This window comes from Artibeus jamaicensis, unplaced genomic scaffold (genome assembly GCF_021234435.1).
Source record: "Artibeus jamaicensis isolate MK-2021 breed Jamaican fruit bat unplaced genomic scaffold, CSHL_Jam_final contig_233, whole genome shotgun sequence".
NCBI classification, from domain to species: domain Eukaryota; kingdom Metazoa; phylum Chordata; class Mammalia; order Chiroptera; family Phyllostomidae; genus Artibeus; species Artibeus jamaicensis.
Window position 1 is genome coordinate 14,710,571 of NW_026521486.1, and position 144,179 is coordinate 14,854,749.

At 40.3% G+C, this 144,179-nt stretch overlaps 1 protein-coding gene across 7 annotated transcripts; it reads left to right on the forward strand.

Moving 5' to 3' along the window:
• Nucleotides 1-14,692: 14,692 nt before the first annotated feature.
• IGF1 (insulin like growth factor 1) lies at nucleotides 14,693-88,755 on the forward strand. Of its 7 annotated transcripts, none has more exons than XM_037160386.2 (5): nucleotides 14,693-15,032; nucleotides 19,438-19,594; nucleotides 67,741-67,922; nucleotides 69,430-69,481; nucleotides 83,725-88,755. In XM_037160386.2, the coding sequence occupies exons 1-5, from the start codon at nucleotides 14,970-14,972 to the stop codon at nucleotides 83,748-83,750; spliced, it is 480 nt and encodes a 159-aa protein (XP_037016281.1). In that variant the 5' UTR covers nucleotides 14,693-14,969; the 3' UTR covers nucleotides 83,751-88,755. The 7 variants fall into 7 exon arrangements, with proteins under 7 accessions (XP_037016281.1, XP_053517474.1, XP_037016282.1 ...); XM_053661499.1 differs by having other exon boundaries at nucleotides 83,729-88,755; XM_053661498.1 differs by lacking the exon at nucleotides 14,693-15,032 and adding an exon at nucleotides 16,026-16,091.
• The last annotated feature ends 55,424 nt before the right edge of the window (nucleotides 88,756-144,179 follow it).

Below are 144,179 nucleotides of genomic sequence, written 5' to 3' on the forward strand. Positions count from 1 at the left end.
GCTGAAGTCCTCAAAAATGGTGACAAGAAAAATGGTGGAAAGTAAGGCAGCATCTAGATAACAAATCTTCAACAAATGAAGGGGAATGACTGGGAAGACAATGGGTAACAACAAGAAGATGGGAGAAAAGGTGGTATATTCTGATAGGTTGTAGTCTAAAGGAGCTGGAAGTAGATGAGCTTAGGGAAGAAAGAACAAACATCAGGAAATAGCCTTAAGCAATAAGGAAGACACCATCATCTCCAGAATCTGAAATTCTTTGGGGTGGTTATTTTTTTAGATTTAGTACCTATTATGGATTAATGACAGGGATGGTAAATTTTATCATAAATGATCATTTCTAAGGTCTCTGCAGTCAGTCATGTTAGCTGGGTTATTTCTCAAGGTTTAAATAAATTTTTTGAATACCCAAAGCAGTTTGAAACAGGTCACCTTGATTTTGACCCAGTTTTCCAATCAAAGACAGACCATCAGGAAACTCTGTAAGCTGATAATACAAAATAGTTGCCAAATTGAGGAGTTTTATAGGTTAGTATAGATTTATTCTAAATATATACAAACATTCTCATACTTATGATGTCTGCCCCACTAGCACTTTTTGTGTGCTTAATCTGTGAGCTAGGTATCAATATCCCAGCTCGATAAATGAGTTTCCCAGAGAATGAATAACTTGCCCAAGGTCATATAAACAGTCAGTGATATTGCTGGGATTTAAGTCTTAGTCTGTCTCAACCTGGAATTGTAGGTAGGAAAGAGCAAAGAGAACGAGTAACTTGCCTAAGACTATAAAACTATTCATTCAGAGATATTTCTGGGATTTAAACCAAGGTCTTGCCTCAACTTCTGAAACTCTGATTTGGGGAGACAGTTATTTACTCTTTCCAACACAATGCTCCTATTTTCCCACCTGGATCATCTTTAAGCTTGGCCCACCCACTTCAAAATCTGTCCTAAACTTCCCTTTTTTAAGTGCCTTTCTTTCAGAAGCACATAAATCTGGAGGAACTACTTCCCTAAGCAGGTGCCCATCAATGTGTTCAAGAAGCCACCCTGTTTATCATTTGTCTCTCCTATGAAGGACCACATTTGTGAACCTATGTAACAAAAATTCACATTTCCTCCTTCTTGTTCTCTTGCCCAGTTGGGATCGCTGTACCTCATTATTCTGTGCATAATTCTCATCAGTTCTCCCTTTCTCCACTTCAGTGAAGTATCAAATGAATAGGCAGTTGGACCTGAGATGGCTTCTAAGTCCCCTTCCAATTCTAAAATTCCACATCTCTACCAATGCTGTAGTTCTGATTCTTGTCTTGAAACATGATACATCAAGCCCTGGTAGCAGTTAATGTTTTTTCTTTGCCTCTCCATATTTACCATCAGCAAAAATATGCAAAGTATTTCTTTTAAAGATTAGGTTTGTGTTTATGTATGTAGTTTCTTCTATGATGTCAATAAGGTTTGATCATGAAAGGTCATGGTTTTCCATATTGGCCACCCCAGATTCCAGGTACTCAGTGGTAACAGGAAAAGATGACGTTGATTGACTTCTCTTTGAGCCTGAAGGTCAGTATGTTTTTATCAAGTTGTTCATGGTGTTTATCTAGAAGTCTCCAAGTTGACTGTTTTTAGAAACTGTCTTCGCCATTTACCAGTTGAGCTTTGTCTATTGCAGTTGCTGATTTGCCATGATTTTTTCTTAAATAGGTATCCACTCACATCTAACACAATTTTTATATGGCTCTATAAGGTAGATTAAATCATCCCCTGCCAATAGACCAACATTATTATGGTTAAAATTCAGTTACATAAGCAGCAGTACCTTATTCACCAATGATTTGTGTTCCAAATATTCATCGACTCCAAGAAATGAGAGGTGCACAAAGAAATTGAGGCCTGAGGATATTAATCTACTTGCTTGACTGTTGGCTATGAAGTCACACTATGATACACAAGTCCTTATTTGTACCCCAATTTCTTTTGAAAATTTTTAAGATTTAAATCTTTTCTATCTTTTCCTGTTAGAATCAGACCTTTAGTAATCCATAGTGATAACATATGATTGCCCCTCTCCCCATAAAAACACTATTTTTCAAACTAAAAATTAAAGTGAAATAATGTTTGTGGCAAGTCCTTTTGGATTTGGAGAGAGGTGGCCGATCCATGGGGAAGTGAACTCAAGATGGGAGGAGGACCTGCTTACTCCAGCACTGATGAGAATGGTGCAGGAGAAAGGAAAAGATTTCCTGGAACGAGGTCCTCGAATGGGCAAGGGAATGCAAGTTGTGGTTGGCCTCAACTGGGAGCATGGACTTTGTGTCTGCTAATAAGAGAGAAAACCAGACATGCTGTGACAAAAGGAAAAATGGTGGGTAGTTGAGAATTATGGGAAGAGCTTATAGCAAGTTGCTTGAGGATGCTTCAATCTCTTTTATGTAACTAGAAGTACGGTCTTCAACTAAAAGCGAAGATGGTAGTACGGGTGGTAGAGAACTTGAGGGGGAACAGAACATCTGAAATAGCCATCTATAAGAGAAGGTGAATGGAGAGACAAGGGCAATGGAGTATGCTTGCCAGGTGAGGTCAGGGGCCCACTCCTCCCTCTCTGCCCACGACAGCAATAAACACATAACCATAACCACAGTTTAGAAACTGATCATGTCTTCAATTTAACACTTGATGGTTATAGGTTCTCTAATTTTGTGTGTGTGTGTGTTTAGTGTCTCTTTAACTAGATAGCAACCTCCTCAAGGTCATAGATTGCATTTTGTATTTCTTTGTGACCCTGCAGTGACTACAGAAGGAACTGGGCACACAGCAGAGGTTTCATGAGTACTGACTGCATTCCATTAGAGCCATATGCTGCCTCTCTAGAATCAGAAACTGACCTGGTATAGCACCGCTCACAAGGCTGACACCAACACAGAGAGAGAATGTGCTTCAGGAAGGTTGCTTCAGAGCTTCTTGGACTTTTTGGCTTAGAGATTTTGGCTTAGGGGTCATGGTTGGGAGGGCACCAACTGAGATACAAATATCCACACTGGAGTGTTGTCTGTTCTGTGCAGACTTTAGACTACGGAGCTCGCCTTAGAAGACTTCCTTGTGTTCATTATAATATCTCTGGGCAGGCCTGATGAAACCTTATCCAGCCCATGGCAACTAAAGTAAAATCTTTATCTGTAGCATTTAGATGAGTTAAGTGAGATTTATTCTTAATCCATTTGCTTGCTCATTTTTCAAGAACATTTGGATATTTGTTTCCCACCTCTATGTTTTCAATTTATAGAAACTACAATTTCAAATAAGAACATTTGATTCAGCTTTCAGTACTAAGCTGCTTCTGCCAGCTAAGAGGTTTGAGGCAACTTGAGATTTTAGTTTTTTATTATTGCTTCTTTAAACCATGATTACTATAACAGGTTATTTTTACATGTCAATTTTCTTGAAAACTACTCCTAGATTCTTATATTTCTAATCTTATTTCAACTTTAAATTATCTACCATGCCTCAAGTCTAGCCTATTCTCTACCTGCATTTAAAAAAAATTACTTTGGTTTCATGTTGTTTAGTTAAAACCCACAGTTAATGCCCAGAGCACATTTTCTCTCTGTGTTTCTAGGCCTCTTTTCAAAGTGGGTCAGTGCCACAATCAATTAACCCAGGTGCTGGGTAGAAGAATACATGTAGAAGAATATAGGTTGTATTTCCACTTCTTAACATGTTTCCTATTATGTTCAAGAACTATTTTATGAACAACAGAATAAATAAATATATGAATAAATGTCTCCGTGCAGACATAAATGCATACAAGAGGAGAAGGCATGAGCAAGGCAGTAGGAGAGTTCACAAGGACAAGTTGTCCCTACAGCTGCTACAGGGAGAGGGGCTTGGGAAAGGTGGCAAAAAGTTTGAGGAATTGAAGTCTGCCGAAATTTTCAGCCAGAGGGGTTGGAGTTGAGGTAGGGGTGAAAATATTTTAGCAGAAGCTAAAGGTACAAACAGGGCAAAGCATGTCCAGGGTAGAGTCAGTAGTCCAATTCTGACCAGAGGGACAGATGATGTTATATAATATGAGGTATATTTATTTGCAGAAATCATTTCAGGCTGATTTGTAAAGGGCTTGATAGTTGTATTGATTCCATAACAATGTCAACAAAAAGTTGGAGTGATTCAATACATTACCCTCAGGATAAAGAACACTGTGAAGCAGGTATCTACAGTCTAAATGTCTAAATATATTTTTTTAAGTCTAATGCTTTTCTAATGACAGGACTCTTTAGAAGTTGCTTAGAACTAATTCCTTTTGGAGGAGACTTTAAAATGCAAACAACACGACAAATAAAAGCATCTTTTTTTTTCTGATTGTGGAGAACACTGAATCATGTGATTTTACAAAGGTCAATTGCTCAGTGGTACAGTCAATCTGATCTACATCTGCCTTTACGTATGTTTCATGCCCTTCGACCTTTCCAGTGAAGGTTCCATTTGACGGTAGAAAGAAGGCTCAACTGGGAAAGACCTCAAGTTCAAGGTCTTAAAGTACTGCCTTTGCGTGCTCTTTCTCTCTCTCTCTCTTTTTTTTCTCTTTCCTTCTTCTCCCTGCTTTTTACATGTTCGTTTTGCATGCATACACTTACTTAACTGGAACTATGGGATTTAGTATTATAATTCTGAACATATAAGATTTCAAGTGCATCTCTGTCTCAGGGTCTAAAATCAGACTCCTGGGCAGGGAGAAAGCCTCCACTCCACTCCCAGCGAATGACTGGGACATAACGAACATCTGGAATGTATACTCGGCTTCTTTACACGGTGACGGATAGACCCACTCTCCTTGCGTTCTTCCAGGACTATAAAAACGTGTTAACATGGTTACATCACACACTTCAGCTTGTTTGTATAAGGCATAATTTTGCCACATGATATTTATTTGAGAAAGTAAATAACAGTCCCATTCACAGTGATACTGTGGTCAAGGCACCCATGTCAGCCCAGCCCTGGCATTTCCTGCCCATTTGCCGGACTTAACCTAATTGCTTGACACTGAGCTGTGTAAACTTATTTTCTAGGCAGTGTAGTTCACTTGATCCAAGAAAATACAGTTTCCTCTGGTTTGGGGTGACCTCAGATTTAGTGTGGGTGGTAGAACAGCCCCCAAAGGATGAGATGTGCCTTGCAGTTACGTGCTTCAGAAACAGCTTTCCTGCCACAGAGGAAACCCCTCCTGTGTAGGATCAGACAGCCTCTTGTTCAGCATGTCTGGGGCACGGTTGGCACTGAAAATTTTCAAAAGGGCTCTACCAATGTCCTGTGGAATTGTTATTTATAAACTGCAAAAATGAAAATTTGTCACCACTGGGGCTAAGTGCTGACAATCACCATTGTCTGGTTATTCCTGATTACACGTAGCGTCTGTTCTTGGTTCCTCTCTCCTACTGAAGAGATTTCATTCCCTAGGAGCCTTGGGTTTTCCATTATACCTGTTTTGTGTTTGGGTCCTAAGAGTTGGTAGGGTTTGGATCACAAGGGTCCTCTGCCCCACTGAGGCTGGCCACAGAGGCAACACATGATAAACCGTCTGTGGTTTGAAGACATTTGCTTTATCTGCAAAAGCCACAAAAATGAGTGGGTTGGAAGAGTCCAGATGTTGGAAGACATGACCTAGATAGCCTCCTGGGAAAAACAGATGCCCTCACTTAGCAGCCCCAGCTTCTCTCCAAACTTTGCAAATGCTACAATTGCCTCTGGAGGTCTCTTGCTTTCCAAAGCAATGGAGTGAGTTTAACAACCTTGGCACCTTGCAGAGCAACTAGCCAGTCCAGGATGTGGGATTGCTACCTTGATGGGAACCCAAGCTGGGAAGGAGCCTGCCAGTTGGATTGGCAGTGCTCAAGCCCAGCAAGATCCAAATCTTAAGTCACCATTTTCCTTGTGAAGAATCAGGCATGTAAAGCCAGAGAGCAGTTGATTAAAGGGAACAAGTTCAGCTAGTATTCATTAGCCAGGGAAAGAGGGGAAAGAAAAGGAAGGTTAAAAAAAAGCAACACAAAGAATAACTGGTAGCCAAAGCCAAAATACTAACCCGTGAGCACATAATTGGGTCAAAGCATCCTACCTGGACCTGCAGGAAGTTCAGTGAGCCTTTGGGAACTGTCTATCATGGGCTCCGTCTGGAAACAGCCCATGTGAGAAGCAACAGCTTTCTGAGAAGCCATAAGCTGCACTACGGCAGGTTGACAGGGATTTTCTACGTTTATCTATCCCACGACAGCCTACAGAGGCTTCCCTGACCCTAGGAACCAAATCTGAGAAATCTAGAAACCAGAGACTGAGTTTGCCCTGGCCTCTAGGACTCTTAAGAAGTAGGACAGAAACTGTTATTAAGTGGGAAATGTTTAGGCCCTTACGTCTCATCAGAACAAGTTTTATACAAGTCAGAGTGGGATTCTGTAGATAGACGTTTGACAGTGTGACTTGCTTGATGACAGAGGCCCACATCTTTCTACTGCAACTGGAAGAGGGTAAGTGGCTCCCTCTCTAAGGCAGGCTTGGGCTCTTGTACCTTCTGCTTCCGGAGAGTAATTTATTGCTGCAGCTTTGGTTGCTTGTTTTGTCTTATTAGAGGCAAATTCATAGGGTGAAAAAACTTGTTTTCTTCTCTACATGTTCTGAGGCAGTAGCTCAGGCTGGTAGGAATGAGGACCAGTAAGCATAATCTTTCCTTATTAAGTTTCTCCTAAAATGCTCCAAACATGGCTATAACCAGGTTCCGTCCTAAGATTGTCTCTGAACTTTTCAGACTGGCTATTTGGGAAATGGCTATTTTAATTATTCTAAACTGATGTTTAGGATTAATCACATCTTTATCGTGCACCAATGAAAGTACAGCATTATACTGTGAAGTACATAGGAGTTATACCACAAAATACTGAAGGAGATCATCCATCTAATATAAGCATATAAACCATAGTGTTGTGTGTTAGCCCAACCTGAATTGGAATCCTGCCTCTGTAATTGACTAGCTATGAACATTAGGCAAGCCACTGAACATCTTTCAGCTCAATTTTCTCTTCATTCATTTTACAAATATTTCTGAGCATCTCAGAACTGAACCGGGCACTTTGAAATGAAAGTGTAAGGAGAGTATCTACTTCCTTGAGTTATGTGAGAATTAAGACAGATAATTAAAATGATATGAAAGGGAGAATTAAATACAATTGATATTCAAAAATGTTAGTGGTTATTATCATTATTAACTAACCAATACTTATTGAAAACCTATTAGAAATGAAGAACTGTGCTGGGACTAGGGACGTGCTGAGCAATAACAGGTTACGAAGGAGCCGTGGTGAACATCGGCAGGAGCGGAGGCTGCTGAGGAAGGGATGTTTTGAATGGCAAGAGAAACTAAGCACAGATGTTTATGTGTGATTGTGTGCATGTGTTTGAGTCCTACAAATGGATGCGTGTGTATCACACACACATTTGTTCCCCTTGGTGGTGGGAAAATATGAAACACTTTATTTTCTTGTCATCAGTGAGCAGCATCTTTGTAAATTATTAATGGCATAATCAAGGAAAGTGTCCTGTGACTGTTTTTGGCAGAGATCAGAGAACAGTAAGTGCAGGAGCCAAAAGTTTAAGAAAAATGTATGGGAGGGAAACTTAGAAAGAATTGGGGAATGCAATCTATTAACTTGACTTTCCTTTCCTGCAACTGGGTGAAGACTATTATCATTGTTCAGTTTTAGTGAGGGAGGGCCAGTGAGGGCACTTTTGGAGAAACACTGGTGTGATGGTTAATTATATTGGTCAACATTCTAGATGCTTCTGGGGAAGTACTTTTTAGACAAGGGTAACATTTAACTCAGTAAACCTTGAGTAAAGCATATCGCTCTCCATAAAATGGGTGGGCCTCGCCCAACCAGTCGAAGGCCTTACTATTTACAAGAAGACTGCCCTCACCAAGGAAGAGGGCATTTTGCCAGCAAATGACCTTTGGGCTCAAACTGTTACATTTCCCTGAGTCTTCAACCTGCCCTGTAGATTTTGAACTTACTAAGCCTCCATAATCACATTAGTCAATTCCTTAAAATAAATTGATAAATAAATAAATAAATATACATTTTATATATATATATATATATATATATATATATGAGATAGATAGATAGATTGATAGATAGATAGATAGATAGATAGATAGATAAGAGATGATAGGTATTGACCCAGTTAGTTCTGTTTCTCTGGAGAACCCTGACTACTGCAAATGGGTTTAAATACTTATTTTGATCTCTGAAAGGAGCTGAGGCCTTCACCAAGGTGTGAAAAGGAGCAAAGTGTGTCATAGGTCTATCTAAGTGTCTTCAAAGTGTACCTGGCACACCTTTACTCCACGCTCATGGGTCTGTGCTGGATGAGGGATGAGGTACAGTCTCCAGGGGCATGTGCTTACCAGATGGATCATTACCAAGGGCCCCCCTAAATTCTGTATCTTCTCTTCCACTGATTACTTAAACTTCTATCTATGCAGGGAACCCCTACCAGGAAGTCTGCAGTGTTCCCAGCAACTACTTTTTAAAAAAATCCTCACCTGAAGACATGCTGGTTGATTTTGGAGAGAGGGGAATGGAGGGAGAGAAACATCCATGTGACAGAGAAGCATCAGGTGCCTGTCCTGTGTGCCCATACCAGGGACCAAACTCACAGCCCAGGCATGTGCCCTGCCCAGGAGTGGAACCAGTGACCTTTCAGTTTACGAGATGACACTCCAACCAAATGATCCACACCGGCCAGGGTGCAGCTGCTTTTAGGTAAATAATTGAAGTTGAAGGCTATGTGCCCTTTTCTCAAAGAACACAACGTCATTTCCTTAACTGACCCACATAGAGTGGAATGTTCTGACGAACCAGGTTTTCTAGGAAGTTCAGAGTTTGCCAGAAACAAGACTTTTTGCCTCAAACTTTATCAAGCACAATCATTTTGTTTTTCCATTAAAATCTACTTACCAAAGTATAATAAAGACTAGAATTAAATCTTTCAAAATGGAATCTCTGGCAAGAGCATTGGCACCTCAGTTCTTCTTTCCCAGGACTGCTCGGACTGACCGAGGTCATAATGTAACCTGGGCCCGTTGTTACATATTCACCTTGAGCCACCATGCCATGCCCAGTCTTAATCACAGACTCAGTTACATGCAAAGCTTTGTGCACAGGGGAACCGTAAGGGAATGGAGACTGTTTTCCAGTCTTGCAGCTATGTAGAGTCTATTGATGGAAGAGGAGAATAAAGGGTTCCCACCGTACATGCATCTGAGAGTGTGGACACGGCCTCAGCTCCCACATCACCCCAACACTGAGAACCTCCTCATTCCCATCTCATATTGCTCATGCTGTTCCTTCTGCCTGCAATAGCCTTTATGTTCTCGTCCATCTTGGAGGTGAACTCATGCCTCAAGACTTAACTTCACTCCATCAAGCCTTTTTCAATATCTCCAAACTCTATGACAGCTGGAATAAAAAAATGAGTGTGAGCCTACAAGATCTCTAAATTATCGAGAAACATAATTAATATATACATATGGTGGCATTTTTCAATGTCCAGTATTTTCCCTTCTTTGTTGTGGTTATGTCTTTTTTCCTAAAGCATGACATCATATACTGCAGGAAGACCAAACACCAGACATTCAAACACCAATCACACACATTTTTGTCATAGGTTGCTGCCACTTGTAGTATGATTTTCTTCAATTCATTTTTAAGACTTAGATAAATATATTTTAAAGCTATTTAAAATTATCTATTTCAAAAATAGCATCACTTGCCCTAAATATAAGGTAGTCTTAAAAACAAAACACTGTTATTTAATTCTGGATAAAACCAATGCCTGTAAAGACTTTGGGCCTAAGATTGGCTGGTTTGGTTGGGTGGTTGGTTGGTTGTTAAAAAGGGAGGTTAGGGAGCACGAGGCACTTAGCACTGGCTAGTCCCAAACTGAGTCTTTCTTCTTGGTACATTCAGGATAAAAAGATAATTGAAAATAGAACCACTTCCACACTTCTCCAATTTTTAGATACCGTATCTCGGACTGTCAGAGTTTTAGTGCACGTTTTGAACACTGATGTAGTAGGAAGTGTGCTGGACATACAGGAAGACTGAATTTAGGATCCATTTGTAAGCACGTAAGTTCATTTTATTAAAAGTCCCTTTTCTCTGATTTCACTCACATGTGGTATCTAATGAACAAACTGAACTAACAAGCAAAATAGAGTCAGACTCAGCATGTTGGCGGCCTTTGGTGGGGGAGCAGTGTTAGGGGAGGAGGGGTTAACCAAAAAGGAAAGAGGACTCGTGGACATGGACAGCAGTGTGGCAGCTGGGGGAGGGTGTAAGGGGGATAAATGGTAATGGAAAAAACACAATAATTTTTTAAAGTCCCTTTTTTAAAAAGTCCCTATCTACCCTCGCTGCCCACCTCCTCACTTTTGTTTATAAAATGAAGTCGTTGATCATTCAATTCTCAAAGAGTTTCTTTTTATTTTAAATATTTTTCTTTAAAATCATTAATTTTCCAGACTTTCATTCAATCACCCCAATGTGTTGAGCCCATACGGGAGTTAAGCATAGGGAACACAGCCATGAAGAAATCTCTGCCTTCATGAAGTCTATCTTTCTTTCTCCCCTTAGCACTTCACACCTTTTTAAAGCTGCAGTTGTTATCTATATAGCTTATTTACTTTAAAAGGATTCATAAAGCTAAAGAGCAGTGCGCCTTACAGTGTATTAGAATCCAGAGCTTTTCAAAACGCCCACTCCTCCCAAATGCCAAACAACGGGTAAGCTTGCGGTGGCAGTTTCCCCAAAGCCCACTAGAGGGCGCGCACATTTTTTGATTCCAAAAGAAAGCAGTTTGTGGGTACAACCCCTGAAGTTTGGAGCTGGTGTCTCCTTTCCCCACTTCGTATTCGACTTGGGGCACTTGTGGTCTGAGCCCTCTGATTCTCCCAGTCCGCGAAGCCATCCTCGCCCCGTGCAACGACTCCTCGCCTGCCATTACGAAGAATTCTTTTGCTCCCAAAGCCACAGCAGTTTTGCTTCTGACTGCGTTCAGCATTTGCCCTTTTGACATTTTAGAAGAAATAAGATCCAAGTTTGATGTTGAAAAGAAAGCACTGATTTCTTTAGCGAGAGGCTTTCTACTCCCCATTACTGTTTTCCCTAGCTGTGGGGAAAATGCTCCTCTCAGGATTTTAAAGCAGCCCCTTTGAGCTACACAGGATCTTTCTGAGGAGTAACAGAGCTCCTTCTGAGCAGACCTTGTGGTGCCGACATTAGTCCCCTTGTTCAGCAGAATGTTGTATTTTTGAGGCCCGGTCTTTTCCTCTGAGTTTTACATTCTAAATCGACAAGCTCTTGATCTCAAACCTTGGAGAATACACTCTCAGACCAGCTCTCCCCACAAACCATGATCCAAGACACACGTCCAATAGTTTCCCCAAGTTCTTCGCCTGGTGGGTGGCCCTAGAACCTTAGACCTCACCCTTTATTTGATTCCAAAGTCCTTCCACCTCCAAATATCCATTTTGAGCTTTTCTTGGGAGTCAGCAAAAACATTAATAAAATAAATTGTAAATATGCTCGAGTGCACATGGATATGAAATTAGCTTTGGAATCAGCTCCTCTGCAGTAGGCCCTGGGAAGGTGGGGAACACGGCTCAAACAGAAAGAGCAGGGACTGGGCCTCACCCACCCCTTTCTGTGAACCTCCGGCAGCCTACTCATTAAGGAGATGAACGACTGTTTCTCTGTCTTTTTTTTTTAAGGTGTCAGAAGTCTTCTGAGGCTGCAGCTTCATGCAAACGTGCTATTCAAGAAGTAGGCTTGAGGGTAGAGTTACTTAAGTCCCATCAGCAATGTACATGCGAAAGGTGAAACTGTGAATCAGTGTTTCCAGGAGTGGGTGTTCTCATGATGAGCACACTCCAGCAGTTAGCTGTTTAGGTGGCACACAGTTCTCATATCTGACTGTCCGATTGTTCCAGACAGGAGATGACACGATCCTTCAAGTCATTTTAGAATGACCCCATACATAGATTTCTCTCCAGAGGGACTTCATGAGGTGAACTTCTTGGGGATCAGATCTACTGCTCCCGCGGACTCTCTAGTAGTAGGTGCATTCATCTCTTTTTCTCCTAAACAGGCACAACACTTCGTCTTTACAGGGAAACCATGGAGCACATTTATTGCCCTCTCCCTTTCATGTTGCTTCTGGAATTAGCAAAGAAAATGGCTATTTCTCTAGGAAATGATTGCCCTGTTCTGGGGCTGGCTCACCCTACGCAGAAATAGAGACCATTCCCCACATTGAAATATGCAATAATCACTCCAGGAAATTGCTTTTCCTATTGGAAACTGAGAGCTCACATTGGAGTGTTTCCACAGCACAGCTGATGATAATTACGACTCACTGAAATTTCAGTTTTCTTTGATTGTGACATAAAAACTGGGACATAAATTAAAACTCAATTATCCTTTAAGGGTAATTGGGGTTATAAAACCAAGAGACTGTGAGTCAGTGTGTCTATATTACAGGAGCACAGATTGTAATGGAGTATGTGTGCTCCGCCCCCCAAAGCAGACCTGCCCGTGACACAGTTGCCCAGGACATGCCAAGAGAGTACAACCAGACTGGGCTCCAGCCTTGGAGAAATGCGACGAGCTTCTAGGACACTTGGAACAATTAAACATATGCTAAAACTGCAGTGGGAAAGTCCTGGCCTTCACCTATGACAGTACCTGGTTATGGAGCCAGGCACTCAGTGATAAGACTCCATCCAACTGGTACCTGAGGCCCACGAACATGGAAATGGCAGTTCTTTCTGCCTGGGTGGGAGGTAGGTGCTGCTCTTTGGTTATGCAATCTCCATCATCAAAGTCGACAGGAGGAGGGTGGACTTCATTTTTCACAAAGGGGGTGATCTGCAAAAGCTGCAGGAAGAAAAAGAGATGCTTGGTAAATCAAGTCATAAATGAACTGTATGAAGGGGAGCTCATTTAAGGAAGCCTTGCGTTACTCTTTAAGGACAGGAATTGGCCACACATCTGCAGATACTTACCTGGCCATCTCTCGACAACGACACTTCCCCATTTTGTAGCCAAAGCCTCTCGTGACACATCCCTTCTCCCCATTCTGGATTTTCAAAAGGCTTTCGCTTCCCTGTCTTTCCAGAGAATCTGTCACTCCCCCACAGTGTGCGGTGTTCATATTTTTAAAAGAGCAGATACCCATCGCATGACAGTGATATTTCCTCTGTGTCTCTGCCACTCAGCCAAAGACCCTGCAGGGCTTTGACCATGATGCACGAGGTTGGGCACATAGTAGGCACTCAATAAGTGATGCTGAATTTGTGCACCACCAAAGCGACGTTAAAGTACAGAGAATTTCTAACTTCTCTTTCCAGAAGATAAACCTAGCCTCAAATTATTAACCACACAGAAGACTTGACCATACCGAACCCCCTTTCAAAACCACCCAGGTTTTCCTTCGAGGGTACTCATGCTTGCAAACAACTTTCTACCCACAGGACAACAACAAGATTCAGACTAGGGTTTCCAGCACCTTCTGTTTTCAGTTGATGCATCAGTATCATTCTGTGCCCCGAGAATCATGAGAGAGAAATGCAAGATCCAGGTTATTTCCACCCTCCCTGGGAAACCATGCCTGCCTGGATAGGCATCCAGGGAGAGCCTATAATTCCCTTTCTTATCTACTGCCTCACAAAACCAAAGAGAAATTGCCATGCACTGTATCAACAAGAGATCAGAACTTGATTCTCAATGTCAAGGCAAGTGTACATTATAAATAGCAAAACAGCTGGCTTGGACCTTGTTGCGGCCACTCGTCCAGTTGAGGGATTTGAATGACATCATAACCCTTGAGAGGGTATTGCTAGCCAGCTGGTGTTATTTAGAATACACAAACACTGGAGAAAGAAAACACACACACACACACACATACTGAGTTTCGGGTTATGCAAAAAAATATGACAATGGGAAAACAGTTGGCCTCTCAGGTGCCCTCTCCCTGGGGGGTGATAGACAGCCTATTAGAGAAAGGAAGAAAAAGATTTTGTTTTTTCAGTTGGCTTTACAGCTCAGCAAAATCTTCGCCCTGTTGCGGGCGAAAAGCATGAAAACAGTGTCGACCTAAAGGGAGCCAACTGCCAGGCTGCCTGCCCCTTCTCTAGGTTCTAGGAAATGAGATCATTCCCCTCGTTTGGCAAGTAGGACAAGGGGTCACCCCAGCACTGTTTTCCAATCTAGTTTGCTCCAGTCACTTCAGGGTTAAAATGGTAGGTTTTGCTTGAGGTGGTCTTCACTTCTTTTTTTTTTTTTTTAATTTTGTGTTTGCTCTAGAATTTAAAATTGCTCGCCCATCCCCCACGCATCTTTCTTTAATACCGATAAGGTGCATTAACAGATGTGTGTGTCTTCATACCCGGGAGAAAGTTAATCGGAAAACTGATCTTCATTTTCTGTGGCAGCGTCAGTATTTTTAATATCTACTCACCCTGTCACTAACACGCATTCTTTTAAGGGAAAAGAAATGCTTCTGTGCTCTAGTTTTCCAATGCAAAGGTATGATGTTATTTGTCACCGTGCCCAAAAAAGTCCTTACGCGGTAACTTTGCCAGAAGAGGGAGAGAGAGAGAAGGCAAATGTTCCCCCAGCTGTTTCCTGTCTACAGTGTCTGTGTTTTGTAGATAAATGTGAGGATTTTCTCTAAATCCCTCTTCTGTTTGCTAAATCTCACTGTCACTGCTAAATTCAGAGCAGATAGAGCCTGCGCAATGGAATAAAGTCCTCAAAATTGAAATGTGACATTGCTCTCAACATCTCCCATCTCTCTGGATTTCTTTTTGCCTCATTATTCCTGCTAACCAATTCATTTCCAGACTTTGCACTTCAGAAGCAATGGAAAAAATCAGCAGTCTTCCAACCCAATTATTTAAGTGCTGCTTTTGTGATTTCTTGAAGGTAAATATTTCTTACTCTTTGAAGTCATTGGGGAATTTTCTTTAAATTGTGTACTGTTTGCTTCTGCCTGGGAATGTTATTCACTTTAGAATTGTCATTGTTTCGGAACTGGGAGATATTTATAAATTGCTGAATATGCAATTCTGTAGGATCTGAAAAATAGCTTTGGGAGATGGATGCCTTAGCACAGAAATATGTATGAGTAGAAACTATTGCAAGGTACTTATGCTAAATCTTCCACTTCAGCAGTGCTTCAGTGGTATCAGTCCAGGAGATTCCTTTAAATCCTGTCTATGGTTAAGGGCTATAGAGTGTGGATATGGACTTTGGGAAAAAAATTTTTTTGCAGGTGCAGATGTTTAATTTCAAGACCATGTTCTTGTGCGTGTGAGTATGTGAGTGTGTGTGTGTATGTAAGTGTGTGTGTGTGTAACTTGGTAGGACATTTATTGCAAGGCATGCCACATACAAAGAGTTACATTTTTAATGGTATTAAAGCTTTTAAATATGATCTTTGGAGCTAAGGTCCCGGAACTCCCTGCACTTCTGCCCAGAGAGTCAAAGTTAGAGTGAAGTTTAATTTGCTCTTCTGAAAGAGAACTTGACAACTCTTGCTGACCTTGCATATTTGTGTAATTTAAACAAATGCATGCTGTATATAGAAAGCGGAAAATTTCTAGCAACTGCTTGTCCAAGTTTTCTGGTTTAAAGAGGACTTTCACAGGCAAAGTTTGGACTCGGGGCTTTGTGTTGTAAAACTCTGATTTCACACTCAGTGCTGTGAAGTCTCTTTAGGTGAATTCGGCTGCCACTGTCAATGCACCGACTGACTTCTCGTTTCCAATTCACTGGCCCTAGTTCAAGTTTCCATTCTCAGCAAAATTATATCCTTCAAGACTTGTGTTTTTCCAATTTGCAAGCACTTTTAAGCCACTGTCACTGGTTCCCCGATGAAATTGCCTGAGGTCTCAATTCATAAAATGTCCCTGCCCTTAGTACAACAGTCATTTGCTGCTTTTAAATACTCCACCACCAGGACTTTTCTAAGTGGCTCAGGAGGTAAGGGTCCATCCCTGTCAGGCACCTGAGGTTCTGCTGCCCTGAGATGCCAAATCTCAGGCTGGCTACCTTGCTTTTAAAAGAATTCAAGGCGCTATACATATTTGCTGTGTGGTCTGACTGCTGAGGGATTTGCCTCCGGACTCAGATGATCATAAAGAGGCAATGGAGTGTTATGTCTGCCTTAATTACAAGTTTGGAAAACTGTCTCCAAATAAACTTTCCATGCTGTGTCTGCTGAGCTTTTCAGAAGCAGAGCTAGCAAGGAGTTGTTACTTTTTTCCTGCACCTTGAGCAGGAAGTGGTTTTGAGGGAGGTGAGTGGTCTTTCAAATGTAATTCAGGGAGTAAAGGTGTCCTGCGTAGAGGCAGAACTCACACGCTGATTGATTGTACTCTGAGTCTCAAGATATTTTCCAAGTGTTTGAGTCAGAGAGAAGAGGGGAAGGGAGAGGACTGGAGCTCGGGTCACTGTTTGGGGGAGCTGCTATCGGTGTACAGACAATGGAAATCGGTGGCTTGATTGAAGGGAAGAGATTGACTCAAATCCCAGCTGTGCAATTTGTTCATTGTTTGAATGGACAAAAGGCAGTTTACCCAGACTCACAGCATACCTGCATGGGTGTCCAAATGTAACTAGATGCTTTCACAAACCCCACCCACAAAGCAGCACATGTTTTTAAGTCCTCAGTTTTCCATTCACATCAGCCTCATAATACCCACCCTGACCTGCTGTAAAAGATCTGGAACAAACAAAAATGGTTACACCTACAGTGAGTATTTTCTTATGACTATTGCCCTCAAATTTTGCTGGGCATTTTCATTGTAGCCTAGACATCTGGAATCAATTGATATTCCATTTATTTAAGATAAAAAAGAAAGGTCTTTTAAATTTTGGATTTGTGAAGGATTTTTGAGAAAGAATGTTCTGATTTTGTTCCCTCTTTTTCTCTTCTCTTTCTGGTTCTTCCTCCTTTCTCTCTGTCACATCTTTCCTTTCTCTCCCTTTGTTTCTTTTGTGTTTGGCAAAACAAAAGGCCAAGGAAATGATGAACATATGGAGCCACTTGTTTCAAACTTTTAATTCCTAAACAAGTTCATTATTGTTTTCTGTTTGGGAACATAATGTGATAAATTCTCTGGGTCTCTGTGGGTATACTGAACTGTTTTGTGAACTGAAGGAAAAGGCACTAGAGGCTCTATCTTGTCCTAGAACTATAAGTGCTGATATTTATCTGACAGTATAACTCAGCAACAGAGAGGGAGAGAGGGAGGGAGGGAGGGAGAGAGAGATCTGTAACAAAAATTTTAAATTCTTAAATGCTAGAGATTTAGATGTATTGCTGGGCTTAAATGTGTTATACCAGAAATAACTGTCATAAATATAGTTTTGACATCTAATGATGTTCTCAATTCACTAAGGCTGTAAGTTGGGTACTTTTTCCCTTGGATTTCATGAGAACTGAAGAACTTGAAGGGTTCTACAATTGCAGGTGCTTGGCCTTGAACGTTACCATAAATTCAACAAAGAAGGAAGGCGTGGAGAAATAAGATTAGTAGCACAGGATACATTCTAGAACTGGCTCTTTGCCAGAGTGTGGGGTATGTTCTGTAAGATCAATTACAAGTTGCTCTTTTGAAAAGGGCAATAAAGTCCAATTGGATTGGTCTTGTTGAGGTTTCCACTGGAAACGTTGAAGGAGAAAACCCCCCACTGATTATTTTACAGCTAAGGAAAACGAGATTGGATGATGCTATGTTCCTAGCAGTCTCAGTGGTTTGGGTTTCGTGGAGGTGGAATATTTCCATAGGACTCCAATAGGATTCTATTGAGAAAATGGAAGAGATGGTTCAGTTGTGTTCAATTTTACCTCCTCTGGTACTTTATGTCCATTGTTAATGATGATTTGCAAATAGAGGGCACTTTTTGTGGTCAATTGCTTAACAAGAGCTGGGGGTTTAGGGGTTTTTTCCCCAGTGGCTGAGCTGCAGCTCTGGGTAGAAACATGAAAATATGAATTAAAAGGATGGGGCCCACTCTGCCAGTGCCGTAGAGCCGGCATGTGGAGAGTTCATGGAGAGCAAGGAGAGTGGCAGGAGATCAATGCCTGAGTCTGTTTCTCCAAAAGTGATGGGGCCGAATGGACCCGCCACTGCTGGGAGGTTCAAAACAGGGCTCTTTTCATCATGAGAGCCGCCAGCCTAACCCCACGACCCTTTGGTAGGGTCCCTCACTTCGCCTCTTCTGAGCTACTCTTCCAAGGCTGCTGAAAGGCGATGCGTCTAAGAAAGGGGAAGCTGCTCACATTAGGAGCCTTCCTGGAAGAAACCACATCTCTGTGGCACAAGTAGCAATATGGAAAAACTTCATGATCACCTGAGCCTTGTTTCTACTCCTCCGAGTGAGGATGGAGCTGTGAGCCACAGGAATTCTGCCTCTGGCAGGGCCACCACTTGGCAGTCTGTCACTGGCTAAGGCAAGCCCAGCAGGGGTCCCTTGGTGTACTTTGCTCTAAAATGGATACGGTGTCACATAGGTCCCTCCAAGAAATGAAGTCAGAATTCCTGTGACTCCAAAAAAAAAAAAAAAAGCTTTTGTAAGTTTCGAGCCGGGTGCCCTATTGGTAGAAGGTACTCTATGCAGATGTTGATTTGATATTGAGCTTGACACAAAGAACTGTAGAACACAGAGTGGGGTCTACTTAGCATGAGCCAACTTCATGCCTAAATCCTCACGTTTTTCCTGTTTCTCTTTTGGTTTTGGTTTTTTTTTTTTACTTCCACTTGTGGTTGTGTTAACTTCTGATATCCCCCAGGTAAGAAATATCTGTTTCTCTGTCTTTCTTTCTTGTTAAGTGGAAAAAAGAAAAATTCTATAACAGTAGATAGTATTTCAATGAGTCCTTTTTTAGCCACAGTAAATTTTCTTTAATCAGTAGCTAGGGAAGGATGTCTGGCTAATTTAATATTCTGGTCAGTGATGAATGCATATGCCATCTGTGGATGGCCAATCTTTAGAGAATTTAAATTAATAAAACATATTCGACACCAAATCTGGACTGAGTACACTTTAAACTTTGATCATTCAAAAGGTAGGAACCCATAAAGAAGGCGTTCAGGGAGGACCTCTCCAAAGTTCTACAGTAGCAAGGGGATTAAACACCAATCGCTTGATGCCAAGATGTGCTCAGACCAGGCCTCCCCTGTGGTCTCTCAGGCACGCGACTGCACCTCTGTGTGGGGTGGTCCTGACTCACAACAGTGATGGGATGTTGGGAGTCAAAGCACCCTCACCCCGCTTGCAAGGACCAAGAAGGAAACGTGACCCTCTTCTGTTTCCTCCGCAGGTCAAGGTGCACATCATGTCCTCCTCTCATCTCTTCTACCTGGCCCTGTGCTTGCTCACCTTCACCAGCTCTGCCACGGCTGGACCGGAGACACTCTGCGGGGCTGAGCTGGTGGATGCTCTTCAGTTCGTGTGTGGAGACAGGGGCTTTTATTTCAGTAAGTAGCCCTCCCTCTCACAGCTCTGTGGATTTACAACCACAGGGAGAGTGTGAATAACTGAATGACTGCCCGTGGCTGGCAGCCACCCTCAGCCTGAGACTCCTCACCTTAAAGGAAGCTTAGCGTTTCAGCTGGGTCTGGGGCAGGTTTGGGGAGATTTCAGAGGGAATTTTCCTCCTTTGCAATTTGTCTTTTAACGAATACCTGATGAGCTCTCCGGCAACTATTATGCTCTACCCTCAGTACTCCATTCCCTCAGTAAAAGAGGGGGGACAAAATGACCCTGGGGGATTGAGGTTTTTGTTCTCGAGACCCCTGTATGCACATACAAACATATGGAAACATGCAGACCCGTTTGAAGTGCTAGGTAATTTGGAGTAAAATAACAAGGGGGACTTGGGAAAAGAATTAAGGGGGCACATCCCAGATGTCTCCACACTATACCAAATATCCAGGAACAAACAGAAGGTGAGTTCCCTCAAAGGCACGTTTGCCAATACACAGACTTTCTCTTAAATGCAAACAGAAATGCTGGGTTAATTTGCCCTCTGTGCAAACTGACCTTGGTTTTTGTTATTGCTTTCCTTTGACGTCACCCCTTTCTGAGGCTCTCCTGCAATATCTCCATCTGGAGAAGGGCTTCTGACAAGTGTGGGGTTACTTATCCCACAAGGAGGCCTCATGATTAAAAAGTTGACAGTCAGTCTAAGGTCGCCAGCCAAGTCAGTGCTTGCAGATAATAAACACAAACAAAAATCAGTGAGAGCTGCCTGAAGGAACTCCTCACTCAAACTGGGATCTACCCTGGAAGCATCTTTCTCATTGTGCATCACAGCACAGTGAAATTTAACTCCAGATGCTCATTCTATGTAATTCTTTGGAATTTTGGAGAGTTCCAGGATACTGATGCTCAGGTTCTCAGCGAACATGAATCATTCTTGAAGATTTATATCACTCAAGTGTAGACAGCTTACCTCAGTCACCCACTAAGTTTTCAGTAGCTCCTGGGATGACTCATACATTTCAAGTCTTTCTCATCTGCTTCCCAGGGAAGATGGTGGCAGGGTTGGGGGGGAGGTAAAGGGGGACACGGGGATAAGGGTCCATGTAATGGTCTGGAATGGGTGGAGGGATGGGAAGGAAGAGCTAAAAGGAGGATTGATTGTGTGTACACGTCATAGATTTGGCAACAAGTAGCATTTAAACAACTAATGACGGAGAATGAGACGTGCTTTCTGCTATTTGAATGGGCAAATTCTCACTCTGTTTCCAGCCAGTATTTTAATTGAGCTAATTCATCTATTTTTGGCAATAAAGTGATTCTATCCAGTTCTTGGTTGCAGCGCAGATGAATCAGTTCATCATCAGGTGGGTTCTTTCCAAACAGCAGACTTGTTTCACAGAAGGCAAATATGTCACGTCAACATCACTCAACAGTGAGTTGTCATTAATCTCGACTGTGCTGGTACTGATCCACATTAAAAAATGAACAAGTAGTCCTTCATTTATTATGCCCAAGAGGATTTCTTTTTTCCTTGATAATCCATCTGTGCAGTTTCCTTTGATCCAGTTCACCAGGCGATTGCAGAGCCCACGAGGGTCTTCTGTTTTGTGCCAGGCTGAGTTATCTTGTTCGACCTGATACTCTGGGATGTCCATGCACAGTGCATGGAAACTTGGTCCTTCCATGCCTACAATGTTTGTGTTCCATTGTGAAAAGTGAGAATAGAAAGAATGATTTGGTCCTAAGTAACCATGTGATACCTATGTATGTTCACACAGACACAAGAATATTGGACAACTATGATGGAAACCAACTTCAAGGCACTGAAAGGATTCTTTTATTCTGTTCCTACAATGATCCGATTTAAGCAAATGCTTTTACATTGAAAAGAGCAACTCTTAATGCTTAGAATATGACTTTGGAGAGGAAGGAAGGGGTTTTATAAATTGTGTATTACTGTCAACATTGTCATTGAGAGTCTATGTTTCGTAAGTGTTGTAGTAAACAATTCCATGACTTACGTAAATCCTTTCCCTGACGCAGACCCTTATGCACAAAAGTATTCTCATTAACCTTCCAGTCAACTGGATAATCCTGTTTGCTGAAGAGAAGTTAACTCCTTTGAATCTTTTAACTCAAAACACTGATAGAGAATCTGCTCTATGTAAGACACTACACTAGTCATTAACGAAATGCTTAGAAAAGAATGAGCGAGATAGACTTTGCCTTCAAGGAATTCACAGACTAGTTGCTAATTAGTTTAAAAAATGCACAGCAGTATTATCAAGTGTTATGAGAGAAAATAATCATGGGAGATTAGATTATAGTCATCTATGCTTTTTCCTAAATATTTTGTCCCACATTTGAAATCACCTAGCCAGGATTTGCCCTCTAAATGGGCTCCTGGTTGCCAAGTGCTGTACTGATTCACCATTAGATCCTAGAACTTTGCTCGATGCCTGGCTGCTATAAGTAGTGGCTCCTATTTGATAAACTAACAAGACTGCATTGAATTGAATCCAGTTGAATGAAATGGAATTACATGTTTGGGTTCTTGGTCTTCAGTACCATCTAGAATTAGGTTTGTCAAGTACTTTGGACAATTCTCCTCACCATATTTACTCAGCTATTCGATAAAACTCTTTTTTTAATGAAAACGATATATACTAACAAACTTAGAGACTACATTCTAGTCATCCCCCAAGCTACTCTGATGGTCTGTTTTGTGTCTGAGCCAATTATTCTTACAGGCATCAACTATTGTCAACAAATTTTGTTGAGTTTCCTTTTTGTCCCAGGAGATTTACTGTGTGTGGAGAAGTCAGTTCTAAGCATTTACAGTCTCCAAAATACTTAGAGCAAAGCAGTCTTCTCCACCTCTATCCCCTGTCAATTGACTCTTCTTAAATTTTCACCCTTATTTTCAAAGTTTTATTGTGGCTGTGCCTTTTGTTTTAAGCTGCTTGAAATCCCATTTTGAAAGTATGGATTTTTTTAATAGTGGAAGGCTGTTTTGATCTTACTTTGAAATTCAAACATGAAAAGAAAATTGTCTTCATACCTTATCTCTTTTGTTGGGCCAGAATGTTTAACAAGGAAAGATGTTTAAAAACCTTATTAGGAACACAACTGAATAAAATTTTCTGTCATACTTATTTTGTATAGATCAACCCAGTGTTGTGAATGAGCTCATATTTCTCCACAAGCCCAAGCCCGACTACAGCACAGGAGAAAGCAACCGTCTGTCTAGATTATCTTTTTTGTGAACATCTTCCCAGCATAAGTGAAACACTTCCTCTATAATTGATGCAGCTTCCCCAGACATTTTCTGAAATGAAACTTCCAATGAAGAGCTAATTACTGATTCTTCCCTGTGCATCGCAGTAAGAGAGCGTATCAACCAGTCTTGTGAGCTCATAGCCCTGTGAGAAAAATGGTGGCTTAATGGCAGTGGTACAGAGGGAAAGAGCTAGCTATTATCTCACCAGATTGATGGAGCTCTCACAGAGGGCGGCTTGTTATAACCTCATTTTGTGTGAAACTACAAGAGGAAAAGAGCTTCAAGTGAAATAGGAGACATTAAGCTTACTATAGATATAATTTTTGAGAGCCATGAACTGTTTTAACATGCACTTTAAGGGCTTGTAGAGTGTCTCTCCTTGGAGATACTTTAAAAATTGATGGACAACCAACCTTCTTGGATGGTTTCAATTAAAAGCAACCAAAAGAGAGCAAATTTCTGGGGTCCTTTTTAGTTTTAAGAGTCTATAAACAATCCCTTAAATAAACTGTGTATGCTTTACCTCGGGAGTCTGGGGAAAAGGAGAAGTAAATCAATTAGAAAAGAAAGTTGGATACCCTTTCGGCTATTCCAGATTTATAGCTTTTATAAAACATACTTCCAATGCATAGTTATTAAGAACAAATGGCATTCTTCATGTGTTAAAACATACTGTTTGTAGAGTGTAAGTGAAACTTTGCCATGAATTTCATTGTTATTGATTGAAACAACCTTCTTAGATCTAGGTTATTATTATTAACTCAAGCTTCTTTCATTTGAAGTGTGGTGCTCAGAAAACTGCTCCCAGACCGGTCATTCATTAGCTGTATGACTGTGGCAAACATTTAAACTTCCTGGGCTGAAATGTCCTTGTCTATAAAACAGGGAGATTTTGTTAAGGTGCATGACCTCTTCTGACTCTAACAGACTCATAGTTTAGGTTGTAATTAACAAAGATTTGAGGCTACTCAAGAAAGGAGAACCTAGGATTTAAGTGGTGACCAAAGAACATTTAACCTCCTTTATCTTCTTTACATAGATTCTGTTTGTCCTCAAAGACAGGCTATTATGCCTACTTAAAGAAAGAAGAGCCAATTTCTTTTTTTTAATTGGGTTTCAAACCCTCAGAGGTGGAGTAGAAGCTCAGTTACGATGAAAGCCACACAGGTAATCTGCCCCAAAGGGCAACACCTCATGAAAACAAATTGCCATTCATCTTTGCTAGGAGGGAACGACTGACAGTTCTCGTTTACATTTTTTCACTCTCTTGGATATGATGGGGACAAGTGAGGTCCGATTTTAGCTGCCTTTTATTAAATTAGACAAATTATTTAGACAAATAAGGCCTTTTCCCAGCCTATTGATACTGCCTTTCCAATTAAAGAAGAGACTGTACAATTTGGGGCATAGAAACAGAGACCCACTAGAATGGAGCTGGATTTAAGCTGTGCCTTTGTCATTCTTGGCTTGGTACCTCTCAGACCACCAGCCATGCATTTGTATGACAGCTGGTCAAAGTTAGGGGTACAGTCCCTGGCTATGGAAAAGCTTTTCTCTTTGAAACTAATTGACACATGTGCAGTTTGACCTTAATGCCCTGACCTCATCATTAGCACTGCTAAGCTAATAAGCCACAGATATTCTTAAAGAAAAACAATGTTTTTATATTGACCCTAAGTACTTGCTACTACTCTTTAAAAAGATTTAACAGGACCAAGGGACCATTAAGAAAGTGGTGGTTTCTATGCAAAATTAGAAAAAAATGTACATTTTCTGATATTTCAATGCTTTCAAGACCATCTCCTCCCTGATAGAAAATTATAAGAAGAAGGAGAGTGAAGGGTTCAAGACCAAGGACATGGTCTCTTGTGCCAAGGACCCAGAGTTGGAATTCCAGCTCTGCAACTTACTTGGGGGTGGCCTTGAACAAATGCCTTAACCTCTTTGTTCCTCAATTTACTCATCTGTAAAATGGAGCCTGCCTTGTGGAACTGGTACAAGGGTTAAGTGAGTTAATACAATAGAACATATTAACCTAGAATTTTTCCTGGCACATGGTAAGCATCATACACATGTTAGCTATTATACTTATTTATTCTGCTCTGGAATTAGTTGCAGAGTCTGTTGCAAAGGGTGAAGTATCTGAACAACCAATTTATTATACAGTTATTTTCTTTACTTAGGGGCAGCACATAAACCCTGTTATTAGCTGTAACAGTTATATAGTAGGGTCACTAACAAGAAGAATGTCTTATGTTTGACTAGTATATTTATTTTTCAAAATCCAGTCTATCTCCTAGTCTATACCCCAGTCTTGGAAGGTAAGAATTTTTGCTTCATTAAACAAATGAGAAATGTGAGACCCTGAGACTGTGTGACTTATCTCACTGGGTGGATCCAGAATGAAAGTCAGGGTCGCTTGTCTGCAAAAAGCATGTTCAACTGGCCCCCCACATTGTTAAAGGCCCAAAATGTTGTAGTACAGGGGCTTCCAAAATTCCAGTCCTCCTCTAAAAATAAGGAAAAGGAACCACTGGGTGATTCAGCTGGCTTTGAACACTTCTCTGACAGGAGGCATGAAGGACATATTCGTGTAATTTCATCTTCTAGAAAAATTTAGGAAATAACAACAGAATTCCATCAAGGTGCACAGAAAAAGTGTTCTTTGTTGAGAGGCTGCTGCTGTTCAAGAGCCTTCATAGACTGAACTCTTGGACCCCACTCAGACAGAGTTCACCTGTGGATGCTAGGATATGCAGTATAATCTGGGAGAGCCCCTCCTGATTCAAGTTTTCCTTTTCCTCTGCCAGCAAACCTCAACTTTGCATTTCATGCAACTATTAGTTCTGTTGTTTTTTTCTCAAACTCCTACTGAAGAAGGGCTGTTTATTTGAGCCAAGAACCTTTCTCCTGGAGCTATGAGAGAGGGGATGAAAGAAAGATGGTCACAAGCATCATAATGCCAATAGTGTACCAGGCAGAAAGAGACTTCCCCAACTTGACCATAAAAGGAGTGGTAGGAGCAGCCAGGGGTTTGGATGCAACGCTTCTACCTGTACAGGTATCACTCAACCAGTTGTTTGAGGACCATTGATATTGGGATGTCTTGTATCTTCAGTGGCTCGTTGGCTAGACAGTTTGGATCCAAAAGAGAGTTTTGGTGTTCCTCAAATTCTCTAGGCCTTCATAGAACTTGTCCAGACATCATGCACCATGCCAGCATTCCTCAAGGCCTCTGTTAAGAACCAACCTCACCCCTTTAGCAGCCTCTTTCTAATTTCTCAGCCCATACAAGAGAATCAGACATACTAAACACAGGCACAAGATCTCCCAAGGAGACCTCTCAGCATTCTCAACAACAGGCTACAAAGCCTTGGCTCTTTTATGCAGCCAGACGTCTTTAACAACCATGGTGGCAAAAAAATCCTTTTGCACTGAGCTGCTGCCCTGGCAAAGTTCCATCCTACACCTCTTGGTGAAACATCAGCAGGCTCTTACATCACAAAGCATTACTTTTGGTTGCCTGGAAAGTTCAAATCCTCGGGCCTTATTAACTGTTAGACGAAGGAGATGACAACGTAGCATTTTGTTTGTCTTTATCTATATGCGAGATCATGTTTAAAACATAGCAAAGAGCTGTTATTTGACATGCCATTTTTTAACTGAAGTAAGCTGTATGCCTATTTAATGCATTGTTTAGTCTCACATTGGCTAAAGCCACTTAAAGAAGCACTTGGCGAGCTCTGGCTTCTCATTCTTGGCATAGCTGCCCCTCTTACTTTTTCACTGAACCTTAAATACCAAGAAAAACCCTTCACTTACTTTGCATCTGGCATATTGCTTTATGCAATTGGCCAGAACCTTTGCACGTGGCTCTCCGCATTTGTCCTACGGTAATTGACGGCTTTGCAATATTTGAGCAGCAGCAGCCTGGACACAAAGAGAAATTGTGCAACCAGCTGAGACCACACAGCCTTTTAAATTAAAATCTTTTACATTATATGTTCAGGTGTTCTGCAAGAATAGGATTCACATGCCAAAAAAAAATTTAAAAGGGCATGGTGACGACCATGGGAAGACACCCAAGACCCTGACTGATTATTGATTATCTGTACATCTCTGTAATATCTCCCTCTTTAAACTACCTCATTATTCAAAGGAAGTAAAATTGAAAACTGCTACAAGTTTGGAAGCCCTGGAAAAATAACTTAGTCAAACACTTAGCAATTAAACTCAGAGAGAAGCGATATATGCAGGTCGCACTGCTAACTAGTGGCCCAAGTGGAAGGAGGTATTGTTGGTTCTGTTTTCTGATTCCAGTGCAGTGTTCTGTCTATCACAGCAATGAGCCTGTGCCTATGTCAAAGTCACCTGGTAAGGGAAAATGACCAGCAGAGGCCTCCACTCAAGCTTACTCAAATGAATGTAAGTCTTGGAGGCTCACCTGAGACTTACATTAATACTTCTGTTCCTTGGCTGTGTACACACTGAAGGGATTCCCTGCCTGTTACCTATACAGGGCACAAAACTCTCAGATGTGCTTCAGGCATTCCAAGTCCACTTAAGGACATGATTTAGACTATTCTCGTAGATTATATTATTCTGAGTCTGGTCACTCTCTCCAATGTCAACTTGGGTAGCGCTGCTCTGGAATGACTTAGCAAAGCTGTGCTCCTGGAAAATCTGAAACAGTCTGACGAGTTGTTGGACCAGCTTTTTTTTTTTTTCTGGAGATTTCTCTAACTGACCCAAGCCAAAAGAAATTTACACCTGATTTTTATTTTTTTATTTTTTTGCAGTCTTCCAAGCAAATACTCTATGAATCTCTTCATACTTTCTTCTTTCATCTTTGATCTTTATGAGTCCCCGGAGAGGCTGTTGGAGGGGTCTTTCTAAACTCTGAAAATGTGTTAGTTATAAAGTCAGTTCTGTGAATACTGCTGGGAAGATGGTACCTCTGTGCCATTTACCCTGATGAAATGGGTCTTTCATCAGAGAGAAGTGATTAAGAAAGTCTGCACCGAGCCAAACCCACATGCAGCCGGTTCCCAGTTATCTACGAAACTGGGGAAAGGAGCACCAAGAGTTAGAAACCTAGAATAAAAAGATCTGGGGACATTGCAGAGTTCAGACCCCTGGCTTCCCCTTTCTCCCTGCCCCCAGCCTCAGCCTCTTGGTAAGACCAAGTGGCACGTTTCTAAAGGCTGTTTCGTTTTCCCACTCCCCCACTCTCCTCCCCCAGCAGTGCCATTGGCAGCAGAGTTTCTCAACCTCCGCACTGTTGACATTTGAGGGCAGATCATTTTTGTTGGGGGTGGGGGGCTGTCCTGAGCCTTTTGGGATGTTTAGCACCATACTTGGCTTCACCTGTACATGCCAGGAGTCCCTTCCTCCCAGTTGAGACAATCAAAACTGCCTCCAGATATTGCCAAATGTCCCTGGGTTGGAGAGAGGGGGAAAAAAATCACCCTGCATTGAGAACTACTGGACTAAAGAAATCTATAGAAGAGGAGTGACTAGAGATATGGGAAACCATGAGTGAAAGTCACACATAAATTAATGATCAGTCACAGGTTAATCAGGAGTCTATGGGCCATTGCCCAGAGTAAGCAATAAGAAGGGTGCGGTTTTGAAAGCTTTTCCCTGAAAATAAAAAGCTCTTCCTATAGGCTAAGTAAAAGGTGTTTTCAGGCCCTCCTTTTCACCCTATAGCTCTGAAACTCATTTATGTTAGTAACAGCACGAAAGGGAGGCCAAAATGATATAGAGCAGAGCTGTGTGCTTAGAAGTTTGGGACCATCTGGAACAAATGAAAGGGAGGGAAGCTGGTTATCTTCATGACTTCACTGTTTGTGGCCATTCTCTTCTTAGTCATAAGAAGAGAATAAGCTCTCAATCCTTCACGAGTGAAAAAATCTGGTTCAGAGACAGTGGCCACAATTCTTCTCCTGCCTTCTGTTGTCATTCTTACCTGAATAACACCACAGTCTTTTCTTTGCTCATGAACAGCCCAAACAGAAAGCAAAAAGTGAAGGTCAATGAAGTTTTCATTTGGAAATCAGAAGTTCCACGTTTGGGTCTCACCCAACCCCCCTGCTTAACCACTCTATGACATTGGAGAAGTCATTTAACATCCTTGAGACTTACATTAGTAAAATGGGAATAAAAATACACACCTCAGGCTGAACTATAGAAGGGCTTTGGAAACTGAAAGGGCCTTCCGTGTGCATCGCTATTAATGGATTGAATCAAACAGTTTGCCTTGTCCTTCTAATCATCATCCACAAAGTAACTCAGTGGTTTGACTTCAACCGCTAATGACATTGGCCCATTTGCCCAGTGGTTCTGCAATAATTGCAATAGAGAAAAGTTCATTTGGCAGTGTGTCTTCTCAACCTTACTAATGAAAAAAAAAAAGCATGGTCATATCTCTCACTCACATGTTACTTTGCATTTAGACCACCCAAGAGTTAATTAATGGATCTTCAAATGCTCACTGTTTATTTCCTCATTGGAGGAAGCAGAAAAAAAGATGGGCTATCGCTTTACCACAGTGACTGAGCTTGCTTAAAGAGTCTGTCTCCATAAGGTGGTTAGGTGGTCACTGAAGTATCACACACGTAGGCATGAGATTTCTATTCTCCCAAGTCAGCTCTTGGTGATTTCCGCTTTACCTCAAAAAGCAGTGTTCAGCAGAAGGAATGTACTCACTAATCAGAAAAGTATCTCTGCACTCTCACATTGCCAATCTAAACTTCTTCATTATCACTGCCTGACTTAGGGGCACTGAATTTCTTTGTTGAAAATGTGCCTTTGATGAAATCAAAATTGTAAGTTTTATCACCATGTGGACTGGTGGCCACGTGATTCCATCCCAGAGGCTTCACATCCAACGGTTTCCAGAGACACGACACTTGACATAAGTAAGACATTTATGAACCACACAATCAAACACCGGTTACTGCTAATGGGTATTTTCATCCTTTCTATTTTGAGCTCTTTCAGAAAAAGAAACTAAGTTTAAAAAAATCTTTTTCCATCCTCCACAGCATCCAGTGGTGGGCACTTAATAAAACTCCTTGACTTGATGTTGCAGAAGACATTCCAAAAGCTATTTTCTTCTGCCAAGTCTCCAGAATATACCCCACGACTTTCCATTTGCCACTGTCTCCAATGTGAATCTGAGATTGAAGGTATAGACTTAAAAAGTCTATTTGATTTGAGGTATCATCTCTTGGGACCCCTTCACAGTTGTCCGATAGAAACTCCTCCTACATTAACAGTAAGGTAATTCTAGTCAATAGGGAGATTTCAGGGACTGCCACAGGAGGTCTCACAAATAGCTTCCACCTATGGAAGTGGTGATGGAAAGAGAACCTCCACTCAATTCCTCTACCCTGTTTCATCTGAAACACTCACAGGACAAGGAGCAGGGGTCGTCAAGGGAAGGTACTCAACAAAAGCCCCGTGGCAGGTATAACAATGGAAGCACCAGCCCTCAGAGAACATTAAGAGTATTGCTCAGCTTCTGATTGCCAGAGCATAATTGGAGAATTGGAGCACTAAGAAGAACCATATAGAGCAGTCTAGTCCAGAGCTCTCACTCCCTAGATGAGGAAAGCAACGTCCAGAAAAAACATGGTGTGTGTGAGGTCACAAAGCACGTTGCTGGGAGAGCCAGTCACCTCATCCTCAGTCTGGAACTCTTTGCACAGGGGAGCGCTTTAAACTTAACCTTAAAACTCCCATGAAGGTAAACTGCTGTGGCATAGTCTGCTGGTATAACCTGTCAGAACAGTCTTTGAAAACTCAAACCCTCAACCATGCATGAAAATTTTCCTCCACTTTCTATCACCCATTGAAGAATAGCATCCAGTTTAAATCTGACCAATGTGACTATAGGACTAGGGATCTTCACAGACCTTCATAGTGTGATGAACTGGAAACTTTAAGAAAAAAGGTAATGAGCTAATTATTTTTTAGAGATAATTTCAATTTGAAGCCATGTCAGCTGGTTGACAAGTTTATGCATTTCGTATTGCGTATTAAGTCTGACACTACCCCAAACAAAAGGTACTGCTGATGCATTAGCTCTGTCCCCACACATTCCCGACTCACTAGTCTTTCATGAAGGTCTTCCATGAAGAAGCTTAAATTTTCCTACGTATTTTGAGTTTTATGTTTCTTTCCATTAAAGTTTCCAGCCGTTCATAGACATATTTAGTTTGGCAGAAGGTAGCGGTGACTCATAGAATGAAGAAATATGAAAGCAAAGCTACTGAAAATGGATCTAATTTCTTTTTTGGGTAATTTGGGAGCAAGCGATTGATAATTTGTCTAATTTTTCCTGGTTTCATCAGCTGCCATACTGCCAAATATTTGTTCCATATGGATGCTTTGTTATTCCTGAAACATATAACACATTCCAGCTGCAACTATATATAATATGGCCAAAGGGTAAGACTATTGTTGGCTCGTTTTCTCATTGTTTTTGGCTGGACACCCTCAATCAATGGGTATTGAGTGAAAATACAGGATCATATTGAAACCATTTTCGGCATGTTCCTTCCTATGGATCCAGCTCTTTCACTGTGAGTTTGTCAAGCACAGCAAATGTTCCCTATTACAGGGATGATTATGTTTTCGGCATAGTCGCGACTGCCAGCTAATTGCATTCAGCTTATAACTCCGCTCTCTGTTTGATGTAGAGATGTTTTTGGCTCTCACAGATTTCTTTTCAGCTGATTCTTGTCTCCCACTATGGAACAGATATTTGGGGATAGATTCTGAGAAGATCCATGACACACTCACACAAGTGGTGTCATTTCAGGCTTACTTTAAGATAGACAGGCTGTGGGCCCTGAGGCTTATGACTCATAGGACTTGTGAAAGGTATTACTGCCACAAATCTGGCTGGCATTTCTGTAGATTGCTAGTGCTTTGCGTACAATTATGGAAATCCTTACCAGAGGAGCCAGACAAGGGTTCGGTAACATTGCACAGAAACACCATGATGTGTAAACTGCAGACACAGAAGGATTTACTTCTGGCTGGTTCTAAGGTAGGCACTGACCACTTAGTGTCTTAAAGTCATTCAGCAAGTGGCTGGTTTCAATCTATATAAATTATTTTGAAGCCCAACTCAATTTAAAAAACAGCAATAACAAGAAAAAAACAGAGAATCTATTTCTTAGGAAAAAACAAGATTTTATTGCAGGCCATGGAAAGTGTTTTGTGGCAGGAAATAATCTCGTGTGTATAAGGGGGAAATTTAGTTTGATTAACAAGTGTCCTCAGGAACACAGATCCACACGACATAGTAAAAATATTGTTTCTCATCTACAGACAGATCTAGAGCCTTGCTACTCACAGAGCCTGAGAAATTATTAAAAATGCAGAATAAGGCCCTTACTGGGGAATAATTAATACAAAACTGCACTGTAACCAGATAACCAAAGGATCTGCATGTGCATCAGAGTCTGAGAAGCCCCTGCCTAGGAAATCACAGGAAACAACAGGGATGTGTTCACTGGTGGCTCCATCCGTTAAGACAGAGCTCAAAATAGGACTGAACTTTCACTGAACACTTGAAAAATGTTTTGGGGGCCAAACATGCTTTCGGTGATTAACAATATAGATGCTGATTCAACTGCATCAAGTCCCAATTCTCTCAAGTTGGTGGAGCCTTTCCTCAGAGAAAGTATAGAACTGCTCCAAGGATAACCTCATGGCCTGACCTTCTGTGAACTGGAAATTGGAACTTCTAATTGCTGTGGCTGCAATTTCCAGACCCATCGCTGGGGCCAGAAGCTGCAATCCAGTCCTTCAGATCTTGCCAGTTTCTTTTTCAATAGTTACATTAAAAAAAAAATAATAGCCAAGCAAGAATCCTTAAAAATTATTTTCTAATTGCATTGAGTGGACAAGTGTGTTTTACCCATATCGAATTACTTCCCTTGTCATGCTTATCCAGGTTCTAATATTTCTTATGACTCAGGGTTGATTAGTTACGTTAGGGTTGCTATTGGGATTTAAAAGAAATGGTTTTAAGCTAAGAAAGGTGATTTTCTGTCACCTATTGGAAGATGAAGGGTAAACTTTGAAACTGTTTTACCAAAGAGACAGCCGACTCCCCAGGTGAAAGGCTGCACTAGACCTGTTCTGGAGCTCAGCACGTTACCTGGCCTGACGCCATTAATGATGGTCAAGTTATCTAACGGACATGGCTTCAGAAAGACATTAGCCCACAGCAGGACAGGTAAGAGTGACAGAGGGCCAGTTTGTAACATCTACTCCTTAAATGGCATTAGGAAAAAGGGAAGGCTTTGAACTTGGGAGTCAGGGAATTTTGAATTTACCCAGTGCTTTCCCACCAAATAACTTGATAAATTTAGTGATTAGTCCTGTGGGTCTCAAAACCTATTTCCATTGGAACAGTGATACTGAGATAAAGCAAGACATTCCACTTCTAAAGTGGGATCGTTGAGGTGCCTTTTTACAATTTTCCAGGGAAAAAATAAAACACAGAGTTTTCCCTTTTTTCACATATGCTTTTCCTAAACTTAAGTCCATACCACCTTTTGATAACATTCAGCTCTAGGATAAGGTAACATTGGACTTAGTCCACACTTACATATTTAATTTGTTTAGACTTAACCCACAGCCTCTTAATACAACAACATACCTGACTTCTTGGTATTCTACCCACTGAGAGAATGTGTTGACAAAGATAAGACCTTTTTCAGAACTACCAACTACTATCGTCTCATAGAAATCTCTAAAATCCCTTAAGAAATTCAACTGGATATGTAGTTTGTCATATGTTTCTTTATTTACATTCTTCTTTCATTACTTTTCCTCAACACTTTAATGAAACCAGTGGAAGTAAAATTATACCACTAACCAATGTAATTATACGACCATCGGTTGGGTACCTGCTCTGTGCTTAGCAATAACCAAGGGGAGGTGAAGCCCTGCCTTCAAAGAGGCTTCATGACAGCATGTGGGGACCCATTATATATCAATCTGATGACCCCAAGATTGAGTCATGTAGGACTGTTTCTTCCCTGTGTCATTCTAGTCCACGCCATTCACTGAGTGCCTCCAGTTGCGACATCTCTCTAGATATTAACCATACGCCATTCTCTCTTATTTAATTCAACACTCATGTATGGCCTTTGTACTATCACCCAGACTCTAGACTAGAGTCTAGAAACGCTGCTGTTTCGTATGAATAAGACATGGAACTTTTACCTTTAAGGAACTTCACAGTTCTCCTTAAACAAAACAAATACACGGCTCGGACAGAATTTTAATAACAATCAAGTTCTCCTAGGGAACAAAGAACCCAAATCTGAAAAACCAAACATTCAATAATTTAGAGATAATTAAAGGCTTATTTCTTCAAGAGCAAGTAGAGTTTTTGGCCAGTGACTTGTAAAACAAGAAAGACCAGGTTTCTAGCCAACGCAATAGACAAGTTACACAATCCCTCAGGGGGGGTAAGGACAGTGGAGACCATCAAACCCCGCTTTCAGACATAGCAAGTAGCAGCATTGTAGTTTATTTTGCACCAAAATCCAGGACAGCTGTTACCAGTTCACTGGAAGATACACATGTCCCTCCTCCCATTCCCATCACTATTGAGGTCCTCCTCATCACTCACCAAAACTATTGCAACAGCCTCTTCAGTGATCCCTCTGTGTCCAACATTGCTTGACACCAGCCATCCCACCCATGAGATTAATCTTTCTAAAGCACAGTTATAATCACATTATCCCTTTTCTAAACAATTTTCAGTGACCATCCATGACTAAGTAAATGGAATCAAAACTCTCCAATTTGACATGAAGGCATTTTATATAAGGCCTCCAACTAACTCTCCAATTGTATTTCCTAATCTTTTCCTTCAGCAAAACTCACAAACTGGCAGCCTGTAAGTTGGATGCAATCTTTAGAAGTATTTTGTTTGGCAAATACAATATTTTTATAAAACTTTAAATTCTCTATATTTACTAAAGTACTCTCCCTTCTATATTAGCACATGCTTTTTGCTTATCAAAATTCTCACCACTCTCTATTAACTTACTTTGGTCTACTTAACTTCTTTATATGATTTGTTTGGTTCTGATAGGCATTTGGGTTTACAAATGCCCCTGCATATTCCCAAATCCAGCCTAAATGACTTACTACATGTTTTATTTTTCCAGACTTTTCCTTTTGTTTTTCTCTCAAACATCACCTCCTCTATGAAAGCTTCTACTAGATGTCAACTTTCTTCCCTCTGAATTGAAATCATATTATTCTTGCAACACTTATAAGGTATTATTCTATATTGTGTGTTTTGGTGAAAGTTCATGCTTTATACCATCTGGTTGACTATAAGCTCCTCAAAGATAAGGACTGCTTTATTAATCTCTGTAAGATCCCACATATTCCTTGTGCACAATATGGTCAGTGTCTGTGTGGAATCGTTATCTATTTTTCTTTGGCTGTCCAGGACTAGATTAATTGTGTATATCCATAAGAAGGCAATAACTCATTTGAAATGCAGGCATGGCTGAGTTGGAAGGCTCCTGTCGACTTTTAGGCATTTCAAGTAAGGAGTGAGAAATACCGCATCTAAAAGAAACTACTGAGAGAATGTAGGTAAACAAAACATGATCCTTTTTTGGGGGAAGCTGGCTGTGATCTTCCAATTAAGTCACTATTGCATGTCTCATGAGAAACATCGGCTAACCATTTAATATTCTCACCTAGTGTCAGAGTTATAGATGTCAATCTATTCCCGGGGGCCCTGCTGAAATGGGGAAGTGAGCTGGGTAGAACTCCAATACCTTGGAAAAATGAAAGAGAAAGAGCTCTACGCACTGTGTTCAAGAGTGTCCATTTCTAAAGGCAGTGAATGCCCAGAAAGGAACTCTCCCTCCTGTTTGCTCTGGCAGAAGGGCTGTCAACAACTTACAAGGTTATAGAGTTAAAACTTCATGGCCCCAGAATTGGATGCAACTTAATGAAGTTTGATCAAAATCATCAGTTGTAAAATATGGGCTAAAATGAAGAAAGTCACTCTTCTAAAATGTAATTCAATTCAGCAACATTTTATGGACTACCATGTACCCATAATAAGAAATCAAGAGAAAGCTGAAATAAGAAAGCAAGGGCAGACAACTAATGAGCACCTATCATGTTTTCAAAGTGAATAAAAGTCTGTGTTAAGGTTATCTTCAATCCGATTAAGAGTGTACCCTTACCCACATGTAAGAATTATTATCAAAGTTAACCGATAGCATAAAAATAATATATATAAAAGGCATTTTTCTATCCCTCCTAGACATAACAGATCTCAAAATATGCTCACTGAATTTCTGAGTAAATATCAAGAATTTTCATTCTCTCCCTATACACAGTCTTTGTGAGGTTTTCCATTGATGCTTAACAACAAGGTAAAATTTTTTACCTTCATGCATCCTCTTTCTTCCAGTGTCCTTGACTAGATAGAGGCATAGATACACTCTTTGCCCAAGGGAAGCCAGAAGTACTATGTGAACAAGCTGCTTTGACTTTGAGCTGATGGAAATTTCATAAAAGAATCCCCCCTTTTGTGAAGTTTCCAGACCAATCTTCCCAACACAAGTTCAATTTCCCATCCAAATCTTGTTTGGAGTCATGAGCTTTCCCTCCCATTTGATCCTCTGTATTCCTCAGTCCAGATGGGATCTGATGCAGAGAACATGGCCATCATTGCTACCTTTTCTTTCAGGACAAGGATTCCTCTATGCAGAGATTTTTCCAAGATAAACAGTGGTGATCTGGATTTGGTATATTTAAATAATACCTATTTTGTTGCTGAAGAGATGATGTTAGGTATCAGGGGCCCTGAACACTCAAGGTGGCTTTGAGGGTTAAAAGCAGGCTGCCTTTGGGCAATTCTTTTGCTTGTAAAATGGGTATTATCAGCCCTGCCCTGCCACCCAAAAGGTTTTTTTTTCTGAGTATCGGTAAGATACTACTTATGGAATCATCACAAAATTCTCAGGGAATCAAGGCCAGCTATAGAATTCTAAAGATTAATTTGAAGTGTTTTTGAATTGAAGGGCAGTAGGTCAGGGTGCACACAGAAGTTGCAAGTGGATTAGCCAAGAGGGTCTTCATGAATCTTTCTGTAGAGATTGGAGGACTGCCATTCCTTTTGGGGTCATGTATGCTTCTTGTGACTGAAATTACAGGGCCAAAGTAGGAGTAGCTATATTATTGGTCAGTGTTTCCCTGTGCCACCATCCATGAGTAGGGATAAGAGGTTAATTAAATACATCTCTTGGGCAACAGAAATGATCAAGGTTGCAATCACAGTTGCTTCAAAAAGTAGGCTTTTGTTTCAGGGAAAATCTCCCACAGAGAAACATGGAGCACTGAGGAGAACTATAAATAGGACTATCATTTATGTCAATTATAAATAGATTTGTTCCCTCTTGATTAGAAGATTAATGCTAGCTGAAAACCTGTAGTTGAACAGAAACGAGGGTAAAGCTCCTGACAAAATATTGTTACATGTTAATTGTTAGATTTGACACATTTTCCTCCCTGAGGTGTTTGCTCTGACTTTCCCCAAAGGAAGACATTTGAGTTTAGAATTCAGTTTTTAGTCTTTGAAGCACATTTTTCATGCTTCCTCAGCTCCTCGAGGTCACTCCTTACCTTCCAGATTAGAAAATACAGACACATCTTTTTTATGTGGAAAAAAATGGACTACTAGTGTTGGAAATTTAAAAGGGGCAGTCTTTCTCCTCAGATGCTCCCAAGCTGGTCACTATACCATACACACACAAAAGTTCTTTTCTACTTGGTTAATAAGATTATATAGGTTTCAAGTGTGAGATTCTGTGGTACATCATCTGTACATTGCATTGTGTGCCCATCACCCAAAGTCAAATTTCCTGTCACCATATATTCGACCCCTTTACGCTCTTTACTACTCCTTCTCTGGTAACCACCATACTGTTGTCTGTGTTTATGAGTTTTTGTTTATTTGATTTTCTTGTTTGTTCATTTGTTGCTTTTCGTTTTATATTCCAGATATGAGTGACATCATATGGCTCTTAAATTTTTCTCTCTGACTTATTTCATCTAGCATGATATTCTCAGGATCCATCCATGTTTTTGCAAATGGCAGTATTTCATCTTCTTTTATGGCTGAGCAGTATTCATGTGTGTGTGTGTGTGTGTGTGTGTGTGTGTGTCCAATCATCTAACAAAGGCCACTTAAGTTGTTTCGTGTATGAAAAAAAAATTGCTATGTGCATGTAGATCCTTAGAAAACACGTATTAGCAGTGAACCTAATGACCAAAGGGAAAAATCAAGTAGAGGAACGGCCACATTCCAGAGGTTGGTGCCACTGAGCACTTGTCAGGCATGGCACCATTTTTCTTACATTCCAGAGAGAGCATTACCTAGAGGGGTCTCAGTTCTTTAGATCTGGTTAGCCAATTCCTTGTCTTCTGCTCACGTTCATGACTCATCTCTTCCCAGGGCCAGGAAAAGACATGGCAGCTTCCCACCCAAGCTGTCTGCTAGGTTTATCCTGGGAGGAGGGTTGATGGATGAAGCAGCAGGGTGCCTCCATCCTTTACTAAGCACAATGGAATGCACTGGAATGTATGTCTCCCACCTGCTGGGATGAGGGGACAGACAAATTTTATCTGAGTCTACCTACCTTACCTCGTGGATGCTCTTGATTTCAGCTACCCCTGACTCAGCACTAAGAAAAAGGAAAGGAGGAGTAGATACAATGAGCAGGGACCCTACTGGGGAATTCCTCCCCCACTTTAAATGCTCTATTCTGGTCTCACTGTGGGATATTTAAAAATGAAGTTAGCTTGTCAACTGGAAATGCACTGCCTGACGTGAGAGTCAGGGAGATTTCTGGAAAAAAAAAATCTGGCTAATCAAGGATTTGGAAAGCTTGGGTCCCAACACATAAAGAAATATATTGAATATTTTTAAAGATATAAAATTCTTAGAACTGTTGGACAGGTTTCTGTGTATGTCCTCTCTCTTCCAAGGGGCATTGCTCAACAGCCCAGCTCCCATCAGAAGGCTGACATCACGCTGTTGTGCAATCCACAGCATCGCAATATCACTTGGCTGTGGCACTGGCTGTACATTCAACTACTGAGAAGCCGAGCAGCTTTAGGTTTTGAGTCAGAAGTTCTGAGCAGAATCATTTCCATGAAACTCAAGTGCTTGGTTCTTCTAAAGAAGTCAAAATACATTTGAATCTTGCACATCGAGAATGTCAGAGCCAACATTTTCCTCTTTTATCAAAACTCAGAAATGGCACGGTGGCTGGGACCAGGTCCTCCCTTCCTTCCCTGCCCTTTCCGCACACTCCCAGCTAAGATCCTCCAACTTGAGAGCTGAATGGGAAAGAAGCATGTTCAACCCTGAACCTCTCTGCCAAGCACTGTGTTAATGGTGGACTTTGACACCGTGAGATGTGGAAACATCAGCCTTGGATCACCAATTTGTTCCCAGACTGATAGGTAAACACAAAATAGGAAGGGCGGGCTTCTTCCCTCTCATCCTTCGCATTTCCAATCAAATATTAGAGGTGCTAGCCAACAGTCTGGCTCTATACCCAATGTTGGGTACTGACTCAGCTGACCCCTTGGTGGGAAATCCTGCATGATCCATGCTGGATCACTCTTCTGGCTCAATCTACTCTACAGTTTTTGAAATTGGAGAAATGATCCCCTTTTCTATTCTTAAATAGGCTGTCCAAGAATGTTCTTGGGAGCTTCAGGAAGAGCTCTGAGTCCTGGCTTATCACAAAGACAGCAATAGCCTTTAGATTTTGGCTAAGTGAAATGTTGGCACACACAGGTGACCAGCTTTATCTTGTTCCTTCCGTGTTGCTGTCCTCTTCCAGGGAACTCTAGAAAAAAAGAGGACAAGCCTTCTCTCCTTCCTAGTGCATGTACTCCCCTCTAGGGAGAAAGAAGGATGAACCATGACATTCCCCAGACCACATAAATCACCCAGAGGGTCAGTAGTAGCCTTGGTTAATGGCAAGTTTCAGAAAAGCAGCTTGCAAATATTTGCCATGATACCTGTTAAATGAAGTAAGTTTACACACATTTGTTGGGAAGTCATATCTGGCTATGATAGGCTTTGATTAGACAGGATTTTGGTAGATAGAGAAATCCTGGATAGAGAAAAAAATTAGAAAAGCACATAGAGAGCAGAGAATATGGCATGTGTACATGAGCATGAGCCATTGAGCTAGGAGTTTGGGTAATATGCTAGTAAAGAGTAGGTCAAGATAAGCCCAAACACATAGGATAGAACTTTTATATTAAAGAATAATAATAGCTAGCACTTTCTGAGCTCTTATTACATGCATGGTACTATTTTAAATATTGATATGGACTGCATTAACTCCTAATCCTTATGACAAACCCATAAAGCGGGTACCATCATTATCCTCGCTTTGCAGAGAAGTACACAACATGCATAAAGGCACACAGGGTTTTAATTCAAAGAATTGACTCCAGTGCCCATGGTTCTTGGCAGTATGTACAGCACACTGCCCATAACAAGCCTTTTATTTTGCCTTTCTTTCCATCTCCTTTCCCTAGCTGTGGAAATACTGGGTAATATCTAAGACCAAGCTTATATAGTGAGATCTCTTCCAACTCCATCAGCAAGAATTTATCTTTTCCTAATCCAGAATTTTCTTTATTTGTACCTATAGTACAAATAAAGTGTTTCCAATCTAACTTATATTAGAGTTAAGTATGTGCTCATGTGCAGACTGCTTCAGTCCATAATGGACTTCAAATTCCCTTTTATATCCTCAGGTATGGGAACAGTAAACATGGCCTGTAGTAAGTGTTCAATCATCATTGCCTGGATTGTATTGAATATCAGAATCCACTGGTTAAAGCCTGAGGAAATGTCTGCTAACACCCACCACACCCCTTAAAGATCATCTTTCCTAATTTAAAACAAAAAAATGAAGAAATCTTGAGCCCCACAGGGAACTCTCTCACTCTCGAAAACCTACAACCCATTAAAAAAAACTCTTTGGAAAGCAGTGTAGACAATCCCAGGCCTCAGACCAAGAACACCATTCCAGGGTTAGCCTGCTTGGCTGCAAAAATTGCTTATTGTAACAGTGCTTCTAAAGGCAAAAGCATAGCCACACAGGGCTGAAGTATATCACCAAGCAACATGGGGTTCCAGGATTTCTGAAAAGGCTCCCTTTATCCTGATAAAGTTCTCAGCTTCTCGACCCTCAAATCCAACCTCCTTGTGGGAGACTCAAAAACACCCAATTTAATTAAAACCTCTCTATTTCACACTGAAGTCACAAGTTTTCACAGGGTGCAACGTGTTGCTAACCCAGCAGTTTCCAGACTAGACTGCTCAGCAAGGCAGGTGCTGTTTTCTTTTTAGGGCCTATGTCCTTAAATTGCTTTGCTGCTTAAATGTCTCTGAGACAATCTCTAAGAAAGACATGCTTTTAGATAATCTGCTCTGGCAGATTCCAGGCCAAGGTCTCCCTCTTTTACACAACTCTTTTCTGGCTTGGAAGATTTCTTTCTTCCACAGTTGAGGTTAGCCGGTAGAAAGGGAGTGCCTTATACTTTTAAAAGAATATACTTCTAATGTTTAACATTATTTGTATCCAAGCTCAGGGAATCAATAACAGCAATAATCATTGTGCTATGCCTTGTACAAGGAAGCATGTCAAATAAACATTTGAATGGCCTACAATAATCTAATCAGCAAGACCAGTATTGGACTGAGCATTATAGAACCACAAAGTGAAGTGCTGAAATGTAATGGCTGAGTTCACAGACATTTAGTGAGCATCTGTTACATGCCAGGCCCTGTGGCTTACACCGGAGATATCGAATTGAGCCAAACTGACAGGGTTCATGCCTTAGGTGCTCAGGGTTTAGCCAGAAATGTACAGATGGCTAAGGAATGGTGAGACCTTGTGCTTTGGAATAATCAGTAATAATCAAGCTTTCTTTTCTATTCCCAACTATTGGCATATCTTTTTCTTCACTCCCCCATCTTATTTTCTCCATCTTTTCTTATTATTATGGTCCTCTACAGCTTGCATTGTTGCATACCCACTCATATAGCCACTGGTTTTAGATTCTTTGTGGTAAGGAAGCTTCACTGTTAGGTTCATTCTGGGCTCTTGGTCTTTCCTCTTCTTATCTCAACTAACCAAATGAGGCAAGTTAAATTGTGTGACATGTGGTTTTCCTATACATATCTCTGTTTTCCTACACATACAGAGCCAAACAGGTACATTGGAGCCTCTTGTCCTGCGAAGGTCCCCAATTCCTAAGGTGTTAAGAAAATAAAACCATACAATGTCCATGGGCCTATATCTTGGCACTTTGACCTCAAGGAGACTGCTTCCTGAAAATGTATTACCCACTCCGTGTAAACAAACAAAATAGGGACTGGTAGAACACATTAGATAGTTTTCAAATTACTAGTTTGAGAAATTCTCTAGTTTTTTTGGAAAAGAGAAAAATTGTTTTCTTATTCTTGAAGGTAAAATCCATAAAGAAATCATAGATATTTATACAATTTCATTGATTAATTCCATTCCTATCTAAGAATCAATTGGTCTACCTAGAAGAGTTCTGGGACTAAACAAGCCAGACTAAATATGAGTGGGGGAAAAACACTGATGAAGTTCCAGATGTGAAACCGTGACTCAGTTGCTATGATGTTACAATGTATATTTTGACATTTGCTTATTTTTCTCGTTAGCCTTTCTGATTTCACAAATTCTTTTCCTTGCTCTCCTCTGTCGGATGAACGTTTTACAACAAGATCATCTGAAGCCTCTTTCAAGACTGAACTTCTGTGATTTTTGTATTCTTGGATCCAAAATTCTGAAAATAAAGGAAGTTTAGGAGAAATAACCCAAGAGCCTTCTTAAAATCTACCCAAACTATTATTAGAGTCTTATTAGAATTAGAAAGAATTAATCAAATTTATATGTATAGATAGAAGAATAGAATACTGACAAACAGCATGCAGATCTTGAAAAAAACTAACTAAAAAATAGCACAAAAAAAGCTTGTTTAAGTGCACCAAATGAGTTTAAAAGAAACAAAAGCAAACGTGTCCTTAATCTACATTTGCCAACATAGAGTAATAACCATAATCTCCAAATTAGATGGTGCATAGCCTTGGCCTCCAAACCCAGGGTGAAAGAAATTGAGAAGTCCAGAAAAGCAGTGTTTTATCAGGTCTAATTTAGTCCCAGAGCTATCAGGAGTCCATTTGTCTCCAAGTGGAGCATTGCCTGGTGGCTGTGTTTCCATTCATGGCAGAAAACTGCTAGGGCCATCAGAGCAAAAGAGAGTTCACAAAGAAAGTCAGAAAGCAGCGCCAAAAGGCAAATACGGTTCCTGTCACAGCCAAAATAGTTCACTTAGCTCTTTGTGTTACTCCCTTACTCTTTGTTATAGAGCAATTTCTATAAGAGTTGTATAAAAATAAGATTTTTAGCTTTGAGCAATAAATGAGTGAACTGAGCAAGAAAAGCATGAAAAACATCAGTGAGAAAAAAGAGAGTGATAGGGGAACAATATAAAAGCCCTGGAAAGGAGTGTTTCCCCTATAAAGAATCTATAATACCATGTAAAAATCCACACCTGAAAATCAGATCTACTCTCGATGGACTTTCTCAGTTCAGAAGAATCCATCACTTTACTAAAATACTTTTAAGTGTTCATTTCATGAATTCACATTCAACATGGTTGAGCACTTTTTTGGACACTCTCTTTGCCTCTCATTGGAAGAGATGAAAAGGAGAATCCATGAGGTGGAGGTACCTCGGAGGTCTCTATGCACATTCATCATGTTTGTGCTTCTCTTTTGCCAAGTGGATATAATATGACACACTTGGAAATTCCAGGAAGTCCAGAGGGTAAGAGTTACTGTCAAGAATTAAGGTAGAAGAACTATGGAACTATCGGATTGGGAAAGATGTTCAAACTCATGAAATCTCTCTACTGAGAAGTAATCCCTTATTCAATGTCCTGACCGAAGGCCTCTGCTAAATATACCCTCAGTAGTAGAACTCTACTGCTGCTCTGGTTCTGCACATAGAAAACCCTAGCGATTTGGTGTTATAGAAACCCATGAGATGGGCATCTCTCTCATGAGTGAAGGTAGCCCTTCAGTGACTCAGCATGGTTCCTTCTCTGGTCTGTCATTGCATCTTGTACCTGCTAAGGCATTTAACTTCACTCTGCTTTGTATTAAGGTCATTCATGGGTTATCTTATCCCCGAAAACCTTGAAAGTCAGGGCTTTGGTTTTTACACCCATTTTCATATGGTCCACTACACTTAGGACAGTGCCTTAAATATGCCAGGAAACCAATGGTTTTGTTTGTTTTTTTGCTTTCTAAAGTGACTTTTTTAAAAAAAAGATTTTATTTATGTATTTGCTTTAGAGAGAGGGGAAGGGAAGAAGAAAGAGAGAGAAAAATATCAATGTGATGTGTGAGAGAACATCGATTGGTTGTCTCTCACACACTCCCAACCAGGGACTTGGTCCACAACCTAGGCATGTGCCCTGACCAGGACTCAAACTTGTCACTTTTTGTTTTGCAGGATGACGCTCAGCCCACTGAGCCACACCAGTCAGGGCTAAATTGACTTCCTTTTTAATGTACTTAGTTCTAAAGAAAGACTAGATTAAAAATGATTTTGTCACCAAAGTTTCTTAAAATTGTCTTAATATTTAATTTACAGAAAGTATGCCTGACACATAGTAGACAGTCAATAACATTGCTGAACAGATTTAAGAGTGAATAAATCAGTGAATGACTGTTGAGAGAAGGTGCTCTCCTTTTTCCCTGTGAAGCTGAGGCAGTGTTGAGAGAATTTTTTATCCATCTGAAACTCTCTTGTTTCAGTCTAGCACTGCTGATTCAAAGATATCATCATCACCATTAATTCAATACTGATGTAACCTGAACTTTTGCTCTGTGTAATCACAGATCTGGGTGAATTTCCTAGAAAAAGAACAGCTTCTGAACTAAACTGTTTGGATGAAATAGAAATTGGGCCCCTTCCATATGGTTGAGAGCAAGGATGGCCTTAACTCTGCTCTGCCCCTTCTATTTTGGTCCCTGTATCACATAGCAGCACCTACAGAGGCCAGACACAGAATTATAGGCAACCAAAACTTGACCATTTTGTGCTTCTTCCTGCTCCATTCATGCACCCTAGGTGATCTGTTGCTCCTCTTCCTAGCAGCTCTGTATAAATATATCTTAACCCAATGGGACAAAGCGATAATGGGGACATTGAGGTAACTGTAATAGCCAGTGACCTTCAATGAACTTTGTCTATTCAGTAAGTGGTTATGATTAAGATATTTTGAAAGTAACAGGGTTCCAGGATTATTTTGGCTTAAACATTGTGGAAGTTTATTTCTTTCATGCAGAAGTCCCAAGATACATAGTTTAGGGTGGCTGAACTATCTGCTGGACAGCAGCTCTGTTCCACAAAATCTTCAGAGATCCAGGCTCTTTCTAGCTTTCTATTTTTCCATCCTAGCATCATCTATATGACCCAAAATAGCTGCTGGAACATCTTGGAGCAGCATTCCAGCCAGCAGGGAGACTGAGAGAAGCAAGGGATGCATGATAATTGTCTTTTAAGGGAGGACCCCAGACGTTGCCATGTGACACTTAACTTATTATATTCTGTTATCTAGAATTTGAGCAAATGGCCACACATAGCTGCAAGGGAAGCTAGGAAATAAAGCCAACTGAACACTAATGTTTCTATTATGATAGAAGAAGGAAGAATGGATACTCAGTAATGAATAGGAACCACTGCCAGGGGCACCATCCCAGAGCTCTTGAAGTCATATTGCCTAGGAGCTCAGCTATGTGCTACAAAATCAGAGGTCGATCTAGTGTCAGCCAGATCCAGATGCTAGTCCTGGCAGCATCACTTGATAAACTGCATGATCTCTGAACTATTTCCCATACTGTTAAAATTGGGAGTAAAATTTTCCCCATAAGTTCCTGGAGGATGATGTGAGATCAACAGTAGTGCCTAGCACAGTATTTGGCACAGAGTAAATGTTTAGCTGACATTTATTATCTTTATTATTTTGTCTGCATATATGGCTGGTTCTCCTGCAGACTTTAGACCAACTTGGGCATAAAAACATTAACAATGCTCCCGGTGGCCATGTTTCCTGAGCAATTTCATACCCTATCTATGTGCTAGTGCTGTATTAGAGCAAATGAGTTGCTGCTAAGAGAATGTCTTTACCCTTAGTTGCTCTTTCTTTTGTCTTTGTTGGATTGTGTCAAACAAAACAGAAATAATTAATAAACTGCTCAGCACTGTAAGAAATGACAGATAATATCAGCAAAGCTCAAAAGGAGCTTAAAATTATGGAGTGGGGAATAGTGGGCTTTTTAGAATGCAGACAGCATTCATTTTCACTTCATTGTTTATCAGGCCAAGCATACGAACATGAAAAGTCACTCTGGAAAAGGTAAAGAAAAATATACCTCTTTTGGTACTGTCTTTTATGCCATATCAAGTAAATGAGTTAAGAGATGTACTGGGCTTTATTTTTTTATTGTTCCATACTAACTTTCTCTTAGAAGATGCTCTAAGATGCATTCAACTCACCCCATTCATTTCTGTCTAGGCAGAAAGTTTCTACTCATGTTGAGAAGCACTGTAGTAGAATGATTTAGTTAGTGCTTGGACAGAGCTGAGTTTGAACCCTGGCTGAGCCACTTAATAGGTGGGTGATCTTAATACAAATTAATAAACTTTTTTAAGGCTCAGTGTTTTCAACTTTAAGATGGGAATAATAATGGTGCCCATCTCATAGGATTGTTATAAGAACTGAATGAGACAGTATGTGTATAAACTAGATACCCCCAGGTTTTCCAATCTCCTTGTATCACGCTTTTATCCAAAACCTGCATACAATGGCCTGTGACCTCTTTTCACATTCCATGGGAAGACCATGCACTTCCCCAAAGCTCTGAAGATGTAGAGTACCATGATTTTCCCAATTCGTTCACTCCACAGTCTGCTTGCTAGTATTTCCCAGCTAGTGTACCTCTCTTAATCCCTGAACCTAACATCGTCTATCATCTGTTTCCTTTCTTGTAGCTCCTCTAAAAGATGAGTCAAGGGTAGAAAAAAGCTGAAGGCAAGAAATTCACAGTGCCTGGGATATTGTGGGAGCAGTGGGAGACCTGAGGAGTCTTAAAGGAACTGAGAACATCATCCAATTACATCACAAATGATCTCCACAAAAATTCATTCCTTTAGTCCAGCAACTGAATTTCTATTCATTATTATTTTTGTTTCTATTCAATATTAGTAGCTAAAATTTAGGATCACAGAATCATAACACATTGCAGTTGGAATAAGCCTTAAAATGTTCCTGGTAAATGCCTCACTTACATATGGGGAAATTATTTCCTATAAAGTATGGGTGACCCATCCTTGCTCACTTAAGTTGAATAACGGTGCCAGGTATCCATAACTATTAGTAGAATTTCTATTCTTCCTTGCTCACTTTTTGATCTGTGGTTCTACTACCAAAGGTATGTTTTCAGACATTCTTCCTGTATTAAACATGTTTCTTGCAATTGAAGCACAAACACAGATAGTGAGGAGAGCCAGAAGGCCTAGGTTTTAGTCCCTGGTGGAGAGAACTGGCTACATGAGCTGGGGAGAGTTGTTTAATCTTTCAAGACATCAGATTCCTCATTTAGGTGCGAGGGGATCAGTCTGAATGAGATCTGAAGTGCCCTGGAGCTAGGTATTCCTTAATTCTTGGTGGTGGTGTCATCTGTCTCTAACAGGATCCATGTCTTCCAATCCCACACAAGATGGAAAGCAGGCCATCCCAGTATTTGGGGAGGCCCATCAGGACAAGAGTTGGCCTCTCTCTGTGGGGGCTGGAGAAGTAAAGCAGCTGAAGCAACACTATCAGCTTCCTTCCCATTCAGAAGAGAACAATAGAGCTCCTCCCAGGGGACACCACCAGGATTTCGACAGTGTGGGGTCTGTCTTATGACGGGAATGGAGGATTACAGTTGAAGGGGGGAGCTTAGTGGCCATGGTTCTGAACACAGAATCAAAGATGGAAGGAAAGCCAAGAGGTCCTTAGGTCCAGTCCCCTGCCTCTATCTAAGCCTTCCAAGGCAGATGGTTGTCATCCTACATTTAAAAATCTCCAGGGCAGCTTCCCACAGTGCCCCAGGGTTCGTATGTTTTCCCTTTACAATCAAGAAATTCTTCCTGATGTTTTAGTGGAAACACTTTCAAAGGAGCACACGTCTGTTTATCCTTGTCTAGTCCTAGAGATGAGGTAGAATACTCTGTGTAATAATAACCCTTCTCATACCTGGCAGTGGTGATTAAGTCACCTCCTGGCCTTTTCTTTTGGGGGCTAAATCTTAATTTTCCATCCAGTTAATCATTTTTTTACTCCTATCTGGACCCCTTCCAGTTCCCCAAAATGAGTTTTAAAATAGGAGGATGAAATCTGAGTTCCCACTCTAATTAAAACCTCAGCCATGCCAATTTTGTGGAAGGATTAACTCTAGGCTTTCATTTCATAATTCTCAACATTCGCACGCCTCATATTACAATGTTGTTGTAGTGCTTTCTTGCTCACTCAGGGCCCACAGCTGTTTTGCTGTAGTACTTCTCTCTGCCAGTTGGAGCCCATTTTTGTCCATTTTAAACATCTTTTTGTTTTTAATGACCTCCCCTCTTTCTAAATTGTTAAAGGTCATTTAAAATTTTAATCCTACCTTCTGACATTCAAAGACAATTTCCTGCCTTACTGCAATGTGAAAGAGGGTCTAGTCTATTAGTTTAGTTATTGAGGAAGAAATCTCAATTTATATCAACCCTAGAAGAGCCTGAATGTCCCTCACTTCTCCCAAGTCCCAAAAATGTGGTTTTGGCTTGAAAAGCAATGCAGATCATCCCTCTCCATTCATCCATTCAACAAACATGTTTTCCAGCACCAATGATGTAAGCACTGGGACTTTGAACAGATGTATTCATTAAGCACTTACTCCCTGCAGACCTGGGGTGGGTGTTAGGTTTAAAGCAGAAAAGAGAACATATAAGCTCTTCTTTCTTTCATGGATCTCATGTTCCAAAGCAGGTAGAGGAGGGAGACAAATTATAAGTCAACCAATAAATAAACACTACAATGTCCACTCTTGATAAGTGTTTTGAAACAAACAGTGGATTAATAGGCCTCTGGGTGGTGGCTACATATATGAGGAAGACAGGAGAGACCTCCCAAGGAGGGGGCTCTGAAGACTGCACAGGTCAGCAGGCAGGGTCTGCTATTCTGAATGAAGCCCCTTCAGCAAACCAACTTTCCTTTTGCCTCTCCTTCCAGACCTAGAACTAACTTTTGCTGGGATGGTAATGGCTGATAATGTGCTATTTATTAGTTCAAGTTAATTATTTACACTTCCAAAGGATTCTTTATCATTTCTTTAATTAAAAAATGCGATAAGCAGAAAGAATTGCAGGATACAGGTGCTTTAGTTCCTCAGAAATCTGATAGACCTTCTTGGAAACGGGGCTCCAGGGGCCATTAAGAGAAGAGAATGGACTTCCATGGCATCAAACAGATGTCTTTACTGACTTGTAAAACCTTAGATAGGCTGGTGAACTTTAAGACTTCCCAAAGTGTGATCAAGTTTGCACCATAGAATCTCTTGAAGAACACACTCCTAAGTGAATGCTGGGCTGAGGAGATACCTTGGGTCCTTTGAAGTTTTTTGATGTTGTACTCACTCTTGGGATATGATTCTGATCACAGCAGCCAGTGGGCAAGCCAGCCCCGGAAGTTTCTGAAAGTTATAATGTACACAAGGCTAGCATCTCTCAGAGCCTGGACCTCTACTTCCCTAGCTTCCTCAAATCTTTGAGCCTTTTGAGAGCCTTTTTTAAAAATTAAATTTATTGGGGTGACAATGGTTAATTAGATATGTTTCACGTGTATAATCTATGGTGTCATCTGTATATTGCATTGTGTGCCCACCACCCAAAGTCGAATCTTCATCTGTCACCATATACTTGACCCCCTTTAACCTTTACTATGCCACTGCCCCAGTTTCTTCTGGAAACCACCACACTGTTGTGTGTGTCTATGAGTTTTTGTTTGCTTGTTTGTCTTGTGTGTTCATTTGTTGCTTTCAGTTTTATATACCACATAGGAGTGAATTACATGCTTCTTTTCCCCTTTTTTTATCGAATTTACTGGAGTGACATTGGTTAATAAAATTACATAGGTTAACTTTTTCTCTCTGACTTATTTTGCTTAGCACAATATTCTTAAGCTCCATCCATGTTGTCACAAATGGCAGAATTTTATCTTGAGAATCATTCAAGTGTTTGAATTTCCTCTTTCCAGGAAAATCCACAAGCACGCATAATTATACATCATGCAGAGGGTTCACTGGCCTCCTACCAAAACTCATCTGCAGGCTGGAGAATTTCTAAGGACCTTTTGGTGCTCAAATTCTAATTAGTTTCTCTTCTCAGAACCTGTTGACCACTTGTTCTACATTTTTTATTAGCTCCTGGGTTTCTTAGGGCCTAACTAAGTGTTCTTCCTTCTTTCAAGCCTCCTGCAGCCTTGGTAGAGTGCTCAGTACACAAGGAGGGGGTGCTGATAAGTGTCCCTGTACCTGTTGCTACCTCCCCTGAGAATCCCATGGTGATTACTACCTGAGAAACAGTCAGGATGGGTGGGGAGAGCTCTCACCACAGAAGTGCCCAGAAACCCTGGGGATACCCACTTGGCTTCCCAATTAGTAAAAGAGGTCATTTTCCCTCTGATCTTTTCCAGAAAAAGATCTATAAAGAATGCACGGACTGAAATGACCTAGCAAGGCAACTGGAAGGAAGTGACTGGAAAGGGAATCATTAAAAACCCAACTCCTTCTTTAAAGGGAAGTGGAAACAGGGACCTGGAGGAAAGTTATAATTGCCGAGCCAGCAGCAGCCCTAGCTTTCCTCTCCGTGCTCCCGATATGGATTTCCTGGCTGCAGGGCACTGTTTGATTTAAAGCTATGAGAGCCCCACACATACTCTCAGGAGAAAGGCTCAGAAAAAGAATGGAGCAGCCTCTGCCGCTTCTTGCCGCTTCTGTGTGGAAGCAGTTGGGTTAATTAACCATTTCCTCTGCAGGACTGATCCTGACACTTGCTTGAGAAATGTTGGTGATTGTGTGTAGCCTGAGCGACAAATAACAAACTGTGATGTTTTTCTTTTTGCAAACTCGAATGTCCTTTGGCTTATGTAACCACCTCAGTTCTATAGGTAATCATCAGTTGTGTCTTTCCCTTTTGTTGGGAAACGGCTCATTCACTTGCCACAAGTTTGAATGAGCCATGAAAAGATGCTTTGATGATGTGTTCCTGAAGGTGTGCCAGAACCCCACCCCACCTGTTCAGCTTCTCTGAGTTACCCTAAGAGGTCACAGAAGGTAAAGGCACAGAAAAGGTAAATTTAGGTCCTCAGAAAGTCTGTCTTCTGAACTAAGTTTTACAATTGTGCAGATGGGCTTAAATACCCACCTGACAATTGTCAAAGCCTAAAAATAAACTGAACCTTGTACTTAGGAAAGGCAGCTTTCAATACCATAGGGTGTCCCTGTGTTCCTAGCTTTGCTTTTGGCCGGGGAATCTGCTAAAGCTCTGATTTCTTTCCCTGTGACCTGGCTGGTTGTCCCAGGTACTAGCTGGAAGTCAGAGTGACACAGACGGCACAAATAAAAAATGCAGGAAGGGGAAAAAGATCAACATGTGTTTTTGTTTCTGTTTAGTTTCTGTGGAGGGTTGTGACTTATTTTCTTTCTTCGATAAATCTAGTTCTGCTACTAGACTAACATATGGATACCTTTGTTAGGCAATTATCAAAAGAGATACAAAACCTTTCTGAAGTTTCTTAAGTGTAAGAGGTCTTTCCCAGGACTGCAGTCCGCATGGGCCCTTTCCTCCTCTCTAGCGTCTGCTGCTTTCACCATATATCATATACACCTGTAGGAAGATCGCATCACACAGGCAATCACACCATCTGAGAACCTGTTGGAAATGCAGGTTCTCAGGCACAGCTCAGACCTCCTGACACAGAAATGCTGAGGGTGGGGCCCAGTGATAATGTTTTAACCAGCCCTCTAGGGGATAGTGAGGCAGGCTCTCATTTAAGAGGCACCGGTATATATCATTGTGTAACCATCCACCACATTGCCTGCTAGTCACATTGGGCTCTGACTGCTTTAGGAACTCCCAAAGATTCGCGAACCTGAAATTCATCCTCTCATGAGGGTTAGGGGACAATTATGTGGGTGGAGAAGTTTTACTAACTGAAATCAAAGGAACTTCTAGATTCGTAAGTCACTTAAACCCCGTTTTCCCATCTATAAAATGAGAATAATTCCATCTGCCTCCTAAGGTTGTTGAAAGAGCTGCAGTGGAGATGTGTGTGAAAGTGGTTCACAAACTGCCACGCACTCCCTGCAGTTAGCTCTGGAGTTAGCGTGGCCAGGGAGGAGGAGAGAGGACAAAGACTGCAACTCCTTTGTCCTCATCTGTATCCTGAACCCCCAGTCCAGGCACATAATGGTCACTCACTGAGTCTTTGCTGAATAACTGTAACTAACATTTGGTAAGGGTTTACCTCTATGTTCATCACAAGGACCCCGTGAGGTGCATTTGCATTCCCCTTTTCAATGAGAACTAAGAGGTTAAACAACCTACCCACGGCTACACAATCAGTAATGGGGGAGCCAGCATCTAAACTCGGGCACCCTGGCTCCAGAAACTGTGCTGTAACTACTTCACCACCCAGCCTCACGATGAATTCATTAGTGGCCATGCTACTGATGGTGAGGGAAGGTGGTGTTTCATGATTGCTTGCTGTGTGCCCCCTTCTCTCTCCAGCTCTTTATTTGTCTTAACTCACCACACAACCTGGTAGAGGTCAATGCTGTTATCATCCCCCTTTAACGAGAAAGGAAACAGAGAGACTGTCTCTTCTTTCCTCTGTAAAGTTTTCTTTACATTGTGTCTCTCTGTATTCTGACTTTGCTCTCAACTTTTGAATCCACTGATCAGTGAGCATTTGTGAAGTGCCTGATAAGGGCCCAGTGTTGTGCTTCTAGACACAGAAATATGAGATACTTAGGGTGCTTCAAATCAAGTTGGGGAACTGGGCCAGTCCTCATAAAACAGAAAATAAAGGCTAATAGATAGTTAAGTGCTAGTTTATGATGCACGAAAGGATCATTTCACACCTTCAGAGATGTTGGTGGGAATAAGTCCTCAGACAGGAATTTCCCAGGGGCCTAAAATCAATGTCTCGTGCGAAACTCAGACTTAATTGCTTTGGGCAGTCGTCATCAAACTCTTCAGTTCAGCAACCCTGCACTACAGTTTTCTTTTTAATTGTCACAGTCACCAGGGTTATAATGGGAATGGTGACTTGTTAATCATCTTTGTCTGTTTTGTTCACTTTGGATCCTCAGTACTGAGACCAGTGGTAGGTCTCTAGAACATGGTAGGTGATCATTAAACATTGGGGATTGCATGATTTATCCCCAATAACGTGACTGAAGGATGTAGTTGGACAAATTTTGTATTGGACAGGGAGGCATCCTATCAGGGACACCACCCCCTGAAAGAAGATTGAGAGACAGCAGATTGGTGGGAGCCTGGTGATGGAGAGAGGCCCTGGGTTCAGAAGGAACACGGAAGCAGCTTCCCCCTCTCCAGACAGTGGAGGGCTGTCTCGGTTCCTTGGCCTTTCCCTTTCCCCACCCTACAGAAAAAAAAACTTACAGATGCTTGGTGATGTTGAAAGTTGAGAATCAGGGTCTCTTGTCATCCATTTCATTATCCCTGGTTTTTCTTCTACTTGGCAAACCTTTCAGTGCCAAGCCCAAGCCCTGGTTACACCCTCTGTTTCCTTCAGAGGAAACTGCACTAGGAATTGAAAGCAGAGATTGGTTCTCTTGTTCTCATTCATGGGATGCAGGTAAGATACCTGTTTGTGTTCCACCTTGGCTGTCTCTTTCCTAATCCTGGAAGAAAATCTGGTCATAATTCTCTGCTTTGGTCCTTCCTTCAGTCTTCCCTTCTGGTCCTTGTGTGACATGGTGAGCTTTCATCAAAAATATTATATGCACTTACCTTCAGGAAAAAATAGGACTAATATCCTTTGACTCAGTAATTCCACTCCTGGGAATTAAGTCTTATAAATAATCTCAAAGAGGTAGAAGGTTGTCTGCCTGAAGACACTGCAGTATTAGTTAAAATTATGATAAAACTGTGAATAGCCAAAATGTCTAATAGCGGGAAAGTAAATAATGAATTAAATGATGGCAGATCTACTCAATACATTATTCTTCAGCTTTAAAATTATAATTATGAAGGGTATGTAGCAATATTAAAAATGTTTGCACTATAATATTAAGTGAAAGAAACACAGTACTGCATTAAATTTAGGCTGTTACTATAGCTCTGTTAAAATGTGTTCATCTGAAGGAGCGCTAGAAAAAGTTAGAAAAATAAAGGTAACATGATTTGTTGGGATGCCAAGATTATGAGTCAAATGTCTATATTTTAATTTATGATAAAGTTTCTATAACTTAGTGCGATTCAAGGAGATCAGAAACAAGCTGTTCTGGCTGCATGACAGACAGAGCCAACTGGCCCTTCTGAAACTGGAAAAAAAAATCAGTTTACTGGATAAGAAGTGAGTATCCAATACCCAGCTTTGCCTTCAACAGCAGGATTGCACAGACTTTTCTCTCTGGCAAAAGCCGCACGTGACATTCCTTCTGGCACTCTCTGGAGTACCTAGGATAAAACTCTGTCTATTGCTCACACTGAAACCCTGGGCTTAGATGACCTCACTCATACATACCTTCATGGATATTAGCATTATGAACCTTTGAGAATTCCAGTAACTGTGTCAATGCCAGAGTTTGTCCTCACCTAGGAATCTCCCCACCTTCAAGATGTCCCCAATTAAGGTGAAATGGCTCTGCAACTTACTAGCTATATCGTTTGGGTTAAGTTACTAAACGAGCTACACCTCAGTTTCCTCATATATAAAATGGCTATAATAATAATGCATATTCCATGTAGTCACTGTAGGATGTAAGTGAGATAAGACATGAAAAGTAATATTTGCAATAGTAGCTTAATAGGAAGCACTCACTAAAGGGAAGTTATTGGTAGCATATTGTTGCAAGGCTTCCTGTTGTTCTAAATGTCAAATAAGTTTAAATATGAAGTGAACAGAGGAATGAAATGCCCCCTTTCAATCTCAGGAGAAACTTGTGTTTAATGGAAAAGTTTCCAATCTCATTTGATTATATCTTCAGATCTTATTACAGTTTCTTCTCATTAGGTAACTGGTACCTTCTAGGTTTGTGTCTCCTCAAGTGTTCTTGCTGCATGGAGGTGCCTGCCCTACTATGTTTAAGTCATATTAGGGAGCTTAGTTATAATCAAACCAGGTAGCATGGCCTGCCTAGTAACTCTGACATATAAAATTGCATAATTTCAGATAGAAGGCAGGGAGAAAGAGACACGCGTGGTGATGCCACAGATGACTAATGCAGACAGGGGAGATGAGAAGGCTGGGAAGCCAAGAGCCACAGCCAAGGACAAGAGAGGAATTTGTCTGAAAGGAGAATATTAAGACATCATGAGCCTGGAAAGAGAAGTCTAGGGTTATTTGTGGCCTGTTGAGTATCAGGAAAAAAGATGTGGCAAAAAAAGGCACAGATCTTTTGAAGAATGCAAAGAATTTATAATGGTTCATAGTCTGACTGCAGGAAATGCTTGCTGAGGGCAGATATTGGGGGACCATGGGGGCACTAGTTCAATGAGAAGATACTGGAAGACTAAGACTTCACAAGTGACTTTTATGAAAGTTTCACCCTGAACCGGGAGCAAAGGAAGAGGAAGACTAAAAGTTGCTTGATACCCGCCCCCAAAAATCAATAAATCAGCGAATCTTAGAAGTAGATTTAAATGTTTCTAAACCAGCAGCCCCGTTTCTCCTATCATTCTCTTCTTTAAAAGTCATTGCCAATGACCTCAGCTCATAGTTCAGGAATGGGGATGTGTGTAACTCTCTTCATTCTCTTATCAGAACCTACTACGCAGTCAAAGAGCTTCACTTCTCTCCTCCCATTCCTACTATATGGAAGCTGCTATAAGACCTTGAGGGGTCGTTACTTCTCATTAACCTAACGGTTTATATATGCAGTTTTTATACAAATATCCATTTGACATTATGGTGATTGTGGAGACCATACCCATCCAGAGGTTCTAGGACTTTAAAAATATTTTCATTATTTTCAGAGAGAGGGAAACAGAGAAAGATGAGAGAAACATCTACACGAGAGAGAAATATTGATCAGTTGCCTCTCACACGAGCCCCAATCTGGGACCAAACCCTCAACCCCGCACATTCCCTGACTAGAAATTGAACCAGTGACCTTTCACTTTGCAGGACAACTTCCAACCAACTGAGCCACACTGGTTGGGGCCAAAGGTCTATGGACTTGATATTCTTCTTTCTCACAAGCGTGAGAGGAATTAGGCACAGAACGTCCTTGGCTTACTATCGTTCAATTTAATGATTTTTTCAAACTTATGATGGTGTAAAAACAATATATATTCGATAGAAACTGTACTTTGAATTCTGAATGTTGGTCTTTTCCTGGGTTAGCAATATGCAGTACGTAATGCTGGACAAGGGCAGGGAGCCCCCAACTCCCAGTCAGCCACAGGACTACAAGGGTAAGCAATTCATATTCCTCACTGTAGTATTAAATTTTCAATTGCATTTTCAACTTAAGATACTTTCACCTTATAATGATGGGTTTATCAGAACATAACCCCATCATAAGTCAAGGAGCATCTGTACTTACTGGAACTCTGGGAAGATAAAATGGAGGCTGCCCTGCTAAAAAAAACTATCTGTCAGAAGACAGCACTTTGTCCCTGAACTTGAACCCTCATTTCCAGCTGGTTAGGACAGAGCTAATTATGCCTAAATATTAGTATAAGCAGTACCTCCAAACAGCTTTCCCAACACAGATCTGAGCCAAAGAGAGACAGACGACAGGTGTTGAGGGAAATAAAATGTGCCACAAGCAGCTACCCTTGTCCAGTGTCCTGGCTCAAAGGAGCCTTCCCAGCTCTATGACACACTAGGCCTCACGTTGCTTACTCTTAATGAATCTAACTAATTCTGCAACCATGGATACATTTTGTGACAAATTGGATATGACCACTGGGGCAACTCCCCCCAGTTCTCAGAAAGGAACTTCACAGAAATGAGTGATCAGCTAGGAGGCCAAGTGACCATTGCCTCAGCGTGGGGTCCCAGAGTGATGTGGTCGGTCACTCACAAGATTGGAGTAGTGAGAAAAAGATTAAAAATAAAAAAGAGTTTGATTTTTTTCATCCAGTATCACAAACTAAAAAGATTTTTCTTTGCAGAATTTAGTAAGATAAATCAGATGATCAGATAATTTTCCTGATTGATAATAATTTTTGCTAAAAAGCCCTTAATGAGGTCTAGAGATACAGGCATGATATCGGTCACAGTGGAAATAAAGATAGGAACAGGAGTTAGCCTGAAGACAGGCTGTAAATGAACCAAACAACTCTTTCTTCAGTTCAGAAAAAGAATAGTATTGGGGAGAGATAGAGGGTGGTGAAAAGCTAGCGGGTTCAGTGATTGCCAGATTGCTAGGAACCCTCTTAAGTTGACTTTGAGTTTGCTAGTGTGCCCAAAGCTGTATGAAATTCGAAAATACAATAGTTTGAGAAAAGTACTTAAAGTCTCTTGGTCATGTTTAAGCAAAACAGATATTTTGCTGCTTTATAGCAGCAAAATCCATGGAAGTAAAAGAAAAAAAAGATGGTCTGATAAGTCCAGGTTTTAGCTGAAGTTTCCTGAAATAATATAATCACTCTCTAAATGAGCCATTCAGCCTTAGTCTGCCTACCTACTTGATATTTTGATGAAAAATACTAAAACTTACTTGAGAACTCCTTGTACAGATTTTAAAATTTAGAAAACCTTAGCATTAGCTTATTCTACAAAAAAAGGGGTAGCATTTGAAAAGCCATGTTTATAATGGTCATATTCTAATTTTATCCTCTGAGCAGAAGTTAGGGTACCAATGGCAGAGATGATGAACTTCCTAGAAGCTCATTCACATCACAGGAGATGAGGTAACAACATGTAGTCATAACTGGAATTTTTAAGGGAAACTATGCATTTGTCCCCCGGCAAGAACTGAATATTATACAGAGAATTCATATACCATTGACAAACACCAAGGAAACCAGCAAAATAAAATGCTGGCCACAGTGAGCACTAACAAGGTCAACAATATTAATAACCCTCCTAGGGCTTGTCACTTACTTGTTTTTGAAGATGCAGCTTTGCAGAGTATGATAGTGATGCCTGGGATTTCTAGAGTCTTCTCACACTAACTCTCACTTCCAAGCGCTCACTCAAGTGAGGGCCATTCCTTTTCCTTATTCTTCAGAGTCTTTAAGACCCTGGTTTTCAAAATGTATTTGACTCTTTCCACTGTTTCAAAAGCACCAGCAAATGACTCTCATCCTTCTTATTCTTTTTCTAATTACACAGGTATCCTGTCTTGAACTGGCTTGTGCAATCCCTGTAGATGGTCTTATTGCCCCTCTTCACCTCAACGCACCTCCACATTGGACATTCTTTCCATTTTGCTCCACCAAACTCAACACTGATCCCTGATTTCCTTAAATTCAGCCTACATATCTTGTTTTTACCTACAACTAAGCCTAACAAAGAGGAAATTCCTGGTTCTATCGTAACTTCTCTTTACTATGTGTCTCCCTCATTTTAGGGAGAAACACTGATAGGCCATACATACCTTATTGATTAAAAAAGTGGGTAGCATAACCATCTAGATAATCCTTAGTCATCTTGTCAGTAAAAGTGCTTGATATTATTATCTAGCACTTTGGTGTTCTATGTGAGGAAACTGAACATCAGAGAGTTTGCATGACTTGTGAATTCATACAAAGGATTTAAGGTTGGCACCCACTGTTCTTTTCAATATACCACATTGCCTGCTTTCCATCCCCTGTCTGCACACTGCTCTGTGCTGTGTGCTCTAGAAACACTCCCCAGGACCTTTCCACGCAGAACCAACACTGTTGACATGCCGGCATGAAAGGCACATCCCACACAACCCAACTGGCACCGAAGTGTGTACCACAGAGTTATTTAAATCATGTAATGCCTTAACCATCTTACTCATCCTCCCTCCTCCCTCTCTCCCTGTGTTCAAGTTGTCGCCGACTCTGGCTATTTCTGCTCTGCAATAATGCCAAAGACTGTCTCTGCTGCTGTGGAGGCTGCCTTTCCCCAGCTTTCCCCATGATGCGGGCCTGGACACCTCCCCTCACAGGGCCTCTGCCTCCTGACACTCTCCCTTCAGACACACCAGACTTCCCTGGCAGACGTTCCCCATTCACCTGCCATCCTGACCGTGTCACACCCGCCCCTGGGAAAATCTCCAGATGTTCTCTGAGCAAAACACAGAGGCCCAAGTGAAGAGACTGACAAGGAACAGGGCCCCTGAGAACACCAGGCAGGTGCCAAGTTGCAAAGAAAAGAGAAATGATAGACTTTAGAGTGAAACTAAAAATAAAGAGAATGTGTTTTAATACTCCTTTGGCTGATTCATCTTTCTGTGGCACCAGAGAGAGGGGTGTTACCCACTATTCACGAGTGCCTTCTGTTTTGCCTATAAGGCCTCTCTCCCCACATCTGAAAGAGTAGACTAACAATAACGGTGTAAGAATAGGAGATAATGCTGGTGGCATGGTGACAATCTCCAGCTTGGAGCCAGAGTCACCTTACAATTTCCATCACAGTCTTTCTCAACAAAAATGAGATAACTAAGGTCCACATACGTGATTCCTCAACATCCCTTCTTATTCTTTCTCTTGTGGTCTGTTTTCACCTCATTCCGGCATGAGTCCAAGATGGAGTAGTGATTATGCAGGCCTCGTGACATTGTATACTCAGGGGCTGCTCATTCCCAAAGCATGGTTGGCAGGAGTCGGGGCTGTAATACTGTCATTCCAGGGAGGAAACTACACTCTAATTCCTAGCCTACCGTGAACTCCACATACCATGAGCTTTTGCCCAAAAGTCTATCAGTGAGTGAAAACAATGTCAATGGCTGCCAATAGCAGGAGACTGGAAGATTCAGGTGAAGAAGAGAAAAGAAAGAGGTGCAGCATGAGATAGAGACAGGAGAGAGATGCCCATGCCGGTTGGAAGTGATGGGGAAACCCCTCTAAATGGATACCAACACTGTAAACCCAATTATTTTAGACAGTTAATTATTTGGGAGAAATCAAAGGCAACAAGAGGTCAAGAGAAGCCCAGGTGACTTGGTCTTGTTTGACCTGATTGCAGGATCCATTCTCATAAAGCATCTATTTTGGAGTAAAACTCAGGACAGTGTACAAGGGTTGGCAACTGTAGGTTGATAGCTGTGAGTACGTGAAGCACAAAAATCATTCTTTTATTATTATTTATTATTGTACAATTTATTTATATTACAACTGTGAACCTATTTTTGCCCACCTTATATACAACATAAAGTTTGGCTATCCTTTTGAAATACTAGGTATTCATTCATCTTAGTGGAGAACATCCTCTTTTATCCAGAAAGCCATCTTTTCAATGAGACTTTGAAAGGGTACATTTTTAAGGGAAGAAGAGGATATCTACTCCACTATCTATGTTAGCCAACTCAATAATAATAATAACAACAACAAAACAGCTGACATTTATTTAGAGTTTACTACATACCAGACTTTCTGCAAAATAGTTTACATACATTCTTATACCAGCCCTGGGAGTTACTCTTACTATGTCTACTTTACATAAAAGGATCTAAGTCTTGGAAGATTTGGTGCCTTGTTCAAGGTGAACAGGGTATAAGAGGGAGAATTCAGGTCTGTCTGACTCCCCAACCTGTGCTTTAAGCCACTCAAAATATTGCCTCCTTTGTTGGCATGATAGGTGTCACAGGCAGATCAAACTCAAATCCTGTAATAGGTTCTAAACATTCGAAGCTCTATAACTAGAAAGTGGTGGCTAAATTCTATAGCAGACCCAATTGAAATAACTCAAACATAAAAATGACCTCTTTGGCATTTGATTATCTTTACCTTAGACATTGATAAACCAAGCCATTCCCTTAGGGCAACGTTTCTGTCCAGCAAAGCATTTCTCTTGCCAAAGTGTAATTTTATTGGCTACATCTATCTCCTCCAAGCCCTGGAAACAGACCTAAACTAGTAAATTGTGCTGTTCTGGCAAGACACGCATCCTCCAGGGCATTGTATCAGGCGAAAGCAATACATCACGTTGCTTCCCACTCTGTTGGCCCATTTCTCCAAAGAGTCCTAAAACAGTAATGTTTCTCCTCTGAATCTCTAGTTCTCTTGTCACTAGGCCTTGTGCTTCAGTTCCCTGGCCTTGGAGACAGAGGCAGACTGAATAGCACTATTTTCACACCTGTTCTTACATTAGAGCTTCCAAAAGAAAAGAGGGTTTGAAAAAAGGGACAGCACCCTAAAGCTCTGTTTCATTCCTTTTAGGCCCAAAGATACACAAACATTGATTTGATTGGGCAATGGGAAGACTTTGGTCCTTTGGGTTACAAGGATTTAGTAGCTGCGAAAAAGTTGCTGAGTGCTGGGGGTGTTGGCAGGTCAAACAGGGTCATAATTCCTAGAAAAGATGATCTTGTCCAATGGAGAAGTAGTGGGACCAGCAAACACTGGCAATTAAAAATTAACACAGGCCAAAGTGAAATCGATGCCTACATTTGATAGGTTTTCAGGAAAAGCTTGTGACATGCAATTCATAGAAAAGAGAACATTTTCTGTGCTCACTTTTACAGATGCCAAAGGTCAATTCTACTTGGAGAAATCTTTCTGCAGAAAAGTAGAAATGTACAGAGTCTGCTAGTACCGTGTAAGGCAGGCAAGAAGTATATACTTTTGAAAAACTTCTTCAAAAACAATTCTGATTTTAAAATGTTTGGCAGTAGCTTTGATACTAATAGTAAGTCACTTAATTCCTGATATATGTTTGAATATGTATGTAAACATACCCGTGCTAGTCTAAGTGCATATGATGTGGCTAGTTTACAGTAGTGACATCTACATCTTTACTAAGCATGTGATTACACATATCTCAAAATTTGAGTTTTAATTCAAGTGCAATTTCCATAGAATTTTTAAAAGGTAAAATATTGACTTATCAAAAGACTTTAAGTAAAATGTGAATTCCACTAATTCAGGGTAGTATTACATTTTGGGTCTGGATAATAGTCTTATCACAATTTTCTTTATATTATAAATTCATGAAAGGAGTCCAGTTTTCCATAGAAAGCCACAAAAATTGTAAGAAATATTGAGAAGTGATTCTCATTCTTACAGAAATGAAAATAGCAATTGGATGCTAAATGGAGAAAAATTTTAAATTACTCATATTTTACCCAACTTTCCTACTACTTTTCCATGCAAAATCATGTCATCTGAGTGACTTTTATTGGATAAGGTGGTCCACAGAGTGATGCTGCACTGAGAAACTAACCCTTCTGAGTAATTCTAAGTTGTCATTCACGCCTGGAGGTTTTGGATAAATACTTGGGGCAGGGAACCTAACTTTCTGCCTTCTGTAAATTTTAATTGTAATATTTGATTGTGTAATCAGTTCGCACCTTGTTAATCAAAGGTAAATGCAAATTAGTTTTTATAAGTTAATAATCCCATTTCTGTTTTCCATAAGAGACCTAACTGTGAATTTTCTAGAAATAGCCCTTGAAATCCAACTTGAATTGTCTTACTTCTTTTTTCCTGCTCTCAAAATATCATCGAATTTGGAACCTCTTTTTGTTAGCAATTTCTAGTGACCAGTTTTATTCCTTGGAACCCAAAGTGTAACAAGGGTATATCATCAGAAGAGCATATTTCCCCATTTTGAAAATGTTTGCCTTTTCTTTATTTAAATACCGATTCTTTAAATCGACATCTCCTCTTTTCAGTGGTAAAATTCAATTAATCCAAGAAAAGCTCTCTCAGTAAACAAGAGGGGAAGATTCAAGGAGAATAAAAGTTGAGTACAATGTTCCAACTGCATTCTCAGAAAACTGTGAGAAACACAACCCTCAGTAGCACCAGTAGAGATAGCACCATTTTTACCAGTGATGAATGACCAGAGCTCTCTGCTCTAGAAGTGATGACCCCAGTTAAATCTCAGCATTACCCCTTCTCCTTCAGGGATGGAGGGAGGCGAGTGGCCTGCAACCAGGACAAAATGTGAGACTCAGCTAATTGGCGTGGTTTTGATGATGCCACAATTCTGCCCCAAGCCCTTGTAACTAGCAAGTTTTCCCTGAAGATTATTGAATTACTCCACTGACCATGCATTATTTAAAGGGAAGTGCTATTATTATAAAAAGCCATCTGTTTAACCATTGGAATTGTGTCTGTTGGCCAACTTTCAAGATACATGTGCACTGTGACTACACATGATATCTACTCACAGGGGAGTCAAGGCCTAGGTTAGGTGGTGGTCTGATAAGCAATCTTCAGTCTGCATGCTCTGGAGAAAAATTACTGACAAAATAAAGATATAAATATGTCCACTTTTATTGTTAAAACTTTGTCAACAAGTTTTAAAATTCTATAAATTTTATACATGCTCGTTGACTATAATGATGGCATGAATGTACAGATACTTCATAATACCATTACAAAAACTCTGGAACTCCCAGTCACCTGTCTTTCATTTTAGCATCAAGTAAGGAAAAAACGTTGTGAGCATCTTGGGGAGCTCAAATGATAAATATAAAAAACTTTTTCACCTTCAAAGTGAGAACATATTTCAACCTTTCTTGAAGACAGTGTAAATGCCTTCCACCCATATTGAATATTTGGCCTGAATGGGTTCCTTCTGCATTTCCTCACTTGATACAGATCCTTTAGAATAGAAAGCACCTTAGCGGTCACACACTGTGTTCAGTACAGGAATATTATCCTAAGGTCTTCACAGGTGCTCATACAACTTTTACTTAACTGCTTCCTGCAATGGGAAGTTCATTTTTAAAAGAAGTCTGTCCCATTTTTTAAACTTTTGAGTTCAAATTGTTAGACAATTTTTTCTTATACTAAGCCAATATTTGTTTCCTGCTCTCCTACCAAGTTACTATTCCACCCACTGGAGCAGGCTGCGTAGTGCCTACTGAGGAGTTTTTAAAGGAAAGGATGAACAACTTGCTCTGTTGCATTTAAAAGTTAGTCATAATGACCACAGCTGCAATTTAGAGGTCATTAAAAATCCCGACTTTTCTCAAAATTGATATTGGAGCAAATTTTGTTACTGCCTTTCTAGTAAACCACGCCATATCAGGTTTCTAGTTCTAGTCCATAGCAACAAGTGTCTTTATTTTGGTTCTGAAAAAAGATGTGATATGAGGCATTTGAAGATAAAGAGCAAAATTTTGACCCTCAACAGTGGCCTCTCAACTGGTGAGAAATTATTTCTTGTTGTTGTTAAATATCTTGATGTAGAACAAGAAACCAAACCTATAGGAGACTTTCAAAAGACTAATTAAACTTTAAAAGGCAATATATAAATACTGTTATATCCATATATCCCCAGCGAAGTACAATTAGTCCATTGTAGACATTATGAATAGATAAAGGAAAACATCTTTTAGGTTTGTGCTAAAAAAAACTGATCATTACATTTATGGCAAAATCTAAGTCTTTATACCACTATTACAACAACATTAGAAAAGAATGTATGGACATGAGGTAAACTTTCCTTATAAAACATTACAGAAAAATCCTAACTCTTTTTGTCTCTAAATTCATTGATCTATAGACTAAAAAAGCACAGTTGTTTTACAGACTGACTGAGTCTTCAGCACTAGCTGACCTTCCAATGACAAGTGAAAGCCTCACAGAGTCTCCAACTGGGGCCAGCTGCCTGGTCCCCCAAAGCTCTCAACCACAAGGAACCCTCAGGGTTTGCCCCAGCAAAAGCAACAGACCCCACTCAGAGAGACTGCAGACTGAACCCTCAATGAGTTAGTACCCTCTGCTGCCCTAAATGACTATGAACATGTCTTATGGGGAACAAGCATCCCCAAGCTCCTGCGTCAAACATCAGGAAAACATTTGAGTTCTTAGAGGATGCCAGGAATGATTGGCCCTTCCAGCAGCAAGGCCGCTAACCCAGTTTGGTGGTCTGCCATGAACCTGGGCCTGATCTCCCCAATCCAGAGAGCTCAAAATATACTTGGGGAACTTCAACTTTCAAAACTCCATTCTAAACAATGATGTCATTGTTATGGAAATGTAAGATTTTTTCATTTAAAATATAATGCTATCTTCTATGTCAGGAATTAAGAGTGAATGTAAGTCAGATTGATTAACTGGATTCTTCTGGATCATTGGATTCTTCCATGAAGCCTGAACATCAGTGGAGAAAACTGAGGACCCCCCGACCTCCCAAGGGAGTTAAGGGACATGAAAGAAAGCTCAGACCAGGACCCTCTGCCCTTTCTCGAGTCAGGGCAGTCTGGCTGTTGTCTGGTTTATATATTTGGTGTGTAAACAATGTTTGGTTTAACAGAAGTTCTACCATGACAAAAAAGCTTACAAAGAACTGAGGTACATTTTAAGGCCCGGGTAAGTTTGTTTTGCCCTTTCTTTTAATTCCAGAGCCAGGAAAAGTGTGTTCAAATCAAAACAAAAAATGAAACTGAACCAAAACCTACTTGCCAAGTAAAGAGGTCTAATTGATTTGCAAATATCAAGAGAAATTTGACTCACGGTGTTCCCTACGGGCAATCCAAATCACATGAAAGGTGGACATTTAGTTCATTCTCAGTATAATAATTATTCTATAAGAAAACAAAATCGAAACAAAAACACCAGACTTGATTGTTTTGGTCTCTGTATCACACTGGTACCGTCATCAGTTCCAAGTTCTAAAGTTTCCGGATGCAATCAACAGTTACACTGTTTCTTCACAAGCCATATAAGATCCTGGAAAGGGATGCTTGAAGGAAGCAAACCAATGTTTATTTAAGACCTACTATGTGTCTAGTGATACTCTAAGTAAGTTTCACACATTATCTCACATAATCCTCAAACAATCCTTACAAGGCAGATATCAGTCCTTTCTAGATTTAAAATTTCATTGATGCTTATTCTGATTTTATAGTGGAAGCTATTAAGCAAAAGAGCAAATATTTCACCCATCCTACATATAAAATCTATGCAGATTTACTAAAAAGATTAAGAAAACTGGATACATAATCTTCTTTTAATTAATATCCCCAGAAGCCTTTCAGCTAAGCCAATATATAAGGAAAAGCTAAGATTGGACAAACACAAGATTCTTGAAGTTGCTGAGAACTTCAGAAGAATTAACACAAGGTGTATTGTGAATGAATTAGTGCTCACAAGTACAATACAGACTCCAAGAGACATACTAGAATCCAGAAGGATCTATGGGCACAGGAATTATTGGAGAAGCTTCAAAAAGAAGTTGACATATTTGCCAGTGATACCTCGGACAAGTGTTTGATCTCTAAAATATATAAAGCACTCAAAGAACTCCACTCCAGGAAGACAAAAAAAAAAACCACTTAAAAAATGGGCAAAAGACTTGAACAGACACTTTTCTAAGGAGGACATACAGAGGGTCCATAGACATATGAAAGGATGAGCAGCATCACAAGCCATCAGAGAGATACAAATTAAAACCACAGCGAGGTACCACTTCACACCAGTAAGAATGGACATCATAAACAAATCAAGAAACAAGTGTGAGAGAGGATGTGGAGAAAAGGGAACCCTAGTGCACTGTTGGTGGGAATGCAGACTGGGGCAGCCACTGTGGAAAACAGTATGGAATTTCCTCAGAAAACTAAAAATAGAACTGCCTTTTGACTCACTGGGACTATATCCAAAGAGCCCTGAAACACCAATCCAAAAGAACCTATGCACCCCAATGTTCATAGCAGCACAATTTACAATAGCCAAGAGCTGGAAGCAGCCTAAGTGCCCATCAGTAAATGAGTGGATCAAAAAATTATGGTACCTTTACACCATGGAATACTATCAGAGAGAAAGAAGGAGTTCCTACTGTTTGCAACAGCATGGATGGAACCGGAGAGCATTATGTTAAGTGAAATAAGCCAGGTGGTGAGGGACAAATACCATATGATCTTACCATTAAGTGGAACCTGATTAACAAAACAAACAAGCAGGCAAAATATAACCAGGGACATTGAAATTAAGAACAATCTAACAATAACCAGAGGGGACCGGGGAGAGGATGATGCGGGGAAGGGTTTTCAGGAATTACTATACAGGACACATGGACAAAACCAAAAGGGTGGGTGGAAGCAAAGGAGGGAGTTGAGTTTGGCTGGGGTTGGGGGGAGTGGTGGGGAATGCAGACAACTGTAATTGTAACAGTGGGGAGGATGCAGACAACTGTAACAACAATCAAATATTTTTTTTTTAAAGAGAAAGTGTGGGCAGACTAGGTTGGGGGAGAAGGGGATATTCAGAGGGTGGGTAGAACCTAGAAGACGGAATATCCCACTCTAACGCCAGACCACTCTGCATTTGACTTGCACAGACAAGCCCATGGGATATGGCTCCAACAGTCGCAGGGCACCCCAGACCGGCATTGTGGATGAATGCTGCTTCCGGAGCTGTGATCTGAGGAGGCTGGAGATGTACTGCGCACCCCTCAAGCCTACCAAGGCGGCCCGCTCCGTCCGTGCCCAGCGCCACACCGACATGCCCAAGGCTCAGAAGGTAAGCCAGCTGGGGTGGGTTCTGTCCCTCCTCAACAGATCTGTGTCTTATACATGTGGGGGCGGGATGCCAAACAGTAATTATGTCCCCCCAGTCTCCTGGCTTACAGGTCCAAATAGCTCCATTCTCACCCACTCTAGATGTCCATCCCTTTGGTCACTCCACATTGCAAATGCTCTCTTCTACTGCTCTGGACAAACTGATAACCAGGAGGTGGCAGAGAACAGTGACTAAAAGCGGGCTTTAGGGTCAGAGAAAACTGAAGTCCTAGCTTCGCAGTCATCAGCTGAGAGCCCTTAGTGGAATAGTATAATCTATGCGAGCCTTACTTGCATCCACAAAATTGGGATGATGGTAATAGCGACCTCATCAGGTTGCTGTCAGAATTAAGTTAATGTGCATGCAGGGCTCTCCATGTATCTGCACAACACAAGTGTTGGGCGAGTGTGAACATCTGTCATAATTGTAATTAAGAATCAAGCCTGATGATTGCAAGCCCTGGTATTCTGCAAAGGTGGAAAAAGCAATACTCTAAAATGGGAACAATTTGTAATTCATATTCAGTGGCAAACAATTAAAGAAACAACATTAAAAATAGAAATTTCTGTCTGGCTCAAAGAATACCTGGAAATTTCTAATGACCAAAATTTGCAAGTCTCTTTTGAAGCACTGGACTTTAAACCTTAGAGGTACTGTCTCTGCCATCAAAAGTACATAAATCATCAGATTCATGTTCATCACCTGGTAAATTTTTGTTGAATGTGTGAATGAATGAGTGAACAAGTGAGTATAAGTGATTAAAATTTTAGTCATGAGGTAGAAAAAGTGAGAACTAAAGAGAAAATGAAGGAAGAAAAGAGAAGGGAGGAAGGTTAAATAAGGAGAGTGTCTCCTGGAGACTCTGTTGACAAAATGAAAAACCAAATCACACAAAATCTACCACCTGTGGTTTTAATCTTTGGAGCCAAAAGTAGCATTGTGGAGAAAGCCCAAGATGAGACACCAAGACATTTACGATGAATGACACCTTGGCTGCTTCCTGGTCCTACGCTAGGGAGGCAGACAAGGCTGGTGGCGGACCAGGGGGGTTGAGCAGAGATGTGACTCCAGGGAGCCACCTTGAGGGATGGAAAGGGACTGGACACAACCTGCTGCACAGAGAACACAGTAGCCAATGGTCAGGGAACAAGCATCACAGAAGTTACGTTTAGGTGAATGAAACTGGAAAATTGTGCCGGGGATGGGGAAGGTGGGTTAATTCTTTTTCTTCCCAGGGGACCCAGTATTTTTTCCATTTCTAGCTGGGGAGAGGGTGGGAGTCCAGGTTGTGTCCCCAAGTTCTGGAATGTTGGGTCCTGTGACTGAGGTCTAGACACCTGTCCAACACCAGTGCTGTCTCCCGCATCCTGTGGATCCTGGGCATTCTGGGCTGACTCAAACGCTCTGTCTTCCGGGACACCAAGGGAACCACCTGTTCTCAATGCAATTATTTTTGTGATGTTTACAGTATCAGCCCCCACCTACCAACAAGAAAATGAAGTCTCAAAGGAGAAGGAAAGGTGGGCCAAAGAAACACCCAGGAGGGGAACAGATGGAGGGGACGGAAGCAAGTCAGCAGATGAAAGGAAAGAAGAAAGAGCAGAGGAGGGAGACTGGAGCTAGAATCTGAACACAGAAGCAAAAAGAAAAATGGAGGAGAAAAGCAGAGAGAGGCAAGGACGATGAGAGAGAAGCAGACAGCGATAAAGAAAAGTGGGAAGTGCTCTAGAGGAAATGAAGAACAATAGCCTAGTGGAGCTAGATAACACCTGAGACCAAAGGAAGAGAAGGAACCTGTTGTAGGATATGGCTATTAAACATGGAGAAAGTGGAAAAGAAGCATGTAAATGCCCAAGAAAGTCCAAAGAAAGACAGTGGCAAGAATGAAAAAAGAACAAAAATTATAAAAGAGGCAAATAAGCCACAGTTTCCTCCCCCAAAAAAATTCAATAAAAGAATTAAGACTAAAAAATCAAGGCTTTTTTTTTAGATTTTATTTATTTATCTTTAGAGGGGAAGGGAAGGAGAGAGGGAGAGAAATATCAATGTGTGGTTGCTTCTCGTGCGGCCCCTGCTGGGAACTGGCCTGCAACCCAGGCATGTGCCCTGACTGGGAATCAAACCATGATCCTTTGGTTCACAGGCCTGCACAGGCCTATGCTCAATTCACTGAGCTACACCAGCCAGGGCAAAAATCAAGGCTTTTAATGCATTTTAAATTTCTGTGTAAATCTACTGTAGAAGAATTGCTCATGTCAATCTATGTCCATAGTTAAATATTGGAATTAGACTCAAATTCTCCTCAAGACTGAAATGTGCCAGAGAAGTTCCCAGATATCCTTTCCTGCACTGTCTCTGAAAACTGCATTTCTTAGTCAAGTCCAGGTTTGGGCCAAAGGGCATCCAGTATTTGCCTGAAGGCCTGTGAGGCCTGTGAGGTAACCTATGAGAGGAGGTCATTGAACCTTTTTCTTTTATCCTTGAGAATCAGATAGAAAAGATGTATTAGTTTGTTAGGGCTGCTATAACAAAGTACCACAGACCAGGTGGCTTAAACTACCGAAAATTTATTTTCACATACTTCTGGAGACTGGGAGTCCAATATCAAACTGTTGGCAGAGCTGGCTCCTTCTGAGAAATATTAGGGAAAGCTCTATTCCAGGCCCTTCTCCATGGCTTGGAATTGGCCTTCTTCTTCCTGTGTCTTCACATCATCTTCCCTCCATGTATATCTTTGTGCCCAAATTTCCTAGTCTTATAAGGACACTGGTCATATTGGATTAGGGCCCATCATAATGATCTCATTTTAATTTAATTACCTGTATGATAACCCCTATTCTGAAATACAGTCACATTTTGAGACGCTGGAGTTTGCAGCTCTAATATGTGAATTTTGGGGTGGGTAGTGCAATCCAGTCCTAATAGAAGACTTCTGATGTTTAACTTAACTGCCTCTGGTTCTATCTCTTAGAAAACTCTCTCTCTCTCTCTCTCTCTCTCTCTCTCTCTCTCTCTCTCTCTCCCACACACACACACACACACACACACACAGACACACACACCCATACATTTTTAGATCTGAAATCCTAGGAGTTTCTACTCCATGCAAATACTAAGACCATGTTATATTAGAGCTGTAAAAAGCCTCAGAAATCATTTGGTTCAAACTGCTTCATTTTAAGGGTAAGGATACTGAGATCCAGAAATGGATTAAAGTGTGCTTGAGTTCTAAGCTGCCTTCCTTCTCTCCAGCAAAGAATAGCACATAATCAACATGAACTACTATGAAGTCCAAAAGAAAAAAATGGGGAGAAGTAGCCACATGAAGTCTCCCACTAATTTCATATTTTTCCACCAGAAGGAAGAGAGTAAATGAGAGCAGGGGTGCTGGATTCCCCTGAGGGTAAGAAGAAGCTAAGTCAAATCACAGAACGTACGTCTTAGAGACTTATACCTCCCTTGATTTAAATGGTAGGTTGAGGGTCTTCATAGATAATGAAGCAAAAAAAGTCTCAAGATCACCCAAATTACTAATTTTAAGAGCTGAGAGAGGGTGAGTGCTCAGCCAAGCAAATGATAACCCCTGAGGTAAGAAAATTACTAAACCAAGAAGCAAAGCATTTCATCCAAGTAGCCTACATCAAACATGTCATGGTATAAAGGAACATCCTTTCTGCCTGGTCCTTCATGCCCCTGCCATGCTTTATACTTTAGGGTCATCCTCTCTCAATGCTTCACTGAAAACCTAAGATGTATAATACATGGATATGCTCAAGCCTCAATCTAGAAGGCAAGGTCCAATCAGAAGCATGTTGAAGCCCCACATGGGAGCCATGCCATGGCTATTGTGGTTACAAAATGGATCCTGGCTTATCAGAGCAGAAGAAAGCCATCTGTCCAGCCACCTTATTCAAGAGATGCTGAGTTCTCTTACTAACACATCATGCTCAGGCCAGCCTCAGCTGGTCCCTCTAGGACCAGCCTCAGGCACAGGCCAATACCTTCTGTGACTACCACCTGAGAGTAGCCAGAAAACACAGATGGCTGTTCAAGGGACCCCAACTGAGCAGAAGAATGAACAGTTCATGTTCTACAAAAAGTTCCTTAGAGAATTATCTCTTCCTTCTTTCATGCATGACTGAATAAGTATCAATTATAAATTATAGTTTGGATAAACTATAATTACATCCAGTGATGAACTTCATTCAAGAAAAAATAAGACAAAGACATCAAAAGGAAGAAAACAGTAAAATTTTCTATAGTTAAAGAATGTTTAACACCCAGATTATGGATTAAAACACTTTCTTTTGGGGATGAGTTTTTATCAACTCTAAGGCAATTATCTTGAATGGCTACATGTGATTTCTGAATAATATGAACTGAGTGAACAGGAAGAATCTATTATTGTCTTTCCACCCCCCCTCTAGTATCAATACTAATCACCTAGTGATACATGGCATATAATACTGGATGGATGGATGGATTAGGTGGATGGACCAGCAGGTGGTATAGGCAGGTGAATAGTGGTAGAAAGACATATAAAAATACACAACATTGCTGAGATGGCATGATTCCACTTGTCATTGCATAAGATAGTGAGGCAGGTACAGAGTAAAAGAGACAGCAAAGGAGTTGTGCTTACACAAGTGTTGCATGTTCAGAATTTCCATCTCTAGCCTAAATTGAAATTATTCAAGACCTACTGCTAAAGGTAGCAACTGCCTCAGTACTTTATAGTGAATAGTATGTACCTAGTAGTCCCCTCAATACTTTTTTGAAGTAGACAGAGTAGTAGTCATTACCTAAATTTCTACTTTTTCAACTGTTTCTCTTAGGGAAAATTGAAGACTGTGTGAAACTTATGGGAATATGTAAAGAATCGGGATCCTGAAATAAAATTGTTGAAAAATATTTTTTATTGAGCACCTGCAGTGTGCAAACTTCAATACGAGGCATGAAGGAGAATTATAAGGATCAGAGAGATAGTAAAGCGCTAGGGGATTATGAGTACAGACTCTAGAAACACACTGCCTAGGTTCAAACCCTGACTTGCTTCCTAGTAGTATGAACTTGGGCAAATTATGTGACTTACCTGTGCCTCAGTTCCCTCATCTGTCAGTGAAAATCTACCTAAGTGAATCTATCTAACTGACTGTGCCTCATACAGTTGTGGGGATTTGAGATTCTTTATGTGTGTGTACACATATGTATTATACGTATAGATATATACATTATGGTAAATAAATTGGTGCCCAGTACATACTAAGCACTATTAAAGTTTTTGTTAATATTATTTTACTTAGTTCTAAAAATTAGAGGCATCTAAAGAAGAAATAGGTCTCCTCAGGTAGAATTAGGTCTCGCATCACCCAGAACTTTAAGTCCAAGCTGCCAATACTTTGCAGCACCGTGATAGCAGGTTTCAAGCATATGACAAGAAAAGAGAACTCTGTGACCTAAGACCACTTCCAACCACAGACCCCAGTTCTACAAATGATTACAACTTAAAAGGAAGGTCACTCGTGCCATATGAGGATCCTTTAACTTTTATTTTAGGTCATAGAATAAACTTTCAGAAAACCACCATTTTTCTCAACCAGTTCAAATCAAATGTAATATGTGTTTTCATTTCATGGAGCCTGAGGAAAATTTAATTGTAGCATGAACTCCAACTCTTACTAGTTTTAAATCAAATTGCCAAAGTAAATAGAAATGTGGGATATTTCCGGGCTCACACCGCTTCCGGGACATTTCAGTTTCTAGGGCTGCCGATCCAGTGCCTTTCACAAGCATTTGATCTTCTTTCAAACATCTCTTGAAAACAAACAAAACCTCATAGAGCTTCTAGTGTGAGTGCTGTTAGGATGGAAGGGTGGAGAGAGAGGCAAAGAAATAAGGTCCGGAGAGCCTTTCCTCTTCTCTCCCTCCATTGCCTGACCACCTCCCTCCCACCAACCACCAACAGAAAACAGCATTTTCCTCAGTAATACATTTTGCCACTTCTCAAGTCCATTAGCATCCATGGGGGTAGATGAGGTTTATTCTCTTTACTTGTCTATATGAAGGGTTAAGGGCATTTTGCAATATTTACTAGAAAACAGGAAGGTGGCTTTTGAAATTTTTTATTGAATTTATTGTGGTGACAAAATTGCTTAAAATTATATAGGTTTCAGGTGTACAATTCTATAATCATATAATCTGTATATTGTACTGTGTGTTCGCCACCCCAAGTCAAGTCTCCTTTTATCACCACTTATCCCCTCTTTACCCTCTTCTACCTCCCTCACTCCCCTTTTTTACTGGTAATCACCATACTGTTGACTATGCCTATGGGAACTGACTTTTAACCCAAGGGTAAAGTTGATGGTCTGAAGTTCAAGTGGAAGGCTTTGGTAGAAATCATTTTTAGATTAAACAGCATGGTCTTAATGAAGTTTGGAATATTCACTATAGAATTCCTCAGATTGTATGCTCCCCAGCTACTGACTTCTTTGAACATCAGTGACGATCTTTATTGACCTGAGCAAGATAAGTCCATTTTTAAAGAAAGAACAGGTGAGCTGAGCAAAGGTTTTTCAGTGACCACCAAACTTTCAGACCTGCAAGATCAAGATCAGCTTCACTATTCTCAAGGGCCCAACTGAAATCTGAGCACCTTTTCTTAATGCTCACATATTCAGGGTTCTTTTTTAGTGGGATTCTTTGAATACTTGTAGTGATACCTCATATTTATCCAGCAACAAATAAGAAATGACTGAGAAATAAAGATTTAGGTTTGAACTCAGTAAGAGAGAAATAGGAATGGAGAACAGCAGGGAAATAATGAAGTGTGGGATGGTGGGTCTGTGGGTATATGGCCACCGCTCCTAGAGAGCTGCTAAGAGAGTTCTCACCATACTAGGAACTCAACTGTAGCTCTGATGGGCTATTACTAGATACGTAACAAGAGGTAGAAAACATTTTGAAAAATTCCATCTTTATTTATTAATTAATGTGGTTATAGTTTTAAGACCCATTGGTCAGGAAACTAACTCTTGATAAAGTAGAGGTTTGATAAAAAAATACAAATGCTAAAGATGGATTCAACTAATTTTAACTTTAAATGCCCTTGGTGATAATAAGCAATCTGTAATTAACTACAGCAAATAGTTGGGGGCTGGGGGGATTGGTATTTTCTCTTTATTTTGCTCTGTGTGTGTTTATGTAGTTTTGTCTGTTGTATCCACTGAGGGTTTGGGATGAGTCACATTCCAAAATTGTAGGTAAAAACAGCTTTCTGGCTTTTCTTTCAGAGAAGGTAAATTGCTCTGTAAAATCTAATCAGAAAATGCACAATTCCTTTGCCTCCTCAAAGGTTCTAGTCCTAAGTTAAATACTGGTCATGAAATGAAGAAAACATTATTGAAGGGGCAGAAAGAAGTTTGTGTGTGTTTTTAATTATATCTTCTAAGGATCCAGGGACTTCGTCCACTTCCAATTTAATCTGTAGTGGTCTTATAGATCAGACTACTGATCTATAACTTCCACATAGAACCAACTTGCAATTTAGAAACTTTCAGGTCTCACTCTTGACCCAGCACAATTGAAGGTCAGTGGATCCAGCCAGTCTTCCTTTCTGCATCCCCTGACTCTCCTCCTACTAGAGAATGAGATTATTGGCAAAAACTATCAAGTGCTTTTTCCACCACTTTCACTCTCTATAACTGTTAACCTCTAACTTCCTCTGTTCACTCTGGTGTACACTTTTGTTCTCAGAATCAGATAAAAGAGCATTCATTTATTTAAGTAGGCACAGATCATTGTCACTCTGGAGAAAAGGGGGCAATTGTTTATGCTGTCCTCCTGGGCTCCTCTAACTGGCAGTGTCAGGATTTCCATAGGAAGGTGGGATGTTACAAACGAAATCTATGAACATGATGGCAACTCTTCTCTCTGGTAAAATAGCCCCCAAATCCCCACTGAGAGGCTAAGAGATCTTACAACAAACCCAAACTGGCCAAGTGGCCCAGGTTTCCAAGCTGGGATTCATATGCCAAAAGATTTTACAATGTCCATGTAAAACACATAAATGTTCACATAAGGCTTTATGTCTGACCAACTCCAAGAGGTGAAGTAATCAAAAACCAACCAGCCCTGCCATCTATGAAAACACCATGTGCTATTTTCAGAGCTGTAGGTAACAGTGACGGTAGGACAAAAATTCCAAACGATTAGGAACAAGCTCATGGCAAGTTGAGCGTTGATTAAGGATTCCCAATCAGCTGACAACTGTAGGCTCAGGAACATTCAATATTTGTGTCATGGTGTGAGTGCAGCATGCTTGAATAGTCATGAAGCATTGCAGGACTGAACACTATGAACAGTATAAATGGATCAATAGATACATAGCATCATCATTATTATTTGGCCAGTGTTGTTTGACTGAGGCCAACTATTGGATGTTCTGATTGGTCTCTCAGGTAAATAATGATGTTTGCATCTTCTTCAAAAGAACACTAGGATGAAGTTAGTGCTTTTGGCACATGCAACAATTCTGATTTTTAAAAACTGTATATATGCATGAATTGTTCTTGCACCATGTTCTGTCTTGAGAAAGCAGTGGCTGGCACCAGGTATGTTTACTTTTTTATGCTGAAGGCTCCCATCAACCTCAAACAGATGCAGATCACTTGAACTTGTCATAGTGTTATTATGTTCATTCTTAAACTTCAGGAGAGCCTTCCAAACTTCCAAAATTTCTCTCAATTCAATGAGGAGAAAAGTTTAGAACATAGTATTTGTGTGATTTTTAATTGAATTTATTGGGGTGATATGGTTAATAAAATTAGACAGATTTCAGGTGTTCGTCATCTGTATATTGTATTGTGTATTCACTACCCCAAGTCAAGTCTCCTTTCATCATCATTTATTCCCTTTTTACCCTCTTCTGCCTTTCCCTACCCTCTTCTCCTCTGGTAATCACCCTGCTGTTGTCTGTATCTATAAGGTTTTTGTTTGCTTTGTTTTTATTTTATTTTTTGCTTAATGCCTTCACCTTTTTTCACTTAGCCCTGCAGCACCTGTCAGTCTGTAGAACACAGTATTTGAATGTTCTGCCCAGATTTGTCACACACACCAGTAATAAGTAGAAGAGGGCCACACCCTTTCCTACCAATGCTGTGACCTCATCACTATTGCACTGAAATGACACCAAAAGGTAAAAAACTCTGGGCTTCACATCTCCCCAGCACATTATCATATAAGTGACTGCATACAGTAGTTTAAATATTCTAGCATAGGTTGTATGTCAGATGAAATAATGTCATTTTGGAGGCTCAATAGAAAAAAATAATCAGATTCAGTTTTTAGGCAAAAATGTGCTGAATCCTTAGCACAAATCAGTGAAATTGCTAGAATCTGGTGTTTCACTTTTTTAAATACCACAACATTTGAACCTTTTAGCGATTCCAAAATCAACTCCCTCTGGGAAACATAGTGTGCTTAAACATTTTTTTAATTTAAAAATGTAACACAAACACAAACAGCTAACTAAACAAGCTGCCCATAAAATCAACAGTCCAAGCAGCCCTGAACACTGAAATATTTTACAACATCCTTCAAGACTATTAAAGGCAACAGATATAACCCTCTTGCCAGTAAGAGAAACTGTCCCCCTTTTCTTTTCTCTTCTCTTTTCTTCTTGTCTCTTCTTTTCTCTTTCTCCAGGCTTTTAAACCATTTTGTGAGTGATTTCTTATATCACAGGCAGATATATTTGAAATGGAGTTAGGCAATATCCTTCAAAAAGTAAAAAAGTTGTTACGCTGGGATAATGGTAGAATAATGATGGACAAGTTCAAGTTCCCTAATTCCCAGGGATTCCTTAGGATGCACCAGTCCCTAGAAGAAAAAGAGCTATATATCAAATATTGCAGCACTGCAAGGAGTTCTGGGCATCCAGGAAGGTAGCTAGCTACTCTTTCCACCAGAGAAAGGGCAGCACCCTAACAAGGGATGTGCTTTGATTATAATAACTACAAAAAAAGCAATATCAATAACAATAGCTGGTATTCATTAGGCATTTGTCTGGTGCTATAGCAGGGCTATAGCAAACCACCCTATTTAATCTTCACCATTCAGCCTCTAGAATAAATACTATAATTATCCCCATTGCAAAGGTTAGAAAACTTGGGCAGAGCAAGGTTAAATGTCTTGCCAAGGTCTTGCTCTAACAAGTGGCCAAACCAGAATTGAAATTCAAAATGGACTCCACTGTGTTAACCATGCACTGCTCTCCCTCTTCTGAATCTGTTTGTTTTTATTTGCCTTAGCACAGTCTACCAATTGTAAGTTCTGAGACTGGAGGGGGCTGTGTGGTCTTTGTCTTCATACAGAGCATAGCAGGAAGTAATAGCTTTGCTGTTGACTCGAATGAAGTCTATTCCTATTGTTAAATCAACTGAACAAGTATTTCCTGGTTTGTTTGCTCAAAGAACCGTGCATCAGGGGTAGATACAGAGGTGAAGGAGCCATGCTACTTCCCTCAAGGAGGGAAGCTTGCCTAGCTTACCTTATAGTGGGGAAAAAAACACGTGTATAATTTACTGTGCAGCACAGTAAATTATAGGATCCAAGGGTCCAAGGGTCCAAGGAATGGACCCTTGACAGCACAGAAGGCAGAGCAGACTGATGTTGCTAACAAGTTCACAAAATGGATCTAAACCAAGGGCCCTTCACATGGTACACTCTCTTGCACACTCCTATAGATATCTCTCCATGCCAGGTAAATGTGTGAGGGAGATCACATGTCATCATTACAACATTCAGAGGTGAGTACTCCTACTTTACACACTCATTTTACAGAAGAGGAAACTGAGAGCAAGAGAAGAGCCTAGTGATTGTCAAGGTCACATGAGTCCTGTGTAGGGAGTCCAGACCCAAGGCACCTGTGTAAGCCCAGGCCCTCCAAGAAACAGATGAGACTAGGTTAAGTGAGCAAGGGTTTTATTAGGGGAAAATGTCTGTATGAAAGGAAATAGGAGTGAATCGAGGAAGCCTAAGCAAGCTGTAAGAAAACAGTGCAAGTCTGACCCCAAGTGAAGGACAGAGGGAGAGTAGGTTGACTGAAGCACCCTAGATGTCTGTACAGTCCAAGGAAAGTCCTTGAGCCAAAGCTGGCCCATAAAGTAAAGGAGTGTTGTATTCCCCAAGAATGAACCTGCCGAGGTGTTGCTCCCACACTCAGTCTTGGGGCTTGGGGAAGGAGCCTGCCCTAGGCGAGTCTACTATAGCCAGAGGAGAGGGTCATATTAAGAAAAAAATGGCCATTCCTACCATAATCACATAGCAGATAGGATGTAGTGGTTTCCAGGAAAAAAACAAGAAGCTGGACTAACCAACACTGTGTCCAGTCTACATACCTCTCATTTTTTTGTTAAAGAGGCAGCCACTCCATCAGGAGCACAAGTCTCTCAAAATGTGCACCTTGACCTCTGGTTTTAAAAGTCACATTCCAAAGTGCTGAGTAAAATCACATGACACTCATTCAGCTTGGCTCCCAGAGAGGAAAGGCTGACCTAACTCTCCTGAATTTGAGCTTGTGATTTCCCGAAGTAAAGAGATATCAAAGTTGGTACTGAGACATCTAAATTGTCCTCCACAATTTCACATCTCCAAACCAAGCCAGCAGAATAGCAAGAGCACATCCTTTTTAATAGGTAAAGCACTGAGGCCTGAACCATCTTTTCAATCATCCACTGGTCTTTCTCCACGCCCCCCCCATTTTCCCCTTTTTAGGATAAAGTCAGTGCAAAGTGAGAACCTTATGCTGTGTAATAGACTAATATTCCCCACTGGACAGTATTTTCACAGCATTTTTGTAGGATGCCAGACTTTTCTTATAGTTTATGTCATAAAATACACTCAACTTGTTTGGAGTGGGTAGAAGCAGAAACATAGTCTATCAAAAATAGCCCTGCTTTCTTTCTGAAATTTAAAAAAAAACTTATTATCATCCTTCATTTAGATTCTGCCTCTCAAGCAAAAAAACCTCATAAAGATAGTCAAAGAGAAGAGTTTACAATACCCACAGGGTTAGCTTTTGCTCACTAATACTGTGCTACTCTCCTTTATCAATAACCATACAAATGGGGCTCAGCTCACACTTGTGGTCAGGACAGCACCCACCCCCTAAACCAGCATCTACCACCATTGGGGATCAGGGGCAACTCGTGACATAATCAACTACAGCTACTGGAGATATATTGGGACCCTGAGGCACTAGACATTGTTTTACCTCTTGGAGAGGCAGCAAATGTTAATCAAGATTATTATAATTGCCATTGTTATTAGTTCTCAGTAACCTTCTTAATCAAAAAGTTTGTGGACAGCTTTCTTCTGAAATGCTAGAAGCTAGGATTAGACCTAAGAGATAACAGGAGAATGTGAATGACCCCTTCAAGTTGTTTTCTGGCTTCATAAATATCTATGTATGGTACACAATGTGTAATAATATGTATTGCAAAATTAAACCCTTCTCAAACTCATTCCCCACTGGGTTGGTCAACTCTTTCTTCAGAGAAATAAATTCCCTCATCCAACCCTGGTGAGCTAAAAAACCAACATTAAGAAAAAAAATCTTACCTTCCCTAGTGTCAATAGGAAATAATATTTACTCACTACTGTTCTCCTTTCAAAAATCTGTCTAGTTGCATACTAGAAACAGCTTCAGCTGGTTTGTTTGTCTTGGACAAGCTGTTGAAGTGAAAAGTTTTTGCTCGGTTGAATGTGGGACAGTTTCATAACCCTTCAAGAAGTGCCCTGAAGGCGGGAGCCAGCTCCAATGGCTGCCGCTGACATGCCTCTACTTGCTGCCCATGGTCAAGGGTGGCCAGTGTAATTAAATTAACACAATGAGCAAAGCAACAGATGCAACTAAGACCAAATCCCTGAGTGCTTTTGTTTTGTCGCTGTCATTTTCTGCAACAAAGAAGTCACATGAGACAGCCTGGGAAGGGAGCCAAATGCAAACCAGACGACATCCCAGCTGGTTTTGAATGGACTCCCCCGAACGTGTGTGTGCATGGGAAAACCGTGCTCCTTGGAGCAGAGTCGGCTTTCCTCAAGTGAGTTTCTGCCCATGGATTTGTTGCGATGCCGACACAGGCCCAGAAGAAACAGGCTGGATCCCTCTGTCCAGACTTTATACCTCAGCTTTAAGACAGAATGAAAAGACTGTCCCTGTTGGGGAAAGGATAACTTCTATGTGGTGGACCAATCTAACCTGGAGTCTTTTTGCTTCAGCATCATGAATGTGAAGAGTGAAGCATAGAAGATATTTAAATTTCTTCTTCTGCAAATCTGGGATTTAATTTGGCTTGAGATGAAGATTGAAGATTAAACACCTCATGTGGCTTTTTCTCAATTTACTATTATTTCATTCTTGAGTATTTTCCTAGTTTGGGTATTGTCCACAGCCTAAGAAATATCTTTTTTTCTCTAAGTTGGTAAGCCTCTTAAACAGAAAAAGGTAAAACTCAAATTAGCATATTTTTAGACTTGTTAACTTGGTCAGTAGTTTGGAGAGAGGTAAGTATCCTTAATGATACTGTTTGGAGTTCTGATTGTCACATACATACCTAATCAGCAGGGTTTGCTGAGAATTGAACAGAAATGTTTCAAGGTATTTGGGGTGACAGTGATCCTACTACATATGTATTTCTGCCATTTTTCTGAGTAACTCCTCTAAGAAAGTAAAATAAGATGTAAGATTAGGAACACAAATTTACTGGTAGTTTAACAGTAGATGCTTTATTCATCAAAAAATATATATTAAGTGGGCTTAATAAATGGCCTATGATATTTGGAAAAGTGCCAGGATTTTAAACAGATGGCATTTCAAGCTATCCTATACAAATGACCAATTTCTTTTGATAAACTTTTTTTAGTGGCCCCTGAGCTAGATATTTTAATAAGCATTTTTACACAATGATGCCTTCTTCCTTCTATTCAGTCACCATGGGATATTGACCATTAACTTACAAAGTACTAACCGGTTTTTATGAAGGACTTGGTGATAACTCCAATATTCCAGGTAGAGCTGAAAAACATGTGTTAGAAAAAATGACCAGCCCTGGCTGGTATGGCTCAGTGGATTGAGTGCCAGTCTGCAAACCAGAGGGTCTCCGGTTTGATTCCCAGTCAGGGCACATGCCTGGGTTGCGGGCCACAATGTGTGCCCCAGTAAGGGGCACGTGACAGGCTACCACACATTGATGTTTTTCTCTCTTTCTCCCTTCCCCTCTCTCTGAAAATAAAGAAATAAAATCTTCAAAAAGATAAAAATTTATAAATAGGATAAATTTTTTAAAAAAGAAAGAAAAATGACTAAATCCCTATGGGCCTTCACCCAAGGATTAGTAGTTGATTCTGGCTCAGCTTCTCATCCTCTCCAGGCATCATGTCCAAGTAAATTTAAAGGTCCCTTACCATGATCTGAAGCTCCTAATAATGAACGGGTGGGTGATTACCTTAGCCAGACAGAAGAATTTGGAGATCCCTGCCACCCTGGAAGGAACTCTTGTTTTTGGTCTTGATGGAACCTGTTGTCAGATAAAGGGCCACTGTGGATTTTAAACCCTGTTCTGTACAAACAGTTAACCATTACATTCTCCTAGAAGGGCCTCCTGGCCAGAGTTGAAACCAAGAGAAGAAGCACCTAATGTTAATGTATGCAAATGCTACTTTCTCCTGGGTTTTATTTCACATCTTATGTATCTAAATAAACTTTGCTGTTCAAATATTTTAAGTATAAAATAACTATAGGAAAAGTATGACTTGATTATAAAATACTCATTTGTTCATATATTTAATTAATTCTATAGCTGTGTAGTGAACACCTGCAAAATTCTGAGCACTATTCTAAACATAGGCTGTAAGTGAACAAACAGCCAAGTCCCCACTATCATAGGGCTTCTGTTCTAAGCAAAATGCAGTATTCCTTGGACAAAAGCATTGCTTATTGATGAGTGAATGGTAGCACCAAAGAAAGGAACCCTGGAATTTTAGTCCAGGCATGCTTACTTTCCAATAAAAATAAAATTCTGATAATAAGAGGAATAAGATGGACGATGATGATGTTGATGATGATGATACTTATGTAGTCCCTGCCACGTGCCAGACCTATTATAAGTGCTTTGATGTACTAAGTCTCTAATCCGTAATCCTACAAGGTAAAAACTATGTCAGTATGTCTGTAATGCCACAGACTCCAAATCAATTACAAATTTTCCCAATCTTCTACTTATAAAACTATGTCTTTCTCCAAAGGGCAAAAAGGAACACTTAAAAAAGAAGTATCCTCTTTTGACAAAAATTAAAACATAGCAAAATGCAATAAAACAACAGATGATAACCCCAAAATATGACTTTTTTTCCTCACTAGGAAAAGATGCTACAAACCAGGAGACTGAATTTTTCAGAATCTCCTTTCTATCCATAAATCTGTGATAGCAGCTGATGAACAGAAACACATGTTTGCATGATTATAAAGCGATCTGTGGTCCTCACGCCACCAGGGGCACATAGAAGTAGCTTGAGTGAGGTTTAGCTAAAAGCCTATTTCCTTAAAGACATTTTTCTCAGAAAAACCTGGCCCGAGTTCTCTATTTGGTTGACTGGTAAGACATAAGATACAAAAGATTGAAACTCAATGTTAGACGTAGATGATGGATAAGGTATATAAAACTTCCCCAAGTTAATGCCACTTTTTCTCTCTTATTTTTAGGAAGTACATTTGAAGAACGCAAGTAGAGGGAATGCAGGAAATAAGAATTACAGAATGTAGGAAGACCTTCCTGAGGAGTGAAGAATGACGTGCCACCAGCAGGGTCCTTTGCTGTGCATGAGTTACCTGTTAAGCACCAGAAAATCTACCAAAAAAAAAAAAAAAGTTTGATAACATTTAAAAAAAATGAGCATTCTGCCCAATGAAATACACAAGTAAACATTTCAAACATTGTCTTTAGAAGTGATTGTTAAAAGCTTTGCACCTTGCAAAAAAAATGGTCCTGGAGTTGGTAGATTCCTGTTGATCTTTTATCAATAATGTTCTATAAAGAAAAATATATCTATATATCTATATATATATGTATCTATATATATATATATATATATCTTAGTCCCTGCCTCTCAAGAGCCACAAATGCATGGGTGTTGTCTAGATCCAGTTGCACTAAATTTGTCTCTGAATCCTGGCTACTGGAGCCATTCATTCAGCAGTCTTGTCTAAGTGGTTTATTAATTTTTTATTTGCACTTCTTTCTACACAACACAGGTTGTTTGTTTTACAGTATCTGATGACCTTGTTTGTCTGTCTCCATCCACCCCCGCTCATCACTGTTACATTTGCCAAATTTGGCCTCCGCCATAGCAGCAGCAAGCCTTCAAGTGGCATACTGATTTTTAATCCACGAGATTCTATCTGTGGCATTTATACCAAATATAAGTTGGATGCCTTTATTTTCGACAAAAGCTTTATTTTTCCACATCTTGCTTAAAAAATGCAAATAGTTGCAACTTTGAGGCCAAACATTTTTAAGTGTATGTGTTAAGCATAGAAAGTCTCAAACTCTCAACAGTTCCTTCAGATGATGAGTTAGTGTGTGACCTAATTAGCAACTTCTCCCTCTTAATTTTTTCCATATAGAGCACTATGTAAATCTCACATATCAACAATACCGGATATATCAAACAGTATGTAAAACTCTCTTTTTTAGGACAATGGTGCTATTTTGTAGTTTGTTATATGAAAGAATCTGGCCAAAACGGTAAAAGGTGAAAGCAAAACAAAAGAGGATGCCTGGACCCAGAGATGACACAGAGGGGAAGAGTACTAATAATCCACCCCCTGGGAAAGAAGGCAAAGTACCCCCAATTACGCCTTCCAAGAGAAACTGAAGACACAAAGTCCACCGACGCGAATTTGTTTGGCGAGTCCAGCAAGGAGTGGGGAAAACAGAAGGCTAGGAGTTTACCAGCCCTGGTTTCTTTCTCTCACTGAAGAATGAACATCTGCTGACTCAACCATGGACTCACCACTTTGTGACCTTGGGCAAGTCACTTCACCTCTCTGTGCCTCAGTTTCCTCATCTGCAAAATGGGGCAATATGTCATCTACCTACCTCACAGGGGTGGTATGAGGATTAAAAAGATAAAGCTCCAGATTATTATCCTGGGTTGCTATGAAGGCGCAGATTCAGAGCCCTTGAGTTGCTGGGATGCAAGGAATTCTATAAACGACCCATGTAGAGCATAGCTAGAAAATGGATTAGCCTAATGTTCCCGACATGCCAATTTTTGTCAGTAAAGCTGCCCAGTTATGTACCCAGCTAGCTAGTTGTGAAAAGCTAGCAGCTTGATCTCTTCTCAAATATTTTCAAAATAAGTTAGAGATATTCGATTAACAACTTGATTTTCAATTCTGCATTTGGGTTTATAAATACAAAGCAAAAGGAAGGGAAAAGAAAAAGAGAAAAACAAAAAGACTTTTACTAACAAAAGGGTGATTACTCAATTTGTTAACACTCACTGAGTGTTCCAGGCAGTTACTAGAAATCTAGTAATACTTCTTTTAATACTATAGATGATACCCAGTTCATTTTGAAAAACACAGGTATTCATTTTTTAAGCAATATTAAAAATGGCCCAAGATTTCAACTGATGAAATAATATCTAATAAAAAAATCATAGTTCCTTTCTCTGATAAATTTTGCTTTTATCCTTGGCCATATATGTATATATATTTATATACATATATATATTAAATTTTTGGTTAAAATATACTTGACTAGAGTTGCTAGTCGAGAAGCAAAAATTTCCTTTACAAGTAGAAATTTTCCCTCATGTCTGCTTAGAAGAGCGGCCCCCATTCCTCCACGGCTGTGTCTTATCCATTCAACTAAAAATTGGCATCAAGAAAATCCAATGGTGAAGACAAGCCCATAGTGACCTAAAAAATATTTTCTGTCTATGTACCAAGATTTTCTTATTAGAACAATGAATCACCCACCATTTGGATCTTTTATCTGCCCTATAACTTTTGGATGAAAAGCAACCAGGTTTGATTATTATTGGAAAATATATATGCAAAACAAAAATGACATCTTTAGTTTTCACCCCACTGGTTCACCTCAAGGTTCAGAGGCCAGAAATAAAAATACATACATACTTCCTGGAATTCAGAACATATGCAAAAAGAAGGTCTATTTGGTAGGTGCCCCTGCTCAGCCAACAAGTATTTTAACCCTCAGTCCACAGTGTTATTTGAATTGAGCATCTCAGCCATGCTGAGCAATGTTCTGACCACTATGGACAGATGTAAAAGAAACTAGAAGTCATTTTTACCCTTCATCTGTTTTCCAGACTTATGGGTTCTGTGGAGCGAGGTGCTGCACCTCTCTTCTCAAAACGGCACTTCTAATTTTGGGGTTTTGTTCCCAGAGTATACCTTTTTAAGTTACTGACTCCCAGCAACACCTTATGCAATCTTCTGCTGATCTATGGGTTTCCAAATCCAGTTGGACAGGATAATTCTAAGAGTGTCTATGACTTTCTTATTCGACTTAGTAATTCTATTCACAGTCCAAATGCTCCAGTGAGGAAAGCTTAAATAGGCAAAGACATCATCTTTCTTAACTCTTCCCAACACATAATCCTCTCCAACTGTAGTATATATGTCATCTAATTAAAAATTAACTAGTCATTATACTAACCCACTATCTTATTTTCAAGTGAATTAAAACTAGGAGATAATTTGTTGTAAACTCCAAAAATCAGTTTATCACCATATACTTACAGCAGAATGACCCAGCATGGACAGAAAGGGAGCAGGTAAAAGTTCAAAACTAAAAACTTCATAAGCTTTGCTCTGGAATTTTTTAAAGTGAAGCAATTTCAAGATATTCATGAAACAGTCATAAATATTAGTAAGAATTAGCTTTCAACTTCATAGGCTTGTCATTTAAATGATGATTCAGAGTACCTAACTCAAGTTTTTGTTCCTATTTCCCCAAATAGTATAATGGCATTGTTGAAACATTTTAAGAGGAGGAGGCTCCATTGAAAAAGCTAACACATCTTTCCATCAGAATCCACTCTTCTAGAGCTAGAGAAAACCTCTCCCCACACGTCATACACACACACACTCAGAGTGCAATGCAATTCTAAGAAAAAGATCACTTCTTTGAAAAATCTTATTAAAAAAAAAAGGCTGGCCTCCCTAAAACTCCTCCCCCTCCTGGGGATGCCACTGTTTGTGTGGATGAAAGCATCTCATGCCCTTGGCTCCAGGGTGTCTGCTACTAGTTGATGCACTTGGGAGTCTGATTAAAATGGAAGATGCAGCACAGTTTTGCTTTCCCATTTATTGTTTGGCCAGCTAAGCCAATGTGGTGCTATTGTTTCTTTAAGAAAGTACTTGACTAAAAAAAAAAGGAAAAAAAGAAAAAAAAGAAAGCATAGACATATTTTTTTAAAGTATAAAAACGACAATTCTATAGCTAGATGGCTTAATAAGGCAGCATTTGGTCTAGTCACCACCACCTTTCAACTTTTTATCACTCACAAGTTGCGGACTGTTCACCAAATTGTGAGTTTGGGGGTGTAGGGGCAGAAGATGGAAATCGTTTAGCATCAGAAGGCTCCATTATTTTGTTGGCTCTCAAACTCAGCAAAATCAGCACTATGTTACCCAATCTGAACACCTTGATCAGAGCATGGAACATAAATGGGGGGGAAATACCTTACAGGCAAATGGCAGAACTAAACAAATGATTACATTACGTATTGATTTTTTTTTCTTTTTTGATGCTCTCTGCTCTAAAACAGATATTCAGCAAGTGGAGAAAATAAAAACAAAGAGAAAAAATGCATAGATTCACCTGCTAAAAATAGCTTCTGCCACATCTCCTTGAGTAAATCTTTGGCATTTATTAGTTTATAAAAGATATTCTCCCTTCATCTAAACATCTCAAAGAGCAATAGCTCCCATTAAAAGAAATCATTGATCTCATTGGGAAATGTTGGAAAACATTTGCTTTTGAGATGGGGGTTATCTACTGTCAAGGAAAGAGAAGAATTGATGAGAAATTGTTGAAAGAGATGGCTAACAATCTGTGAAGATTTTTTTGTTTTTGATTTCTATTTTATACAGTCTTTATGAATATCTAAGTATTCAAAAATGACTTGGTTCTTTCTTCTTTTTTCATATTGGAATGAGGGATGATAAGTTCCACCCACATAGACTTTTTAAAACTATAGGCTAGATAGAAATGTATGTTTGACATGTTGAAACTGTAATCAGACTATTTAAAATGTTTTTGCTATTTTTAATCATAAAAGACTGTACTAATTTATTGGAGACAGACCCTGTTGGGCTCTCTTCATGAGAAAGAACCTTCCCACTCAAATCATGTGGGCTTTCCCAGCAATGCTTTCAAAAGATAAATCTGACTTATGCATCATTATAGCATCATTTACTTTAAATTTTTTTAATTTTTAAATAGAATAATTGTGATTCTTTATATCCCTCTTCTACAATAATCATAAAGTCCAGAATCTGAGGGGGCAAAAACAAGAAGAAAATTTTGTTGGTTCCTTGTTTCTGGTTTGTTTGTTTGTTTGTTTGTTTTCAATGCTAATATTTAATCCTATAATACATATTTGCTTATTGATATTTTAATATTCTAGAAGACTTTCCTATTAGGTATTAGAAACTGATGCATAGATATCTTTTTTGTATGACTTCTATTTTTTTTTTTTAAGAAAAGGGAGATGAGAAGACTGTCTGAAGCTTTAAGTGCGTATGGTACAAGATAAAGATACCAATTTAATTAGTCAAGTCCTATCTGGAATAGTGCTTCTTTTAGGAAACCTCTCATAAATAAGACAGAGGCCCAGAGAATTTTTGAAATTGTCTTTATTCCTCCCAGTCCTTATTCATTTAATATCAGCCTCAAAAGTTTATAAAGGACTGGTCAAGCTAAAGCCCTAGAATTAAAGGGACCTCTTTAAAAACATACATTTTACATGTTGCCTCTTAATTTATGATTACATATTGATTTTAAACATGGTCCTTCCTTTTCCATTCTTCAGCTGCCATCTATATGGCCTTTCAAGGGGAAAAAAACATTTTTTAATTTAAAAAAAGGAACACAAAAGTCCAAATATCACTGTCCATTTGAAATATGAGTTAATTAACATGGAGGAGATAGAGTTCCTCTTAATTAACCCCTAAAGAATCACCTCCAAAATCACCTTTCACAATCCTTAGAATCTGCCCCTTTATAATTTCTCAGGCTAACTGTACCCTAACATTATCTATTATCCATTTTCTTTTGCCCAAAATACACTGGTGTAAAAGTAGGAAAAATGAAAACAGGACTCACAAATCCCTTCCAAGCCACCCACTGGCCCCATTCACTCACCCAAGGCAAAACCACTTCTGTTAATCCCTTAATCTGATTTCGTTTGGATATTTATCTTGTACCTGCTGCTATACACACTGCAGGAGGGACTCTGAAACCTCGAGCTGTCTACTCACATCTCTTCTCTGTGTCTGTGTATCATTAATATGTCTATTCAAAATAGCAAACCCTTTCAAACATGCAGCTTATATTCAGTTTACATAAAGGCCCCAAATACCATGTCATATCCCTTTTTACTAAGAGGGTTAGTAAACTATGGCAAATGGGATTACATCATGAATTTCACTTCATATGCTTTTATCACACTTATAGGCTAAGAGTGATAAATAAACTTACAGACACTGAATTAATTTGCCCTGCTACTTTGGAACCAGAAAATAATGATTGGTCATTCATTATGTCTTAGTTCAAAATCATATTTTTCATTAAATTAACTCTGATTGTATTTGAAATTATTATTCATTTATGGCAGAGGAATATCCATCCTAATGACTTCTAAAAATGTAACTAACTGAATCATTATCTTACATTTACTGTTTAATAAGCATATTTTGAAAATGTATGGTTAGAGTGTCATAATAAAATTATATATCTTTCTTTAGTAATTACATTAAAATTAATCATGTTTGATTACTTAGTTCTCTTGGACAATGTTGGTGTAATGTGTCATTCCTAAAGAATTCTACTGTTATATAGCATTTTTATTAATTAAAGTCATTGCAACAAATAAACATGAAAATTTACCCAGAAAAATAAAACGAATCATACACCAGAATGGAGATATCTTATAGAATTTCCAGGTCATATGTAAAAACAAATATGCTCCAGAGAACTTGTACAAACTGTATGAGATGCATGAATTGTAAAATACCTTCATTAACAATAAAGCAGGTTTAAGTAACTAACCCCATTCCCATAACTCATTCCAATAATGAGTTATAATCCATGACACAAAACATTTGGGAAAAGATTTTCTATCATCTATATGACACATGTAATATACAAGTAGCATTTCATACATTTCCATGTTGAGAGATTTTATAAGAATGTGATCTCTCAGCATTGAGTTTTTCTTTCAATAAATCTAGTTGTTTACTAAATAGATACTGTGAAGATCAAACTCACAGCAGCATTTGTAGAAGACAAAATGGAAAGATTAGCAATTTCCTTTTTGTTTAAAGGAAATTTTATTTCCTTTGAAGGAAATAAAGCAGCTCATTTTTATTTTCCCTTTCTTAAACCCTCTGTGAGCTGTTTATAAAATAAAGGCTCACAAGCTTTGTGCTTGACTTTAGGTAATTCACAACAGTACTGGAGTTTGCTTTCTTATTTTCTCTCATGCAGCTCACCATCACTTGCAACTTCATTTCCTCAAAGTTTCCAGGGCTCACCCCAGGACTAACATTCTCCAGCCATCTTATTATCCTCTCTGTGCTCAGCACCTTGCCTCCCATGGCCATGAGCTTCCAAACGCATTGCTTCTTCATACCCTCTAGCCTGGACAATACTTTTCTTGCTTCCCTTTTTATCCATCCACACTAAGCTAATCGGGGTACAGCCTTTCACTGAAGGGTTTGTGGATAACAAAGTGGAAAGGCAGATAAGCACAGAGCATAAAATATCTGCCAGTGCCAAGCCATCACTGCTACTAAATTCCACGAAGGAGCTTCTGGCTGCTCATTTGCCTCCTGTCATCTTAGTAAGATCCCTTCTTCTCTTGTGCAGACTTGCCCAGGAATTACTTTCCATCCAACCCTCCATCCTCTCTCTTACAAAGAACTTGCAAGAAGGGCCTGCTACCTTCTTATACAGAGAAATCCTTCCCCACCACAGCTTCACTTGGTGTGGGGGACAGGGCAGGGCCCTGCTCACCTTTTAATACTGAATATGGTGGAAAGGTGTTTTTTTCTAAACAAAAGAGCAATTTTGACCCTAAGAGGAATTCCATCTTCCTTTAAGGTCATCTAGGTCAAAATGCAGCCTCTTTTGAACAGGACATTATTTTTCCCTGTAAAATATGCATGAGTGATAATTGCCACCCTACCCCAACAATATTGATGGTTAATAGTTGCCAAGCGCTCACTATGGATCAGTCACTATGCCAAGTGGTTTGTCTATATTATCCCATTAGTCCTTATAGAAATTCTATGTGTCAGGCACTATTATGAACCCAGTTTGACAGATTAGGAGATGGAGGCTCAAAGACACAGCTTACTAAAGGACACAAACAGTCAAGGCAGGCTGGAATCTGGGTCTGAGGTCATCAAAACCTGCATTTTTCCTAGCCAGTCATAGGGACAATTCCATATTCTGATGAATACATTTTTGTTCAAATTTGGTTTTACATACCACAGGCGGATTCATAGCTAATGGCACCTTTGAGTGATAAGCTATTTTTGAATATGATATTATTAAGATAAATAAGCATTTCTGCTCCATAACCAATGTCGCTAACCAGGTCTTCACTGCCACTTATTGCCCCTCAGGTCCCGTGAGTGACATCCAATGGTAAACCAATCTCAGGTACCTCAATGAGAAAGGGTATGTCTTGGGTCCCTACACAGCTCAGAAATAAACCTTTCCACATAAGTAAAGCTAGAAGCTGATCATAAAGAGTCTTTCCAAATGTCCTGGCAACTACACACCAATATGTGGTCTCAAGGGATGCGGTTGAATCAGGGCTTCCACAGACCAAACTGTGGACTTGCAGAGTGAGTTTCGTGAGACCCATATTCCTATATCCCTGCCCTCTGATGAGGCCTTAGTCATCTGCTCCTCGGGTTCCCAGTGGGTACCATGCTAGCCCTTACTGGCATTTGGAAAGGTGCAGGGACATTTGGGGTTGACATTCACAACAACTGAGGAGGGTGTTATTGGTGTTCATTGAGGAGGGGTTAGGGCTCCAGACATTTCATGTAGATGACAACTCTATTTATAATCACCTAAGCCTAAAATACAACTCTAATTCATTTATAAACTCATTTCATGATTTCAGTAGAAGCTGGATTTTCCAGGAATACAATTGCCACATTAAGTCAAGGGGAGGGTGGTACTTTATTTCATTTGGGATTTTACCAAGTGCTGTCCACTGCTGCAGAAGAAATGTCATGGATGGCAAGGTTAGTTAACTGTTTGAATCTCTCCACTCTCCACCGGCGTCAGTCTGCCCAAAGCTGTCCTATCCAGGATTCGCCACAGACGGATTAACATCTGACCACTTCATCTCATTCTCAAGTATCTTGGGAGGCACGTTATTTTATTATAAATAGCTTTCATTTTACGTCCCCCTGATACTATAGTTCAGGCCTCATTTTGATTTTTGTTGAAACTATGTATGCCAGTATTATCTATGAATTTCACTTTGGGGCATTAAAGGGTTGATCATAAAATATTCATTATACAAAGGCGAGCTTTGGGTCTCATAGAGCTAAACCACTGGGCTGTCTGCACACACCAGTTATGACCCTTCCTGGGTGACCCATGACAGGTGGAGGGAAGAAGAGCTTTTGCCCTCTTCCCAGGGGGGCATCTTAAAGCGTGAAGTCGAGCTGAAAGCCGGTGTCTTTCTCACCTTTTTTATGAAAAGCGATTAAACCTCCTCGGGATCCAATAAAGGATAATGGTTATGGTTAATACGACATCTGGTTTCTAAATGTTCTTTCCTTCACCCTGGGATGGGATGAGATGGTTTTGAAAAGAATAAAGCAATCACTAAAAACATAAACAGATGTAAATTGGATTGGAGACAATTGTGGCAGTGCATCAGAAGTAAAATTCGACCTTAGATTTCAAGTGAAGTAGGAAATGTGGCCTAAAATGGGAGGGTTTCTCTTTTTAATGGTTTACTACTAGAAAAGTAAAACATTGAGCAACTGTCCTATGATCGCCTAATGCCACTTTGTTTCTTTAACTCAGTGGCCCGTGCTTAGCCCTCGACCTCCTCCAGAGAGAACAGTGAGGAGAATCTCTCTCTGAATGGAAATTGCGGGGTGAGGGTGTCGTGGTCTCTGGTTGTGGCTATTTCTCCATATAAGTGCTGTGGCTGACCCCTCACTTCACCTCACACCCATGGCACTCTCTTCTCCAACCCCAAATCTCTCAAACATCTGAGAAAGAGAAGGAAAGGAAGAGAGACTGTTCCAAGGGAGACAAGATGAAACAGGGTTGATACCCAGGTCTGCGCTGCCCTCGATTTGGCCCAGAGCTCTGAATTCAGCCACCCCTGAAGAACCAAAAGCTCTCAAAGATAGGGTTACCCATCTAAAGACCAACTTCTCTCCTTATTTCTTCTGTCTCTCTCTGCTTTAAAAGTCATTTGGAAATGGAAACATTTTGATTGCCCCGCCCCTCATCCCAGTCAAATGATTGCAAATTCTCTTCTGGTACCTTGCCTGCTGCAGCCATAGTAAAAGGTACAGTGAAATAATACCATCCCTATTTCTGCTGAAATATACTAGTTGTTTATCTGTTTGCTTTCATCAGTTGCTTTTCTCTATTTCCCAGCATTTCACTGCTCTGTTTCACAAGGAACTACGTTCCCCAGCCCCTGTGTTCTCTGCTTCCTGGGCAGGTTTGGCTAATAGGAGAAGCAAACAAAGGCAAGCACCAGAGGAAGGAAGAAGATAGGGTATTTCTTCCTTTTCTCTTGCTGCCCCAAGCGACATCTTTAGCAGTCATTACAGTTCCTCCCTCCATGGTCCCTTCCCCTCACCCATGTGCGCAGCACCCTGTCCCCCATCCATCTAGATGGTTTTTCTCTGATGGGAGAACCATGCTCCATATGTCTCTCTGTGTTTCTCTATGCCCATGTCTCTCTATGCCCAGGGATGGTAGTGACTTCCTGATGTTGTTCATCACTGGTTGACTCCCCTTTCTTATTTGTCTACTCATCCCTTCCATCACCTGTATTAAATACCCCGTTGAAAATACCTAGGATGATTTCTGCTCCCCGCCTGGCCCTTGAGTAATAGCCACAAGAATAGCACAGTGGTAAGAAGCCTGAGCACTGAAATCAAGTAGACATAAGTCTGTGTTGTGGTTCTGGCACTTCTCTGTGAGCCTCAGTTTCCTCTTTTGTAAAATGGCAACAATAGTAATAATATCATATACCTCATATGGTTTTGAAGATTAAGCATTAGCATGCAATAGTTCCTAGGTTTCTAGGTTCCTCAGAATAGTGACATTTGTGATAATAATAATAGTGACATTTGCAAGAAATGGATATAAGTAAGGACATTTGGCTAAAGTAAGGACATTTTTTAAAAATCAGTCATCACCATTATGTGATCACAAGGGCATTCATTCCATAGCATGGCTAGATCTTAAAATAAAGGGCAGTTTCTTAAGTTTAATAAATTAGCTCTGTGAAAACTGATCTTACTGGCTGAGCCTATCTTTGCATCTTTTGGTTTCTCTGTGACTAGATGAAAACACAGTCTAACACTGGTCTGTTGACCAGCTCTTGTTCAGTGTGGTTCCTGATATTTATTGTCACTACTTCAATTGTCATTATTAGAAAAGCAAATATTAATTAAGGCTCTAAAACACCCGAAGGTAGCATCCTCTCCATTGGTTTTGTCCCACCATATTCTATGTACACCCTGAGTCCCAGGCTCAACTCTTCTGAAAATGACGAAACGACCCCATTTTCCCCTAATTTGACCCAGCCTTAGCAAAAACAGGTGAAAAGTAGTGTTCGAACCTAAAAATTCTTGCACCATAGAGGCAATATAAAACTTGAAGTCTAGCTTTCTTTTTTCTACTATGTTGCTATGATCCTTTCTCTTTTTTCACCCCAGCCTAGCCGGAAGAGCTACACATTTTCTGTATAAAATAATTTTGATACAATGGGTCCAGGCTCTCTCCCTATAACACCAAAATAATTAATCTTGCCGATATAATTAACTTGAGGAGACAATGCAAATAAATCACTTGTTTGTCATTATGCACACCCAAACACCAGTAATTTTCAACCAGTTTTACCGAATTCATCAGCAGATAACTTTAGGTATTCTGCCTTTTAGTCAGATTTGTTCCATAACAAATATGTTCAGCCTTTGTTCAAAAGGCTTAGAATATGTTCTTCTAAGTCATTACTGTTATGCTTAGCAATCTATTAAATGATGTTCGATGATCTTCAGCCTTTTAAATTTTCCATAATATCAAATATTACAAATATTCCTGATGTGGTAAGCACCTAGGTTCCTGAAAGAAAAAAAAAATTGAACTTTTTTCAAGTCCTTCTCAGGATGATTTACTTTGAATCTTTCAATCTGTACACATTATTCCAAATCCCCTCTGGGGTTCTTCCTGCAGGACCCAAGAGTGTACCAGCCAACTGGAGAAGCAATCTGAGAAGCTCTATGATTGACTTTTGAAAATGTGGTACCCACAGAAACAGACTTCAGACACTATTCCAGAAAATGCTGCCAACCTTGCGCTTGTGTGGAAGATGCCTTCTGTGGGTTTGTCCAAGGGCTGGTCTGTGGACACTGTCACTGTTTTCAACACAACACAGTCTATGCTGTATCCTTGTATGACCATTTTGCAAGAATTCGGAGTCCAGACTTGCCTTTCCCAATAAGAATATGCAGCAAGCCATTGCATCCTGATAAGTACAATCTCTCAGTGAAAGGCTTGCTGAGTCTTTTGGACACATGCATGCTCTCCAGGGTTGATTTGTACAATAGTAGTAAGTCAGTGCTTGAAGTCAAACTGATAACACTCCAACATTTACAAGCTGACAGCTGCACTAAGAACAACACGCTCTTAGATCATCACATTACTTTTCAACTGAAAAGTAAATGAATGCTCAAAAGCAGATGTGGGTGGCCACGAAGAGGGCAGTTCCGTGTGCATTTGGTCAAGACGCTGTCTCTGAAAATGTAGTGTCTGACCCACAAGCTGAGGGCGGAAGATAGACAAAGCTTCTTGGAGAAGCAACCCAAACAAAACCACTTGGAGTCATTCTTCCAGTAGTTTTAATGTGGACTGCACACAACTACTCACACTTTTTTACTAGACCCACTTGGGACCAACACTGCATTGTTTAGAGGATTAAGGGTGAAGTCTGTGAAACGCAGAACCCAAGTGTCCTCTCCATGAAACTAACTGTCCCTTCTGGGGATCAAACCCATGACCTTGGCCTCGTTAGCACTCTACTCTAAACATGCCCCCCAAAAATACAGGTTTGAAGCCAGAGGAGCTACAAACCACACATAAGAATGTAATCAACAGAGCCACAGGGAAACACAAAGAGTAAACACTTTCTATATAGGCAAAAAGAACAGAAGATTTGGAAAGAGTCTACATTCTCTGAATCCCTTAGTCATCCAGAGGCTTACTGGAAATTTCCATTTTGGATATCTTCCTTGACTTCAACCCATTTTCCTCTCTCAGCCTCCACTCCTGAAAAAAAATTTATTTACCATTTGGAGCTTTTGGTCTATGGCACCCACACTGTCAACCAAGTTCAGAACTTTGGCATTATCCTTAGCAACACATTTGACCATCCAATGCATATTTGTTCCAAAACAAAATCTACTGAGGCCTTCATTCAAACTTCTTGCATCTCTCTCCTCTTGCCTAACCCTCTAAGTGTCACTACAGTTCAAACCTCATCACCTTTTCAACAGTTGCAGGAATGGCTTTACCAGCTTTCCCCTCTCTGATCTGCTCTATATATTGTTCTTAAAACTCTGCTTAGCACACCATCTCCAACTTCAGTGGCTATTTTCCCAATCTGAAATCTTACATTTTCCCAGTATCTACTCATATTATAACTAAATTATGCATGTGCATCGCCACCTTTTGCATAAGCCCTTTCTTTCCAAATATCCAAAAGCTAGCTCCCATTTCGGATGTAGTGCATATCCCAATTCTCTTTTCACGGTATTACAAACACCATGGCTCTTTCTCTCTTTTTAACTCCTGGGCCCCACATTAGCAACACAATCCATTAGGAATCTCATTCTCTACTAATCTATCATTAGTTCATCTTTTCCCTATGCAGCCCTTGCCTGGCAATCATATTATAAATTCTTTAAAGGCAAAGATTTGGTTTATGTCCCATAGTTATTTATTAAGTCCTGATATGAGAGATACTATGCAGGAAATATAGTCAAGAACAACATAGACTCACATTGTAGTAAGAGGGAGAAAAACAATAGACAAATACATGAACAAAGTACTTGCAGATAGTAAAGAAAATAAGAAGGCCATATGAGAAAACATAAACTGAACCATTACTATTCATTCAGCTCATTTTGGGGCCAGGCAATCTAATGGGGTTGTCACATTTTTACAAATGAATTAATATCCCATTCTATCTTGGGTTCCCTTCTCCTCTAGCATTCTCTTCCTTTCAAATTTCATTCTATCATCCAGTTTCTTCCTCCATGCAGATAACCTCAGACTGATCTCTCTCTTCTGAAATTTAGTCATTATAATCCACTGCCTACCAGTCACTTCTGCCTAGGATTATACTGTCTAATACGGCAACTACTGGACACTTGAAATATGGCTGGTCCTAATTTGGCTATGCTATAGGTGAAAAATACATAATGGATTTCAAATACTTAGCATGAAAAGAACCACAACACAATTAATACATGTTGCAGTGATAATATCTTGGCATTAAGTGCACTCTATTAATCTCACCTTTTTCTTTTTACTCTTTAATGTGACTACTAGAAAAATTTTAAATGACACATGGCTTACTGTGTGTGTGGCTCTCATTATATTTCTGTTGGATGGTGCTGACCTAGAAGATCTACCCACAATTCAACACTCGCTGTGTACCTGGCACGAAACCACCTGATGCCTAGCTTCTAGTACTGCCAGTGCTTCGAATTGGTGGATTTAAACCGAATGTGTCCTTTCTCCTCCCAAGGCTACTCTATATGTTGGCTTTGCTATGTCTGTTGACTCTGCTCCAATGTTCCCAAATTAGGAAGTCAGACATCTTTCTCTCTTCTCACAGTCTGTTTTTCACCAGGTCTCCTGCAGTTTCCTCTGTAGGTTTATCTATTTCCTCCCTTCTCTCTATTCTCACACCACTGTCGTTGACATCTCTCAAGGACAGTGTAGTAAGATCTCTACCTATATGTCTGCATTCCAGTCTAACCTGCACACCCCTGCTGTACAGTCTTCCTGAGCCAGCACGCCAATACCAGAATCAGAGAATGGTACAATCCAAGGGACACCCTTACAGAATAATGGATTTTGTAGTATCTTTACAAAATGATAAATAGATGAGATCCATAGAGGAAGTACTGCCTGTTTGCCACAGACTATTAATCACATATAATCACATTTAATCATTCCAACAAATTCATGGGGGAGATGTTACTAGTACACTCATTTTGCTGATGGGATTTCCAAGGTCCAGGGAGAATCAATAACATGCCCCAACGCACAGCACTAGGGGTGAACCTGGATCTCTCTGAACCCAGAGGCCTTGCTCTTAATTTCTATGCTACATTATCAATGTAAATAGGGAAAGTCTTCATAAGCCTGCCCCTCACGACTTGCTGTTCTCTTTAGATCACCAAATGTTAGCACTACTCACTCGATGGCTCAGAGAAATAAAACACCCGAGTCACTCTTGATGTCTTTCTTTCTGTCACACTCCAAATTGAATCCATCAGTAAACACCTTCAACCCTCTCTTACAAATATATCCCAAGTCCAAGTTTCCACTGTCTTCATACATACATCCTCATCATAAGCTCACCTGAAAGTCTGATTTGGTTCCTTATTTCTGTAGTGGCTTGAATGGTGTCCCTCAACAAGATATGTTCAATTTCTAAACCTCCACGGTGCCTGTGAAAGTGACCTCATTTGGAAATACAGCCTCTGCAGATGTGATAAATTAAGGGTCCACAATGAAATCATCTTGGATCAAGGGCGGGCCCTAAATCCAATGACTGGTGTCTAAAATAGAAAAGAGAGGGAGATTTGGACACAGGGACACAGAGACACATGAGGGAAGGTCATGTGAAGGTGGAGGCAAGGACTAAACATATGTTACCACAAACCAAAGAGCTCCAAGAGCCGCAAGAGTTGAAGAAGGCAAGGAAAGATCCTTCCCCAGAGCCATCAGAGGCAGCAGGGCTCTGCCAGCACCGTGACTTTGGACTTCTGGCCTCCAGAACTGTGAGAGAATAACCTTTTTGTTGTTTGAAGCCACCCAATTTCTGGTTATTTCCTATGGCATCCACTAATAAACTGCTCTTTGTCTTCCATAGTCTATTCTTAACATAGCAACCAGTTGTCCATTGGACTGAAAATCACACCGAGGCACCCCCTGCTCATAACCTTCCCTCTACAACTTCTCATCACACCCGGAATAATATCCAAAGTTCATGGCCATCCAGGCCAGGCATGAACTTGTCCCTGGCTACTCTCAGAACCTCCCTACTTAGGTCCACTCACTCTGCCCCAACCCCTCTGGCCTTTCACTGCTCCTCAAAGGCAAATACACACTCCCACCTTATAACCACTGCACTTCCTATTTTCTGTCTGAAAGGCTCATCCCCCAGCTATTCCCATGGATTTTTCTCACTCTACACAGGTTTCTGGTGAAAAGGAAGAGAGGTCATCCCCGGCCACCCTAAAACCTAAAATAGCATACCTTTAGCCTGCCTCATAGTGCTTCTTACTGGCTCCATATTATACATGTGCACAAGAATTGGTTTGTCATTGACCTCAGGAGGCACCTGCCACAGACTCTGAAACATAACAGGTCCTCAATAAAAATTCACAGAATGCATGAATAAATGAAGTGAGTCAAGGACTAAGAAAAATGTAATAGGAGTGTGTGATGGGCCAAGGATTTTAAGTCAGGATAATAAAATATAACCAATAGCAGCAGCAAACTTCAGGGATTTCTATGTGCCAGGCTTTGCATGAAGAGTTTTAAGTTTTTTACCTCATTTACTCCTCAAAAATGACTCTATTAGGTATAAAAATAATATAAATGGAGCTACTTTAAAATGGGGTCAGAGTGACCATCCCAAAGGAACTGCCTTGTATATCTTATGCCTCAAACCTTTGGAATGTTAAAGCAGGGTGAAATAACCTTTGGACTGGGCCTAAAGCAACACTGTGTGCCAAAGAACAGTTTGCAGGGATAACAGAACAGCAGATATTATGACTAACAGACTGATGACTATCGCACTGAAATTTTAAAACATAGTTTAGAATTAGTGTCAATATTTTAGCTTACATGAACCTATAGAAAGGTCTTCCTTGTTAATGATATAACTCTTTCCCTTCCCTGTCTCATAAATACTCCACAGCCTTTGTCTCCTGGTTGGAACACTATTTGGGTTTCTGCCCAAATAAGTGCTTCCAGAATAGCTATTGTTTTTTTCTTTTTAATCTCAAATAAATACATACTGCCTCTCCCTTTGGCCTTTTATTTTTAGGTTAACATGGGTAATCATGATTATCTATTGAGAAAACTGAGCTTAGAAAGGTTAACTAGCTTTAATATACACAACAGAAAAAAAAGTATGCAGAATCTATACATAACCCTTATAAATCAATATAAAAATACAAAACCCCAGTAGAAAAGTAGACAAAGATACAAAGAGAACTCGTGAAAGTGAACAAACAAAATGCCTAAAATTCATATAAAAATGCTTACTCCCATTTATAATCACAAAACATAAAAATTAAGCCACAATGAACGCCTACTTGAGTGTGTGTGTGTGTGTGTGTGTGTGTGTGTGTGTGTGTGTGTGTAAAACCTTCTGCCTCTGTGGCTATAGGTTAAATGTGCTAGAGAAAAGGAAAGGTCCAGGTCTTTGTTAAGAACAACATGAAGTTTTACTTTCTTTCAACCTTTAGTAAACTCCTTACAGTCAGCCGAAAAGTGTATATTCTACTTGGAATTTGTGTTTTTGAAATCAAAGAATTATGTAGCAAATATTGTTTGGTGTTGTTTCATTAAAACTGTTCTGGAAGCTTGTCATTACTTAAATGAACAGTATTCTTTTTGTGAAGTGGGAGACAAGACACATGTATAAATGTTTTATCTTTGACTCCTCTGCCCTCCATTCCATACCCACCCACAGCCATCAAGCCCTCTCATTCTGCTTCTTTCAATGTGTCATCTTGTTCCACAATCACTGCTCACACTCTGGCCCTGACCACCAAGCTAGCGGCACATAAGGATTCTCAGAGAGCTACCCAAACTGGTTCAGGACTTCTGGAAATTGAGACCCTAAAATCTTTATTTTTAAAAAATATTTTATTTATTTATTTTTACAGAGAGAGGAAGCGAAGGTGAAAGAGTGGGAGAAAAACATTAATGTGTGGTTGCCTACTGGGGACCTGGCCTGCAACCCAGGCATGTGCCCCGACTGGGAATCAAACCGGTGACCCTTTCCTTCACAGGCCCATGCTCAATCCACTGAGCTACACCAGCCAGGGCTAAAATCTTTAATTTATAACCAGTTCCTCAAGTAATACTGTATCAGGGAACAACTGTCCACATTTGGAACACGCTCTACCATATACAAGGTATATTTCAGTCTTTCTGGAGATTGGGAAGAAGCACACCCCTGCCCCAGCTAAGAGAGCAACACATCTGAGGAAGCAAAATAAGACTTCCATTTCTGAACCAGTAAGTCCCCTTCAGAGAAGACTGCTGGAGTCTAAAGTGCAAACGACCATTTTGTGTGTAAGAATTAATGTCTGTGGAATGAATAAATGAGTAGATAATAGTGGAGCCCAAGAAGCGGGTGCAGAGATGCCACATTCAGTAGTAGTTTACAAGACAGGCCCAGAACTTTGCAGCTCCTGGAGCGAAGAGCTGCCAGGGAGGAGAAACATGCCAGACCAAGGAAAAGTTGTATAGGGGTAAAACTTAAAAGACAATATGGAAGCTTGGAAGGAGCCACATATGAAATAAAATATTGTTTATTCTTTTTTAATCACAACTCACTTTAATGAGGGGATATGGCAGGAAGGGGGCCCTGTTTGGAATAAAGACAGTCTCTTAACCAAAGAAGCCAGTGGAGACTATGTAGCTGAATAAACTGTACCGGCTTTCCCTAATTTACCAGCTGTTTCCCTCCTGTTGAATGGAAATAGAAAAATTAAACCTTCTAAACTCAATATGAAAATTCCATCAGACTCTAGAGAGCATGATCAGGTTCTTACAAGAGAAACTATTTAGTGGTGACTTAATAATGCATCTCCAGAATACAAATGCAAGGGACCAGACATGGAATGCTCATCAGCCTGTCTAATGGCATTCGCAGAGTTATTTTTATGCTTAATCAAATGAGTCTCAGACAGCTTTTGAATATGGAAAGGATGATATACAAATGTTTGTGCCAATTTCTGGTTATGCACTTTGCTTAAAAATTGACTTGGACTAGCCGAAAGCTTGGCTGAAGGGTTTTCTTGGTGAGAACACAGTGAAATATGCAGGCATCTTACCCAAGCCAGGGAAGGTGTCACTTCACTCTGCATCTCGGGGTTGTAAAAGGTCAGCTAGGTGACAAAGTGACAAATTCTCATTACACTATTTAACAAGGTTTTATAGATTACATGTTGAAGTAGGCGATTTCCATCACCATTTCCTGGATGGGGAATACACTGAAATCATCTATTAAAAGGATAACAAATGACTCAAAACATAAAAATTAAAGCCTGTTCCCTTCATTTGCATTTACCTTAAAATGCTACTGTGTGATACAATATAATTTAGAACTAAGAGGAACCTAAGGAAGCATCTAATTCAAAATGCTTATTTCACAAGTGAAGAGAAGCTGTCAGATTTAGTTCATGGCTCCTAAGATTTAGTGGTGTGGAAATTAGAGCCGGGCTCCCCAAATATTATCCCATGAATGGACAGTGGCCATTTCCCTCAAAGTTCTTGTCCTTGTATTTTCCCAAAATATGTTCGTTTCTAGGAAATACCTAGTCGAATAAAACAAAAAGGGGAAGGGAGACCCCAGCAAAATCTTACTAAAACTACTAATTCATCTGAGGAGAAAAAAATCATTTTTTCCTTGGCTAAAGTAATTTGGTTTGGCTTTCCACATGACCCAAATTCACCAGATAATTGCCAGTTCTCCGTTTCTCTTCGTGCCGTTTTGGTCTGGCCTTTGAATCCTGAGTGTACCCACAGTCCAAGGGATTAACTGAAAATTTCCCCCGACATTGTTAAAGCCATATACTATGCATTTTATGGCTGCAGGACCCCAGATTGCCGGGACTACGATCGGCCCGGGCCCCCGGATCCCATAAAGAAGTTATTGGAAGAGACCAGCTGGGATTGCAAACTGTATGAAGGCAGGGTATGTCTGTCTCACATCATTTTGCCCTCAGCACTCTGCACAGTGCCTGGCAGCCATATAGAAGGGGCCCCCCGGCCCCCCGCACACACAAGTCTGCCCTGGTATGTCTTAGCGGGAACAGTCAGAGCAATTACAACAGTGACTGAATTCCACTGTGTAGCAGGTATTGTTCTAAGTCCTTCATGTACATTCATTCATTTAATCCCTGCAAACCTATGTGGCAGATATTAGGATTACGCCCCCTGGCAGAAGTGAAAGCCAACTTTCATAAACATTGTTCAAGTTTCCCAGCTAATAAAGGAAGAGGACCAGGACGTAAGGCAGTCAGCCTTGCTCCAAAGGCCATGCTCTCAGTCACCAGGCTCTGTTAGCCCCTGACATTAAAATTAAATCTAAGTAACAGGGAGGGTTGGTGCACAAGCAGTACGAATTCTGGGGACTTCCCTCAACCCCCCCGCCACATCTCCATGTACTCTGGGGACTGCGTCTGTGTTTCACGGCATTGGTTAGTGTCCTTGGTCATTAAAAAATTAAATATCCAAATAAATAGCTTGTATGAAATGTGGCAAACTTTGGGACATTATGGGGCATTCCCTCTGGGCATAGTCCATGAGTGATGTGTAGGCAGCTAGCTACAGAAGGTCCTCAATGGAAAAGGCTGAAACAGTGCTCTTCTCCATGATAACAAGTAGTCTCCAGGGCACCCTGTCCCTCTCTGCTCACCAGCCCCTCTCCACTGGGTCCCCTCAGGTCTGGGCTGCTCATCCCAACCCTCAGCCCACCCCTTCTCTCTCTTCTAATCAGGTGACCACCACCTGCTAGCCCAGAGAGGAGGCACAGCAACCTGATTCTTTCCCTATTCTCTCTGTCACTTAGAGATTCTATAGCCAGCTTTTTAAAGAACCTTCCCTTTCAATTCTCAAGGGCTCTTTTCTCTCTCAACAAAACCTGGCTCTTACCAATCAAAAGCCTTGCATCTGAATTCATGCTTCTGTTGTGAGCCACAAGACCAACATCACTCATTTCTTCCTTTTCACTTTCTGATCTAACCATCCTAACACTCTTCAAAGCAGTACAAATACCTCTGGCTAAACAAGAAATGCTGAAATGTAAAGAGAACTTAGATTTCAAAAGCAAAAACAAAAACCTTCCTTTTATGCCAGTCACCGACAGGCCACTCGGTTTAAGAAATCACCAACATTTAATAATTCACCTCATTGAGGTGTTTTGCTTCATTCTGTTTTGCTTTCTCCTCAAACCTGCAGAAGCAGTTCTTAGACATGGCCACCTTTTCGCTCCAGCGTGCAAAAGAGCTCCGGCCTTAACTTTTGTCCATCTGTCACCAACTTATTGCAAAACTCAGGCAGGCTGCTTCCCTGCACTGGGTGACTTATGGGACAGTTGTTTCAGCCACTGTTTATGAGCGGGTCCAATTACTGTGGGCCGGGCCTCTCTGGGAAGGTGAACATGCACTACCTCTTTTGGCTTCAGAAGAATCAAGAGCAAGGAAGGCATTTTTATCTGGGTTTTACAGATAAGGCAGCTGAGGCTAATCATCCAGGAAAAGGTGGTAAGCCCGGGATTCATATCCAGGTTTTCTGGACTCTGAAACCTTTTTTCACTCTACAGCTATAGCATTTGGATTAGGAGTGTGTGTGTGCGTGCATGTATGTGTGTGTGTGTGTGTGTGTGTGTGTGTGTGTGTCCCTGAAACACAAGTGTGTGCAAGACTGAAAAGGGAATACCCAAAAGTCAATCACCCTAATCAAAGGCCAGAGCCATAGGGTTACCCTGGTTCGAGAAGATACTGGCAGCAAACATGAATGAACGAGGACATTCCCTTTGCTTGACCAGTCTGGGTTGATTACATTGTTGGGACGGTTTCTCACCCTGCTAAGGCTAGACCAGAATTACAAAATCTTTAAAAAAGGACAAGGGAGAGACCGCAAGCATTCTGGCAAAACTCAGGTTTGCAGTGATCTCTCATGCTGACTTGTTTCTGCTGCAATGATAAGGATTCCAGGCAGGCTCTCCAAGCAGGAAACTCCAGGGCCTAGGGAGGGAGCCTAATTGGGAAATGAACAATGAACCATATGCCCCGTGTCCCTGACACAGCAAAACACACTCTTCACTCTGGATGACAAAGTTGTTTTCCCACTGTGCGCGTGGGAGAGAGATGACGCATTCTGTGACAGTAACTGTGAACAGGTGGGGGGAAAAATAAGGGTCACTTCCAAGAGGTCTGTTAAAACTTTCCCTTTTCAAAGACTGAGGAAATAATAATGTCACTGCCCAAGTGAAAATCTATCTGTTGCTATGCGTTCAGTGTACACCTTGCTTATCCACTCAAAAGTCTCAATTATAATCACAGCTGTTATTTGTGCACTGAATTCAGACTTTCTCCCACAGCCATGGCAAAAGAACAGAGGACAATAACCTTGTTGGTTGTTACACCTGCAACTGGGATGAATGGTGGTTGATGTCAGCTGTACTCATATTGATTGTATCTGGAATAATGATAATGCCTTTCATTTGCAGAGAGCTTTATAGTTTATGAAGTCTTTTTATCTGGTGCATTTCATGCATTTGTTAAAATTAAATGTGGTGCCTCCCATGCAGGAAACAATACACAAAGATACTTATCTAAAACCAGCTTCTGAAGTATGTAGATGACTAAATATTTCCAAGCATCCAAATGTATTTGTTACACGGTCAGAGCACCCCAAGATTTACCACAAATTTCTTCTCCATCAAAACAGCAGTGACATACACACAAAGCATATTTCCTGCTTTTAGTTGGGTTGTCTATTTTTGTCTTTTTTGCTTACTGATTTATAGGAGTTTCTTATACATTCTGGATGTAAATTCTTTGTCAGGTATATGATTGTGACTATCTTCCAATTGCTTATTGAGTTTGTGATGCATATATTATCTGTAAAACTTTAGACTTAGAAAAATTGCAAATGATTCTCTTACCCAACTTCACTCACAAATGAGGAAAACTGGTCCAATAACTAAGTACCACATAGTTACTTAGTGATAAAATTAAGAATAAAACTCAAATCTTCTGACTTTCTCTCCTGGATTGTAGCTAATATTCTGCACTGGTGAATTCTTAAGTTGTGGGAGTCACATAATATGGTAGAGTCATACCACTCACATATAGCAATTAAAAATAAGCACAGCCTACTGATATATGCAAGCACATGAATAAATCCCAGACACAATGCTGAGTGAAAAAGTCAGACATAATAGTTTATATACTGTGTGATTCCGCTCATATAAAGTTCAAAACTAGGCAAAACCAATCTATGGTGGTAGAAATTAGACCTCTATTCCTTGGGAGGGGATGGTGGCTAAAAGAGAGCTCATGCTCTCTTTGTGTTTGTGTCTGCAGGACAACTGAGTCTTCCCCCAACACGAAGCTGGGGAAGAGCTTTCCCCAGGCATTGAAATGTTCCGTATCTTGTGAGGTAGTAGCATAGATGGATACATATGTAAAAACTCCTCAAGCTATATGTTTAAGATTTGTACATTTTACTGAATATAAGTTATACATCAGTAGAAAATAAAGAATAAAACCAAAGCAAAGACTTAGTAATTATTTCTCACTAACTTAATGGATATTGAGCAAAAGAGAATAAGGCTGGCCCTCAAATGATTTTTAATCTAAATTATTATTTTTGGCTGACATTCACTATTACACAAACCACAAAGTTGCCAAATCTCCACTTCTTCGAATAATCTGGCTCTGCCTTGAACAATCTGTGGGTTGAGCTACTTGACCTTCAGAGTCACTTCTGGGTCCAAATTTCTTGGATTTTTTTTTAAAAAGAGTTGTCAAAATATATGTAATCTCTTGAGTGGGAAGAGACACCAAAAGTTGTCTGGTTCTTATCTATTATTTTGTAGGCGGAAAGAGTAAGCCTGAAGAATGGAAATGGCTTGCCCAAGGTTGTCTTGGTAGTAATTCAGAGCAGCTTTGTAGAGTTCATCTCAATTCAGTTCAGCAAATAGCCCTTCAGTGTCTGCTATGTGCCAGCCACTGAGTCAGACATTACGATGGGTTCCCAGGTTCCATAAAACCACAGCAAAGGCACCATTTTATTGTTCTGTGAGACAGCAATGATCTCACTGCCTAAATCCTAGTGTAAGAACACCAAAAGACAAAGTCAGAAGATTTTATAAGGAAGCGAGATGAAGGTCAAAGTATCAAAGTAATGCAACCACATTATGTCCTCGGTGCACTCAGCCACCAAACCAGCAAAGTCTCTCCTTGTCCCAGAATAGTGGTTCTGGGCCTCTAAACCATGATGATGACAAGCTATAATTCTAGAACCTACTACATGAATATTCTGATTGCATGGATGGCCTGAAATTACGTGAACCTGAAATTCCCTATTTGTAAATTTCTACTTCCTTCCTGGTGAAACTTATATTTCTAAGCAAAGTACTTTTCTTCTCCAGTTGAATTAGCAAACCTGAGGAACTAATTATTGTAGCCTTCTTACAAAGTGGTTGTAGGAATCAGGCATGATGAATGTAAAATTTACCACTCAAAGTATGCAAAACATAACAATTTGCCATAGTAGCAACAGCCTAGGCTCAGAGAGAAAGTCAAAGACATGAGTATGTCTTAATTCTAGAATGACTAGTTGTGTGATCTTCTCCTTTCTGGGCATTCACTTCTGCTCCCCAAATCTCTATTTTTTTCACTTATAAAGAGGTTGGACCGAAGACTTGCCCACATTTTTCTGAGCTCTAATTAAAGCTATCTTTGTTAAAGGCTGTGACTCGGGCTCATAAAAAAACTTGAGTCTGGTGGGCTTTGCTGGTTGTTCCTGGGAGCATTGGAGACAGGGAGAATGCAAAGGCTTAAAGAAGAGGAGAAGGCAGAAGCTAGAAGAGGGGAAAGAAGAAAATCTAGCAGACTGTAGAAGGGAAAGACTTCAGTGAAGTCTGCCTGACCAGCTGCTACGTAGGGCCTTCAGGTAGCCCCTACATTGGACTCCTGACTTCTTTTCCTTTGCCTTCTTCCCTGTATGCATGAAATATTCAATTCTACCTTGATCAAGTTGGCCCATTAATGTCCCAGGATCTTACTCTGGGTTAGCGACCAGATGTTTTCTTCTACTTTCACCTTCACCTGCTACCCTTTCCTCTTTATGGTACTATGGTCCACCCCAAATGTTCTACATGTCCTAGAGGCACTGTAATTCACACAACATATTTTCTTCTATTCATGAATCTAAGGGGTTTCTTCGAATTTGGTATCTCTAACCTCTGAGCCTAATGGAGACACTGTGAACATGTAACCTGCCCTCTTCCCACCACTACCAGCAATCCCCCTTCGGTCTTGCTTCCTTGAACCTTGGCATAACTCAAAATTCACCTGGGGCACAGATGGGGATTTTTTTAAACAAAGAGAATGGGATAGGTGCCCAGTGGATCTCTGAGAAAGAAGCAAAAATACTCTATGCCCTGTTACTAGGAAAGAACAGTTGTCCTGAAGACATAGCTGAGCCACTTCATGCGAACAAGCTCCCAGGAGAGCATCCCTTCCCCCAACACAAAAGGTGTACAGACCACACTGGGTCTTGTCTTCTAACATCACATCTAATGAGACCTAAATAGAAGTAAGACTTGTAGGAGACCTCTCCCCATTCTCTGTCCATCACCTATAAAAGCAGAACCAAACTCCCCAGTCTGGCATAAAAAACTTCTCAAAAAACTTCCTACAACTCTAGTTCTCCAGGTGCCTATTTGACCTTGTTACGTCAGATGCTTTCTTTAGTTCATTGATTCTCAAATTGGTTCTCCACCTTACAATCATCAAGGGAGCTTTAAGAATCCAAATGCCCAGGGCACACCCCACACTCATTAAATGGAAATCTCGGAAGGTAAGACTGAAGTATCAATGTTTTGTTCATCTCCACTGGTGATTACAGTGTCCTGAGGTAGACAACCACGGTTTTCACTGGTTTAAAAATCATCTAGGGGGGCTTGTTAATAATCAAAATTGCTGAGGCCCCACCCCTGAGATTCTAAATCAGTGAGTATGGGGGAGGGGGCTTGTAATGTGCATATTTAGTAGGATCCCAGGGAAATTAGGTGAAGATGCCCTGAGGACACTTGGAAAAAACATCAGTCTTGGTGCCCCAGGGCACTCTGTCCCAGCTGCCTGAGCCCAGCGAGCGAGCTCACTCTCCTTGGCTTTGATTCGGCTCAGCTCTGTGCCTGGAATGCCTGCCTGCCTCCCCACTGCCCACCCCCCCAGCCTCTGAGAGAACTTACGGTCACCTTCCAAATGTAAACTCTTCTCTGTGACTTTTCCTGACCCTTCCCAGCAGGAATTAATCACTCCCCCATCTGAGTTTCCATAGCGCTTTGTACATGCTTCTGCTAAAGCATTCATCACACCATATTATGGCTGTTTCTTTAAGTGTCTGTCACACCCTTTAAACTATGAGTATTTTCCTATTTTCATCTTGCCAGCACCTAGCACAGTGCCTGGGACATAACTCAAGTCAGTAAATGTTTATTGAATTAAATGAAGTTGTTTGTGGAGTCGGTCATCATATTCGATATCCATCTATCCATGTGTGGAAAGACTACAGACGCTGGGATAGGGCACAGGAAAGATCGGAGTGCCAGAGAGGAGAGTTGGCCGAAAGAGGCAGGATGGGAGAACTGCCGGACTCAGCACCAGGGCTAGGGCACGACTCCTCCAACTCCGAGGGCACACAAAACAGATTCAAGTTTGTTTCCTAACACCAGCAAGGGAATAGGAAGACACACAGGGTAGTAATGGAACGTTAGAAGTAGATATGAAGCAGAAGTCCAGGCTTGAGAATATGGCTGGTAATTATGAGAATAACTGGGGTATTTATTATTTAAAGTAAAATAACACAGACTCTGGAGCCAAAGCCCAAACTTGTATCAAAATCTCCATGAGACGTGCTGAAAATCTGAAAGTTTACCAAGAGCCCAAAGCGATCCTTCTGACCAGTTAGGTTTATGAAACACCTGACTAAGCAACTTCAGGAAGCGCTGAGAATGGGCAGAAAAGGTTGTTAACGCAAAGGAGAGCCAGCATCCCCAGGGCACCTAATGTCCTTCTCTGGTGGCACTAAATCTGTTTCTGATGGGGTGTAAGAAAAATGTGAAGTTGGGGGAACAGTGGCCAAGGGGCATCCCTGAGTCCCAGGAGGCCAGGTCTGACTTCCGGAGAAACTTCATAGTGAGCTTCACCAGCTGAGGGACAACTCTTCCTCTACGTCCTACCTCAGTGCAGCCCGGAGCTGGGCAAAGCAGAGTGCAAGGTGAGCGATACTGTGCAGAGAGGAACCAGAAGTTGAGAAAGGCTGTAGAAATGAAGCCAACACTGACGGAGTGGGTAGAAAAATAAATCAGAACATAAGCAAAGGTCAGCCCTGTCTCTCCCCAAATACAACAATGTAATGTTGTGATTCAGGTCATGTTTCATACTCTGGGAAAGGAGGGGAGCGTGGGGGTGTGATTACCAGAGTTAGCCAAACGGCAGTCTCAGGGCACAGTCTTCTAGGCTGCCCTGGCTTCTAACAGTGCAACATCTGACAGCAAGTTTGAGAGATTCCCAAAGCCACCACAGGTTTGCTCATTCACTAGACAGGCTCATAGAACTCACTGAAAGCTATTATATACTTGGTCATGATTTATTACGGGCAAGGATCAGGACCAACGAAAGGAATACTCAGGACAGAGTTGAGGAGGGTTCCAAATGCAAAGTTTCTGCTGTCCTCAGGGCACATTGCCCTCCCAGTGGCAATGGGTGACAGCAAGAACAGAGTCCTGACAACCTGGGGAACTCAGCTTCAGTGTTCAGAGTTTGGCCTCATGACGCAGGTGTGACTGATTGTTAAACTCAGTCTCCAGGGGCACTTTCCCTCCCCCAGGGGACGGGCTAGAAAAGGCCTGAGGGGCACAGGGAGGGTACCTGGTCTTTGCCACACTTGCAATGGAGGCAAGGCTTACAGAATCAAAACTGGATTTTCTGTGGAACTGTAGGATCCTCACCCACCTTGCCTAGTCACGGGATCAACCCCAGAACAGCTTAGAAATAGTAGAGCAGTTTTTCAACTCCAAAAGAAATTAGTTTAGCCACTGGGCGGGGAAGAAAAGGACGATCTCAGGAAATTTCACTGGTGTTTATGGAAAGTAGATCTCTAAGAAATGACATATCTTGTCTCCCTTTGGGTTAAAAGCCCCAAAACATGAGTAAAACTACAGTCATGTTCAGGGGAACCCAAGAGCTAGCTGAAAGAGCCGTTGCCTAGTTTCACGATACATGGCCTAGGAGACAACAAACCTCGCATGGGAGAATGAGCTGCAACAGGAAGGTGAAATAGCACTGACCGAGGGGCTGTAGCAGTGAGAGCCCAGTCAGCAACACAGACACCACTCCAAGCATTTCAAACAGAAACAATGTAATAAGAGGGAATTGGTTCCATAGGTGATGGAAGAGCTAACTAAGAAGCCAGGTGAAGGATGGTGAGGCAAGTGAAGTAGCAGCAGGAGCGGGAAGCCACCACTACCTCCAGGGCTGAAGGGACACAGGATGTGGCATTACCAGAACCCAAAATGAAAGCCACTGGGACAGAGTCAGGGCTGTGGCAGGGGCCACTCCATAGGAACTGGGAACACAGAGCATGGGGCTGACCACCAGGAGCTGAAATTGCATAAACAAGACTTTTAAAAAAAAGAAGAAGAAGCCAGTGCTGGAAGCTTCATTTGAAGCAAAAAGGAGGAGAAATATTATGATTTTTCCTGCCCTCTTAGTCTTCTTCCATCAGTACATCCCATCGGCCTAACCCCCTTGGCAAGGGAACCTGGGAAATGTAGTTCTCTGGCAACACAGGTGGCATGAGCTCTGCAAGCAGTCTGCCAGGGTGCAAACTGTTGAGCTCAGCCCCTGAATCAGAGCAGTCTTCGGCACCAATGCTGCAGGCCTGGGGAGGTCACAGCCAGGCTGGAGGTGCTGGGTGTCTCCCAGGCCTAATGACTGGAAAGATGAGTCATTGTTACAGTCACATTTGGGTAATGCCTAGTGATTATTTTATAGTTTGTGACTAAAACAACTTTGCAATGTTGACGCCACCATGAGGTGACCACTCTCAGTTCCTGGGCAATGTGGTGGAGGGTCCTGGAAGCACCTCCATGTGTTTTGTGTCAGGATTTGCATGTTCCTAAGAAGCCACAGGCAGCAAATGCCTCTATTTCATATCATCCCTAGTCTTTGCTGAGACTTGATTTCTCTAAGATGATTTCGTAAAATATAATTCACATAAAAATATGTATACTGGTGCCCGTATTCACCAATTCGCATACCCAGTCCTCTGTTGAGCTCATGGAGGGGTCTGTGGCTTAACCCTTCAGGCAGCCACAGTTCCAAGAAGACGTCTACAACTGGTGGATAACAGCAGCCGTGGACAGCCCACTGGTCATGCCTGTTTGCCTGCTTGGGAGAAGGCTCGTCTCTTTGGAGCAGTCTTTGAGGCCCTCACACAGAACGGGTCAGATCCCCCAAGGTTACCGGGACAAAGAAGACGTACTGGGTACTTGTCATTCCGAGAGAAGAAGAGAAATATTTCATAGAGGACTTCGGATCCAGACTTGAAACTTTTCTTTTCTTTTTTTTTTTAGATTTCTTTACATTCTTTTTTAAGATTTTATTTATTTATCTATTTTTAGAAAGAGGGGAAGGGAAGGAGAAAGAGAAGGGGAGAAACAGCAAAGTGTGGTTGCCTCTCGCACGCCCATTGCCAACGGTCTGGCCCTCAACCCAGGCATGTGCCCTGACTGGGAATTGAACCAGAGACCCTTTGGTTCACAGGCTGGCATTCAATCCACTGAGCCACACCAGCCAGGGCCAAACTTGACACTTTTCAAATATACTATGTCATCAGTTCCTATAACTCCCCTATGCAATTGTAGGGGTACTCCATTTTATTAATAAGGAGACTGAAGCTCAGAGGAGCAAGGCACTTTCCTAAGGACATATAATTGATGAGTGGAGAACCAAAGTTTGAATTAACACCAGCCAAGACCATCTTCCAGAAAACTTTTGAAAAGCCCCTTCAGAAGGAAAAAGGCAAGTCAGCAGATTCCTGGGGTCTAGTTACCCTAACTGAAGGAATCAAAGTCCCTTAAAACTAGACCCGGTCTCATCCAACTGCAATTCATAATGATTCCAAAGCGGGTAAAATATGGCAATTCAGTACACTGAATTAACAGAGGATTCTGGAGCCTTGCTGAGCAGTGATATTTATCCAAACTCTTTCTATAACTGCTTTGGATTTTCAGTGAAAATTAGTAGTAAATAATTTTAAAAAAAAGACCAGGACTGTGTCAGGGAAATTGCCTCAGGAGATTTTTGATGGTGTTTTAAGACCTTCTAGAGACAATGAAGAGTGGAGAGGAAAAAAAATTTGTTGTGGGGTCCATATTGACCAAAACACTTCGTGTGCACATATTTGGAGGAGTGTTTCTGATTTGCTGTGCGTTACTTGCTGGTGTTCTTCTAGGAAAGAATGTCTCTTCTCCTGAAAAGGCTGTCATCATTGGCAAAAAATGTTTTGTTAACATGTGAAAGCTCAGTCTCAAGTTAGTGTGGTTGGGACCAATGACTATGGCTTTGAAATGCAGATGTGGATTGTGAAGCTGTGAGCAGGATTGTGCAAGGAAAATGGCATTGTCCAGGCTGGTGGAAAAGGCTGGGACCTGTGTCAGATGTGAGCAGGAACCCTGAACAATGGAAAAGCTCCAGCAAATTACACAGCCCATCACTGCAAAGCCACCCACTCCTGTGATGGATTTACCAGAGTCCCCTGTTACTCACCTAACTGAGGGTTGGGGGGGAGGGGCGGTGTTAGGGGATGGAGGGAGCAGTGGGGGGGAGGGAGGAACTACCCCATTTCCACTTGCTCCCAGCACAGGTATCTCTCCTGCCCCTTCTCTCCACCCCCACTCACACCTGACAGTGTTTGGAGTTGTCTCCCTCACTCAATATCCTTTGGGCGCCAACTCCAGACAAGGCACTTTACCACCTGCAAGGGAATTTCGGTCTCAGCTTCCAGAGCTGAAGTCAAGAGGCCATGCTGCTCATAAATTCAGCTCAAGTTCAATGCTACCCACTCTGCGCACCCATTTATTTGATAAAAGAATGACTTTAAACTGTGAGGCAAGTCCTTACTGTGTGACTTGTCACTGTAGGCTCCATTGCTGGTATTCCTGGGAGGCCATTGTTGGCTATCTTCTGGCTTGGGGAATTAGGTGCCCTCTCCTTTCAGATGGTTTGTCCCATTTCTCCCTTCCAGCCTCAATGTAAACTATTGTGTCATGAGATGGGTTAGAGCAGGGATAAGGGGAGGGGGGACGGAAGGACGGGTCTCGCTCTTTGGGGCCCCAAAGAAGCCAGGTTCTTTCCTGTTATCTATCTTCTCCCTCCAGCCTGTAACCTAGGCCCCTGTGGAGGATGTCCTTTTTCCTGCCTCTGGACTAAACAAATGGGATGCCCTCTAGCTTTGGCCCTGTGGGCTTTGTCTGCAGCCCTGCCCTTTTTCTGTATCCTTTCTGATCTTCTCCCTCTTCCTGCCTCAGTTTTTCCCCCGCTCTGACACCCCCGGGCTTACTTTTCCTGCCTTCGACTCTTTCCAGCTCCCCGGTCTCTCGGGTACTATTGTTCCAGGAACTCTCCCCCTTCACCATCCACCACAGAGGCATTACCTGCTCACATCTGAGCAGGTCCCGGCCTTTTCCACCAGACTGGACAATGCCATTTTCCTTGCACAATCCTGCTCACAGCTTCACAATCCACATCTGCACTTCAAAGTGGAAGTCATCAATCCCAACCACACTAAAGAAAAACACACTTAAGAGTGAGCTTCCACATTTTAACAAAGCATTTTTCACCAATGATGATGGCTTTTTCAGGAGAAGAGACATTCTTTCCTAGAAGAACACCAGCAAGTAACGCACAGCAAATCAGAAACACTCCTCCAAATATGTGCACATGAAGTGTTTTGGTGAATATGGACCTAAGAACAATTTTTTCCCTCTTCTCTTTAGTGTCTCTAGGAAATCTTAAAATACCATAAAAAAACTTCATAATCTCCTAAGGAAATTTCCCTGACATAGTCCTGGGTCTTATTTACTATATACATGAACGAGTCTATTAAAAAGACAATTTAGGTAGCCCGGTGTCAAAAGCCAAGAAGAAAAGTATATTTCAGAATGAGAAAAAAGCGAGCACTTACAAAGTCGAATGGAATTCGGGAACAAGTTCAAGGTGTGATGGAGTAGGACAAGCAAGAGAAAGTGGAGGCCGAGTAAACTGATTTTTGTAGATGGATTTCTTGCTAAGCCAGAGAAACTGGTAGTATCAGTTCCCACATGGACCACAAAACTCGAACCATAACTAAAACTGCTCTGAGGGAAGTTAAGGACCAGAAAGCAAGGTATTTCATGGAAACCTAGAGTTTTAGAGCTGGAAGGAACTTTAAAGATGTTATCTAGACAATTAGACTGTAAAAAGGTAGGCTCCATAAAGTCAGTCTCAAATGGCACACTGGATAAGAGAGTGATAGCTCACGCTTATTTTTTAATTGCTACTGTAGAAAGTATACGCTGTGAGGTCTTCCCTCTTAATGAATGCTTGAATGCAACATGTTTTTGTTGTACCACAGATTTCTAGTGCTTACCCATCTTGCTTGACTGAAACGTTATACCTGTTGACTATGAATTCCCCTTTGACTCCTCTACCCAAAACATTACAATGTGGTATCCTCCATGCTGAGTGGATTTTATGCATTATTTTATTTTACCACCCAACATCCCTGTGAAGCAGGTACTGCTATCATCCTCCTTTTCCCAGTGAGGAAACTGAGTCTCTGATGAATTAACGCATTGAAATCTTTACAGGTAGGAAGTAGCAGGGCTGGTACTTGGACAGAAGCATCCTGACTCAGCCTCTGTGCTCTCCAATCATCACAAGGGTTTTGCCCATTCAAACTTATGGTTAAGTGACCCAGATGAGCAAAGTGGATGCATTTAGGAAGAACTTTTTAGGTTTCCCCTTTCTGGATGGATGGTGCCTACATTAGAATAATCTAGGTGGTAATACAGTAACAAAAGATCCCCAAGTCTCGATGTCTTACAACAACAAATGTTTATTTCTCACTCATGCTGTGTTGGGTCAGTAGTGAGTTAGGCTTCACATTGTCCTCAGACAAGACTTAGGCTGCTGCTCAGTAACCTCACCCTGGAATGTTATTGAACACAATGGCTGGGAGGTGGAAAGATGGTGACTTGTGCACTGACCTTAAAATCTTCTTCTTAAAGGTGATGTTCATTAATTCTGCTCTATTTCATTGGCCGAAGCAAGTTACATGGTCATGCCTAATCAAGAATGTGGGGAAATACAGCCTCATTATCAGGATCGATTGCAACTGTGTTGCGTGGCATGAGACCCTTGCTGAACAGGGAAGCCTGGACATACTGGTAAACAGTCCCAGTGGCTGCCACAGTATCAGATTGCCCTGAGGTCTCCCAGGACTCTGACTGTGGTGACTCCCCTAATCCTGAAATTGAAGTGTGTTTGAGTACTTCGAATGTGTTTGTGTACTTAGTGAACAGGTCTAATTCTGAATCATTTTCTCTCACTGTTGCTCTTTTAGAACACTAAATATACTTTCCCTCAAGTACAAAACAACACAGGTAACATTTCAGACTAAATTGATTTAAAAAAAATAAGATTTAGATAAGACTACATGAAATCTATAAACCAACTAACAAACAGAAAAATGGAGACTTTATGACATGATATATTACTTCCAGAAATTTCTAGCTTATTGCCTGGCACACGGTAAGCACTCAATAATTGTGAGCTTCCTGAAACATATCAGACTTCAATTAATCTTTCTGAAAGGGACACATTTATCTCAATATCTGCCAAAGACTGCTGAACGCTAGCAATGCTTCTGGCTCTCATGCTCATTACCAGACATACAGTGTACTAAAAAATTAAAGGACAAAAATGAATGACCTGGAGAGATGTTTGTCCCAAAACTCTTCTCCAGGGACAAGATGAAGAAAAGTTCTCTGGGCCACAGTGATTTTTCTCATGATCTAACCCGCCTTAAGCCATAGCTCTTTCTAAGTAAGCAGAACAGTTTCCACACATTTCTGACACATGCTGGTCATCATCACCGCCCTCTTCAACATGCAATTACACCTCAGTACAGAATACTGGAGCTAAAGGCAGGTGGAGGGCAACAGAGGTTATTTTCTCAGGAAAAGGAGAACAAAAAACTACGATGGGCACAATGGAATTTTCCTGCTATGTGCCGCAAAGATAGCTATGGTGTCCAGAGGTGAAATACTAAAAGGAAAATAATGATAAAATCCTCCACAGGAAAGTGAAGCGTGTTTATCAGAATTGTAAATCTTGAGGGAAACCCGTGATATGAGAGCAATTCTCTTTGAGAACTCAGAAAACAAACAAGAACAGTGCCAATCACACAATCCTGCTCCTTCCTTTTCTGATTAACACAGGAGTCCAACGAATGCCAGTCTGCTAGGGGAAAAAAATGGATTTTCTTTCCCAGTTTCACCCATAATGAAGGCACTTTGATGATGGAAGAGCTCCTCAACTTTACCCTACCTTACTTAACCCCAGCTATGAATACCTCTGACTGAAACCTTGCTGCTTCGATTTGCAATACGAAGAAATGCTTGCTGGGGGATCTTTCCAGCCGGATACCCTTGAATACACTTCCTGATGAAGTGGGAGATGCGCCAGCTGCCACTACAGATGCTGAAAGAACTGGGAACAAGTGAAGCTGATTGTAATAACATGTTGCACGAGGCTGAAGGAGGGATGGTGGTGGACAGCCCCAGTTCGGTGGGTAGGCACCTTCCAGCTAAACAGAGTCCACGGCCCAAAGTGGCCCATGGCTAGAGCAAAATTATGAGGATCACTTGCTACTATGTCATCCTGCATGGGGGGCTGCAGAATCTCTCTTAAAAAGAAAAAGAAACGGTAACATTGGGGGAAATTCAAAGTTCCTTATTCCTAAAGATCATGACTGGCAGTGTAAGTAAACTGTATAGGCTGTGATTTCAGTGACAAAAAGATGGTTCTCAGCCAAGAAATAGATCCTTTTACTACTCACAAATGCTCTCATCTCCATCACTACGAATGTATTTTTTTGATCTAAGTTTTGTTGGGTTGTTAGGATAAAAATTCCGGCCATATCAAGTCAGCATCAAATCCTTTGCACCGGTCTAGGAATTAGTTAAATATTTTAGCATCCTATCCCAGAGAATCGTCAACACCTCCAAGTAGCAAAATGGGGGAGAACGCCCAAAAAGGGTGTTCTGTGCCTGAGGGGGATTTTGTAGAATACATAAACAGATTACTTTGGTCTTAAAAATCAGAGGTTGAGAGTTAGGTTTTTGGAAATATCATAGAAGGAAGAAAACAGATGGGGATGGCAAAAGTAGTTAAATTCTATTCCTTAATTTTAATGTTTTTGTTTGTTTCAATAAATTGATGAATGGAGTCATTTGCAAAAATGGTATTTTTGAAGGCTAAGATATACTAATCTTTTAGGCCAAAGATGAAGTCCTGAAAACTAGCATTGTCTTATTGCTTTTCACTGCCTAGAAAACCACTTGTCACATGGAAAACAAGATATTTTTTTCACAAATGAATAAATAAAACTAAATCTATAAATCCAAATAAACAGCCTCGCAGTTCTCACATGGGAGGCTGTAAGCATATTCCAATTGTCTCCTTACTGCTTATAACACATTTAGACACTGTTCTGAGAATTGGCAAAACCAGTGACAAAGTCATTTTTAAATCCTTTGACACCACTTGGCAATGGTGCCAAGTAATCTCCCTCTGGTGAAGTATTTGGTTTTATTGTTTTTTAATTTGCTACAAGTTCAATAGCCGATGAATTTGCAAGCCAGTTCTATTTTTTAATAAAAAATGAGATGTAATTTTGTTTAAATAGTTAGGCTGACTTTCTTATGTGGCACTAAAAGAGAGTCCCAATCACTACCAGAAAGTTCTAAACAATGGCAGCTTTGTCGGGCTGATTGGCTAGACACCCCAAATGGTTCCTTTGAAAGATAAGACTTACTTGAATATCTAAATTTTGGTCTGTTTGCCCTTAAATAAACAAATGAACAAAATCTGTATTCAAATCACACTCTATGCATTGTAAAAAAGGATAACATTTTTAAAATCTCTTTTGAGGTAGGGCAACGATGTATATACTTTCTTTGTAACACTGGATCTCACCACTCACCCTAAATCCAGTTTAGGAATACATACTGTATGTATATAGTAAGGACTCCCACATATACATGTCTCCAGCTCTGACCTATCCCCTGAGTTCTCGATTCACATATTCAATTTTCTACTAGACTCCCCATTTGGATGTGTAATACCTACCTCAAAAGCACCATGTCTAAAAAAGGTCTTGTATCCTTTAGTCTTGCGCTTCTCAATTCTTGTATATAAGTCTAATATCCCTTCAACTGGAGTGCTCTATCAACAACATGAATCAGGCAATGTAAACCCTCTAATACCCACCGTCTTAAAATTCAATCTCATCACCATGGGGCTAGGTGCTCTGACCCAGCCTCTGCCTCCACCCTTAGCCTCTGCCTCAGCTCCAACAACTCTATCCCCTTACTCACTTGCCTGAGTAAGGGGATACCCTGCCTCTGCCTGCCTGCTGTTCCCAGAACCATTCAGCTCATTACAGACTCAACACCTTACACTTTCTCTTCCTTCTACCTAGGATTCCCTTCCCCCAAATCTTCAGATGTCTAATTCTGTCTCATCATCAGGACTCCATTCAAACGTCATCTTCTTAAGCATATTTCTTGACCCCTTAACTGCCCCCACTCTATTCCCAGATCCCTCATTGGAATAATCATCTCTGAAGTCATTATTTTGTTGTTTAGTGTCAGTTCCTCTACATCTGGAATGTCAGTGCTGTGAAGGTAGGAATTCTGCTTAACTTGTTTACTATTAGAGTTTAGAATAGCACTTGGTACATAGGAGGCATACTACTATGAATGAATGAATAAATATTCAGCAAACCATAAAAATTATATGGTAATGTTAAGAAAGATTTATGATCCGATTGCACCATTCTGGAAGTAAAAAATAAAATAAACTGCTAATGCAGCCATCAGTTATGTAAACAAATGATTAGATTTAGAATGAATGCATGCACACTGGTTTGACTAGGTTACTTGAGTACCTGTGTCAAGTATTAGCTGGCAAACTGGGTCTTGCAGCACTGTCTTCACTACCTTTGAGTGCTGAGTCAAATGGTTCCTTGGGCAGGTGGAAGATGACCTGAAACAAGGGAATATACATCAACCTGGCCAGTGCTGAGAAGGTGCAGAAAATGACCGATGCCAGCATCAACTGGTTGTCCTTCTTTGCTCTCTCTCCTTGTAAAGTGTGGAGCCTGTTGGAAAAGAAGCTTTGCATGAATTCAAAGCCTTATCTTATCAAATCCCCATAATTATTCTAACTATGTGGCATAATCTGCATGCAGCCAGTGATGAAGCAGCGCCACAATTAAAACAATATCATGGAACAAATAACAAAGAGCGAGACAGCCTGTGCTATCTTTCTGCTCGGTGTCCGCATGTTACACAGAGGAATGTAATTCTACTGTGCAGACACCATTAACATCTTCCAACATATTTTTATATCCCTGGCTGCCTGAGGGGTGATCAGGTCAGAGAAGGATGGATGATGACAAAGAGTCAGGAAGAATCCTGAATGAAGTTTGGGCTTTTAGAAAAGCCTTTCATCACGGGAGGGGAAAATAATTGAAAACAATTTTCAGGAAAACATTCTTTCTGTTTAAAAAAAAAAAACTGCCTAATCAGAATGCCAGATAGTTTGGCTGGACCACAAGCATTATCTAGAAGACAGAAAGACCTGGCTGATGTTTCTCCGTTTAGACCAAAGCTACACTTACTTTCCTAGTCAGAGAAGAAGAGGGAAAGAAGAAAAACTCCAAAGGCATTTAATTCATTATCACACACATTTACTCACACAAGGCCCATCACATAAGTAAAACACATTATATGTCTGTATCCCTTTGTTAACAATAGGTTTATGTGTTGTTTTCATTGATATTATCATTATTTTTATTTCTAACTAATGATGGGAGAGGCAGCCAATAAGTACATGGGCTAAATGGCAAAACAAAGATAACTGATATAAAAAAACGCCCCAGGTCACTAAGAAATGGCTACAAAATAACTTAAACTGATTTTTCTTTACTCTAGTCCAAGGCTACCCTGAGAAAACTGTACAACTGGAATTACTTTGTGGGGTTATACAAGATAATGGGAGAATAAGCCTTGGTAGAAGGGAAGTATCAGGGCCCAACTTAGACCAGCTAGTCTCGGAGTAGCAGCATTTGCATGGCCTGGGAACTTGCTAGAAATGCAACTTCTAGAATCCTAACCCAGACCTACTGACTCACTCCAGCCGTGGGGCCCAGCAATCTGTGTCTTATAACAAGGCCTCCTGGTGATTCCAATCCCTGCCCGAGACTGAGGGCCACTGTGTCCCTTTTGTTACTGTGGTTGAGTTCTTTTTTCCCAGCTTTATTGATATATAATTGACATTCACAATGGGTAAATTGAAAGTGTACAACATGACAGTCTTCCATCACTTTTGCTAGAGATTTGCAGGATCCAAAAGCCAACCCCTTGGTATTTCAGGCCTCCCTTCCTCCTCTAAACCTGACCTTCCCATATGCTGGGGCTGTGACTAACAATGCAGATAAAATGCTAGCTAAACTCCCCTGTACACCAGAAGAGACAGATACAGGTAGACCACCTACCAAACCACATCAGAGAAGGAGAGAGATAATTTCATGTCTTTTCTCTGGGTAGAGCTATGACATTAGGAGAAAAAAATTGTGATAACATTATACATTGGATATTATAACTAGAGAGTAATACATTGTAGATGCTTTGATTTCTAGTCGCCTGAATGTTCCTGGCACTAGATGCTTTGATGGCATTGAAAATCTACACACATTTGTTCGAATGAACAAAGTCATAAATTTAACAGGTTCTAGCTATTGTACCTATGGGAAGCAGTTAATTTTCACTTCTGGTTTTTTTTTCTCTGCTGCTTCCAGAGTACTGTATTACCTACCCATGTATATCGCCCTGAAAATAGGGAGAAATGGCCATTTACCTGGTTCCCTGAATTAAAACAAACAAACAAGCAAAATATAACCAAAGACAATGAACTTGAGAACAGGCTGACAGTGACCAGAGGGGATAGGGGAGGGAATTTCAGGGGGAAATGGTGAAGGGTTTGCAGGAATAAGTATAAAGGACACATGGACAATAATAACAAGGGGAAGGGCTGGGGGGGTGGGCTGGGATGGGGGGAAAAGCAGAAAACTGTACTTGAACAACAATTACAATTAAAAAAACTTCTAAAAAAAGGTCAGACCTTATTGGAAAAGCATGAACGTCATTCATTCAGACTTCTGTTTATTTAACAAATGTTCATTACACATCAGCCACATGGTAGCCACTGGGCTAGAAACTAGAGAAGCACACTCCCATGTTACATCGTCCTACACCTGGGAGCACACAGTTTAGTGGAAGGCAACACCTGTGAATAATTAAGCACTAAAAGATGCTAGTTCCTATGATGGAAGTGAGCACAGGATATGATATGAGACAAAAGAGGACAATTCTACTTCTACGAGTGTGGCAAGGTCTCTGGTAGCCTTGTGCCTGACTGTACTCTGCATATACTTCTAACTCAGCAACCCACATGACGTCACCTCTGTGGGGATTAAAATCTTGGTCTGCAATCTGAGAGTGATAATGGTCAGTATTAGTTTAGAATTGGTCTGGGACATAAGGATTTGAAAAAAAAATAAAACCTCTCCTTAGACAGAGTCATCTGAATATTTGTACGGCAAACTACTTTTGCTGGGCTGTACACCAAATCTGTGTCTGTTCACTTGTCCCTCCTTGATGACTGAAGTCAAGGCCTAGTCCTTGGCAAAAATAATTTGATCAACATGCCACCCACTCCCCTCTCTGCTTCCACAGTGATTCTAGACTTTGTACAAATCTACCCTAAGCAACTGGGGACTACAACTAGGGGGACTGATTTCCTGAAAAAGCAAAGGGAGTGGAGTTGCCAAAAGAGTTTCTAGGAGGACATGCCTGGAATTTGGGATTTTTGATTTGTGTTTCTACAAACTCTGGGCAAGCTGCCCTACTAAAATTACCATTAAGTTGAATTTATGACCAAGTAATGGTACATTTCTCTCATTAAAGACAGATCTTCTCTATCTGTCTGGGCTGGAGCACGACCTGCGTGGGAAAACAATAAATTACAGCCCCTCACTGCTCTTTGGTATGCCTGGGGAGTAGAGGTGAGATGCCACAGCAGTTCAGGTCAGCTTTGTGATTTGTGTCCCAGGAGGGCAAAAAAATCAGTTCGAGGGTTTGCTAAAGGATCAGCAAGATAATTGATCACCAGTGCTCAATCAGTGCTTCTGGCATAATTCTGCGGTTGGAATGCCTCTGAAACCATTCCCAAATGGCACCAGGGATTAAGGAAGATTCTTGAACAGAGAGTAAGTTATGCGACCTGGGGCATACTTTAACTCTGCTCTTGACCTGGGTGTTGTGGAGGAGAACACTTCACCTGGGTGACCGCCTCGTCTGTCAAAGAAGTAGAATAACGGCTGCAACCCAGATGGAGCTCCCCAAAGCACCGAGGCACCCTTCAAAGTCAGTTATTTTGAGGGGCCTCCTCAACTTTTCTGTTAAAATTAGAAACACAAAAACAGATGAAAATAAAACCTGATTTCAATACTGAATCCCAAATTTTAGATACTGACGCTGATATGTTCTTTGCTTGAATTTTCCAATGCTTCTTCACGTTTAGATTTTGGCCCAGAGAAAACAATAATGATAATTGTAATAGTTAATATTTACTGAGTGTCTGAAACCTTGGGCCTGGTACTGTACTAAGCCCTTTACCTGTATTTTATGCCATTACCACTACCCCAGGAAGTGGGGATTTTTCTCTCCACTTGCAGATAAGAGCCCTGGGAGTTGTGGAAGCCATTCCAGGGATGATGCTGGGACTCAGACCCAGGCTGGGCTCTTTCTAAACTGCATACATATTCTTAAGCAAAAATGAACTCTAACAGAGGACATAACAAACAATGAAAAAACTCCTACCTGTTCTTAAAATTCTAGATCACATTTTTCAAATATTAGATACAAAGTTTGATATTAGGAGACTTAATAATTGGTTGCTTGGGAATATCTCTTTTAAATTACTGTCATCTTACAGAAATCCATTCAATAGCCATTCTGTTCTGACTTACAATTAACCATATCTTTGTATTCTTCACTTAGGATATTTAAAGCAAAAATGTTTCAAGATAAATTCTCTATCTTAACTCCATTGAGCTCTCAGACTCCATTCTTCTGCAAGTCTTATATTCTTTATGGCCTCAGATCATATCATATAATAAATTCTTTTACATTATCAAATACTTTATTACATGGTCCTCAAAACTTTATTCCATTTAAGAACTTATAATTTATTCCAATCATTTCTGGAAATAAGTTATTATAAACTTTTTGATGATGCAAGTTCTTCTGGAGAATCCATGCTTCTAACGGCCTTCTGTTGCTATACAAAAACAAATCCATGCTTCTGTGCATTGTCATTTGGGATTTGTACTCGGTTTCTCTCTCCGCACACCATTGTAAACTGTTACGCTACATGCCGTCAGTGTGGCCTTGCTGCTTATAATCTATCTTGCTTTATAAATAACTGTCTGGATAAAGGCCTGAGGGAACATTCATGTTTTAACTGTGGAATAAAGTGCATGGGCTTTGTGACATGCATTTTTACATTATCATTTCGTTTACCCCTGAGTTCATAACAGTCTTCCCAATGGTTATGTCTAACCAAAGACATAAGTGAATGTGAATGTCAGCTGGATTTTTTGCAAGTCATATATGCATATATAGAAATAGATATAGATAATGATAAAGGTATAGATAGATAAATAGCATGCCTGGGTGTTTTACTTGAAACTGTTTGCAAACCAGACATAATACAGTGAGGACCATGAGAATAAGGGGTTTTTTCTTTTTAAACTGGAGACTGTTTTTAAAAGTTTGTTTTGAGTCCAGAATTTAAGTTTAAACATTGCTTACCACAGTGCTTATTTATATTACAATGCTTTATACAGAAAAGAAATTTAATAAATGCTAACTGAAGAATACCATGCAAAAAAGCATTCAATGCCAAATCATTGAACTGTTTGCTTCTTCTTCCCAGATACACATATGCTCCTCTTTGAGATAAAACAGTTTATAAAATAGCTCACATGTGTTAAAAAAATTATTTTTCTTTAAGAACATACTAAACATTAAGAGAACAAAAATATAAGTCACCTACTGAGACAAAATATTTACAAATTATACACCTACTAAAGAATATTTACTATGAATATATATGTTTTAAATCTCAAAACTCAATAAGGAAATTGACAAAGATTTGGACAGACAATTCACCAAAGAAGATGTATAGATGGCAGATAAGCACATGCAAAGATTTTTGACAATTAGAGAAATACAGATATGAATCAAAATGAGATACTATCACATGCTTATTAGAATGGCTAAGATGAAACAGAATGACCATACAAAATGTTGGTGAGGTCACAGAGGAACCGAAACTCACAGACTATTGGTGAGAATGTGAAATGGTGCAACCACTTTGTAAAGCAGTCTCTTGAAATATTAAACATATAACTACCAGAAGATTCAGCCATTCTACTCCTAGATATTTACTCAAGAGGAATAACAAGAATTCATATATGAATCTTTGTAGTAGATTTATAAATAATAACCAAAAACCGGAAACACCCCAACAAGTGAACAGATAAATGGATTGTGTGGTATGTCTATACAATGGAATACTGCTCAGCAACTAAAGTAAGTGAAGTATTTATGCATTCAGCAACATGGCTAAATCTCAATGATGCTGAGTGAAAGAAGTCAGAGAACAATGATTACATACTGTAGTATTCCACTTATATAAAATTCTGGAAAATACAAATGAATCTATAGTGATGAAAAGCAGCTAGCTCAATACTTGCCTGGTAGCTGGGGTGGGTAAGGGTAGGAAGGAAGACTTGCCAAAAACGAGGAGGAAATCTGTGGGGATGATGGACATGTTTGCCATTTTGATTATGGCAATGGTTTTATGGAGGTATAGATGTGTCAAACATTCTCAAGTTACATATTTTAAAGTCATTCAGTTTATGATTTTTCAATTACACCTCAATAAATTTATAGCAAAGGGCAAAAAAAATGAACATAGCAAACAAAAGAAAGGGATCAAGTAGTTTCAGGATCAAAAGTCTGGCTCGGAAATAAATTTAACAGATTAATCTACTTACCAATTTGTTTTATGAATACAGTTAATTGAGAGCTAGACAATGGTTAGCCAACAGGTGGATTTTCAGGGACACCAACAGAACAAAAGATTAGCAAATTTGATGATTCATAATTCAAAAAACACATCAAGTAGTCCTCTTAGGGAAAATCAGAATCTTGTGTTGCTTACAGTTAAATATGTATTCAGGGTGCTGTGATATGCTCCGTGCTTAAGGCTTCTGAGCATCTTAATCTTGCCACAGACCCAGGAATGTCAAATGGCTTTGACTGAGTTCATCGTCAGTGGCAGGGCAACAACTCATGTCTTTCAACTCTCATCTCAGGAGTCTAATCCTTAGGACAGATTCACAGAACTGGAACAGAAGTCCACAGCTAGAGAATTAGCAGTGATATAACCTAGTGATCCCTAACCAGGAAAAAAAAAGGAAATTATGCTATCAGACACATTTGCATCTAACTTGCCAAAGCACTCCCGCAGCATGCAAACTTCCACTGGGGTTAAAATGCTCACACCTGCCAGCCAAGATGGAGGCATAGGTAGACACACTGTGCCTCCTCACACAACCAAAACTAAGGACAACAACAATTTAGAAACAAACAAAAAATCAATCTAAACAGACAGAAAACTGAACTGTACGGAAGTTCAACAACCATTCATTCAGACCAGTAAGAGGGGTGAAGTCGGTGGCCTGTGGAGAGGGTCAGGGCAGGAAAAAATGGTGGTTGATGGTCCTGGGGGCTGGGTGGCAATGGGCAGACCCAGTGAGGCATTCAAGGTGGCTGGCTGATAGTGGTCACACATTTGCGTGCAGATAAACCAGGCAAAAACAGGGAGCAGAATAGAGCCCCATAACCCAGGGCCCCAGTGCCAGAAAATAAAGCCTAAAAGAACTGATTGAAAACACTTGTAGGGGGTGAGGTGCCGGGAGAGACTTCCAGCCTCACAGGAGAGTTCGTTGGAGAGACCCACAAGGTCCTAGCACGTATACAAGCCAACCCACCCAGGAACCAGCACCAGAAGGTCCCAGTTTGATTGGGGGAAGCAGCAGAAGGGACTGAAATATGATAGCAGAGCAACTACCATTGTTCCCTCTCTGACCCCACCCTGATATACAGTGTCACAACCCAGCCACTGGGTCGTCCTGCCCTGGTGAACACCTAAGGCTCCACCACTCATACATAATAGGCTCAACCACATGCCCCCCCCCAGAAAAAAAGGCTCAATTGGAAGAACAGATCAAAGCCCCAGAGCCAATACATCTAAGCAACCAAGAGATAGCCAACCTATCAGATGCTCAGTTAAAAACACTGGTGATCAGGATACTCACAGAATTGGTTGATTTCGGTTGCAAATTAGATGAAAAAATGAAGGCTACACTCAGTGAAATGAAGCAAAATGCACAGGGAACCAATAGTGATGGGAACTACACTGGGACTCAAATCAAGGGAGTGGACCAGAAGGAAGAAAGAAACAACCAAATAGAAAATAATGAAGAAACAAGAATTCAAAAAAAATGAGGAGAGGCTTAGGAACCTCCAGGACATCTTTAAATGTTCCAACATCTGAATTATAGGGGTACCGGAAGGGGAAGAGGAAGAGCAACCAGTGGAAAACTTATTTGAACAAATAATTAAGGAGAACTTCCCCAACCTGGCAAAGACAATAGACTTCCAGGAAGTCCAGGAAGCTCAGAGAGTCCCAAAGAAGTTGAACCCAAGAAGGAACACACACCAAGGCACATCATAATTACATTAGCCAAGATTAAAATGGAGAGAATTCTAGAAGCAGCAAGAGAGAAGGGGACAGTCACATACAAAGGAGTTCCCGTCAGACTGACAGCTGATTTCTCAAAAGAGACCTTACAGGCAAGAAGGGGCTGGAAAGAAGTATTCCCGGTCATGAAATGCAAGGACCTACATCCAATATTGCTGTATCCAGCAAAGCTTTCATTTAGAATGGAAGGGCAGATAAAGCGTTTCTCAAATAAGGTCAAGTTCAAGGAGTTCATCATCACCAAGCCCTTATTATATGAAATGTTAAAGGGACTTATCCAAGAAAAATAAGATAAAAAAGATGAATAGTGAAAGGACAGCAAACTCAGTTTTATTAACAACCACACCTAAAACAAAAGCAAACTAAGCAAATAACTACAACAGGAACAGAACCACAGAAATGAAGATCACATGGAGGGTTAGCAACAGGGAGGAGGAAAGAAGGGGAAAATGTACAAAGAATAAGTAACATAGACAGTAGGTAGAAAATAGACGAGGGGAGGGCAAGAGTAGTGTGGGAAATGTAGAAGCTACAGAACTTATGACACATGGACATGAACTAAAGTGGGGGGAATGTGGGTGGAAGGGGGTGTGCAGGGTGGAGGAGAATTAAGGGGGGGAAATGGGACAACTGTAATAGCATAATCAACAAAATATATTTTTTTAAATGCTCACACCCAATGCTGGCAGCAGTTGGGCTTTTGGTTGCTGCAAGTTCTTGTCAGGAGGAGCCAAGCAGAGGTCCAGGAAGCCTTTCAGGAGAAAACAAACCCAGGCAAAATCTGTGTTCGTCCTCCAAAGGAACGCTTCACCAGGTAACAAGAAAAAGAGATAGCTAATCTATTAGTCTCTTCTCACACCTGGAGGGATTACCAGGTATTCCAGGTTTCTATTGCTGTATACCAAGTGACTCCAAAACTTAGTGGCTTAAACTATAATCATTCATTTGGCATAAGAATATGCAATTTGGGCAAGTTTTTGTGGGGACAGCTTATCTCGGCTCCATGTGGTCTGACTGGAATGGGATGATCCACCTATAAGAAGGTGCACTTACATGGAAGGTAACTGGTGCTATTGGTTCCTCCCCATGTGGACCTCTCCATGGGGTAGTTTAGGGTTCCTCCCAGCATGGGGATTGGGTCCTAAGAGCAGGCATCTCAAGAGACAGAAAGTGGAACAGCTAATGTATTAAGATCTGGTCCTGAGTCTTACCAGGTCCAGTACCAGTTTCCAAACTCATATTTTAAGAAACTGGCAGAGCAATACTTCTGCCGTGTTCTGTTGGTCAATCAATCATAATCCATAAGGATTCAAGGGGAAGGGACACAGACCTTCCTCCTGGAGAAGAAAGAAGGGTCAGGAATTTGGAGGCCATATTTTAAAGCCATGACACCAAGATGCCACACAATGAGTACAGTTTAAAATTAGATGGACACTTTTGTCAATGTCGTCTTAAGCCCTTGTGCTTTGATAAGAGAGTGAAGGGATTTGTGTATTCACCTTGACCACAACCCCATCATTATCAATAAGACCATTCTCTGCTGGCCTCTGTGATCTTGGCACCTGGTTTGTTTTCGCACTTTACAAATAAAAATGGTAACACTGCATTTTTAAATCACTCACCATACGATGAACCTAAAAACTTTCTGCAGACAGTGATTTAGTGCAGTGCCCCAGACATAGTAAGAATTTAGTGATATTGTAAATTGACACAAAGCAACTTGGCCCTAAACAACTGTCAGATTCTTTCAGTAAATATTGAATGCCTCAATACTTGATAATATAATAAGAGATAAGTAGAAGCTATGACTGCTTCTCCTACCTTATCATTATGTGGTTAGCTATAGTGAAAGTAAATCTCAGACCAAATTCTACCACATAGAAATATTTTTTGGCAAGGAAGTTCCAAAATAATCACACAAACTACTCACACAGGCTTGAGGCAGTCCCTACTCTCTACCTGTTGTCACTCCAACTGTTACAATAATAATTGAATAGACACTATTCAGGACTCTGTCCCTTCGCAGAGCTGCTTGTTAAACATTACTGTAATTGACCACCCTGTGGTATGAATTAAAGTTAATTTATATCATACTAGTTATATTGGAGAATTTGAAAGTAACTCACCAATATAATAATAAGCAAATAGTTGTTGCTTAAATTAATTATTGCATACAGTCTTTCTATTTAAATAAATGCTGGTTGCTGTGTGGGGGTGTGCGTGTGTGTTGAGTAAGGAGTTTGGCCAGTCTTACCAGTTCATTATATTCCATGACGTCTTCAGTGACACCATATTACATAGAATATAAAAACTAAGCAGAATAGCAATTGATCAGCAAGGCTAAATTAGATGATAATAGAAACATTTTTATAAGATAATCCATTCATACTCAAGACTGATTAAAATAGAATAGCAGATATTAATTCAATTTTAATTTTATTTAGATTGAAATTCTGATCCCCAAATGTGAGGCATGGCCCATAATTGTATGCACACATAATGGAAAAGACCAAAGTTCAAGTCTCAACTGTAGCATGTATGAGCTGTTTCAGACAAGCCATTTCTGAACTCAGTTTCCCCATCTGTAAAATGGGGGTAATAAAAATGAGATCAGCCATGTGAAAGCATTCACAACTTATACAAAGCTAGAAAAAATTGGAGATTATTACTAAAGTGCTTCACAAAGAACTAGCTGATAAAAAGTTAAAATTAGATCAGGAATCCACTATTATTCTTTCCTCAATGAGGAATAATAAATAAAGCAATTAAATATTTTTAAACAATATTTAAACAATTAAGTAGTTTGTAAAAAATAAAAACTACTTAAAATAGCCAAGATATGGAAGCAACCTATGCATTCATCAATAAATGAATAAAGAAAATGTGAGATATACACACACATACGAATATTATACAATGGATTATTATGCAGCAATAAAAAAGAATGAAATCTTGCCATTTGAAATAGCATGGATGGACCTAAAGGGTATTATGCTAAGTGAAATAAGTCAGACAGAGAAAGACAAATACCTCGTAATATCACTTATGTGTGGAATATTAAAACAAACAAACAAACAAAAAAACCCAGACACATACAAGCAGAGATGGAAGGGATGATTGCCAGAGGAAGAAAGTGAAGAGATGGGTGAAAAGTGAAGGGGAATATAGTGTCGATAATATTGTGGTAAGTTTCCATAGTGACAGATGATTACTAGAAGTGGGGTGATCCCATTGTAAGGTATAAAAATGTTGAATCACTATATTGTATGCTTGAAACTCATACAACTAATAAAATATTGTATACCAATATTCTACTCAATTTTTAAAAACATTTTGTTTATTTATTTTTAGAGAGGGAGAAAGAGAGGGAGGGAAACATCAATGGGTGGTTGCCTCTCACTCACCCCTTACTGGGGACCTGGCCTGCAATCCAGGCATGTGGCCTAGACTGGGAATCAAACCAGTGACCCTTTGGTTCACAGGCTGGCACTCAATTCACTGAGTGACACCAGTCAGGGTTCTACTCAATTTTTCTTTTAAAAATCAAGACTACAAAAATGAACTTGTCCAGGTTCTCAACATAGCCTGATCACAATACCATCATCAGGCACACAGACATGGACCCACTGAATGTCATTATCTTCTCTGGGTGTATATGGGATGCCCCAGCTGAGGCTGACTGCCTTCAGAACCACTTCAGGACACACAGTTTATTGCCTATCTGTCACCAGTCTAGTATTACAGCATTTCCCCAGTGAATTAGATCTTCCCTTTTACTTCTTTATTGTAAAAATCCCCCTACACCAGATCTGCCACACATACACATACTGAGAAAAAAAGATGCTAAAGTATCTGTGCTTAAATTCAGTCTTAATTTTCACTAAACACTCCCCCGCCCCAGCACACCTAATAGGTACAGGGATTTCATATGTATTATCTTATATACTCTCTTCAAAATAGTCCCCTTTTAAAGATTAGGAAACTAACTGAGCTTTGGAAAGTTTAGAAGAGGAAAAAGTGGAAGAAAAAATAGATTATTCCAAAATTTTGGAAGAAAACCAGTCTAATATACCTAGAAATGTATTCCTAGAGTAAAAAGAGGGAGAAGAGAAAAAAATTGAAGAAGTAATGGTTAAAATTTTCTGAAATTAGTAAAAGGAAAAACAAAACAAAGTGGAAAAATATTTAAATCTCAGAAAATTCCAAGCAAGATGAATACACATAAAAATAACATAGCTATGACAACTGTAGTTAAACTGCTGAAGTTTAAAGATAAAGAGAAAAATCTTGTAGAGACAGAGAAAGAAACATTTCTCACAGAGGAAGATAAAAATCACAGCAGACTTTTGTCAAACTATATAAACCAGGAAATAATGGAACATCTTAAAGTAATAAGAGAAACAAAATAGTCAATTTAGAATTATGTGCTCAGCAAAAATATCTTTCAATAAAGACTTTCTCAAACATAAGAGGAAAGAATTCACTGCCTGAAGACCTGTATGTACTACAAGAAATATTAAAAGAAGTTCTTCAGGCAGAAGTATGAAACCAGATGGAAATTTGCATCTATAGAAAGTAATAAAGACATGGAAATGCTAAAAATGCAGTTAAATATAAAAGCTATGATAGTAATAATTTATTGGGTTAGCCAAAACTTTTGTTTGTTTGTTTTTTCAGTAAGATGGCACTAGTAGCACTTAGTTGTCTTTAACTTCATTCAAAATGATTTTGTTAGATTGTACTGTGACAGTTGTCATATCAGTGTATATTTTTAGAAAACTTACCAATATTGGTGAATTTTTGTGTAGCCATTTTAATATTGAAGAAGGAAGAAAATATGCAACATTTTTGGCATAGTATGCTTTATTATTTCAAGAAAGGTAAAAATTCAACTGAACACACAAAAAGATTTGTGCACTGTATGCAAAAGATGCTGTGACTGATTGAATGTGTCAAAGTGGTTTACAGTTTCCTGCTGGAGGTTTCTCATTGGACAATGTTCTGTGACCAGGTAGACTCATTGAAGTTGGTAGCAATCAAATCGAGACATTAATTGAGAGCAATCAACGTTCTACCATGTGGAAGATAGCCAACATACTCAAATAAAGTCTTTGGTGAAAGACTTTATTTTGGTGAAAATGAAAAATGTGTCTTTTATTTTATGGAGAAACTAAACAGAGTTTTTGGCCAACCCAATAAGTATATATGGAGTTGATAATATGTGCAGAGGAAAAACATGTTAACAATAGACTAAAGATCAGAGGAGAGGAAACGAAAATATATTTGGTAAAGTTTCTACACTGTTTGAAGTGATATGTTTGCAAGTGAACTGTGAATGTTAAAGAAGTTTCTTTTAAATCCCAGAGCAATCATTGATAATCCAATTGTAAAAATAAGTGAAATAATAAACAGTATTATTTAACATAGTCACTAAAGAGGAGAGAAGGAACAAAGAACTATTGAGACACATAGAAAACATAGCAGATGGTATATTTAAATACAGCTACATCAGTATTACATTAAATATATTGTAATTGAAATTAACACTCCAATTAAAAGATTGATATTGTCAGGTTAGATTTAAAAATAAAACCCAGCTACACATTTTCCATAATAAATTTGATTTAAATATAAAGGCATAGGTAAGTGAAAAGTAAAACAATGGAAAAATAATACTACTAATCAACAGAAGTTAGAATACCTATATTAATACCAGATAAGGTAAATTTCAGAATAAGGTATATTAACAGCAAGAAAGATATTGCATTCTTATAAAAATCAATTCAAGAGGAAATAACAATGCTACTTGCAAATGTACTTAATAACAGCTTCAAAATACCTAAAGTAAAAACTATAAAACTGAAAGAAGTAGAGAAATATACTATTATAGTTAGAGATTTCAATACTTCTCTCTCAGTAACTGAAAGAACAAGTAGCCCCAAATATCAGCTGACGAAGAGGAGACCTAAGTAACACCATAAACTAAATTGACAATAATTATAGAATAATTCATAATTCTAACAACAGCCAAATACAGAATTTTCAAACACAAATGGAATAGTGACCAAGACAGACCATATTCTGGCCCACAGAACAACAAATTTAAAATGATAAAATCAAAGAAAGTATGTTCTCTGAACACAGAAAATGAAACTAGAAATCAATTTTTAAAAAAAGATCTAAGAATCCCCAAATTTGGGGATTAAACAGCACACATCTAAATAACGTACAAGGTAAAAAAGAAAGTAAAATATTTTGAATGGAATAGAAATACAGCATATCAAAATCTGTGAAACACAGTGGTGCTTATATGAACTCTCAGAGCTAGAAAATAAGAAAAAAACAAGGAAAACACCCCACACACACAATTTAAAAATACGCAAAGCAAACAATTGGGAGCAACACTTCACTGAAGAATAAGAATGGTACATAAGCACTTGAAAACACTTTAACATCATTATTCATTAGAAAAGTGTAAATTAACTCCACAATAACATATAATATTATACCTTTAAATGGATAAAAAATTAAAATAAATAAATTGGGGTGATGGAAATATTCTATATCTTATTATAGTGGTGGGTACATAACTGTATTGTTTTTTTTAATTTATAGAACTGTATACCTATAAAAGGTGAACTTTTGGTATGCGCCTCAATAAACCCAACTTTAAAAAAATTGTGCTGAGTGAGAAAGCTAGACACAACAAAACTGTCTATTTCCCTCCCAACACCTCTTCTCTGGGCCATGCTTTTCCCCACTGCCTGTAGTCTCACCATCTTCTATTCATTCTACAAGACCTACTACAGGGTCAGCTCTTCTACAGAGGCTTCTGCGACCTCCATTCTTTGCTGTCATAGCTCACTACAGATTTCTTTTTCATAATGCTTGTCACATTGTTCTCTGAGTGTTCACAAACTCTTCTCCCCACTGGACTGTAAGCTCTCACAGACTGTCATTTTTCTATCCCTATCATCTATCACAGGCCTGGTACATAGTGGTTGCTCAGTAAATTTATAATGAATAAGGGAGGTTAAATTCTTCTATAACAGTTCCAAGTGTAATCAAGGTATGCTACGTATTTAATCCCACCATTAATCAACAAATCCATGGTTGCCAGGAGGAGCCTTCTCTAACTGCACTTGGAAACAGGCATTTCCAGCTTTCCAGTTTTCTTGGCTCATTTCCACTCCTTACAATTAGCTTGTCCAACATAGGATCACAGAAACCCAAGTTTACAGAGTTTAAGTCCAAGGATCTCCTACATACACATGCACATGGTCATACCCCCTCACCCAGGCAGAATTACTGCAAACCAAAGGGAGACATCCTTTTTTCCAGTTTCTCCAAACTGGAAACATAAGCAAAGGCAGTGAAACTGCATACCTTGTACCATTTGCCTTCCCTCTACCTATTTCCATCAACTCACTTTAGAATCTTAAGGTTTCAAGATAGATCTTGAAAATTAAACCCTTCTGCGAGGATGTTATTTAAAAGAGTTTTCAAGGTTATCCTCTGGGACACTTAAGTTTATGTGCTTTCAGCTTCCACTGAAACCTAACTCAATCTGCTGTTTTTTACTCCATATGGTCTGGCAAGTAACTCCTCCCTTTTGCACTGCAGGGGGTTAACCCCGCAGCAGAAACAGTGAGTCACAAGGACAAGAACCAAATGATGTAGATGACCCCATCACAACCACTCAAGCTGGTGTAAACATTCTAACATGGCAGGGCGATCAGACACCCAGTGTACAATGTTCCTTCTTCCCAGACCTGAGTCATCTTCCTCCAATGGAATAGCAGTCGGTTTGTAATTGACTTCCTGGTAGCAATGGCGTATATTTTGCCCATTGTTTACAGTGAAGTTTATGTCAAGAAAGATGTTGCTATAACTACAAAAAGGAAAGTATGCTTTCTTATCTCCAGTGACTCCCTTTTAGCTCATTATGCTTTAGCCACCCTGCACTACTTAGTGATGAATGTGACATTTGTCTCCTTTCACAGGGATGGCTTATGCCAAGAAATTTCTCCTAAACAAGAAGATAACTAGAAATTAGTCTAGAGAAATGCAATAATAGTCCAGTTTAAATTATCTATAAGGAGAAACTGGGGGGAAAGTTTCTTTACAGTATGACAATACTGTAATTAAACTGAACTCAAGGGTCTTAGTGAAGAGGAATGATAGTCTGAAAACCCTCCCTTGGCACCTTCCTTTCAGTATTAGATATCATATAATCCTTGTAGCATCCATGGCTGGTAGATATGATTAACTCCATTTTACAAATAAGGAAACCAAGGCACAGAATGGTAAGTAAGAAACAAAGGCTTTATTCTATTTCAACTCACTGAAGCCTTCAGTTTATAGGATTGGCAATGGGGGTGGGAGAGTTTCTGCTCCAAACAAATTGATCCACTCAATGCTACCACAAGCCTGACCCACCCGATTTGCCCTCCCTAATCCAGACTTCAAATCTCAATTCCAATTCTATTTCTTACAAGAAGCCTTCTTGGATCATGCTGTGCACAGGGACTGAACCCTTCCTGAACTCTTATTGCCTTTTTTCTCTGCTCTGTTCACTTTGTACTTGTCACATTTTACCAGGTATTAGTAGCTATTTTCCCCGAGTGTATGTCTTTTCTTTCCCACTAGCTTGCAAGTAACACACCCCACCATTCTTAAAAATAATTCTGAGCACCCAGTTGAATACCAATGTGTAATAAGCACTTACAAATAAATGAATGAATAAATAGTTTATAGAAGAAACATTTAAAAACATTTCTTTTGAATGCGCTATCACCACTTATTGCCTACACTTTCTTTATTTACATGGAAACATGAGGATGGTTCTCATTTGCTACAGAAACAGTAAATCTAAATTCAAGAGTTTTCAACAGCAGCAGTTGAACCAACAGCCCCTCGAGCGCCCCCCAGAAAAGCATAAATCACCACGACCTGAGTTAATTGGATTAACCTGCATTGTATACAGGCTGTCCTTATATGGCTTCATTTTTTCATGCAAGATAATTTGCATTTCTAAAAAGGAATTGGGAGGCAAGAAGTATTTGCCTGAGGCCCCATAAACCCCTTGGATTGTCCTGTATTCATATCCCAAGCCCTAGAAAGAGCGGTAGGTTTGAGAAGATAGTTGGAAACACTCAAAGTCTCAACAGAGCCAAAGTGAGGAGAACATTAACTCAGAGAAAACCTAAGCCAAACAAACAGCTTCAGGGAATGAAGTCCACCCCTTCAGGGGACTTGCCCATTCTTGGGAATTGTGAATCCTTTCTAACTATTTTCCTTTGTCATGCTACATGATTAAGTTTTCTAGTGAATGAGAAAAACACTTGACTTATGTTCCATAAGTTCCCATAAAAAAGATGGAAGTTGGAAGCATTTTCATGCTAAGAAGCATTTTTTAAAAATCAAAAGCATCCACCAGAATGGAGGAGCAGCAAACACCTCCATCCTGCACCAAACAGAGCTGTTTAGCAGCGTCCTGGCAACCGGAGCCAGATGCCCTGCCCTGTCCACCCAGCAAGAGGTATCCAAGAAACCAGAGGAAGTTCATTCCAGGCTCCTCCAGCAACATTTCTGGCTCCTGGATCAGGCCCTAGAACCAGCAGATATCCCAAACACAGTGCCTGGAATGTAGTCTACATATTTTCTTTGGTCATTAAATTATTTTCACTATTACAATATCTTTGAGAAAAATTCAGGACCAAAAGAAAAATTAAATAATCGCCCATAATTACACCTTCTTAAGCTAGCAAATGTGAACAACTCTTGAGTTTCTCCCTCAAAACCTTCCCCCATCTCCCAACATGCTCATCTCATTGAATGTCACGGCCACTCACCAATCAGTTTAGATTGGCAACAAATCTAACAATCAGCCTTAATTTCTCTCTATACCCAATTAATCAGCATTTTTCTAATAGCTTTCATATTTATACTTACAAAATTTCAGCTTCATTACAAACTTAATGGGGCTAATATTTTGTAAATATTAAACCAATGTTCTTTTTTGTTGCTCTTTTCCATTACTCTTACTTCCTGACAGTCACTGAGCTAACCTAACCCCAGAGAATTCCCCCTGCAGCAAGGAGAAGGCTGTGAATCAGAGGAAGTGCCAACAAGACAGGGAGACGTGAAGCCTGTTCTCTGGCCTCTATTCCTTTTTCACAAATGGATTGTGAAAAAAGGAATAGAGGCAGGGAAAGCATGTAGTATAAGAAAAAATAAACCTGGGAGGTTGTCAGCCATCGAGATTCAAAACTACGTTTTTACAGCCGAATTACCCAGCTGTTCCTGACCAACACGGTAAGTTAGACCCAATAATCACATGGATACTATCTCCAAAATCACATGGAACCACTCAGAGCTGACAACTCTCCCTTTGTGCTACCTTTACAGAAGCAGCACCACACTCAGACCATTCTGAGAAGTTGTAGAATAGGTGTAGCTCCATATTTGAAATAAATCAAGAGCGCATTTCTCAAGACTTGTGTGAATCCTTGGTAATAAGTCCAAATCTCCCAGCCATGTGGGTATGTTCTGCTCCTCGCAGAATTGCATCTCCTGTAGTCACATCAGCAGGAGAGGAGGTCTGGGAAGAAATAGCCTCCTTTCATCAGGCCTCAACTCCTTCTCTTTTTTCTTCTTTCTCATTAAAAACCTAAATGTAATAATCCTTGCTCTTTATTTTCCCCTAGCCCCAAAAACTTCTTAGAATATCTGACCAGCACATCCTAGAAAGGAAATCTGAAATATTCACGGAAGCATGACTTCCTACTTACGACATCTAGAATATCACCTCGACATCACTGTCAACATAAGAAAACATTCAGAGAATCTTTGTGAGTTTATTTGAGCCAAACTGATGATTGGCCAAAAGCAATACCTTTTGCACCTTACTTTATATAATATAATCAAAGGAGAAGGCTTAAGGGGCTCACATGAAATCCACTGGTGATATAGTTCAGGGAGGTGGGAGGAAGCAAAGTGGGAAAACCTCCAATTGGATAAAAAGCAAAGTGATAGACACATACCTCTTTTACACAGGTGGGTAGAGGACAGTTAAGAGTCAACAATTAACATGATAACAATGACAATGAGGGGATGTGGTCTCTGCTCTGGTGTGGTCCCTGGAGAGGTCTGGTAAAAGGGAAGTTACCTCGATCTTCCCAAGGCACGTTATCTTAGATGCAAAAAAGACAATAGACAGTCTTCATTAAGGTAAAGATTAACTTTTGTGAGGGAAGATTCCTCACATGACCATGGGCCATAAACTGCTTTTAGTTAATAAGTTTTAATTTCAGACTATCCTTTGTGGTTGAGCTCCTGGGCTAAGCACTTGGCCCCTTTTCTTCCACATCACTTACTGTGCAAATTGCCCTTTCAAAAGCAGGACACAGTGCAATGTGTCTAAAATTTAGGCTTTCAGTGTAAACAGTTACATTTCGATTGAGATGAATAGATTTGCCTTTCTTGCAGCTGCACGTGAACTGAAAATAACAGACTTCTAGCTCACCATCATTAAACTTTAACAATCTGCCTCCTAGTTGGAATGATTGGAAAAGCCAAATAAAGTTTGAACAATGGAACGGGCTTTGCAGTAACCCCTCCAAGACAAGGGAGTTTGGTATGCAAGGTACCTAATTACAGGAATAAGAAAAGAGATTGGATTCCCCTCTCAAGCTTCTTCTTGGATTCTGTGGTCCTTTGATTCAGTAATCATAAAGCTATTCTAAAGCCACTTAAGTGGAGCTAAGAGCCTTTCTAGATAAAAATTTTACACTAATTTGAATTGTTTGAATTTAGAACCCAGAAAATTGAAAAAAAAAAAAAAACCTCTGGTTCCCTTGTAAGTCAGGAGATAATTAAATTTATTACTCATAGGAGGAGAGGAAAGGGGAGTTTAAAACTAAAGTGTAAAGGTAATTAATTCAAAATAAACTGAGTCACCGTCAGACAAAAAAAATAAAGAATGTTTAGTGGGGATTTACTAAGAGGCATGCTTTTAAATCTCATAACAACTCTGTGAGATAGAGACTGAACCCATTGTACAGACTGTAGAAAGGAAGCATGGAAAGACTAGGCAGACGGGTGGTGATTGGCAAGGCCCAGGTTCAACCTGGGGATCTGGCTCCAGACTCTGTCCTTAGTCACTTAGCTATGCTACCAGTCGTGTAGGAGTTACCGAACATAAAGTTCAGGTTGACTAGAGACTTCGAGAAACCTGCAAAGAATCTTAGTGTCCAGAAGAATTTTTAGGGTCACCTTCTTGCTACTATCTCATCAGCAGATTAACCAACCTGAGCAAGAATACCTCCGGCAATAGGAAAGTCACTGCTTCTCAAGGCAAATGATTGAGCAAATGTAATTATTAGAATGTTCTTTGCTCTATTAAGACAAAATCTATTTCTGGTAGCATCCACCTATTGATTTGAATTCAATGCTTCGGGTCATGTAGTGTGAATCTAAACTCTCATTCTCATGCCTGCACTTCAAATATATGAAAACATGTTCCGACTGAGGATTCACATCTCTTCTCCCATTTTGCTCTGCTCGACTACTTATTCAATTATCCCACATGTAGCAGAGGTTTGAGAATCATCACCAGCCTCATCACTGTCCCCAGAACACCCTCTAGTTTTTCTGCTTAGAGCAGAGTGCTCAGAATTCAGCAACATGCTAAAGAATGATGTGATAAGGGCTAGATAGAGCCATAAGTTCAATTTCCTCAACTCCATACTTTTTATAGTAACATGTACAAGAGCAGCTAACTTTTTTGAGTCAGTCATATCACATCATCAATTCATATTGAATTAACTGTCACTTTTATTTCATGGTAAAAGATAGCATAGTTCCAACAGAGGGTAGAAAATGTATGCACAGTTTTAAAACGATAACAAAAGTGAACTATGTATCCACCTCTCAACTTTAGAAATAGGATATTAAACATGGCCCAGAAGCCCACCACATACATCGCCCTAACTGCAGCCCCAAAGACTTCTTCCCACCCCAAGGTCACCACTGCTCTGTATTTTGGGTTCATCATTTCCATGCTTTCTTCATTATGCTTTTACCGACCATGTGTCCCTAAACAATACACTGTTTAATTTTGTTTTTAAAAACGTTACATAAATGGAGCCAGAATGTGTATATTCTTATTTCACTCAATATTATGTTATCGAGATTCATCCATGTAAGTTCATTTTACAACTTTCACTGCCAAGCTGAATTTTCCAAACTTTCCTCAGAGAGTTTCTTCTTCAGAGACTTTTTTAAATTAAAAAAAAAAATCTGTTCTGTTCCTCTCTATGACATGGAATCCACCCAATCTCTTCCATATCAGAGAACATCTCTTACTGAACAAAAGACTTGAATTTGTATAGGAAATACTGCTCATACTGTTGCCCCTGGACTGGTCACTAGGGTCCCTTTAAACATAGAAGCCGCAAGTTTTGAAGGGATTGCTAAGAAAGAACAATGCTTCCATGAATTAATCTACATACTGCAAAGAAATTTTAATTTAAAAAAGTCAGATGTCTAATAAACTTAAAGCTGATTTTAAATTCAAACTCAAGCAACAATTGTAATTTTGTTTTGCCACAGGAGTAAACTATACACATTTAGTTTTCCTCAGCAAAGAAATTTCTCTAATTGACAAAATCCTCCAGTTGTTTTATTATTCAATTAACACAGAAAGCCATTATGCCCCTTGAAAATAAGGAACTTTGTTATTATGGAGGATATTTTCAGGTAGTAAAGGATCTAAACAGTAGCATGTTTAGAATCGGAGAATGTGGGAAAACTTGTATTTGACTCCCTCCCCGTCTCTCTCTCACATACACATGCATGCGTGCACACACACATGGGAATGCAAATCAAAATTATAATGAGCTTCCACTTCACATCCACTGGATGATGAAGAGAAGTCAGAATTCTCATTCACCACTGGTTGGGATGTAAAAATGATGCAGCCACTTTGGAAACATTCTAGAAATTTCTCAATTATACATAGCAATTCCACTTTTTGGTATATACCCAAGAGAAATGAACCCTATGTCCACACAGAAACGTATACACTAATGTTTATGGCAGCATTGTGCAGAAGTGTTAAACAATGCAAATGTCTATCAGCTAATGAATGGATAAACAAAATTTGGTATATCAACACAGTGGTATAATATGTATCCATAAAAAGAGGTGAAATACTGATAGATGCTACTACATGAATGAACCTTGAAAACATTATGCTAAGTGAAAGAAACCAGTCACAAAAGACTACGTATGATATAAACCTGTTTGTATGAAATGTCCAGTACAGGAAAATCTATATAGACAGAAAATAAATTTATAGTTCCTTGGGAATATGGGTGGACAGAGGAAGAGGGAGTTGATAGCTAAAGTGTGCAGACATCTTTCTATGGTGATAAAAATGTTCAAAACTTGACTGCAGTGGTTGTGCATTTCTGTGAATATACTAGAAAACTCTGAATTTTATACTTTATTAGGATGAATTTTATTATAATGAATTATATCTCAATAAAGCTATTGAAGCTTTATCTATAACATTACACTAATGTATCAGTTTCCTATGGTTATCGTAACAAATCAAATTTTGTGGCTTAAAATGACACAAATTCATTCTCTTACACTTTTTGAGGGCAGAAGTCTGGAATCAGTTTCACAGGGCCAAAGTAAAGGTGTTGGCAGGGCTGCATTCTTTCTGGAGGTCTTAGGGGGGAATACTTCCTGCATCTTCAAACTGCATCACTCGGATCTCTGTTTCCATCATCACATGGTCTCTCTCTTACGAGGTCCCTTGTGATTGCATTGGACCCACCTGGATATCCAGGATAACCTCTCATCTCAAAAATTTTAAGTCAATCACATCTGCAAAGTCCCTTTTGCCATATAAGGTAACATTCACAGGTTACAGGAAATAGGATATGCATATGGGGGGGTGGGAGGGAGCAGAATGGGCATTATTAAATTTACAAAGGGTAAATTAGGGAAAAAATGAAGAAGATTCATTGTAAATATTGGATCTCGAAGTTGAAAAGGGGAAACTATTTTTTCTACTACATGCTACACTTTCAACACTT

Bases quoted from the DNA above. Each gene is read 5' to 3' on its own strand.
- IGF1 (XM_037160385.2), top strand. From the start codon at position 14,970: ATGGAAAAAATCAGCAGTCTTCCAACCCAATTATTTAAGTGCTGCTTT. The intron at 15,033-19,437 runs GTAAATATTTCT...TTTCCTCCGCAG, and splicing joins GCTTTTGTGATTTCTTGAAG to GTCAAGGTGCACATCATGTC. The intron at 19,595-67,740 runs GTAAGTAGCCCT...TGACTTGCACAG, and splicing joins AGACAGGGGCTTTTATTTCA to ACAAGCCCATGGGATATGGC.